The sequence below is a fragment of the Peromyscus maniculatus genome, chromosome 6, assembly GCF_049852395.1.
Source record: "Peromyscus maniculatus bairdii isolate BWxNUB_F1_BW_parent chromosome 6, HU_Pman_BW_mat_3.1, whole genome shotgun sequence".
Classification (NCBI taxonomy): Eukaryota; Metazoa; Chordata; class Mammalia; order Rodentia; family Cricetidae; genus Peromyscus; species Peromyscus maniculatus.
In genome coordinates this window covers 108,937,693-109,081,871 of record NC_134857.1, presented here as the reverse complement: position 1 = coordinate 109,081,871, position 144,179 = coordinate 108,937,693, and the positions used below count along the sequence as shown (strand labels likewise).

Here is a 144,179-nt window from a genome sequence, read left to right as displayed (position 1 = left end):
AAAACTGAGCTCCTAAAGCTGCAAGCCGTTACCACTGCTCAAGAGCACGTCATCTGAGCTCACCAGTAACTATAAAGTCAGTGTGGAGAAGGGAAAGGCAGAGGAAAGGAGCTGTATGGGTGTCCTCGCCGACTTCCTCATGCAGGATCCCTTTGCAGACCATTCCTGGCCTCTCACACTCAGCAGGGAAGCAGCCTCTCCACTGTGCAGTGAGCAGCTGTTTGAGCCATGCCCTGAATCACCGCCCCTAGTGAGGTAGCAGGTAACTGTTAGACCTGCCTATGACCTTGAAGTACATGCCCCTAAGATGTGGCCACTGGGGGACCCTTAAAACCTGGGATACTGGAATGGACCAGGGCACAGCTCGCCAGAGAACAGCATTGGATGGTGCCTCACCCTTCCAAGATCCTGTGACAAATTCCTTTATTCTGTCTTGTGAGTTAACCCCCAAATAAATTCCTCTGCTCATTAAATAGACTTTGTGGATTGCTAGTGATTTAATCCCAATGCTACAGGGATTAACAAATACAGCCTTCCCTACAAGTGCTCGACCACAAAGAGGTTTTCCCTCACAGAGGTCTCGTCCTACTTGCATTTCACAGAACACCCAGGGGAGGAACACTCCTTTAGTTCATGCTGCTTCCAAATCCTGAAAAACATTCACAGAATAATCTAAGAATACCGTCTATTGAAAAGATGTGCCAGCAATAAAAATGTAAGGTTCACTGAAAGGATGTGCTAGCAATAACAGTATTAGAAACGCTACAAGATGCAATTTCTTGCAGAACCAGGATTGCCTAGAAATAGTCCACACCTGTAACCTGACAATGGAGAGCACAGGTTTGGAATCAGACTAGGGACTGGGTTGTAACTCCTGTACAAGTCACTTACCATTTATAAACCTCTATTTCCCAGCGGGTGGGTCAGTGATAAGAATGTGTGTGTACCCCAAGGGGATGCTAGGAAGACTAAATGAAGTCCATGTCAGTAAACACCAGCCCGAGACATTATCCTCATCACCACACCCTCAAAGTCTTTCAGACACAATAAGAACATTAGGAAGTAGGGGAGCACATTTTAAAAATAAAATTTATCTTCCCAGGCAGTGGTGGTGCATGCCTTTAATCTCAGCACTCCTGGTAGAGGCAGGTGGATCTCTGAGTTTGAGGCCAGCCTGATCTACAGATCCAGTTCCAGGACAGCCAGGGCTACACAGATTTTGAAATACCCTATTTTGAAAATATATACATAAAAATAAAACCTATCTTTTCTTTGCAGGTTTGATTGTGAACATAAGACTTTTTTGGTTCAGTGCTTAACATTTCAATCAGTTGGGGTTGCTTTTTCAGCATCCTAAGATTATGTGTATATTCAGAAAAATATTATTTACTCAACTTTCTTGGATTTGAGATTTGTTTTTTTAATGAACAGCAAATTCTCTTGGCTACAGGCAAGCTGACTCAGTAAAAAGAATGTTAAACCAAATTATGAAAACTAAATTTATTCGATGACCTTGTCACCAGGTGGGGGCAGGGCAAGTGTCTTCACCCTAACCTAGTTTCTTAATGCTTAGTTTCCTTATTCATCAAATTTGGTGACTAATTGGCCATAGTTGAATCAGCAATAGAGGACTCTATGGCCTGACTCTAAAATGCCCCCCGCCTCATGTGTTTGAAGCCTCCTTCTACCTTGGTGATATTTTGGGAAGAGAGAAAATGTCAAAATCATTACAGTCACTTGCTAGGAATTCTGGACATTATTAGAGCAAGTGATAACTTTGATGAGAGATATGTTACTAAGTAAAGAATTAGCTGGCTAGCAAATTTCCTGTGGAGGAGATAAGGGGAGGATCTCAATAGTAGACTCACTTCCTTTTCGTTGAGGCAGTCATTCATGGAACTTCAGGTAAAGACCATGGAAACTATAGAGTGTCTGGAATGGGTAAACACAACTTTTGTGAAATAATATGCTGATAAACAAAAAGAAAACCAAAATCATGGCATGGGGAAAACAATGTCAGGAAAATTCTATAAACAAAATGTCAGTTACATCAGAAAAATCACAGAATGTAGCCGGGTGGTAGCGGCGCATGCTTTTAATCCCAGCACTCAGGAGGCAAAGACAGGTGGATCTCTGTGAGGTCGAGGCCAGCCTGGTCTACAAAGTGAGTTCCAGGACAGATACCAAAACTACACAGAGAAACCCTGTCGCCAAAAACAAAACAAACAAACAAACAAAAATTAACGGAATGCAATTTGAGAGACTATATGCCATAAAATACTACCCAAGGGGGTAGACTGGTCACAGCCCATCAATGAGAAAGTTAGCAAGGAAGAGAGGAAATCCAAAGCTCAGGAATGAAAAGGAAATACTGGATGGTAGCCAAACTGGGCAACTGGACGAGAAGGAAGGGGAGAGAAGCGTGCAAGCAATAGAGACAGAGAAGGGAGCAGGGTTTTGGGGTGAATGAAAAAAAAAGGAATAAAAAGGAAAAGAAAGGACATGACTGCTCTTAGGTATGGTAGAGGAGAAAGTTTATTGTAGATATATGGGAGAGCATCGTCAGAGGCAGGGACATTTCAGAGGGTTCAGAGTAGGACACCACCAGACTGAGCAGGGCGGTGTGGGAAAGGGGGATGGGGGGAGGGGGAAGGGATCAGCAGCAGCTAGGTGCAGCAGCCAGGAGGCCAAAGGTACAAAAAAGGGGTGGGTAACCAAAATGCCTGTATTATTTTGGAAAGAGCAGCTCAGTCCCTGGGCTGGAGAGTTCAGGATAGAGGATGGGGTATGCAAGCCATACCCTGTGACAGGTAGGGACTGAGGAATGCTGGGAGAACTGGCAGCCAGGTCCAGCCTTGATATGTTAAATAGGCACTTCATTCATTTATCCTAGATTTGAAATTTAACAAGGGAGAAGACCGAAGTGAGATCATGGAGCACCCATGTAATCCAGTGGAGTTAAGTTTTGAAATGTTTGACCAAAATAGTTAACTACTTTAAAAATATTTTTTAAGTGTGTGTGTGTGTGTGTGTGTGTGTGTGTGTGTGTGTGTGTGTGTTCACTTGGGTGCTCACATTCAGCAATCAAAAGAGGGCATTGGATCCACTGGAGCTTGAGTTATAGGCAGTTGTGAGCTGCCTGATATGGGTGTTGGGAACCAAACTCCGGCCCTCTGCAGGAGGACAGCACTGTTGACTGCTGAGCATTTCTCCAGTCCTAGTAGTATTTATTCTTTAAATATTTACTTATTTGGAAAATGATTTAGGAGGCAAACTGTTAAAACTGATTATATGGGACCCAGGGCAGCTTAGCCAAACAGCTGCCGTGACAGGCTTAATAAAAACCAGCTAAAAAGCAGGCCTGAGTTTCGGTTTACTGGCAGGTAGCACCTGGTAGTTCTAGGAAAAGCCATAAGATGACACCGCTTAGGTGACCAGCATTTAAGGGGACATATCTGACATTCTAAACATTCTAACCTTTAGATAAGATTAGATAAGATCACCAAGTGTCCCTGAACCCACCATGCCCCTATTCCCCTTTCACCAAGACACCTCTAGACAAATGTCAGCCAGTCAGGGCCCTGAACCCTGGAAATGCCCTCACCCCCAATCTCTACTATGATAAAAACCCTACACCACCTGGGTCCTCAGAACTCTCTAATTCTACTGCTGTGTTGGACAAATGGAGGGTCCAAGCTGGAGCTTGAATAGGCTCTTTGCATTGGTATATGGATTTGGACTCCTTGGTGGTCTTTGGGGGACTCTGTGACTTGGGCATAACAGTTATGGTGGCATACACCTTAGAAGCAATACTTGAAAGGCTGAGACAGGAGGATCTCAAATTCAATGCTAGCCTTGACATACCAAAATAATTATACAAAAACAAATTCTACAAGAGATAAAAAAAACAACAAAAAGTTATTTTAAATGAAAGTAGGTTTGAACCAGATGAACTCATTCAAGTGTTGATATTAAAAGGTTTGTGGTCATCTTATTAATTAATTATTCCTGGGTTTGTTCGTTTTATCGAGCTCTAACAAGGCCCACGGAGGCTTGCTTTGCTCCACAGCCACCCCAATGTGATCCCAGGATGACCTTCCTACCTTCTACACCAAGCCATTAGGAGAAAGGGGACTAACAGACTAATTAGATTGGACACTAAGCAAATACCAGGCCTGGTCCACACCCAGGCCCCAAATGCTGACACCACAGGAACATAGTGTGTGGGCCTTCCCAGCTGTCCAAGACTGCCTACCTCAGACTTTTCAGCTGACACTGAGAATGAGTTTTGTTTTGCTGTGTTTCATAGTTTGGCTTACTACATTAAAGTGGGACACATTCGTGGCAAAAAGACCATACCCAAGCTAAGACATCTAAGGTGACATCTGGAGATGTGACCAGCTAGCTGCTGGGCTAATAGGAATATGCGAATTGACAGACTAACCTTTTCTGTTTAGGGCAGCTGAAACTTTGAGACGAGCTTCAAAAGAGGATTCAATTTTCCCCACAAAGAAAAAAAAATACCTCTACATATCTTAATAGTTGGTAGGAAATCTGATATTTTCTGCTCGGCTCCTGGAACTAGAATTAGAAGCTTCTGTTCCCCCAAACCCCCACCCCGGCAAAGACAGGGTCTCACTCTGTAGCTCAGGCTGGCCTTGAACTCACAGCGATCCTCTTGGCTCAGCCTCTGTGCAGGGATCACAGGTATACACCATCACGTCCATCAAGGCTTGTGGCTTTTGACTCACACTTAAGATTGTTTTACTATTCCTCGTTCTGCTTCCCCCTCAGCAGTTTGTGCTCCCTTCAACTGTACCAATCTTCCTTTGAGCCAGCTGTGGTGCACGCATGTAATCCCAGTGGAGGCAGGAGGATTGTGAGTTTGAGGCCTCGGCTGCAGGGTAGGTTCCAGAGCCAGCTTGAGCTACACAGTCCCGAAAACTCATTCTCTGAAGTCCTGAAAAATAAGCAGAGGGTCATGACATTTGCTGCTGCTGAAGATCAAACTTATGACCTTTCCCTGCATGTAGATGCATGGTATTGACATGGGGCAGTTTCATGTAAGACTTTGAAAGGTGCTCACAGTCTAATTGAGCAAATGTAATCAGCAAGGATCATGGTAATACAAATACTCCATATCCTGTCAGTGGTTCTGCATTGTAGATGAGCTAATTTTAAAAACTAGCTTACTTATAGGCACACTACAATCCAATCACATGGTTTAATGTGAAATAAGCACCTGTCATATGAAGTTGATGTGCTGTAACTGTGGACCAAGTCACATCCATTCCTCACTTCTGTCCCTCTTCACCAACATGTCCTGGCTTTGATTCTGTGTCCCTAGATTCTCACCTCTGTGGTAGTTTTTCTGTCTAAAATGCTCATCTCCAAATACTCCAATTCCACCTATCTTTTAAATACCAACACAAGTTCTGTTTTCCCATTGAAGGTTATTCATCTATTGCCAACATCTCTTCCCTGCTCTGTTCTCTTTCCTCTCACTATTCTAGTACACACTGTACTAATCAATCCTAGACCTGTCTGTATTAACTGCATTTTGTTTTGTTCTGAGAGAGGGCCTGACTGGCCTAGAACTAGCTATGTAGACCAGAACTAGCTCTTGAAGTCACAGAGATTACCTATCTCTGTTTTGTACTGGTGTGATTGTAAGTACATTTGTTGCAATTCTGTGGATTTGGTCCTGGATTTTGGCACCAAAGCATGAGTTTTGTACCTCTGGGGAAAGGTGTCCCGACTACCTGGGGAGTCAGGCAACACCTTGAGCTGCTTAGGACAGCTCTGATGGCTGAAGCTGCAAGGAGACAGTTCAGCCCTGGAGGGTGGGGTATCTTGGACACCTCGAGCTGCTCAGAACAACAGCTCTGCCCTGAATGTGTCCTGGACACCTGATGGCTGGAAATGCAAGAAGACAGCCCAGCCCTGGAAGGGAAATTTTTCTGACTTCTTGGGAAAGTCAGGCCTGGGACTGCTTCAGCAGGGAAGGGTAACCTGACTGTTCAGAAAAGTCAGGCTATACCTGGTGTGATGGGGGATGGTCTCCCCGCAGGATATAGCAATCCTGTTTCTCTCCTGGAAAGTCTCTATAGCTGAGTTTTGCTCAGCCTGCACTTAAGGGGGATTCCTAGCAGAGTTCTGCTTCTCTAGCCTAAGAAATGTAGCAACCTCCTTTGGCTCAGGAGAAAATTGTTACTTTTTCAGCTCTGTCTTGCTCTGTCCACAGAGGGATGTCTCAGCAAGGTTCTTCTGTGCACCAGTAAATGAAGGTCTTCACACCCAAAACTCTTTTGAGAGATTTATTTGGGAAGGAGGAGTCCAGGAGAGTAGCTGCCTCTACCAGGGTGGAGAGAACAGCCTCTTAAATGACCAGGCAAGGTGGTTTACATAGGATGTCTTGGGGGTGGAGTCAACCAGGGGTTGACTTGGGGCCCAGGGTTCTACCGTCCTGCTCTGTGATTGGTTGGTTTCACAAGTCAGTTGGCCAGGGTCAGAGATGGCTCTGATCTGACTGAGCCAAACTGTGTTTCTTTTTGCCCTGATCTGAGCCATCTTTCCCTAATTCTAGGTTCCAGGGTCAGGGTAGGTTTCTTTAGCCAGCCCCTTTTCCCTACAGTGGTAGGGGCCCCTGAAATCCAGGGAAAAGAAAGACAGAAAATAACGAAACAATGTCTTTTATACATACTCTTGGCCACATCTCTCCTGCAACCCCCTGCTTGCTTAGTAAGCTTTCCAGTGCCTTTGAAGGAAGGATGGGGAGATCACCAGGTGGTTAAGACTCTGCCTAGATACCTACATGAGACCTTACTACGTCCCCTGAATCATCCTCCCTTCCTCCATATCCAGGCCATTAAAAAAATATTTACAGTCCTCTTTGTTTAATACAACAAACACATAACATACACAAAAGAAAAAAAAAACCCACTCACATAAGAGGTCCTGTCACAAAGGATAGATAGGAAACATTCATTCTGTCTGAATCAAGTAAGACTTTTATTTCAAAATGGGTTTGCTAGCTACACCTGGAATATGAACAAGGCTGCTGCAAAATAAAAAAGATTTATTTATATGTGTATTGGTATTTTGCCTGTGTGAGGGGGTTGACTCTCCTGGAGCTGCAGTTATAGGCAGTTGTGAGTTGTCATGTGGGTGCTGGGAATTGAACCCTGGTCCTCTCGAAGAGCAGCCAGGGCTCTTAACCACTGAGCCATCTCTCCAGTCCATATCTAGGCCATTTTTAAAATCCCACCTTAAGATTTTAAAATAACCAATAAAATTATAAGTTACCATATGTGGGAGACAACCAGAGTCATATATATATATATATATATATATATATATATATATATATATATATATATATATAAAGTTCTGTTTTACTGTATTCTTAATTGGGTTTCTCTGTGAATGGAGTTCATCCAAGCCTGTGCGTGTGTATTAAAACTACTTTGCTGAAGATGCCTCAGCCTATCTTGCCCCATGATTCTGTTTAGAATCCCATAACTCTGGGATGAAAGGTGTGCACCAACCACTCTACTAGTTACTGTGACCCAATACCTGATAGAGTAACTTCAAGGAGGGAAGGTTTGTTTTGTGTCATGGTTCAGAGGGGGCATTGTTGGCAGGAAGGCATAGTGGTGGAACCGGCCTCTATCCATGGTGCCCAGACACGAGGCAGGGGTTCTCTTCATGCAGCACATAGGAAGGAGGAAGCCGGGGCTGGAAGAGGATCAGCTATTACCTCAAAGTTCTGGTCCCAGTCATCATCTCTGTTAGTCACCAACGCCTCTTGGCCCCCCAAATCTCCACGATTGTGCCTGACAGTGCCACCAGCTGAAGTCCATATATTGAAATGCATGAGCACGTGGGGTACATTTTACATCCTGACCACAATAGTGTCTATTCACATCCTAATTAGGAATATACAGTTCGTCTTATCCACTGGTCCACACGGGCCATGAGGGCAGGGTCTGTACTGAATTTATCTTTGAATATGAAATAATGCTGTCGTCTTTAGGTGAATGTCCTAAAGTTGCAGGCGGTCAATGAGTGTGAATTGTACTCGGTGGCATTTCTTTGCTCCTTCTGACCCACCCGGTGCCACTCTTCACTTGTTCTGTGCACCAGAAGCTGACCAGTTAGGTCTGACCCATGGGAAGGAGGGTGGGCAGAGGTGAATTTAGGATGTTTATCATACATCCTTCTCCCCCAGTCACCAGCAGTCCGTCCTTCCTTCTATAAAAGGCCACTGCTCTATTAAGGTGTCACTCCTGTTGGTTTATTTGCGGCAAACGTCACAAAACAGGACAGAATCCACTAACAAGAGTTTTATTAAGGTAAGGTAAAGAGACAGAGGTGCACAGGCCTGTGGAAAGGACACGTGAGTAAAGATGGAGCCGGGAATCATGGCACCGGCTTATAAAGGCTAGGCTGCACCTGCCCACACAGGCCCATGTGGCTATTCCACACATGCGCGTAGATCACATGGTTGCTCTGCGTGCTTTACACAACCACGCAAAGCCACGGGGTCCTGGTCACGTGAGACATTTTGACCCGGAAATGACTAGGCGAAAGTGACTAGGTCCCGCCAGGCATGTGCAACCATGCCCAACCATGGGGGCGTGTTGTGAATCCATATCAACTCCCCTATGGTTCTAACTCCAGCATCCTTCTTCACTCGTCCAACTTTAAGCAGAGAGCGGAAGGAGCAGTTCATCTTGAGAGTCCCAAGGGCTTGCCCTGATGCTTTTTCTACTGTATCTCAGAGCTGTGGTGCAGGCAGAAACAGAGCTTCAGCTAGGTGGTGGTGGCGGCGGTGGCGGCGGCGGCGGCGGCGGCGGCGGCGGCACACACCTTTAATCCCAGTACTTGGGCAGCAGAGGCAGGTAGATGTCTCTGAGTTCAAGGTCAGCCTAGTCTACAGAGCAAGTTCTAGGACAGAGAAGTGCTATTTCCAATAAATATAGAAAGAAAGGAAGGAAGGAAGGAAGGAAGGAAGGAAGGAAGGAAGGAAGGAAGGAAGGAAGGAAGGAAGGAAGGAAGGAAGGAAGGAAGGAAAGAAAAGGAGGCTTCATACAAAGGTGTTGAAGGAGACTGAAACAATTCTGTACAGTTGTTTTTGTTTGTTTGTTTTCTATGACTTGGTCCACATTCCCTAGAGCAATCATTACGCATGTCCTAAGCTTGCTGCCTGAAACTGTTATTAAAATGACTTCTACCTTTTGGTCAGCAGTACACTCAGAGTTCTTGGAACGAATAAAATTGTGCTTTCATTTTAAACTCTGCTCTGCAATTCAGAATCTCTTCATCTCTCTGTCGGCCTGGACTTGTCTATAACTGGAATGAATAGATCTCAAAAATGGTGAACGTTTAATACGCCCTGTGTGCTCTCTTTACTAAATGCTAATACCCACAGCAACTCCACAAAGCAAACACTAAACCTAAAGCCATTTGACAATGGCAGACCAAGGCCCAGAGAGGCTACCTAACTCATCTGAATCCACACAGCTAATACTTAACAAAGGCAAAATGCAAAGTCAGGTAAAGACTCTGAGGAACACAAGATGAACTCAAACCCCAAAGGCAAACAATGCAGTCATCTGCTGTGTCCTGCCTCGTTCTCACGTCAACTTAACATAGGCTAGAGTCATCTGAGAACACGGGACTTCAGTTGAGAAAACACCTCCGTAAGAGGCTGGGGGGTGGGGTGTCAAGCAAAAGTCCAGGCTCTTAGCTTGTGAGAGATATTGTCATAACATTGCGTCACTGAATTGATTTAATGCCAAAATGTACTTCCGCAGAAGCGGGTTCCACCGATACTGTGCTGGGGGTTTGCTTTGGGGTTTCTTCCACAAATGGAGGTCATGTTTCATGTTCAAATGTCTCTGAGGATTGTGCAGGTTCACAGGGGAAACTGGTGTCTGCTGTGTGACCACAGTAGATGTCTTCATAAATTGTTCCTAGCTTAGTCGTTCTTCACAGAACCTGACCCTGTTTGGCTCTGCCTTTTCCTTGTGGGCTATTTGCAGTTTAGCTTAAGATCTTACGCCTTGGGGGTGAACACACAGCTCAGAGGGTAGAGTGCCTACTGAGCGCACATTAGAGGTTCAATCTCCATGACTGCAAAGCTGTGTGTAGTGGTGTCTGCCTGTGATATCAGAATGTAGATTTAAAATTATATATATATGTGTGTGTTTATTTATATATGTCTTTGTGGGTTATAAAAATAGGAAAGGGAGGGAGAAGAGATTTTTGTTTTGTTTTGTTTTGCTTTTTTTCTTTTCTCGAGACAGAGTTTCTCTGCATAGCTTTGGAGCCTGTCCTGGATCTCACTCTGTAGACCAGGCTGGCCTCGAACTCACAGAGATCCACCTGCCTCTGCCTCCTGAGTGCTGGGATTAAAGGCATGAGCCACCACTGCCTGGTGGGAGAAGAGATCTTAAGGAAGGCAGGAAAAGAGCGGATAATGGAACATATGTGATGTGAAAGCAGAGGGGAGACTATCTGGGGGTAGGAAAAGAACCAGCCAGAGGTAGGCAGGGGCATGAGAGAGGCCACAGGGGAGGGGACATGAGAACAAAGTATAGTGGCACATGTACATGGAGATGCTGTGGAGCCACACAGGTAGGCATGGCTCTGGAGAAGCAGCTGAGAGTTCTATATCCTATATCCTGGTCCTTAGACAGGCAGTGAGTGTTGCTGGAGGGCTTCTCTCCAGGTTCCACCAAGCCCTGCAGTCCCACAATCCACGTATAAAATAATCACTCAGACACTTATATCACTTATAAACTGTATGGCCATGGCAGGCTTCTTGCTAACTGTTTTTATATCTTAAATTAACCCATTTTTTTTTAAATCTATACCTTGCCACATCACTTGTGGCTTACCGGAATCTTTACATGCTGCTTATCCTGGCGGTAGCTGCAGTGTCTCCCTTCCTTCTTCCTGTTTCCCCAATTCTCCTGTCTCTTTGTCCCGCCTATACTTCCTGCCTGGTCACTGGCCATCAGTGTTTTATTTATATAGAGTGATATCCACAGCAAGGCAGAGAGGGAGAGAGAGAGAGAGAGAGAGAGAGAGAGAGAGAGAGAGAGAGAGAGAGAGAGAGAGAGAGAGAGAGAGACTGGGCCTGGCATGGGATTTTGAAACCTCAAATCCCACCCCCGTGACACACTTCCTCCAATAAGGCCACACCTCCTCCTGGTGACTGGGTCATTCTCATTCAAACCATAATAATGGACTACAAGTCTCTGAAACTATAAACAAGCCCTCAGTGAAATGTTTTCCTTTCTAGGAGTTGCCATGGTCATGGTGTCTCAAACAGCAATAGGTCAGTGACTAAGACAGATGAGGTGATGACAGCCAACACTGTTTGCTAACTAATTAATTCCAAAAATGCTGTCTCGAAAAAGCCACGTCGATGCCATATCTGTTATTTCTCTGCTGTCTCCCTCTCTCGCCACTTCTCTGTGTTCATGCATCCACATCACACACAGAGATCAGGAATTCACCCCTTTGCAGCCATCCAGAAACTAGCTGTAGACATCGGGAGATGTCACCTGTTATCATTCCAGGTTCCAGCAGAACAGACTGCTCCCCGCCCCCAACCCCCAAGAAACTCACAGGTTCAGAAACAACGTCCAGCGAGCAGCTCTTCCCCAAACAACTGCTGCATCACATCCTTTAGTTCTCACCATTTTCGATCCAGTCTCCAGCCAGTGTTGCTATGCTACAGTTGGCTGTTATCCCTGTTGGGACCATCTTCAATTTGATCTTCATATTTACTTCCTTTGTTCATAATACAAACCCCAAAGACCTTTCAGAACAGCCTGTGGTCTGAATCTGCCTTGTTACCTGCGCTGAGGCTCAAATCAGACATTTTTCCAAGAGCACCCGAGTGGTATTTTTATCATTGATTTCGTAGCTTCCAGGACAGTAGTGCAGGGTATCCCACTAGTCAATCTCTGCTTGTATAACGTGGCAGCCTGCCCTGTGAAAGCACATTTTGTTTCTGTAATTGCTCAGTCCTCTCGGGGCAGATAGTTTAACACTACAAGAGCATTCTGCTACCAGAGAGCTTTTCACTTTGGTGCTTTGCATAGCTCTTCTTAATGAGCTGAACCAACCTTTCTATTGGGGAAGGGTGTTAAAAATGGGGTGTTTCCATCCGACTCACCCTCTACATTTATTAGCAGTAAAGTGAGCTTTACTCAACATTGAAGAGAAGCACAGAGTGATGGACATCCATGCACCATCCTAGTTCTTCTGGAACTCTGATCCTCTGTTCAGCTGACCTCTATGACCTCTACAGTTTTGATGGTACATTATGCTATTCACAGTTCCTGATGCCTCAGGAGTCAGTCACTTAAGAGGATCACTTTCACACACTGATTGGAGTGTCACCACCCTAGAGGACCCTTCTTTGTTGACTCTAAGTGAAGACAATAGTTCTCATTTGTGCCCAGGCTGTACCCTGTACAAACTGACACTTGAATGCACATAATTATGTACTGTGTTTCTTTCCTGAGAGCCCAGGGACAATAGGAATCTGGTCTTACTGGTCTTCACAGGTTTCCTAGTTAGCTTTTATTGTCAACTTGGAAAAAAAAAAAGTCACTTGGAAGAGGAAACCTCAACTAAAGATTGCATTGATTAGTTTGACCTGTGGACATGTCTGTGAGGCTTTTTATTGACTGTTAATTGATGCAGGAGAGCCTAGCCCAGAGGCTAGCCTAGGAAGTACCATCCCTAGGCAGGTGAGCCTGGGCTCTATAGGAAAGCTAGCGGACCATAAGCTAGGAACCAAGCCAGTAAGCAGCGTTCCTTAGTAGTTTCTGCTTCATTTCTTGCTAGAATTTCAACCCTGACTTCCTTCCATGAGGGACTGTGACCTGGAAATGTCAGCCAAATGAGTGTCTGAAACAAATCATTACCTTTTATCCCTAATTCCAACCTATAAAGTACACGTCGCGCTGAGCGGGGTTCCCAGGGTTTGATCTGCAAACCCCACCATCTATATAAAAATGATTGATATTTATCTGAGCTGTATAACTTCGTTAGGAAAAGGTTCACACTTTTGGTCACCGAATAGATGACAACTTAAAAGGACTGCCAGGGACACTCAGGGAAGCCCAGTAGTTCACAGCTGTGTAAGGCTGTGCCATCATTTGGTGCCTTGCCATAAAAACTACCTCCAGTGGCATTTGCTTTCCTCGGCAGTAAGTTTTACAGTTGCATAATATCATTTTAAATTCTATTAATTAAATACGTACTGTGGTGGTTTGAATGCGAATGGCCCCACGCTCATCTATTTTGAACACTTGGTCACCAGTTAGTGGAACTATTTGGGAAATATTAGGAGGTGTGGCCTTGTCAGAGGAGGTGTGTCCCTGGGGGTGGGTTTTGAAGTTTCAAAAGCCCACACCTTCTCAGTTAGCTCTCTCAACCTCATGCTTATGGATCCAGATGTAAGCTCTCAGCTGCTGCTCCAATACCACGTGTGGTGGTCTGAAAGGAAATGGCCCCCAAAGGGAGTAGCACTATTGGGAGGTGTGGCCTTGTTGGAGAAATCGTGTTACTTGTGTTCATTAAACGCATCCTTTTATGAGTTGCGTTGGACATGGTGTTTTGTCATAGCAATAGAAAAGTAACTAAGATATGGTGATAAGGAGTGAGGTAATCTGAAAAGGTTTAATACTGTGTACTTTCCAAATCCATGATACTAGAGAAAGAACCTTGGAGACAGTAGAAAGACTGGTGGTTTCCAGGGACTCAAGGGAGGGGCAGGAGGGACCAATATGTGGAACACAGGATTTTATTTAGAAAGTTAAATAATTCTGCATTCTTTTGTGCATGTCATTTTACACATTCTAAATAGACTGCACACCAAAGGTGAGCCCAGATGTAAACTTTGGACTTTATTAAATCGTGTGCCAATCCCGGCTCATCATTTACAGCAAATGCACTATACAGTTCAGCATGATAACAAGAAAGGGAGAGGGAGGGACGATAAAGGGCACCTAGAACCTCTTTGTACTTCCCACTAGCTTTTTTTTTTAAGGTGCTGGGGATTGAAGCCAGAGCCATTTGATGTACACTAGGCAAACACTTTTCCATTTAGCTACATCTTTGGCCCTTTTAAATTTTTATTTGGACACAGAACCTCCAATAAGCCAAGCTAGCCTCAGACTCACTATGCAACGCAGGCAGGCCTTGAACTTATAATTCTCCTGCTTCCATCTCATGAGTAGCTGGGATTTCAGGCGTGCACCACCACACCCAGCCCCATCAAGACTTTTATGAACTTAAAGATGATAAAAAACGAAAAACCTATTAATTAAATATATCTATTCCAATGTACTCTGTATATACATCTATGCAACAATATGAATGCACAACAATGAAAGAACAAGGTTTCCAGGTATTGCTGTAGTGTATGGTGAAATGTCCTTAAAACTGATTGTATGGTCCTTCTTGGATACCTTTTCTTTATCAGATTTGGCCAAGGTCAGGATCATATCAAACAGAACAACTATGGGAGGCCAGGACATTCCAAGGTGCAGTGATCAAAATCCAGAACTTCCTGAGGTCCAAGGCAGGAGTTACAGAGATGGAATCATTGCTGGTTATAGAGAGGGAATTATAGAGATGGAATCAGTGCCTGAGTGATCGTTGTAGACAGAAAGGGAGAAGGGTGTGTTCAGCCCATGAATCCTGACAGGCACATGAAAACCTGAACCCTTAGCATGTTTCACACAACTTCTCAAAGCCAAGTTGAGGAATGAATATCATGATTGAAATGAAGAAAATTGAAGTAAATCTTCGAGAGTCAGCTGAGAAAAACCACACACACACACACACACACACACACACACACACACACACTTTATATTTCAAGAGAACATTTTCAAACTATTTTAATGTAACAGTGGCAGAATCTGACTCTGTCATTATAAAGGGGTGAACTATACTCCATCATGTTTACAAGTTATTCTCGAGTTTATGTATGATTCTAAAATAAATACTGCTTCTTGCCAGCTCTGTGGTAAGCTTGCCAGGTTTTGTTTAAGCATGTGTGGATGGACACACACACACACACACACACACACACATACGCATGAACATACACACACACACGCACACATGCATACACATGCACTTTCACTAAGGAGAAACTTTGTTATTTGTGCACGTGGTTGAAAGCGTTCTTCAGATGCCAACAAACCTTAAAAACAGAAGTTCCCCCACAGAAGCTCCAGCTGTCTGCCTTCTGAGGTGCAATGAAGATGTGTTTCACCTCCCTAGGAAATGTCTGTCACACACAATGCCTTTAAGCCCAGCACTCAAGAGGCAGAGGCAGAAGACTGTCAGTTTGAGGCAAGCCTGGTATATACAGTGAGATCCTGTCTCGATTTGAGAGAGAGAGAGAGAGAGAGAGAGAGAGAGAGAGAGAGAGCTGATCTAGCATGCAGAACTGTGGCAACACCCAAATTATATTTAAGTAAAACAGTATATACATATGAACATTCCTTATAAAGATTTCACGTTAACTGTTACTATCCGAATTACAAACTGTTTTCATTCCTTGGTGGCTGGTATTCTCCATATCTGTTCTACCATCATGCTCTGTTGTGCTTCGTGGGCTGGTGGCCCTGCTCAGGCTGGCCCCACTCCTGGCTTGTTCTGCTGCTGGGCTCTGGGGTCACTGTGGGTCTGCCTGCCAGTGGGTCTCCAGAGCCCTCAGGCTGTACCACCCATTAGATGAGGTGATGCTCGGTGGGTGCCACATTTCACACACTGGCAAAATTGGCCACTGTCTGCCAGCAAAAGTGTTGAAAAACCAGGTGGCTTTGCCTCCTAACTGGCCCAGAGACTCAGGCCAGAGTCTAGTGAGCAAGCTTAAGTGAAGGCCATACCATCTGCAGGTTCACACATCCTGATCCTGTTAGTATTGAGTTCAAGCTGGAGACCTCAGACCCTTCCCATTAGATGATTTGTTTTGTTTTAGGATGCACCTGGGGGAGACTGAGGCATGAGAATCTTAAGTTAAAGGCCAGCCTAGGCTACTTTTTGAGTTCTGAGACAGCCCTGGTTATATACTCTCAAGCAGAACCAAACAGAGTCAAAAACCCAAAACCAAATAAAGAGGCAGTCTCCTCTCCTTGATCAAGCAGACGTCTGGAGCCTGCACTCCCAATATCCAGTGTGAACTCAGATAAACTTGGAAAGCTCAGGCGTGAGGCAGGAGGTTAGCTCTGGGAAGGATTAACAAATGGGGCCCCCAAATCAGGACATAAAGAAAATGTGATGGTCCTCTCTCCAGCTGGGCCAGCTCAGGACCTGCCTTGGAGCAGGATGCAGAGAAAAGAAAGAGTGGCAGTGGATTAGGTGGTCAGGATACGGAAACAGTGATGACATTAGACTCCAGATAGGCCCACTGAGATCCTTTCAAACAGGATGTACAAGATAACAGGTGGTAGTGGTCAGCTCGCTGGGCCAACTTAAACTGCTTTCAAGGCCTCCTGGCCTGCGGAGCACAGGCAGAGTGCTGTCACCGATTCCACTCCTGGTCTTCATCTTTCATCTTATGGATCTACTGATAGCAGACTGAATTCTGGGTACAATGGCATTCCCAAAACAGCATTCTCGGAAGTACCTACTCTAGGAGCGCCCCGGGGAGATGACAGCATGGAGAGAAGAGGCACAGGGCCTGCCCTGCTAAGGGTTGCACTTCTGAGTGCTCTACTGTTTTCCTGAAGAGTGTGATCTTCCAAGTGTGGAAGGAGAGCAGGGAGGCACACGCGCACACAGGGACATGCACCCATGCATGCACGCGTAAATGCCAGAACCCAACTTAGTCTTCCTCAATCACTCACCACCTTATTTTATTTATTTGTTTGTTTGTTTGTTTGTTTGTTTGTTTGTTTGTTTTGAGATAGAGTCTCTCCACTGAACCTGGTGCTTGCCACCTGGCTCGACTGGATGACCACCATGCCTTGGAGGACTGGATCCACTTGTCTCCACCACCTCACTCTGGATTACAGGTGGCCACCCACCACCGGGCCTGGCTTTCTATGCAGGTGCTAGGAATCTCTGCTGGGATCCTCTGGCTTGTGTAGCAGACAGTTTATGTGCAGAACTCTCTCCCCAGCCCCTGAGAGTGTGTTCTTGCCTCTCTGCTTGCTCTAGTTCGACTCTGGACTACTTGCTCTGCCACTGAGTTTCACCTAGACTCTTTAGTAGACCCGAGGCTGCGGCTTCAGTGGAGGCCAGAGGAACCTGGGCACTTCCTGGTGACACTGTTGAATTCTGTGACATCTAGGCAGGGATCCTGGTGACACTGTTCAATTCCCTCACGTCCAAGCAGGGATCCTCACAGCAGTGACATATTCAGGACTGGCAACATCAACCGCTGCTCAGTTATGTGTCTACGTCAGTGGTTCTCAACCTTCCTAATGCTGCGACCCTTTTATATGGTTCCTCGTGTTGTGGTGACCCCAACCCTAAAATTATTTCATTGCTATTTCATAACTGTCATTTTGCTGAAGTTATGAATCTTAATGCAAATATCTGATATGTAGGATAATTGACCCACGTGCAGGATAGTTGACCCACAGATTGAGAACCACTGGTCTATGTAGATATGGCCAAACCTTGTCATTGAATTCCTGTGTGCCTGATGTTATTTTTCCCATCACACAAATAGCAGAAACATTGCTTTTCTGATGATCCTCATAGTGGCAAGTATTTTCCCAAAAGGAAAGAATAAGTTTTGCGAAAGATGCAAAGGCTGTTGTTTTGATACATTAAAAATGGGTTTTGGCAAGGTGTGGTGACACACACCTTTAGTGCCAGCACTCAGGAAGAAGAAGCAGACAGATCTCTGTGAGTTCGAGGCCAGCCTGGTCTACAGAGTAAGTTCCAGATAAGCCATGGCTACAGAGAAAGGAAGGTTTTGGTAATGGTATTTGGGACAATTTATTTTTGGGAAACCACTTGGAGTCCAGTCTATTTTCTGCTTCCACATGATGCTTGGTGTTTGTTTGCCTGGTGGTTAACTGTGACCTCTTGTATTAGCTTGTGTTAACCCTGTACAAGAATGATAATTATGAGGGGCTGGAGAGATGGCTCAGAGGTTAAGAGCACTGACTGCTCTTCCAGAGGTCCTGAGTTCAATTCCCAGCAACCACATGGTGGCTCACAACCATCTGTAATGAGATCTGGTGCCCTCTTCTGTATACATAATAAATAAATAAAAATCTTTAAAAAAAAAAAAAGAATGATAATTATGAGAATAGGTATGTTGTAGGAAGGTTGCTTTCTATTGTTGGTCATATTTCCATTTCTCAGTCAACAGTAATTTTTATTTTATCTTTTGTATTGTCTCATTTGTTTTTCAGGTAAAGAAAAATTCACTTAGTGTATTAGGGCTGAATTTTAATAAGTGCCCTGGAAGAATAGATGGCCTCATTATGGTTAATTTTTATTCATTAAGTCATTTATCTTAGTAATAGCTTTTGGCTATCTTGAGAACTGTGAGCAAAACACGGAGAACTCAATACTTAAATCTGAAATATTATAATAATGACTTTGTCATAGCGATCTGTATGTGTGGAAAGACTGACAATGGATATGTAATTTCCTTAGAATTTTATTTTTAACTGCATTTTTATAAACTTGCTTCCATATCTCTGGTGTTTCATGATTTAAAACTCAGTTTATAAGTAAAATAATTAAAAAAATAATTCAAGAAAGGTATTTTGTTTAAAATTATAGTTTGTAAAGAATCAGAGCACACCAATTCCCAAACAGCAGGATATCTCCAAAAATTATTGTTTCTTGGTTTTCATGCTTTGGGGATGATTTCAACAGGAATCTAGTGTTTGAGTACAAAAGAAATTTGAGAATAAGTATTTATGTACATATATATATATATATATATATATATATATATATATATATATATTTCTACATTGTGTTTATTTATTGTGTGTGTGCACACTTACCCACAAATAGAGATAATGAACAACCTGTTAAAGTCTCTCCCCTGACCATGTGGGTCCCTGGGATAGAGCTCAGGTTGTCAGATTCTCAGGGATAAGTGTCACCTATTGAGCCTTCTTGATGATCCATTATTTTTTTCATTCCTAATATTTGATAATTTTACTCGGGGACAATAAGACTATTCCTTCATCAAATATAAATCATCATATGTCAATCATCATTAGGGAGTATGGAAATGTTTCCTTGATTTACAAAATTGATGGGTGATGTTGTTCTGTGTGCTATGAATATGTGTTGCTCTGATTGGTTGATAAATAAAGCTGTTTGGCCAATGGTGAGGCAGAATAAGGTTAGGTGGGATATTTTAACCAGAGAGAGAGGAAGGAGAAAGACAGAGCAGGGAGATGCTGCTAACCATGGCCAGGAGAAGCAAGATGTAAAGTACTGCTAGGCTACAAGCCACATGGCCAAGTATAGATTTATAGAAATGGGTTAATTTGAGATGTAAGAGCTAGCTAGCAAGAAGCTTGAGCCATTAGGCCATACAGTGTGTAGTTAATATAAGCCTCTGTGTGTTTATTTGGGTCCGAGCAGCTGTGGAACCACAGGGCCATGGAAGCCAGGTGGGGCCAGAGAAAACTCCAGCTACGCAAAATGGCAAGAAACCACTGTGTTGTAATGAGGCTGAGGAGATTATAGGATGTTAGGTCAGAAAGAGATTTACTGGGAAAAGACAAGCTGCTGGAATTCTGCCTGCGACTGTCATGTGTGAGTGCTCTCTTCAAAGCTGTGGAGCACCTCCTCTTAGTCTCATTTCTTTCATGTGCACTTTAGGGGAAAAGAATTTTACATTAAACCTTATTATGTTGCATATGGATTCACATTGAGTTACAACTGTCTTGGTGTAACAGACTCTAAATCATAATGTTCAAGTGTAAGCATGTTGGAGTGACTGAATGATAATAAGGTTTTGCAAAAAATAATCAAAATACAGTCTCATCTCTTGGAGTCTGCCAGTGAGTCCTTTTAATTCCACGGCAAGTTAAGCCTTGTGCAGATAGTATTTATTCCTGTCACAGCTTCAGACTTGTTTCACAAGAAATGTTTCACATCCCGCTTGATTTTTGTTGTTGCTGTTAGATGAAGAGCGTCCCAAGTGAACTGCGTGGAAGAGTCAGATCAATGTGTAGATTAGTACCAACCACACTAAATCCATGTGTCAACTCTGACCGGTCAGAGTGTAGAGTAACAAGCAAAAAAAAAATGCAGTTGCAAGCTGAGCATGGCAGTGTACACCTTTAATGCCAGCAGAGGCAGGGAGCAGGTGGCTATTTCTGAGTTTGTGGCCAGCCTGATCTACATAGCAAGCTTCATTCAGGTTAGCCAGGGGTATGTGGTAAGGCTCTGTTGAGAGAGAGAGAGAGAGAGAGAGAGAGAGAGAGAGAGAGAGAGAGAGAGAGAGAAGGAAAGAAGGACAGAAAAAGAGCAGTTGCAGCAGAAAAAGAGGTTGCAGACTTGAACAATGTTTACATTCATTTTGAGAACTTTTTCTTAGCCACTCACTCACAGCAAAGCAAAATATCAAAAAGTTTCATGGGATCTGAAGTGGAAGTTTAAGTTGGCAATGGTTTCCAAAGAAACTACTTCAGGACTACTCATATTTCATTTTTCTACTTGCCTCTAGGACATCTGAACACAAAAAGAGACACGAAGCCTGTCTGTAACCTCCCTCTACTGTGGCGGGTGGTCACTGCCCCTTGGGAGCAATCAGATTTTATTGTCATGCCCACTCAAGAGGAAGAGGGGACTCTCTACTCTGCCAGGCTCTTTCTTTGATATGTCCAAAATTGTCCAGAATCTTCCAGAATGTTGACTTGTTGTGGAGAACCACCTGTGTTTGCTTTGGTCTTATAGCTGGAGCCAGAACTTGCCATTCCATGAGAGGGATGGACTCTACCATGCCTTCCCAGAAACTGGCCACACAGGCATACTGTGCTGCCTCTGCCTGCTGTGCAGCTGAGCCCCGCAGTGTGAGAAAACCTTCACCATGGCTGGCACCTGCTGCTGCAGACACCAGACTGGTGTTTCAGGGTGGGGAATGGAAAGTTATCACCACAGACAGGAATTTGTCAGAATCAAAATGGGTCTGAGAGTCCAGGGACAGTCATACTGTCGCTCAAACAGCTCTTTCCACCTGCAAAGTGCCATGACTAATTTGGGAAGGATTCTAGTGTCATTCTCCTATCTCATCAGTTCAGATTCACAGTTCTCTTGGTCATACACTCAGAGTCTTAGAGTAAGGGTCGATCTATCATTTCTCTCTCTCTCTCTCTCTCTCTCTCTCTCTCTCTCTCTCTCTCTCTCTCTCTCTCTCTCTCCTGGATAGAGAACCTTTTGTTAGCCAGGGTTTCTATATTACAATACAATGAATATATATTACAAAGGAGATTTCTTAAGTTGGCTTTCATGACACAGGCTGGTAGGCCAACAATGGCCACCTACATGCTGAAGAGGTTGAGACCCTGAAGTTGTTCATTCCACGAGACTGGATGCCTCAGCAGTTCCAGTCTGTCACTGAAGACCTGGAGGATTCCCAGGGAGATGTGAGTGAGTGTTCAGTCCCCAGGGGAGGCTGAAGGGACTGGGTTTCAATGTCCCCAAAGGGATGGAAGCAGAGGCAGCATCAGAATGGGTGCACTCAGCAGCAGGCAGTGAAGATACACAGACAAAAGCAGTGTTCTTTTCCCCTCAGACCTCTTAAATCTGGGCCGTGGCCCACAGGTGCCATCCATCCTGGGGGACATTGTCTTGTCACTCTTCTATTGCTGTGAAGAGATCTCATGAGCAAATGAACTTACAGAAGACAGAGTTTATAGGAGGCTCAGAGGGTGGGTCCATGAGCATCATGGCAGGGAGTGTGCCAGCAGGCAGGCAGACGCGGCGCTGGAGCAGGAGCCAAGGTCTTACATCCGATCCCCAAGCAGCAAGGAAATGAAGAGAACAGACACAGGCACAGAAAAACTTGGACTGGGTGGGATGCACAGCTGCAGACCCCGTAAGTTTACTCTATGCATCTGTTTTGAGGAGATGCATTTGTTCTATGCCGCTGAATAGGGAGGCAGGTTTAAATAATCATGGGATGGGGTCATTTTAGGGGAACACTCTCAAGCTGTAACATCTGGAAGGAAGGAGCTGCAGTCAATGTTTTGTGTATATACTATCAACATCTGCACTTGGACCAGGGGAAGACTGCCATTCCCACGGGTCTGAGGCAGTGGGGTCCTTGACATGGCTATCCTCATGTCAAACAGTACACAATTCACTCACAACCTCATCCGCTGCCCACAGTTACTCCTGCCCACGATGCCTTCACTACTGTCATGATGGAACATGCCTTCAAACCACCATCCAAAATAAGACTATGGCTCTTTAAGTTGCTTCTTGTCACGCACTTGGTCATAAGAATAAAGGAATGAACTAATACAGAAAATTGGTCTATGAACCACAACAATGACCAGAATGGCACTAGTCCCTAAAAGTGCAATAGTGGTGCTATGTCTTGGCAGTAGTCAACATCTGTCTAATTGGATTTAAGGCATGTTCAGCAGAGGAAATCATGCCTGGTATTGGAAACCCAGCCAATCAAATCATACCAGGATAGTGAAGCAACAGATTGTTGACAAGGACCTACTCGTGCCGTGTACCTAAACCAGGATAATTCTGAACTTCATTCTAAATGCCTACCCTAAGACAGAGACAGAAAAACATCTCTGCAGCAGACAGAAGCCATTACAGAAAGCCACCTCTGGTCAAAACACAGAGAACAACTGACTGTGGGTACCTATCCCAACTGACACCTCTGCAACACACAGCCTCTACATCTAAGGCTCAGGGAACACTGAGAAGAAGTTGGGAAATACTCTAAGAGCCACAGGACAAGAAAGTCTGAGGTTGTGAGATGATGGAGAAGCTACAGCCATGAAACCTCGACAATATGGCTGCCTAAACAAGACCCAAACCAGAACATCACCAATAGGCATGATATCATGGAAGGGGGAAATCTTACAAGACCTCTACCTTTAGATAAAAAGCTATGAGCAACTTAGGACTGTTGAGAAATGGAGAATCAGTCTTCCCCAGAGATGAGTCCCCTAATTGATTAACCAGTACCAATGGTCAACCCTGAGAACATATACATACAAACAACACAAAATAGAAAGTTTATATTTACATATTTATGCATACATGTGTGTATGAGACAATAATAATTAAAGAAAAAGAGGCTATAAATTTGAGGAGAGAGGTGAAGGATGTGAGAAAGGTGGGAGGTTCTCACACTATATAATTATATCTTGATTTCTAAAAATTGCAAATAAAAAATTAGTCAACTTCAGGTTGCCTTCTTTTTTGTAAGAATTAGGCAAAGGTAACCACATATCATGACAGTTGAAGGTAGCTGGCTTGAGAATTTTTGCTGTTAAATCTCTAATCCTGATCTTCAGGAAGGATAGGCAATTCCGGTTTAAGTTTTTGACATGGACCTTCAACATGAGTGACTCTATTGTGATATATATTCTGGCCTGTGAGGGACCAGTAGAGAGCCTTAGTTGAAAGACATGGATTCTTGTTATTTTAATTTAACATTTTTCTTTAAACAATAATAACCAGGAGGCAGGAACTGAGGCAGGAGGATTGTTTGAGCTCATCAGGTTATCCTGGGTAATATAGGAAAAATACTGTCTCAAATATAAAATAAAATAGCAACCACCCAATAAATGAATAACATTTTGTTCTTTTGTATCAGCTTAGTTGCAGTGTTGCGATATGAATACTAAGATGGATCCCAGGTGCCTTCCCAAGCAGAGGTGACTGGCCTAAAGTACCTAGCCATTAGGTCACCATGATTTTAATCTGGTTAAGTCACTGTGTGTGATGGTCATTCTTTTGTCTTACGTCCTTAAAGACAAAGATCAGTGAAGGGACCAGTCACAGATTCAGCATTTACCCAGACACAGTAATGCATAGTGATACTCTCACCAGCACTTGGGAGGCTGAGGCAGGAGGATTGCAGGCTCCAGGCTAGCTTGGAATGTATAGTGAGTCTTTGCATCAACAAAATAAAACAAAACAAAATAGGGTTGGGGAACTTGCTCCTTTAGTGAAGTTCTTGCTTTAAAAGGACCCAGATTCCATTCCCAGAATGTGTGTAACAAAAAGTTGACCCAGTGGCATGTAACCATAAACCCAGCACTGGGGAGGTGAAGACAGGCATATTTTGGGGGCTCATTGGCCAGCCAGTTTAGTCTGTTTGACAAGTTTGAGACCAATGGGGGATTCTGTCTCAAAACAAACAAAACAACAACAAAAACAGTGGATCATGGGATGACACTTGAGCCTGGCACACACACACACACACACACACACACATACACACACACACACAGACAGAGAGACAGAGAGACAGAAGGAGAGAGAGAGCAATCCATAAGAGAAAAGAAAGCCGAAAGACAAAATCATTCCAAATTGAAAACAAATCCTTAACTTAAAAATGTTTTAAATTTTTTGATGAAGTACTGATTGAGTCAATTGCCAGTTTTTTCAATCACCTTCTATATGTTAGGTACTGTGACAGAGAAGAAAATCCTAGGACTGCAAACTAGAGAAGTGAATCGTTAATCTTTAGTTTCATGAACTGCAGAAGAAAGAACCCCGAACTATATCTACAGTGGCTCTACCTTCACCTGCTTTTTATAACCTTTGGATGGGTTCTTAGCTTAGTGTGATTTTAGTGGTCTTACCATTAATTAGATTATATCAAAATTAGAGTATAGCACTACAGTCCTTGTGTTATTATGAAAGACAAATCTATATTTTTCTGTAGGTATTTCATGCAGGTAGAAGCTGCTAAAAATGAATTAGCAAAATCATTTATCATGTGACGCTAAAGAAGTCATGCCCAGAGTTCTCATCTTTACCTCAGTTCTAGGCTTGACAGACACCTGACCCTACTGAACAGCCTTGCCCATGACAGACACAGGGCCCACTGAACAGCCTTGTCCATGACAGACACTTGGCCCTACTGAACAGCCTTGTCCATGACAGACCCCTGACCCTACTCATGAATGCTAATGCTGCTTCAAGGTTCAGCTTGGGTGTGTGAAGGGTGTGATAGGAATTTGACTAGATAAGAGATGAGTTCAATGAAGCGCAGACTCTGCCGATAACAGTTTCATATCTGTGAACCAAAGGTCACAAAGATTAGAAGGTTAAGCCAATTTTCTGTGACAGGAACTAGTGGGAATCACTCCGGGAATCTGGTGAATGTTGGAGAGTCTGAATGGAGTCCAGACCAGGACAGTTGGAATGTCAAAGCAGTGACAGCTGGAGAATGGTGATAGAGAAACACTTTGGGAACTGAAGGGAGAGATTTCTCTACTGTGATGAGGAGGCTGTTTCTCTAGCTTTCTGACACTGTGAGAGCCAACAAGGTGATGCGCACCTCTCAGGGTTAATTTTCATTTCTTTCTGATGCCCGTATTAATATGCTGGGCACCGTCCCAGACAGCGGGGATAAAGGCAAAGCCCTCGCTTGATGGAGCTGACGTTCCGTGAAGGAACATGTGAACTAACTTGAGGAGAAGAGAAGGCTCTGAAAAACACAAGGCTGCTTCAGTGGAAAGAAGGTGCTAGTGGACAGGGGAAGGGCAGTGACCAAGGCTGTCACAAGGTCCTCTCTAAGGAGGTGACATTTGAGATCAAGTGTCGGTTGGAATGAGGGGACCACTTTGTGGAGATGAGTCGGAAATGTGGCCAGGCTCCAGAGTGTTCAAGAAACAAAAGGAAAGCTGGAGAGAAGGGAGCCTGGGATGGGAAGAAAAGAAACCTGGGCAGTGCTTTTAGGCCACAGGAGGGTTTCAGCTTGTTCCACCTGCACTAGGCAGCAAACCCCTGAGAACTTATGGAAAGTGACACCATTTCCATAAATACACCACCAGCTACGGCTGACATTTTATGTTACCATGGCTTCTGTGTATATTAATAAAGACTAGAATCAGATTAATAAAAGGAGAACAGTGGCTTTACCTGCATGTGGATCTGAGTGAGAGATAGCTTTAATAAAGGCTTGATAAGGTCCGCTCTTATCTGATGTCCTGTCATTCCCGGAGAAAACCAGTCTCAGAGAACAGGAGTCCTGTGCAGAGACAGGACAGCTGGGTGGAGAGTGTGAAAGGTGATTCAAGGGGAAAAATGGGCTAGAAGGCTCAATACAAACAGAAGATCAGCAATCAAAAAACACAGTTTATGGAAAGTACTAATAATGAGGGAGTTTAGGTCAAAAACTGAAACTTCCCTTAATAACCTGGAAGTGAGGCGTAATGGAAGAAGACACATCTGTATTTTGTTTGGAAACAACATAAACTTCCTTCCTGAGTATATTTAATGGAACCAGATTTGGAGGAAACTTACAATCACATACAGAGGAGGAGTATCTATTGACGCATCCTGATTTTTCCAGAAGAATTTCAAATGCCATGATGTGGCCTTTCTGGGGAATACTGAAGAAACATTTTCAGCCATATGGGGTGCAGCATGCTTGTAATCCCAGCACTTGGTCAGTAGAGGCAGAAGAATCACGAGATTTAGATGGCCAGCTACTTAAGAGTGTTTGAGGCTAGCCTAGGCCACATGAGATCCTGTCTCAAAACAAATGAAAAGGAGATATATTTTCTTAAAAATACTCTCAGCCAAGACAAAACATAAGCAAAATAAAACTTCAAAAGATGTTTTTATAACTGTGCAAATAGCTACAATTAGCATTTTAATTAAGGTTTTCAGTTTTTTTTCTAGATGGGCACCCCCCCCACACACACACATAAACACACAAATACACATATATGTCTTTTGAGACAGTCTCACTGTGTAGCTCTGGCTGGGCTTGAACTCCTGGAGATCAGCCTACCTCTGCCTCCTGAGCGCTGGGATTAAAGGCATGCACCACCATTCCTGGCACATATGTATTTATATTTAAATGGTATTTATTATTATTATTATTATTATTATTATTATTATTATTATTTGTGTGTGCGTGCACACACATGATGTGAGTATGTGGGCATGGGTGTGGAGGTCAAAGAATAACTTTGTGGAGCTGGTTCTATAAAGGACAGTTCCTGGAAAGAAGCTACCTGTGTAGTCGATGCCCTGATAACTTCAAGGGCTGTGAAGAGTTTGGGATGTTGCTGATGCGGTAGCCTAGTTACAGCTTCTTTTGTCCTCTCATTAGCCCCGTAAAACTCCCCTCCTTGCCTACCTCTGCGTCGACCCTAACATTCTGGTAAACAGATAAAAACCTTCACAGTGTATTAATTGAACAAAATCCTAAGGATTCATCTGCCTACTCTAGCTGTCCGCTTAAGGTCTCCACCAACGGATTTAAAATTGCCTTGATGTATAACTTCCCTCGTTCTGTTCTTCCGCACTGGAATGTTGTATTGGGGGAGACGTAAATATCCATCCCTGGACCACAGTTACTCATGTCTGACTACAGAGAGAACTGTCGCTTATTCCCTAGAGACGAGAGCCGTGTCCTTGTGTGTGAACTGTTTTTCCTGTCCCTCTTCGTGTACATTCCGGGGACCGAACTCGGGTCGTCAGGCTTGCTGAGTGCCTTCACCTGCCGAGCCCTCTTGCCAGCCTCCTCCAGATGTGTGTTTCGGATGAGCCCTTGCGGCTGCTGTGACATGTACTGTTTGTGCTTTGCCACTGTACATATTCTCTATTAAGTTACGGACATTTTCTCCTTTTTCTGCAACAGTTCTGTACTTGGTAAGTGTAAAGATAGTATCACACTGAAATTGATTGCTGTCTTATAGAGGAAAGATGATTAAATGCTGTTGTATGGCCAAGTATGGCATGGTTATAATTTAAGACATGATAGAATTGGATTTTTAATTTATAATAAAAAGAGAAAACAAATTTTTTCCAAGTTAAGGTTTTTCTAGGTGCCGTTGTATCTACCCATCCCACTTGTAAAAAGTCTGTGCACTGACACAGATGATAAAGGGATTAGAAAATACAACGAGTGAGTGATCTCAGACACTGTGTGGGAAGATCTCCATTGCAGGTCAAGAAAACAGAAAATCATTTAAAGTAGTGATGAGCACAAAACCAACTGTGCACAAGTTCAGCAGCACTCTAGAACAAAGAGAAACCAACTCAGTGCAAGACAGGCTAGCGTCTCAGCTGGACGCATCTGTGGGCCAGATGCTACCTGAACGAAGCACGGGAACACCGGCTGGCCGCAGACTACCTCGCAGAGCTCTAGGGGTGGGCTGTCCATGAGGTGAGCCACGAGCCCCAGGGGAGGTGTCTGTTCTCATCAGACCTGCTATCACCCTCTCACTTCCCCTCCCACTCATGCTAAGCCCTTCATCTTCCCAGTCACCCCCTTTCTACTTTCATGACTCGTGTGTGTGTGTGTGTGTGTGTGTGTGTGTGTGTGTGTGTGTGTGTGTGTGTGTGTACGATGACCCAGTGAGTTTCATGGCTACACGAATGAAGAAAATGTCTGTCTCGGCCTCTGCCCCCATTTAAAGTGAACTGTGTCTGAAACCTCATGGAAAGGTGGGGACCCGCGAGTCCTTCTCCCATGTATGGCAAGGTGCTGATGGTCCCACGCTTGCAGCTCTTGTGCAGATCACAGCAGCTGTGCATTCGAGAGTATAACAGCAATGCTATGCCCTTGGTCAGTGTCTCACATCATTTCCCACCTCTCTCCAGCTTTTATGCTCTCTCTACTTCTTCATAATGGTCCCCGGGCCTCTGATATTCCGTTTATAGCAGGGCATTCAACCGTCATTTATTCTCTGTACATTGACCAGTTACGAGCCTCGGCAGTCACTGCTGATCACTGCAAAAGGAAGCTTGTCTAATTAAAGCTGACAGCAGCACTGTTCTGTGGGAACAAACATCGTTACTTAGAAGGCAGTTTGACAGGCACGTCATGTCCATCCAGCAAAACAACAGCAATAACTTTCCTGCTAGGATGTGTGACCTCTCTAGCCACAGAGATTGGATTTATACTGCCAGATATAAATTCTCCCCTGTAAAGCAGGTATCGAATCCAACCAGGAAGCGGTTGATTACTCCCACAACAGATCTGTAGCTATTATACAAATGGGCTCATCTTACCTCTGGTCTGTTGTAGGAATGGGGAACTGTAAGACTGTTGATGACAATTTCCCTTTAGCAGTCTGCATAGTATCATTTGGCAGAGGGGTCTAGCTGTTGGTTAAATTGGCACTGCTTGTGGCTGGCCGCCGCGCCATGCAAGCTGAGGGGAATGCTGGTCAGAAAAATCACAAGCCATGGTTACCTTTTTAGAGCTTCATTGTGGGAAAGAGAGGGAGAGAGAGAGAGAGAGAGAGAGAGAGAGAGAGAGAGAGAGAGAGAGAGAGAGAGAGAGAACAGACAGAAGGAAAGAGAGCAGAAAGAGAAGAGGGCACACAGAGGGCCCACCTGCTTTTTAGGCTGGGACGCCATCATGGGCTGGTGACGTAATTAAGGACAGAATCCTTACACTAGCCACCAGGGAGGAGCTTACAGCCCAGTTAATGTCTCCATTCTGTGACAAGACACATGGTATCCTTGGCAAGATAGTCTTACCATTTAGTTCTTTTTTGTTGTTGTTGTTTTCAAGACAGCGTTTCTCTGTGTAGTTTTGGTGCCTGTCTGGATCTCGCTCTGTAGATCAGGTTGGCCTCAAACTCAGAGATCCACCTGGCTCTGCCTCCTGAGTGCTGGGATTAAAGGCGTGTGCCACCACTGCCCAGCTTCTTCTTCTTCTTCTTCTTCTTCTTCTTCTTCTTCTTCTTCTTCTTCTTCTTCTTCTTCTTCTTCTTCTTCTTTCTTTTTTTGAGACAGGGTTTTTCTGTGTAGTTTTAGTGCCTGACCTGGATCTCACTTGGTAGCCCAGGCTGGCCTTGAACTCACAAAGATCAGCTTGGCTCTGCCTCCTGAGTGCTGGGATTAAAGGCGTGTGCCACCACTGCCCGGCGATCATAGTTTATTTCAATTATTGATATTGCTCTGGATTTTTAAAATACAAACAAGGAAATGGCAAACCACAGCTACCCAGGATGGGTTAAAATGAGTGCCAAGACAATCTTACCAAAAGCAATCTACAGATTCAATGTAATCCTCATCAAAATCCCAACACAATTCTTCACAGACTTGGAAAGAATAATACTCAACTTCACATGGAAAAACAAAAAACCTAGGATAGCTAAAAGAATACTGTATGATAAAACAACCTCTGGAGGCATCACCATCCCTGACCTCAATCTCTACTATAGAGCTATAGTAATAAAAACAGCTTGGTACTGGTATAAAAACCAACATACAGACCAATGGAATCGAATTGAAGACACTGACATTAATCCATGCACATATGAACACCTGATTTTTGACAAAGAAGCCAAAACTACACAATGGAAAAAAGAAAGCATCTTCAACAAATGGTGCTGGCATAACTGGATGTCAATATGTAAAAGATTACAAATAGATCCATATCTGTCACCATGCACAAAACTCAAGTCCAAGCAGATCAAAGACTTCAACATAAATCCAGTTACACTAAACTTAACAGAAGAGAAAGTAAGAAGTACTCTTGAATGTATTGGCACTGGAGACCACTTCCTAAATATAAAACCAACAGCACAGACACTGAGCACAACGATTAATAAATGGGACCTCTTGAAACTGAGAAGCTTTTGTAGGGCAAAAGACGCGGTCAATAAGACAAAAAGACAGCCTACAGAAGGGGAAAAGATTTTCACCAACCCCACATCTGACAGAGGACTGATCTCCACAGTATATAAAGAACTCAAGAAACTAGACATCAAAATACTGAACAATCCAATTAAAAAATTGGCTAAAGAGCTAAATAGAGAATTCACAAAACAAGAATCACAAATGGCTGAAAGACATTTAAAGAAATGCTCAACATCCTTAATCATCAGAGAAATGCAAATCAAAACAACTCTGAGATACCACCTTACACCTGTCAGAATGGCTATGACACTAATGACAGTCAATTTTGGAGAGGATATGGAGCAAAGGGAACACTCCTCCACTGTTGGTGGGAATGCAAGCTTGTACATCCACTGTGGAAATCAGTATGGTGCTTTCTCAAAAAATTAGAAATCGAACTACCTCAGGACCCAGCCATCCCACTCTTGGGCATATACCCAAGGAATGCTCAATCATACCACAAAGATACATGCTCAACTATGTTCATAGCAGCACTATTTGTAATAGCCAGAACCTGGAAACAACCTAGATGCCTGTCAACTGAAGAATGGATGAAAAAAATGTGGTACATATACACAATGGAGTACTACTCAGCAGAGAAAAACAATGACAGCATGAAATTTGCAGGCAAATGGGTGGAACTAGAAAAAATCATGGCCAATAGATAGGCAGGGAGGATAGGTGGGGTTTCTGGGGGACAGAATGGAAGAGGAGAAAGAACTTAGGCATGCAGGAGAAGCCCGGAGACACAAAAGAAACAGGAGGTACAGGATGGAAGAGAGGCAATGCCATGTGATAGAACATAGATTAATATGTTACATATAGATTATAATGGGTTAATTTAAGTTACAAGAGCTAGTTAGGAACAAGCCTAAGCTATGGGCTGAGCTTTCATAATTAGTTTGAACTCTGCATTATTATTTGGGAGCTGGCTGGTGAGACAGAAAATGACTTATTACAATAAACACAGACTCAACGATTCTTCTGTTTTCAACATGTGGCTTGTGAGATGCCCTGTGTGTCACTATGTGGCTGACAGCACCAGAAAGGCCAGACACAGGTGAGAAGAGAAAAGCCACTGCTCACTACACCTTACTGGCCACAACCGAGTCAGCATTTCTACAGCAAAGAAGGTAAGGATTGCTTGACTTCAGAATGGAGGAGGAAAAATGCATCTCTAGGGCTATCAAAAAGTCAAAAGCCACTTTGTCCTTCAAACATACTTTAGCTTTTGATGATCAAGTTCAACTGCTCCTATGCAATGAAACAAATCATAAACAAAAGAATCAAATTGTACTATTGCTGCATGCAGACACTGCCGTTTCAGAGTCCACACTACTGACTCTCAGTTGCTAAAGAAAACAAAACAATAAGAACTTTTATTTCTTTGCACACTCTATATGCGAAGTGTCTCAGAAGCGATTGAGGAAGTCAGCAATCCTAGCATTGAGAGATGCAGAGCAAAATGATCAAGTGTTGTGATTCATAGATTCCTTTAAGCCTTGGACTCACAGTCAGAATCAGCACACCAGAACAGCTATGAGCTCACATCTCCAACCACAAGCAGCAAGCAGAGAGCGCAAACTGGGAATGGAGCAAGACTTTGAAACCTCAAAGTCCGCCCTGACTGATGTACTTCTCCCAGCAAGGCCACACCTCCTAAACCTCTAGAAACAGTACCACCAGCTGGAGGTCAAGTGTTCAAATGCCAGAGCCTGTGGGAGACAGTCTTATTCAAACCACTACAGGTGCTATGGATATGTTCACACTCATGTATATGTACCATATATACAACAGAGCGAGGGGAAAAAAGAAAACATCAGTGCGTGCACTAGGTTCTTTTACCCTTTTGCTACCTAGATTAAAATGCTATTTTCTGACCACCCAAGCAGAGTAGAGCACCCTGAGTGCATTGCAGATCCAATGGAAATACAACATCAGTCCAGCCCAGCATGTACTGGGAAAGGGTTCCCCCAGCACACTGCAAGACTTGATACCCAGATGAATCTGTCTTATAAGTTGAGTCTTACAATGCTTTCTTCTTTAGAAACAATATAATAAATGTGATTTGGGGCTTGGACTATCTACAAAGGTTTACAAAGGTCATGCTGTAGCAAAATTCCAGAACCATTCATTAAACGTCTGCAGTGGACCATAGAGAGTGCCAAATTCCTGCTATTAGATTCAGAGGCAGCACGTTATGATGAGTGGCAACTGGAATTCATAACAATAGAGTTTCTAGATGCATCCAGAAGGGCAAATAGGAGACACCTGGCACCCAGTGTGTGCCAGGAAGGCTGCTTGATTTCGTTCAATGTCAGTCCTTTCACCTTCTACCTGAATGCAATTTCCTTTGCCCACATTTGTTTCCATGGAATTCTGACGTGTAAATAAAATGATCTCTTGGAGACTAACATGGGCAGTTTCTGTACCTGAGTCATCTTTGGAAGAGGTATGGGGCTCAGGGTAAGTTGCTTATTACAAATCCCCCTCAAGCTAGCTCCAAAAGTTAAAGGAAATATTCAGTGTGTGCATCCTTGATGGGCAATAAGCATACATGATAAGCATATTTCAGAACACTACTTTGCCATGTTGTAGGGCCTTGCCTTGAGGATTGTCTTCAGTAGGGTTTCTATTGCTGTGAAGAGGCACCATGACCATGGCAACCCCTATAAAGGAAAACATTTAATTGGAGCTGGTTTATAGGTTCAGAGGTTTAATCTTTTATTGTCATGGCAGGAACCATGGTGGCATGCAGGTAGACAAGGTAATGGAGAAGGAGCTGAGAGTTCTATATCTGGATAGGCAGACAGCAGAAAGAGGGAGACACTGGGTCTGGTCTGGGCATTGGAAGCCTCAAAGCCCACCCCTAGTGACACACTTCCTCCAACAAGGCCACACCTACCTCAACAAGGCCACACCTCCTCATAGTGCCACTCCCTGATGACTAAGCATTCAAACCTATGAGCCTATGGGGGCCATTCTTATTCAAATGACCACAGGGATGATTGTTGACTGCTGTACAAGTTTTTCCAGTAGCAGCATTTTCTCTTTACTCTTTATGGCCTGCCACTGCACTTGACCAACAAAATAAATCCTACGGTGAGGAGAGACCAGTGTGGAGCAGAGATGGTCACAAAAGACTTGTCTTCTCTCTTGCAGGGAGAGTGCTGGTGCCTCTGAGCCCCAGCCTCCTCACTAGTCACAGGAATCATGGGATTAGTTATGGGATTTGAGTGACAGTAATGGCTGTGGATTCCAAACCAAGGTGACACAATTAAAACCTGGTGTGAGTTCACAACACTTTTTTCTGTGGCCATCTTGGGGGCCATATCTCAAAGAGGATAGTATCCCAAGACTGAAGGAGCCTGGATCCCCATATCACTACTTGAAGGAATTTTGTTAAATAGCATTTCCTAACTTAGAGCATCCATTTTGAGTGGGGCCTGGGTGAGAAATCAGTTCCTCTATCCTAGCTGTGTTAGTACTCCTTGGTTGGGTCATTAGCCTGCTGTTATTAATCTGCAGTGTAACTGACCAGCTAAAGGTTGTTCTGAAGATAAATGAATGGTACCAAGTACACCAATACTAGAGTGTGGAGCATGATCCATCATTGGGTTATGTATGGATCAATGCAGGTTTTCATGAGAAGAAAGCTGTGTGTATTAGTCAGGGTTCTGTAGCGGAAGAGAACTTATAGAATTATATATATATAAATGTGTATACACACACACACACACACACACACACACACACACACACACACGATTTTTGAGATTTATTAGAATGGCTTAAAGGCTATGATCCAGATAGCTAAATCTACCAGTGGAAGGTCTGAGAATCCAGTATTTGTTCAGTCCATGAGGATGGATGTCTCAGGTGGTCTTCAGTATATGTCAAAATCCAGAAGACATAGGCTTTCATGACAGTGAAGGAATGGACTTGCCAGAGCGTGTGAGAGAAAGCAGGCTGAGAGGAAGCTTCTTTCTTCCATCCTTTACAATGGCTGCCCGCAGGTGTGGCCCAGATTAAAGGTGGATTTTCCCACCTCAAAAGATACAAATTAAAAGTGGGTCTTCATTAATTATGCTCCTTATGAGCTGCCTGTTTTTTTCTTTATGGTTCTTAGTTGTTCTTTTGCAGAGCTGCCAGCTTAAGTCGTGCTGGGATCAAGAAAAATGGGCCTTGGCAGTTCGTGTTCCTGGAGTTGTATCCATGCCAGTGGATGTCCACATGCTCCAGAAGAGAATTTGACATTGCTGCTGCCATTGTTGCTGTTATAGCAGTGGCAGCCACTGCTGCTACCCTTTCTGGGATTACCATTTCATAATTGCTTACTACAGCTAGCACAGTGGAGATCCTGGTAGCAAAAGTAGCTACCACAGTTAGTTAATCTTTCATTCTATTGGGCATGATAAATGTAATTCAATAGTTATATACATTTTGAGTGGCTTTGAAAATTATAAATTTATAAACTCAAGTTCCATTTGCTTTTGGGATACCATCTTACAAGGACTCCAATTTGCAGTAAGTCTCATTAAGGAAGGGAATGACTCAGTTGCCTTTAGCCTACTGCCTATGGGTGGGATAGGACCTCTGTTGGTCTTTTCTGTGTCAAACACACAGATTGCAAGCCCAGTGCCACTTTGAAATCTTTGGCAGCAGTTAACTCTGCAGTTCACACATGATTGAAGTTGTATGATAATGAGTATTCAGAGATGGGTAATGCCTGGGGGGCACTCACCAACCTAAGACAGAGCACCTGTGTGGCCTGGGCAGGCATCTCCATGACAGGTAAGGTGACCTGCTGATGTCCCACACAACCAAGTCAGAAGGTCATTTTTTAGTAAAAGGGGGACCTATAGGGTCCTGGCCCCCATTTTGGGTAACTGTTGCCTTGCTTGCTGACCTTGACCTTGATATCCTCCCTATGCTAATTCCCTGCTGGGTTCCACCCTCCTGAATGCTTAAGGGAAGTTCCTTGTCTGTGTATCCTGGATAATGGGTGTTAACAGCTTATACGCGAGATTGTAAAACATCAGTAGCGAACTTCTGTTCTCTGGGGTTCTCCCATTGCGCTGTAAGCCTGTATTTAAGACCTCTTCCCTCCTTCAATAAACAGCACTCAGCATTTAAAAAAAAAAAAAAAAAAAAAAAAAAAGGCTGCACCACCACCACCTGGCCCAGGGCTCTTTTATATTTTACATTATTTTTTAATTTTATTTCAGACTGTATTACTCAATATGTAGAACATACTGTCCTGAACGCCCCCACCCCCCAGAGCTGAGGACCGAACCCAGTGCTAGCCAAGTGCTCTACCACTGAGTTAAATCCCCAACAGCCAGGACTTTTATACAGAAAAACCCTGTCTCAGAAAATCAATCACGAAATCAAAAAATAAAAAAAAAATAAAACTCTAGGAGCAACAACAACAACAACAAAAAGTGGGTCTTCGTACTTCAAATGATTCAATTACAGAAAAAAAAATCCTCACATGTGTACGTAGCCACTTGGGTTTTAGTTAATTCCAGATGTAGTCAAGTTAACAACTAATAGCCATGACAGTGTGTTCTAAGGAACTTTAATTACCTCTAGGGAGGTAAACCTAGGGTGGAGCATGCGTGTGCAGAGCCAGGGAGCGATGCATGATGATTGTAACTCACTGTGCAAAAAAGCCAGGGTGCGGCTGGGCGGTGGTGGCGCACGCCTTTAATCCCAGCACTCGGGAGGCAGAGCCAGGTGGATCTCTGTGAGTTCGAGGCCAGCCTGGTCTACCAAGTGAGTTCCAGGACAGGCGCAAAGCTACACAGAGAAACCCTGTTTCGAAAAACCAAAAAAAAAAAAAAAAAAAAAGCCAGGGTGGCTGGAGTGGGGGACCTATGTGCAGTGACAACAGGAAGAGATGGAAAGATAGTCAAGGTGTGTGTGTGTGTGGGGGGGCTGGGTGTGGAAGGTGTCATGATTGACATGGCATAAATCCAGATCTGTCTTTCCTCTCCCATAGGCAAGCTATGTCCAGGCTGTGTGTGCACTGCTGGGAATGTATGGGCGTCTGTCTTCATGATGTACCCCAACAGACAATCCCCCTTCCCTCTTTGCCAGTGAATTTTCTGACTTTGTGGCGGCAGTGTGAGCTGAGGTTACTGAAGCTGGTCAATCCCATAACTGAAGCTGGTCAATTCTCCAGCTGAAGCTAGAGAGGGGACAGATATGTCAGACCTGGCTGAGGACTCGTCAGAAGATGCCTGCTGGGAACTTCTGGAAACATTTCTGTTCACCGATTAAAGGGAAGACATGCTTAAGAAAATCATGTTTTGCTTCTCCTCCCTGTCTCTTTTCTTCTGAATATGTCTGTGATACCTGGAGCTAAAAAAGTCAGTTTGAGACCTGAGGTGGTTTGAATAAGAAGGCCCCCAGAGTCTCATGTATCTGAACACTTAGTCACTGGGGAGTGGAACTGTTTGAAAGGATTAGAAGGACTAGGAGGTGTGGCCCTTGTCAGAATGAGTGTGTCCTTGTTGGAGAAAGTGTGTCACTGGGACTGGACTTTGAGGTTGCAAAAGCCCATACCATATCCAGATTCCCCCCTCCTCCCAGACTCCCCCGCCCCACCTCTGCCTGTCTGCTGATCAGGATGTAGCTCTCAGCTAGTTCTCCAGTCCGTGTGTGCTGCCATGCTTCCTGTCACAATGGTAGTGGCCTAACTAACCCTCTGAAACTGTAAGCAAGCCCCAATTAAATGCTTTACTTTATAAACTTTGCTTTGGTTATGGCGTCTCTTCACAGCAATAGAACAATGACTAAAGCAAGACCCTACAAGCAGGACGGAGGGGAAGATGGGCAGATAGTGTGTGTGATGACTTGACATTGAGACTCCCATCCACTTCCAGAATTCTGACAAACGGAGGTAATTGGGTGTCTTTATAGATAGATTCAGCCACAACTATAACAATTTTTTTTTTTTTTGCCGTGTATTAAAGGTATGCCTGACTTAATGGACTCCAGAATAAATTCTTTCTCAAAATCAGGACAAATTTTTGTAAGTTCCAATGCCTGGTTGGCTGTGCCTGATGATGTCACACGTGGAAATGTGTCTACATGCTTAGCAAAGAGATTTCAAGCAGTTGAGCAAAGACCTTGCCAAACATACACATAAATATCTTGGGCCCAGGTACAAAAGTGAGTCATCTAAAGCCCTCTTAAATGCAATGTGGAAAGAATGCCATTAAAGGACAATTTCTAAAATGCAGAAGTCAAATAATTCATAATCATCTATCAGTGACCAGACTCGGAAGCAAACAAGACAAGCATTCAGAAGCCAGAAGGAAATTACACTATATACAAGGGACAGTGTCATTCTCTCTGAAATGATAATACTATTGATTTTTTAAAAAAGGACTTAGAATTAAAGTTTTGAAACAAGAAGTACATATAAAACTTTCACCAGGCACCATTTTAGTGAAGGATTCAGATTAAATCAGTGCAAACCTCGCTGTTTATACAGGATCACAGATATCCTATTTACTAAACAAATGATGTCCCAACTCTGTTATCAAATCAGCATGATGAAGGCAATGGGAAAACTAGTCCATGATAGTCTTCCACAACCTGTGACATGTCACCAAGAACAAAACAATATTCTGAAGTATACCTTCAGAAAATCTGAATAAAAGAAGAGGTATACTTCTTCAGCAATGAGGCAAAGTCCACCCTGACCACGTTTTTAACTTAAGAAAACCTATTGTCTTGAGAGTTTCATTAGTGTTTGTGTTTAGTGTTTTTACACCAATTTAAATACCTAACACATCGTGGTTCTTAATATGTGTTTGTTGAATGAATATGTAAAATCTGTGGTATTGCTTTCCTTAGCTGGTATTGTGATTTGATTGAGACTGACCCCCATAGACTCATGTGTTTGAATACTTGGTCCCCAATTGGTGGAACTATTTAGGAAGGATCAGGAGATGTGACCTTGTTGGAGGAGGTGTGCCACTGGGAGCAGGCTTTGGAGTTTCAAAAGACTCATGTGAGTCCTAGTGTGTGCACCCCGCCCACCCCCCACCCCCACCTTGTGATTGTGTATCAAGATGTGAGCTCTCAGCTTTTCCTTTGTTCCACCATTGTGTACTCTACCCTCTACCAAAACTGTTAAGCCAAATTAAATGCTTTTTTTTTTTTTCGTTTTTTTGTTTTTTTGTTTTTTGAGACAGGGTTTCTCTGTGTAGCTTTGCGCCTTTCCTGGGACTCACTTGGTAGTCCAGGCTGGCCTCGAACTCACTGAGATCCGCCAGCCTCTGCCTCCCGAGTGCTGGGATTAAAGGCGTGCGCCACCACCGCCCGGCCTAAATGCTTTCTTTTATAAGTTGTCTTAATCATGGAATTTTACAACAGCAATAAAAAAGTAACTAATAAAACTGTTAGAACAAATTCCCAATAATGTAGCAGCTTAAAATAACCAAAATTTGGGGCTGGAGAGTTGGCTCAGTGGGTAAGAGTCCCTGCTCCTTTTTCAGAAGACCTGGGCTCAGTTCCCAGCACCCACATCGCAGCTCACAAGCAGTTGCAACTCCATTTCCAGGGGGTCCAGCTCCCTCTTCTGGTCTCCATGGGCACCAGTCATGAACATAGTACGTCTCCATATATGCAGGCACACATTCATACACATAAGATAAAAATAAATCTCAAAAAAAAATCAGAACCAGAAAATTTTTCTATAATGTTTGAGGAAAGATAGAGGTCCAAAATGAATACCAGCAATCCTAAATGGATGTGTCCGCAGGAACACACTTCCCATGGAAGCCATAGAAGAGAATCCATTCCCTGTTCCTTCCAAGTTCTGGTAACTGCTAGCAGTTTTTGGCTTGTGGCCGCATCACTCCCATCTATGGGACATGAGTCTTCAAACCCTTCTCTACTGTCTTCGTCTTGCCTCTGTCTGTGTACAAAACATCTCTGCCTCCCTCTAGAAGGTTAGGTCAAGCTTTACTTAGTTCTCATGCTAGCAGTCCAGGATCAACTCCCACTTCAACATCCTCAGGCAAATCCTATCTACTCAACACTGTTTCTGAAGCATGTAAAGTTATATGAACAAATTCCAGGGCTTAGGATGGGAGGGGTCAAAACTAAAGCCTCTTGAAGAATGTTTTACTTGTTTTCCCACACAGGTGAAGGAAATACCCAACAACATAATTCATATGGATTTGCATATTTATTTTGGGTCACTTTCATAGGATTCAATCCACCATCCCTCACCCTATGCACTTGAGCATAATGTCATGTTGGCAGGAACAAGTAGAGAAGGAGGATGCTGGCCTCATGGCCAATAGGAGACAGAAAGGAAGAGACATAGCCTGAGGCCATACAGGCATTTCAAAGGCATTTCCAGAGAGGCCCCACCTTCTAAAGATTCCCCAACCCGAATGCAAACTTGTACAACCACTGTGGAAATCAGTATGGCGCTTTCTCAGAAAATTGGAAATCGATCTACCTCGAGACCCAGCCATACCACTCTTGGGCATATACCCAAGGAATGCTCAATCATACCACAAAGATACATGCTCAACTTTGTTCATAGCACCACTATTCATAATAGCCAGAACCTGGAAACAACCTAGATGCCCATCAACTGAAGAATGGATTAAGAAAATGTGGTATATATACACAATGGAGTACTACTCAGAGAAAAACAATGACAGCATGAAATTTGCAGGCAAATTGATGGAACTAGAAAATATCATCCTGAGTGAGGTAACCCAAACCCAGAAGGACAAACATGGTATGTACTCACTCATAAGTGGATACTAGATATAAAGCAAAGAACAATCAGACTGAAACCCATAGAACCAGAGAGGCTATATAGCAGGAAAGACACTAGGATGACTGTGACTTATAATAAGTTTTGGTTTTACTCAATTACTGGGCAAGCCTCAATGAAACATTTTGCTATTAGGATAACAATTTGTGCTGTATCGAGCTGATAATAGGAAGAAAGAAAGAGAGAAAGAGAGAAAGGGAGAAGGAAAGGAAGGAAGGAAGGAAGGAAGGAAGGAAGGAAGGAAGGAAGAAAGAAAGAAAGAAAGAAAGAAAGAAAGAAAGAAAGAAAGAAAGAAAGAAAGAAAGAAAGAAAGAAAGAAAGATCTTCCTGCCTAAACTTTGGTTAGAGCCAAAAAAAAAAAGGTTCCCCAATCCTCCCAAACAATGCCTCCAGCTGGGGAGAAGGCAGTCACGTGAGAGCCTGTGGAAGTCATTCCATTTTCAAACCACACAAATAATGAACTGAAAACACAGGAGATGCCAGAAAGAGTCCCCAGCGGGAAAAGGATGTCCCTGTTCCCCATCTGGGTGACTTTGATCATCCCAACGCAGTTCAAGTTCTTTACATCCAAAGAGAACAAAAGCTGAAGACAACTCCATTCCCTGAAATCAATGTAATAAAAGAACTCAAATCGAATAACCCCTCTACTGATGAAGAGCAATTGCAAAAGTCCAGATCTTTCCCCAGGAAGGAGTCATCAGGAGTACCTGGCCTGGAGACTGAGTCCATTACTGTTTGTGTGGGAAACGCCATCGTGGCTGCTGCAGTTCTTTATGGAGAGACAGGGAGTTTAGAAACACCAACGTTATTTTTGCAGGCTTCTGCAGATCAGAGAGAGGGGAAATCCTTGCCAAGAATTCCGACACTACAAAGGCTGGAGGAAATGTGGGGTGGATGAAGTATTTCCGGAAATGTAAAAACTCAGAGTGCAAGAGCCATTTAGTGCGCTGAGAAAATAAAGATAATTCTGCAGTTCTTGGAACCATAGAAATCTGGACTATATTATTGTTACTCTTTTTCTCCTACTGCTCTTCACATGCAGCTGTGTACATCCAGTGCCGTACACATCACACATCACATAGCTCCATATAAGAGCAGTTAGATTTACCCGGGTAATGAATCCTCCGGTTTTGTTTGATTTTCTGAAGATTTTCAAAGCCTCTGCATGCTGAGGATAAACTAAGGTTTTACACACATGCTTTAGAAGCACTTACCCTTGTAATTCACTCTCATAGTGTTATGTATTTACTCTGGCTATTCCATTCTGGGGGTCGCATGACTATTGTTTCTGTAACAGGGTCTTACATAATATCTCCAGTGACTGGAACTCAATATGTAGCCCAGGTTGGCTTAAAACAAGTCAGTCCTCCTGCCTCAGCCTCCTGGGTGTTGTGATTACACGTGCAAATCACCACTCCAAGCTTGTTTTTTTTTTTCTCCATTTATTGGGCTTCTTTTCTTCTAGGGGTGGGGCAGAATCTCACTGAGTAGCCCAGGTTAGCCTCAGACTTCCTCCAGTGCAAGGATTTCAGGTGCATCTCTTGCTACACCTAATGCTTTTTTTTTTAAGTTTATTTTATCCATTAGTGTGGGGGTGGGGATGATGATGTCAGAGGACAGCTTTGTAAAGGGAGTTCTCTTTCCATCTTTACTGGGTTCTGGGATTTGAAATCACATTATCAGGCTTTCTCTTCAAGCACCCTGCCCCATGAGCCATCTCACAAGTCCCTATTTCTTTTAATAGCTTTATTTTTAAAAACTTTTGTTTTTTTTTTGTTGTTTTTTTTTTTTGTTTGTTTTTTTGGTTTTTCGAGACAGGGTTTCTCTGTGTAGCTTTGCACCTTTCCTGGGACTCACTTGGTAGTCCAGGCTGGCCTCGAACTCACAGAAATCCTCCTGCCTCTGCCTCCTGAGTGCTGGGATTAAAGGCGTGCGCCACTGCCGCCTGGCTAAAAACTTTTTTAGTAGTTTATTTTTTGTGTGAATGCGGCGGGTGGGGGTGGGATTGCATGCCAAAGAGCTTGTGGAGGGCAGAATGCAGCAGGCAGGAGCTGGTCCTCTGGTCCCACCACGTGGGTGTCCGTGATTGAGAATTCAGTCCTCAGGCTTGGAGGTAGGCGCCTTCAGCTGCTGGAGGGTCTCTCTGGCTTGTGATGTCTTTATTCTAAAGTGACCCCTAGGTTACTTTGTCTAGGACATAGTCTTTGAAACATTTGTATTTATTGTGGCAACAGTATTTAGAGAGTGATTGAAAAAATGGATGAATAGTTACCCAAACACGCTCAGAGGGTGATGAAGTGGTCCTCTTCAGAGGCACCTGAGTGAGCGGCAGGAACCTGTGGACTGAGAAGTCATGCAGCTGTGGGGGGGAGGGGGGAGGGGGCGGGGTTATAATGGTATTCTGGTGACTGTGCATCCCAGAAAGTCCTGCCAGAGAACAATCTGAAAACATGGAATAGCGGTGACAGAAAACTATTGTTCCAGCGATGTTTGTTGTTCAGTGGGTAATTTTGGGGGTGGGGGTTACTTCCTCCTTGCCTCTGAAAAATCACCTTTCCTGTTCTTTTCCCTCCCTTTTCTGTGTAGCCCTCCTTCTTATTCTCTTCCTCACCATCCTCATCCTGTGTCTTCTCATACTGTGCTGGTTATTGGATAGATTCATCATTCACCAACCTATTAAAACTAGACGTGACAGGCAGAACATGCAACAGTTTCAGATCTTAGGAAACATTTAGTCTTTTTTTTTTTTTGAGACAGGGTTTCTCGGTGCAGCTGTAGAGCCTGCCCTAGAACGCACTCTGTAGACCAGGCTGACCTCAAACTCTCAGAGATCCACCTGCCTCTGCCTCGTGAGTGCTTGGATTAAAGGCGTGCGCCACCACACACTGCGGAAACATCCAGTCTTAAAGAGGAGAGAGCCTTCCCAAGGGCTGCTGAAGTCAAATGACAGCTGCAGGGTATCTCAGTTGCCCCACTGGATGTGAGCACCACCGTCTTTCACTCTGTGTTTTGACTACTTGTGGATCTCTGTAATCGCCTCCGTCTGTTGCAAAATGAAGAGGTGAGAGCTGTACTTCCCTATGGGTATAAGGATAAGTATTTAGAAAGTAGTTGGGAACCATATTAACAGCAATGTGGTAGCAGCAGGTTCTCCTCTAGGGTCTCCAGCCATGGATTCTTATAGGTTTACAGTACCAGGTATGAGTTCTCTCCATTTGAGGGGACTTTAGGTCCAATTAGAAAGCCGTTGGTTACTCCAAGATCAAGTGCCAGGATTTCACCATTGGAGATACCTTGGGCAGTCTGGTCATTGTTGTGGTTCACAGGCTTTACAGCTGGGTAGGACTGTTGATAGCTTTTCTCCATTGGCAGCTTGCATAGCACCTTCTGACATTATGGGAACTAGCCTTCAGGGAGGATGCTTCCAGGTCAATACCAGCTTGATTTTTTTTCCAAGTCCTATGACTGGGATCTTCAGCAGTTGGGTCTTACCTTGCTATTCTGGCAGGCAATGAACATCAATGGCAAAGCCTATTGTTTGGGAAGCGCTTGGGCTTTCCTAACCAGGAACTCAATGGGAAATATTCTTTGCCTCGCGCTGGGGTTTCTGTCAGGTAGACTACGGTTCTTGCGTGGAGCATTATTTCATCATAGGGAGTAATGCTATTAAAACTCTGTGTGTGTGCGGGTGCGTGCGTGTGCATGTGTGTGTGTGTGTGTGTGTGTGTGTGTGTGTGTGTTAGCTAGATTCCTATTGTTGTGATAAAGGTCATGACCAAAAGCAGTTTAGGGAGTGAAGGTTTTTATTTGACTTGCTTATCCAGAGTCACAGTTCATCCAGGGAAACCAAGGTAGGAATGAAAGGCAAGAATTTAGAGGTAGGAACTGAATCACAAGCAAGGAGAAGCACTGTTTAATGGCTTGTTACCTCCTGGCTTAGTGGCCCTTTCCCTTCAACTGCCAATCAAGAAAATGCCCCACACTTGTCTGTTGAAGGACATATGGGTTGTGTTCATTTTCAGGCAATCGTGAATAGAGCAGCAATAAATACTGCTGAACAAATATCTGTGGAATAGGCTGTCAAATCCTTTGGGCATATGCCATGGGGTGGTATAGCGGAGTGATATGGTGGATTTATTTTTAGCCTTTTGAAAGTTTTCCATACTGATTTCCACTTCAGTTAACGAAGGGATAATGGAAATGTGGTGCAATACACTACAGAATATTATTCAGCTGTAAAGAAAACAAATCACGAGATTTGCACTAGAACACACTGTAAATATAAATTATAAATATTATAAATATAAATTATAAATTTGAACTAGAACACATTATACTGAGTGGGGTAACCCGGTCACCGAAAGACAAATGTCACATGTTTTGTGTCATCTGTGACTCTTCACTCCACATCTTCAGATGTGAGTGGATAACCTGGAGTAACTACAGAGAAGAGTAAAAAGGCATGACCAGGTGTGTGTGGTGGGGGATAGAGAGGGGCATAGTGGGGTGAAACTGGGAAAAAGGGGGAATGAAGGGTAATTAGGGAGGGGGAGAGATCAACTGTAGCAGCAGGAATCTTAAAGAGTCTTCATTAATAAATCAAACCTGAGTACAGGTATTGGGGTGAACACTGGAAGATCAGAGCCAGAACAAGCCACTGCTACCTCACCTCGCCGGATCCTCAGCTGGTCTTGTTTCCTCAGACTGGAAGCCTCTGTGTCCTCATATTTGAATGGATCTCAGCTGAACTGTGCTCCAAAGCCTGAAAGCTTAACCAGCCAAATGCTCAGCAAGCCAAATGCTTCTTGTTTCTGGTCCTCATACCTTTTATACCTTTCTGCCTTCTACCACCACTCCCTGGGATTAAAGGCTCACTTCTTGGGATTAAAGGCGTTTGTCACCATGCCTGGCTGTTTCCAATGTGGCCTTGAACTCACAGAGATTAAAGGTGTGAGTGCCACCATTTTCTAGCCTTTGTATCTAGTGGCTGTTCTGTCTCTGACCCCAGATAAGTTTATTAGGGTGCACAATATTTTGGGGAACACAATGCCACCACAATCAACACAGAAGGAGAGGAAGGGAGGAGGGTAAACAGCAGTAAGGATGTCCAAAAGCCGTAAGGAATCATTTTGCTATTTATTTACCTAAAATTACAAATAATACATGTAAGTCTATGAGTACACATATATACATATATAGTGTCAATGAAAATCTCCCACCTAGACTGACCATTCTACCCGCCAAGAGCCATAGACTCTATCTATCAAAAACCCCAAGGCCAGGCGTGGGAAGCCTTGTTTTGAGCTGTTGGTCAGGGGAGTTCAGGAGATTTTCCTGAAGTTGTAAGCTATTGTTTTGCCTTTGGTTGCCTCCTTACTTTGCCTGAAAGTAAGTCCCTAATGTTGAAGACACCACACACTTCTGACACAGGCCTTGGAGAAATTGAACTGGATCTGACTTAAAAGCCCCCTCCTTGAGGACTAGTATTCATAGTACCAGAAGGTGCCATGCAAATTTTCAAGGGAGGGAAACAATAGTTTTGGCTGCTGTGATGTCTATGAACCACAACAATGATCAGCATGGCAAGATATCCCTTAAAGTGCATCAGTGGCATTCATATCTCAGCAGTAACCAACAGCTGTTTAGTTGGCTCAGCGGAGGGAAATCATGCATGGTACTGGAAACCTTACCAGGTACGCCAGGCTGCTGAGATCGTAGAATCGACTACTCCCGTTAACTCAAGCCAGTATAATCCCTAACTGCATTCTAAACACTTATTCTTTTACCCACAGTGGAGTGTCCATACGCAGAGAACAAGTGATGGTGTGATGCTCAGCCCCAACTGATACACGTGTAACACAGCCCCTGCCCTTAAAACTCAGGGACCATCGAGGAGCTGGGGCAGAAAGATTGCAAGAGCCAGAGAAACAGAAAATCTGCTCTGAGATTTTTTTCCCCCCCAAAATAACAGAGAAGCTACACCCATGAAGTCTCAACAACATGTCTGCCTTAACAAGACTTGAACAAGTACGCCAACAGACATGTTAACATTGAAGGGGACAGTCTTACAGGGCCTCAACCCTAAACAAAGAACTACAGGCAACAGATGTTGAGAGCAGGAGGAATAGCCTTCCCCAGGGAAAAGCTCCTTGGGTTATTCAATGCCAAGCGGTCAGCCCTGAAATAACGAACAGGAAATATTATACAAACTGAGCAGACTATTTACACACGTAGGAAGATGTCAACTTCCAGCAGCCTGCCTGGTCCTCAGGCTTTCACAGTCTTTCTGCCCTCTCTTCCTCACTGTTTCCCGAGGCTTAGATGGGGGGGCCATGGGGGGCGCAGGGAAGGGGCTCTAGAGAGTGGGAACAGGACACAGGTACTATGAAGAGGGAGGGGGTGTGACTAGGGAGAGGGGAGAGAGGGACATACTGAGACACTGAAGGAGGAGAGATAAAGAGCACTCAGGATGTTTGAAAAGCCACAGACATCTACTATTTTATAGGCTTACTTTAAAATACACACACACACACACACACACACACACACACACACACACACACTATCCTGTTTGCTTTTTTTTATGTCAGCTTGACATAAACTAGAGTGATTTGAGTAGAAGGAATTTCAATTGGGAAAATACCTTAATCAAATTGAAGAAATCGAAATTTTGAAGTTAAAATATAATTACATCATTTACCCTTCACCTTTCCTCCATCTAGCCCTTCATACACATCCCCCTTGCTCTGTCTCAAATTCATGGCCTGTTTTTCTTTAATTGTTGTTAGGTGTGCGTGTGTGTGTTTATGTATATCCATATGTATGTATGTGTGTGTGTTTGTGTGTGTATGTATATGTATGTGTATGTACATATACATATGTCAACAATATTTATAGAAGAGGGATAGCTCAGCAGTTAAGATCACTAGCTGCTCTTGCAGAAGATCCAGGTTCAATTCCCAGCACCCACATGGCAGCTCATAATTGCATGTGACTCCAGTTTCAGGGGATTCAACACCTTCATACAGACATACATGCAGGAAAAATACCAATGAACATAAAATTTTAAAAAATGCTTATAGACAAGGTCACGAATTTGAGAAGTGGACCTGAGATGTGTTAGAAGAAGACAGGGAAGAGTGGAAATTATGCAAACACTTTGTATTCACACATGAAATTCTTTTGTTTTGTTTTTTCTAAACAGGGTTTCTGTGTAGCCCTGGCGGTCCTGAATCTCACTCTGTAGACCAGCCTGGCCTTAAACCCACAGAGATCCTCCTGCCTCTGCCTCCCAAGTGCTGGAATTAAAGGCATGCACCACCACCGCCCGGCGATATGAAATTCTTAAATAAATTAATTTTAAAGTTGCAGAGTAGAGCAGGGCAGGGCAGGGGAGGGCAGGTGAGTACACAGAGTGTCCATGAACACTGCGGTGAGGACGGAGAACTCACATCCACATTGATGCAGAGGTGCCTTCTTAACTCTAAGCCCAGAAGTTTAAAGCTGCCATGAGGGCTATAAAATTTACGTCCTTGATAATAGTGACAGTCTTAGCAATTTGGCGGGAAATTGTTCCCTAAAGTAGCACGGCCAGGTGTGCAGGATCTGCTGTGGAGATGGTGAAGCCAGCTTGTGGCTTTCTGTCTTTGCTTTCCTGAGCCATGGGGAAGGCTGAGATTACCCAATAGGTGTCAAGGGCTGGCTGAATAGCTCCCCTGGTGTTCATTGTGGCTAGGAATTTTGGGTGTGGTCCTAGTGTCAGGTGAGGTGGTGACCCCCACCTGGAAAAAAATCCCATAAGCCTCTGTGGAATATGAAATTCTTGGCTCTAAAAGAATAGTGTTAACCTGAGGCTCTAACTGAAAGAGTGAGGTGCGCACTAGGTGTCCAATGTCACAGTGAGTATCCAGCCTCAGGCAACTGGCGTGAGAAGGAACTATCCAGAAGTTTTTCTCTTGCTCAAGCCCAGATAAGAGTCCCAGCTCCGGGGTAGTCTTTCCAGTCTTCCCTGGAATTTGAACTGATTATTTTTTTAAATCTTATCTTTATTTTATTTCAACACTTCCGGGGATACTAAATCTACAAACTCCTCCCTGCATGAATTCTTGGTGTTCTCTCTCTCTCTCTCTCTCTCTCTCTCTCTCTCTCTCTCTCTCTCTCTCTCTCTCTCTCTCTCTCTCTCTCTCTCTCTCTCTCTCTCTCTCTCTCTCTCTCTCTTTTGGATTTTCGAGACAGGGTTTCTCTGTGTAGCTTTGCGCCTTTCCTGGAACTCACTCTGTAGCCCAGGCTGGCCTCAAACTCGCAGAGTTCTGCCTCCCGAGTACTGGGATTAAAGGCGTGCGCCGCCTCCGCTGCCGCCGCCGCCGCCGCCGCCGCCGCCGCCGCCGCCGCCGCCGCCGCCGCCGCCACTGCCACCCTGTCTCCCTCTCTTTTTAAGTTATTGATTCATTAAGCAATTGGTAAGCATTTATTGTCAACTGGAGAACAGAGTCTAGACTTTGTAGTCAAAACAGAAGATTCTATTGTCAAAAGCTACTGGATGTATTGGTCAAGGACCTACAGTAAATGGCTGTTTACTTAGCCCGTTGGTCAGGACCTAATGAATGGGAACTGGTCAGGGTGGCTCTTCCACATTGTCTACATCATTGGTCACAAAGTTATCCAATACAAACAATCTAATCTAGGCGGGTGAAGATTCACCGGTCTCCTGTCAGGAAGAAACCCTCACACCAATGGCTGGCTTTGATCCTTACTGTGAATGGGGTATAGAATGAGGATTTTCATGGTCAAGAGCCTCTCGCTGTAGACTCAGCCTTCCATTGTCAGTGAAAGGAAGGAGAGTAGGAGGAAGTGTGGAGTTAGGGAAGCTGCCCTGCTGTGGTGACCGTAAGTGTGTCCAGGGCACATGCTTGCTCTGCTGGCCCCTCAGTGGTCTGTATTTTACCCCTGTCAATCCATCAGGCAACCCTAATATATTGATCCTGACTGAATGAAGATATTTGGGCTAGAACTGGACCTTAGGCATGAAATTTGCACACACACATTCCCCCCCCCCCACACACACACCAGGTATTAAAGTGTGTTTCATTTCTTCTAGGAAAAAATACATTTACAGGATGGATTCTGGTATTTCAAGCAGAGTGGCCATTCTCTGTCCTCTTGCAGGGCACAGCCCCCTCAAGGTCCATGATCTCTGACAGGTCAGAGCACAGACCTTGGATGAAACACTGTGTATCCACACAGGGCAGAGTTTAAGGAAATATACATATCAGCTGGCCTGAAACTAAAAAAAAAAAAAAAAAAGCCTTCCAGATTAATATAAATATGTGTACATTCTTTCAAATAGTTTTTCCCTCATTTTTTTTCATTACATTGAAGAAAAATTGATACACATTTTGCCTTTTGTTTTTGGAGACTTGCTTTAAAGTGTTTGACCCATCAAACATTTAGTGAAATCTTAGGTGATTTTTTTTTTTTTTTATGTAGTAAAATGGAAGAGGGGAATTCAGGGGCTAAAATGTTGATTTACCAAAGGAAAAACAAAACAAAACAAACAAATGAAAAAGATCTTGAAAAGTTCAGGATGTTTCAGAATATGCAACTAATAGTTACAAGATGGACCTATAATTTAGAAAACATAACTGTAAGGATTCGGTCCTTAATTATGTCATCAGCCTAAAAAGTGGGTGGGCCCTCTATGCGTCCCTCTCTTTCCTTCCCGCTCCGTCCTTCTTCTCCCCCCCCCCCCTGCCCCCATAAAGCTCTAGAAAGGTAACCATGGCTGCGATTCTTCTGATCAGCACTCTCCTCCACCGGCATGCGGCGGCCAGCCATGAGCAGCAGCGCCGATTTAACCAACAATAACTCTTCCATTCTTTGTCTCAGCATTATTTCATGAGAAGATTCCACAAATGTTAGAGACTAATGTTTTATTTTGACATAAAGGGGTTCTTCTCTTTCTAGTGTTTGTTCAAATTTGAAATTTAAATTTAAAGTAGTATTTCTCAGAATGTGTTCCACGGAAGAAAATAAGTTCCCTAAAAAAGAAAGAAATCTCATCAGGAGCTCAGCAGTTAAGAAGAGTACAGTGCACAGACATGCATGCATGCATGCAGGCAGGCAAAACACTCACACACATAAAGGTCAACTACAACAGAAGATCAAGATGGGGATGGGGAGCGAGCCATCCTTTCAGCTAAATTGGGAAATTATTCCATAGCGTGTTCTCTCTTGGAATCTCACGGAGTAAGGATTTGAAGATTATGGAAAGAAAAAAAAAGAGGACAATAGAAAAGATTCAAAGTGTGTGTGTGTGTGTGTGTGTGTGTGTGTGTGTGAGAGAGAGAGAGAGAGAGAGAGAGAGAGAGAGAGGTGTGGAGGCCAGAGGAGGACAAACAGGGCTGCCATTCCTCAGGCAGCTGACCACATTGTTACATTGTTTTTGATACAGGGTCTGTCGCTGGCCTTAACTCACCAAGTAGGCTAGGCTGGATAAACAAGCCTCAGGGGTGTGCTTGTCTACACCTCCCCAACGCTGGGAGTCTAAGTTTCAGACCATCACACCTGGCTGCTGCTGCTGCTGCTTCTTCTTCTTCCTCTTCTTCTTTCTTTAACGTGGGCTCTAGGAACCAAACTCGGGTCTTTGTGCTTGCAAGGCAAATACTGACTGAGTCATCACCCCAGCCAGAGGTTTCAATGTTATCTTACCTCCACCATGAGGACTGCTCTTTGGAAAAGGCTAAGCCTTTAATAACCAGTTAACCTTGACTATTTCTCCTCTTTAGATAAGAAAAGCCGTAAGCAACGCAGTAAATATATGGACCTTCAACTCAAACCAGCTGGCTTCAGACACCAATTCTGCTCTTGCCAGATGTGTGCACCTCAGCACGGACATTGTCTAAACGTCTGTCTCACCTCTAAAACAGGCATCAGAATCGATCCGATTGCCCGGGGCTAGGGGCAAACTTTCAATGCCGGTTTCTACAAAGTACTTATGTAGTGCACAGGCTGTAAACGGTCATCGAAACTTCTGTAATTACGTTTGCGTCGCTTCTGTCAGAGATGGCTGGTGTGTGCAACTAAGCTACTTCCAACCTTCCACACACACCTCACTCACGGCCGATCAGATCACTGCTAATGGATAGCACAGGCCAGTTTGGGTACCTGTTACCTGCTCCAAAGCTGACTTTCTGTATCAAAGTCTCCAGAAGATACTCTCACTTGGAGGCAGACTCTGAGACAAGCAGAGTGACTTGACTTTCCGCCCTCTTGAGCCGTGCATCCGCTCTCTCACTGTTTTACCTGACCAGCCTGGTTTTTTAGCGTTTCCTCTTTGTCTTCCACCCGGCTGCCTTGGGCCACCTGGTCCAACCAATGTGTCACTGAATAGCTAAGTGATCCTTAAATTTAGGCATCCCTCCAAGTGTCCAAATCCAGGATATGATTTCCACAGAGGGCAGAAGTTGAGTGTTTACATCATTTGGGGAAAAGAGAGCAAAACAAAACAAAACAAAACAAAAGACACTTAGCTTCTTTGGCAAGCGACCTAATAAAATAGTGAAATTCAAGAAGCCCTTTGGCTGAGAGAACCGGACTGCACACACAGCAGGAAGAAGCCCTAGATCTGGTGGCAAAGGTTGTGTTTTCGATCGTAAGCACACCTCTTAGCCAAAGGCTTTCTCCCTCAAGGCTGCTGACAGAGGTTTGGCAAAATCTCCTCCTCCTGTTGGCGGATAGGCTCAAGCTCTGTTTTATATTTAACTCGCTCCAGTGCCGGAGGGGCCGGCCTGGGGAGATGCTGTTTATAGAGAGCTGGGCCAACATTCTCATCCGAACTCCTCCTTCAAGTCAGCTTCTCTCCTGAGTCCTCATCCCACTCCTTGGTTTCCGCATTCTCCCTGGAGTGGCCGGGAGTGGTGGGGACGTGCGGGACTGGAAAGAGACGCTGGACGCCAGACAGAGAGGTGTAGGAAAGCAGAGCCGGGCTGCCAAAGCAGGGGACTCCCTTCGATAGTTAGTTAAATTTAACATCCTTTCATGAGTAACATCTGACTTCGGGAGGAAGATGAACTTTGCGGAGGAAGAGCCCTCTAAGAGATACTGCATTAGAGGCAAACATGTGGCCATCATCTGTGGGGTGGTGGTGGCGGTCGGATTAATAGTGGGGCTTTCTGTGGGCTTGACCAGGTCGTGTGATTGCTCTGGAGACACTGGGCAGGGCACAACCCAGGCTCCTTCCACTGCCAGCACTTCAGCCCAGGCTTCTTCCACTGCCAGCACTTCAGCCCAGCCTCCTTCCACGGCCAGAACTTCAGCCCAGCCTCCCCAGGACCAGGACATCTGCCCTGCCAGTGAAGACGAAAGCGGAGAATGGAGAAACTTCAGGCTGCCAGACTTCATCAAACCAGTCCACTACGACCTGGAGGTGAAGCCCCTGATGGAGGAGGACAGGTACACGGGCACAGTGACCATCTCTGTCAGCTTGAGCAAGTCCACGCGTGATCTGTGGCTGCACATCCGAGAGACCAGGGTCACCAAACTGCCGGAGCTGAGGAAGCCGTCTGGGGAGCAGGTACCAATTCGAAGGTGCTTCGAGTACAAGCAGCAGGAGTACGTGGTGATCCAGGCTGAAGAGGAGCTTGCCGCCACCAATGGCGACAGCGTCTACCTGCTGACCTTGGAGTTTGCCGGCTGGTTGAACGGCTCCCTGGTGGGCTTTTACAGAACCACCTACATCGAGAACGGGCAAGTCAGGTACGTGCTGTGCGTCGCTCCCCTGAGCCCAGCTTCCGCGGTGATTATTTTCCTTTCCGTCTTTTATTTTGTTGGTCTGATCCCTGCCTGCCCTTGGCTTCAATTCTGCTTGCTCATCTGGGAAGCAAAATGCCTCGCTTTATTGTAGTTTGAAATTCTGTCACCAAGCTTGAAGGTCGGAAGTGGAATGCCCTGGTATAGAGAACCCAGTAAGTCTTTTCCTTGCTACACCAAGGCAAATCACAACTCACTGCATCCTACCCTTAACATCCACACAGACTACCTCAGATTTTTATGAATATGTGTGTATTTGGTCAATTTTGCTACTGATATTTTTGGGATATGTCACAATGATCTGTTTTACAAGGAATGACAATTTCATTTGCAATGACAATGACATTAGATGTCAATTGTTATTTTGTGCAATTTCCTGGAGAAGGATCTTAATGAAAATTACACAAGATCTGACATGTCCTTAGGTGGTCATTTAAGAAAAGAAACCTTGCTGTGGCTTGTGGTCTTCTGGGATCAGAACCAGCTTCTACCTAGGTTTTCAGGGGATGCTTGAGACACATCTCCGTGATGGCAATGGATAAGTCTCGGAGCGGCCAGCTATCACTAAGCATGCAATAGTAACACTAAGCCTTTACAACGAGGCAGTCATAAATGCTTTTCTTCCCTGCCGTGCTCCAAGAGGGAGAGTTTAAAACACACATTGAATAATTATAATTATAAAGCATACATATTCTATCCAATCTAATCTATTACCTTTCTATCTGATAGTCACACAAATCAGTGAATTATCAGACCTCAGTTAAAGGCATGAGGGCCTTTTTTGAACTCATAAAGCCATCACACTGTGGGTGTGGCCAGGGAGCCAGGCTACACTACACCTGAGCTGTCACTGGACTTGAACCTGTCTGGACATTTGCCTACACAGATTCTGCAGAGTGAAATGACTGGAAATAGCTGGGTGTCACGAATCAAAAATGGGAGCTGGGGCCAGTCCTCTGTGGATCCCTTTCCTCTGTTGTCCGAGCATTTTATAGAGCAAAGCGAAAATCTCTTGGTCAAATTTCTTCCTATTGTTTCTCTTCAGAGAGTAAGAAATGTTGAATCAACTTTACGTTATTGTGTGGCACATGGATAAACTGTATTGAAAGGATAATTGAAAGAAAAGATTGGAGGGATCACATAATCTATCATGCGAGCAATCAAAGTCATAATTTTTCTTCCATTTTTAAAAAACGACAGCAGAGCAAGATCTGGAAACAGTTTCACAGCTCAGTGGTATTGCCCACTAACATGTTAATCTGCACTTTCATACTTCCCTAGGCAATCAAACCGAAACAGAATTACACTTATCTATGTGGACTTTAAAATTTAATATATCATAAACATTTTCTTTTGTCTTTAAATATTTACAAGAATCTGATATTAAAGATTGTGCACTGCTCATCTCATATACACACTGAATCCTCTCAGTTTCTGCTGTTGGACATCTGTGCTGCTTCTGTTATATTATCGTTATTATAAACACACAGAGAAGGACATCTTTGCGTGAATATCTGCTTATGTCCCTAGGTTGGTAATTATCCTAAAAGCTGAATTACCAGGCCAAGGGTACAAGTATAGTAAAATTCTTTTAGCACTTAACTTTATTTATACATGAATAATACACAGTCATTGCAGAGAACCTGAAAAAAATCAAAACAGTGAAAAGTTAAAAACATAAACATCCACCAATGAGTTGACTTGTTATTTGGTATTCTTCCACTAAATGACATGCCTTGGTACAGCCATAGTGTAATTCACTCACCTTTTCCATTAGGCATGGGTATTTAAGTTGCTCCTACACAATGTAAGGAACAACCTTGTAAATAATTGCTTATGGCTGTCTCCAGTTTGAGTTTTCTAGTGTTTTTCATAGCATTGGTAGGGTCTAAGCTGAATTTTTGATATTATGGTAGGGTTTACAGAGAGGCAGATGAGAAGGTAAAAAGCCAGAGAAAGCGTGATGGGAACAGACAGTAAGTTTGTTGGTGAGGTTTCTATCCAGAAGCAAACTAGAGATAACTTGTGGGAAGACACTGGAGAGAACTGTGGAAAGAAAGGAGAGAGTCACCATGGGGACGGGGGGGGGGGGGGGGGGGGGGCAGGGGAATGAGTGAGGGCAACACAGGGGTCATGGATGGTGAAGGATGGAAATCTCCATCCATGCATAGAGGAGACAATGCAGATCAGGGTGGAGAGGAAGGCAGACCAGGTGATGTCAAGGTGGAGACGCATGGGAAGAAAGCCAGGAGGGAAACAGCTCAGGCCTGCTGGTTGACTGATGGTGAGGAAGGGCTGAAGTTAGGGATCCAGGATGCCCAAGATGTAGCACCTGCATGAGGCCCTACCCTTTTGTTGATGCCGGAAACAGAAGAAGTTGGTGTAGAAATTCAGTTTTAGACCTTCTGAAGCCTCTTAGAACCGGCTAGTAGGAATCTGGGTAAATACCTCTGAAGCCAAAAAGCTGAAGTTTATGATATGATTTAGTAGCTGTATGAAAACAGTGTAGCTATGGGAAAATATATTATCACACACAAATGTGTATACTCCATCGTGAGGTTTTGATCTTGAAATTTTAGCTATAGGTCAAATGACTCTCAGCTCATGGAAAGTTATCCGTAGAGTGAGATTTATGAGGATGTCTTGTATACTTGTTGTAGGGCTAGTGGTTTTTCTTGGCTTTGGAAGCAAGGAAAGTTCTCTTGGCCTTGAACATCTTCTGCATACAAAGCAACACAATTTGGAATTAAATGAGGAACTGGTCCATCCAGTCCTCCATACAACTCCACTGAGATGTGAGTGACCCACCCTGCATCAACCAAGCAGCTCATGTGCAGGACTCAGGAACCCTTCACTGACTGCAGACATGGCACTGGTAGTTGCTACCCCTACAACAGACGCCCCCCTGTTTAAGGAGTTAAGCCAGACGTTGCTGTTTGTTTTGCTGGCTCACATTATTAAGTTGCTGAACATAGCCTGGGAGTCATTCTTGGGAGCATGGTGCCAGTGATTTATAAGCCAATTGTTTGGTATTCTGTTTTCTGAAGTTGATTCAGAGTGAGCAAGGCTGAGAGCTATGGTGTTGCTTCTCCTTCCTCAGCCTTCTCAAAAGCATGTTGGTCTGATGCAGTCAAGGAGGGCAGACAGAGGTTCTCCTTGATGGCCAGTTAATAAGCTAAAAGGAGTAAGATTTTAAAGTCAACTGAGTGACCTATTAGCGTAGCCCAGGGAGGCCCCCTAGAGAAGTGGTTTGCTCAGCACCTTTGCCTGGTGTAATTAATTACTCCAAACACGGCAGAGTCGCATCTGTGTGGCATCTGCTGTTCTTGGGCAAAGTCTCATTCATTGTCAGCCCAGCTCAGATTTCTAAAAGGACTTTTAATCTCGAAATAAAGATTGTGATCCAAAATCGCTTTATATTGCTGTTTTATATACCTTGTCTTCAAATTGCTTAGCATTTAGGAAATTCTGGTGGCAAGTCCAAGAGTTGGCCTCTATCAACAGAGTTTTCTGAGTTCTTCAGTAGTCCATGAGAGAAACAAGAAATGAGTTACCTTTCCTTGTGTGTATTGTTGTTTTGTTTGGAATAAGACAGGGTCTCACTATGTAGCTCTGGCTATCCTGAAACTCACTATGTAGACAAGGCTAGCCTCAAACACACAGAGATCTGCCTGCCGCTGCCTCGAAAGTGGTGGAATTAAAGGCCTACATCGCCAATGCCTGGCACAGTTACCATTTTAAAGTATGGTTGTATTACTGAGAGGACTTACACACAATGTATTGTTTCCCATTGCCTACATAGTCCAGCCAAATAAATGAATTTTAAATACTTCAGATGGCAAGAACACTGTGTCAGAGAGTCTGGGGCTGGTTAATCCCAAAGATCCGAAGAGAAAGACCACCAACCCAAGTCACTGTGGTTAAATTAATTAAAGCAAGCAGTTAATTAAAGCAAGCTTTTTTATGTGTGTACATGGGCTGTCTCCCCATAAAAGTCAGGTTCAAGAGATCAGCATTGGACGTGAGGAAGACAGTGTTTTTATAATTCAGGGGTGGAGGGTTTCCAAATGGAGGATTTGGCAGGCGAAACAGGGGGGTTACAGGAGCAGAACATAAATGTAACGAGTTAGTCATAACAGTTTCTTTAAACAATGCCATGGTTGCAAGGTGGTTGTACCAAGGTGAATCTGGGTCACACAGATAAATTAGATGTCACACAGGTGGTTACAATGACCTTTGAAAGAAAGATATAGTTGTTGTTTCCTGGAACAGGTAGTATGGAGTCATCTGTAGTTAAGGTCACAGGTAGAACATAGCTCAGTCCTTGAGAAACACAGATGTGATCATAAACAGGAGTGGACCTAGTTTGTCTATGCTATAAAATGGCTTTTAAGCCTAAGATGGAGGCAGGCTGGTTCATCGCATGTTTATAATCTCAGCACTGGGGCAGCCGAGGATGATGAGAAGTTCGAGGCTTACCTGGACCACTCAGCATGGCCCTGTCTCAGAAAGGCAAAGAAAGCCTAGTTTATCCTCTAGATGTACGGGGAATAGCATGAGGTGTGTCTTGTCACTATCGTACACATTTCAAGGATGTCACTTCATAAGATGGTTCCTAAGGTGCGTCAGGCCAGACTTACTCTGGTGACTACGTTTTACGCTACCTGAAGACACTAAATCAGGTTTTGTGACTTGCTGAAGTTCACATATGGGAAGACAAAAGAAGGTTAGAATCTCAGAAGTTTAGAATCTCAGAAGTTTTCCTCTTAAAAGAGAGTTTTTCCTTTAAAATCATACGGCTCGGCACTTTGACATGGGCAATTCATATCATTCCCTTTCCCTACACACCTAGGTCTCCATAATTGTTAGACTCAGTGTGACTGCTGAACAGGCCGTCGAGGCAAAACAGAGCCACTGTCCCAGAGACACAGCCGCAGCTCTCCTCTGATGCCCGTGCACAGCAAAAGCAAGAACACTCTGATTCAGGAGAACAGTGGGTCGGAGAGCCTTTGAAAGGGAGAGTGTAAAAGGAGTAAACCTTCTCCTCTCACCTGGGTTCTCAGGAGTTCATGCTCTAGCATCTTGCAGAGAGCTGAAGCTTGAGAAACCTATACAGTGAATGACTGTTGCCTGGAAGGGTCACTGTTCCACTCCCTGCTTAGTCTGGGCTTTTGTGAGGCGCTTGCCTGAGCCAGATCCTGCCCAACACACCACACACACACACACACACACACACACACACACACACACACACACACGTTTCTCTCATCACTTTGCTGGCTTATTTCTGAGGTGGACTCAACTGAAACAAGGATTGTTCCTTTTCCCTCACCTCTGGGGGGAAAATCCGAGGTCAAAACAATTCAAAAGAAAGAGGCAGCTGAGCAAGCATGGGTTGTCCCTTGCTGCATCTTGTGGTAAGGCTTTCCTACTCTGGAAAAAAACATGAGGGATTCTTCATAGTTTGATGTATTTACAATCCAACAACCTACAAAAGGTTTACAATTAAGGTCTGTTGCAGGACATGTGACGCACACCTTTAATCCCTGTAGAGGCAGAGGCAGGTGAATCTGTGAGTTCAAGGACAACCTGGTCTACATAGCGAGTTCTTGGGCACCCAGGGCCACCCAATGAGATCCTGTCTCAAACAAAACAAAATAAAACAAAACACAATGAAATTTCTCTTTACTGAACTATTAACATCATGTTAACCAATTACTCTGTTGCAGAAGAGACCCTTGACTAAGGCTTTTCTTAGATAACTTGATTAAAAAAAAAACCAAAAAACCAACAACAAGAAAAAACCACTTCAAACTTAGAGAAACATTAGAAGAGTGGTAGTTGGAATGTCTGAAAATAATTTACTCAGATTCACCAATTATTCATATTTTGTCCCCTTTGCCCCTCTCATCTCTCTCTAAAGAACTCATTTACATCTTGGCATCAGGGTGTATTTCTTAAGTGCAAAAGCATTGTCTAAACAATATAGCAGCTTTAAAAAAAAATCACAGAATTTAGCATCAATACAATTATGGAAGCCAGGCTTCATAATCAGGTTTCTTTAGTTAGCTCAGTAATAGCTTGTCGGTTTTTCCTTCTCCCCAGTGTCCCACCTTGGAAGTGTGCCCAGCACTACAAGCTCCTTCAAACCCAAGTTTCCCCCCAGCCTTTCTTCATCTTTCTCGATGCTAGTCATTCTGAAGAGGACGGGCCTGTTATTTTGAGAATGCCCTTTGGTTTCCATTTGGGTGGCTCTTTTTAAAATGTCAGACGAGCGTTTCTATCAGGAGAATCAGGGAACTGAGGCCTTTGTAGTACTTGGGTGGGGGTGCGACCGTTTATAAGTCAGTAATTGTTATTGATGTTACTTTTTAAACCGTGCCCTTCAGGTAATTTCCAACGGGCTTCTCCGGAGTGGGAGTGACAGGGTATGTAGGTCATTTTTCTGAAGACTGTTTGAAACATGCAAATATGTCTTTATCCAATTCTGTTGGGTAAAGAATTTCTGAAGATTTTCTAAATCTGGTATTCCTTCTAAAGTTGTTGGTCTCTAAGAGTCCTCTGAGATGTGTCTCATTGGTAGAGTGCGTACTTGGCACGCAGAAAACCCCCAGGTCAATCTCTAGCACTGCAATATAAAATGTCTACAATCTACGTAAAGAAGAATTAAAATCAAACTTGAAATCAAAGGAAGAATTCATAGGCCGTCCTCACTAGCTTCTCTGCTGCTGTGATAAAATGCTGATCAAAACCAGCTTCAGGAAGAATGATTTAGCTTCTTATGTCACAGACCATCAACGCCGGAAGTCAAGGAAGGAACTCAAGGTGGGAATCTGAAGTAGAAACTGAAACAGACTATGGAGGAATGTCACTTGGTGACTTAATTTTCATAGTTTGCTCAGCCTGCTTTCTCATAGAACCAAGGCCCACCTGCTGAGGAACACCACCACCCATAATGGGCTGGGCCCTCAAGAAAATGCCCCACAGACTAGTCTGATGGAGGTAATTCTCCAGTTAAGGTTCCTTCTTTCCACCTGACTCTAGTTTGTTAACTTTTAAAAAACTAACCAAAACAATGGTTCAGTTTACCCAAAGGCCCTCATCACCAAACCTGATGACCTGAGTTTGATCCCTACAACTTTTGGTGGAGGGAGATGGCTGACTCTAGCAGCTGTCCTCTGATCACACTGCTACAGTGTGCCCCCCCCACACACACCATAAATAAAATGTAAAAAAGTAGTTAAGAAAAAAGAAGAACAAGAAAGGATTCATGGAGGGCCAGGCAGTGGTGGCACACTTTTAATCCCAGCACTTGGGAGGTAGAGCCAGGAGGATCTCTGTGAGTTCGAGGCCAGCCTGGTCTACAGAGCGAGATCCAGGACAGGAACCAAAGCTACACAGAGAAACCCTGCCTTGAAAAACCAAAAAGAAAAAAGAAAAGAAAGGATTCGTGTGTTCTTGGTTTATTCAATGGGTTGTATTCCCATTATGTTGATTTTGATGTTCCAGTTCCCATAGGTTTGGCAAGTAGTAATCCTGTCAAGCAGATACCTGTGTCCTTCTGACTTGTTCCCACGATTCTTTGAGTACTTCTTACTTTCTTGGTGTGACAAGATGATCTGGGTCATCATGGACTTCTTACCCAGTCCTACCTAGAAGCAGCCCTTTCTCTAAGGAGCCCTGGCTCCTGTTAGCAGAGAATTGCATTTGGAACTCGTTGTTTGGGAGCAGAAAATGTCTGCAACGTGTGTTATTATGATAATGGTGTGTGTGTGTGTGTGTGTGTAGTACCTTCAGAAAAAATGAAATGTTCTAATAATTTAGATTTTTTGGTTTTTTAAATCTCTTTTATTGCTCTCTCTCTCTCTCTCTCTCTCTCTCTCTCTCTCTCTCTCTCTCTCTCTCTGGCTTTTTTTGTGTTGTTGAGAAAGGTTTTGGCTGTGTACTGCAGACTGGCTTGAAACTCAACGTGATCTTCCATTTCCAGTCTCCTCAGTGTTGGGATTACAAGGGTGAAACACCCCTCCTGGCTCTTTAGCTTAGAATTCTTTGTGATACAGCTTCTTCTTTTTTTTTTTTTTTTGGTTGTGAGCCTAGCCTTTAACGGCTGAGCCATCTCTCCAGCCCGTGATACAGCTTCTTTAGTTCATGAGAACCCATGTTATCCTTGTACAGATTATTGGTGACATCAATCGATGTTACCTTGCTTCTATTGTTTTTATGTGCTGTTCTTTCCAATGAGTAAATATATGATCATATTGTCTTACTGTAATATGCGCACACACACACACACACACACACACAGTATTTTCACTTTAAAATTTTAGAAATGTTAAATATTAGATATATGTTTAGAGAATACAAGCTCATGCTTAAGTCAGGAATGCTGCTGTCTTTTTTAAAGTGGGCTTTTTAACTTAAAAAGCTATGCAGAAGATTACACCCAGGGCCTTGCTTATATCAAGTGGGTGATCTACCACTGAGCTATATCCTCAGTCCTCAAAATGGGGCTTAGACCAGGTTAACATTTACCTCACTAGGGAGAAAGTTCAGCATCCATTTTGCCTGAAAATGAACAGGAATTCTGTCCTTGGTGCAGTGTAAGCATGGGAGAATGTGCCACTGGGTCAGAAGGAGGGCTGCTGGAAGATACTCCTCTGCTCTGTGACGGGACACACCTGCTCACTGTTCCCAGTACAGTTAGAGACAGGCAAATGGGTATGCATGTGTTTGCCTCCTGGTTGCTCAGTAGCTTTGGGTAGAGTGCCCTCAAAATTCTGAAACCCTTCGACAGACATTTGATAGTCTTTTAAATGGATCTTGTGAAAAGAAATGTTAATAGTTGTAATAATGTGGCTCACGTTGTCTATAGCAATAGAAACACAGGACTGTCGGAAGCAGCAGCGTGCATTGTGTCTGTGTTTATTCCTCAGGAGCATAGCGGCCACTGACCATGAACCAACGGATGCCAGGAAGTCCTTCCCTTGTTTTGATGAGCCCAACAAGAAGGCAACTTACAACATATCCATCATTCACCCCAAAGAATACTCAGCACTTTCAAATATGCCAGTAGAGGTAAGTATTTTTAAATTTTGTTTCTGCACATACACTCTTTTCAGTGTTGAACTACCTGATTCACCATGGAAGGGAACTCTGAATTCTAAAACTAAATGTGCTATGTAGCTATCAATTTAAAAGACTAATAGTACATCTTAGCAGTCTTTTATTCTTTGACTCTAGGAAATTGTCAGCTTTATAACATCACAGTCCAGTAATAAATTCACCTTGAAATTTTTAAGGAAGAAAGAATATAATACATACAGATTGACTCTGCTTAACTACAGAAACCACTAGTCATTAAAAAAAAAAAATCAAAGACACACTTAAAGTTTTCTAGGCCATACTCACTATAGACTTTTCAGTACAATACAACCCTTGTTTTTAAATAGATAAAGCTATTTTTAAAAAATCACTACTTCAATTCTTGGTTGTACAAGCCAACTCCAGAGAACACCATGCCCATAGATTTTTCTGCTAAAAAAATCTGTCAAACGTTGAATTAATAAGAGGTTACAATAATTCTGCCTGGATACTTGTTAATACAGGACACTTTCCTGTGTTTTCTCTTCATAATAGATGATTTTTCCCCCAAGGGTTTCTCTGTGTAGCTTGGGCGCCTTTCCTGGAACTCACTCTGTAGCCCAGGCTGGCCTGGAACTCACAGAGATCCACCTGCCTCTGCCTCCCGAGTGCTGGGATTAAAGGCGTGCGCCACCACCGCCCAGCTAATAGGTGACTTTTTTAAAGCTTTCTCATCATTACCACTTATCATTCGACCCCTGAACTTTGAAAATGAACTTCTGAGTAGGGAATGGGGCTTGAGGTATTCATTTGTTTGTCTTGCTCATGGTTGATCTTATGATAAATAAAAGACGATCTTCTGTTCTCCACAGAGAGAAGAGGCAGTGGATAACAACTGGAAAAAAACAATTTTTATGAAGTCTGTCCCCATGAGCACTTACCTGGTGTGCTTTGCTGTACATCAGTTCACCTCTGTACAGAGAACATCCGAGAGCGGCAAACCAGTGAGTCTCGTCAGATTTCAAAAACTCCTGGGGATTTAGCTCTGTGGTAGGGCAGCCCTGGGTTCGGTCCTCAGCTCTGGAAGAAAACAAACAAACAAACAAACAAAAACAAAAAACAAAAAAACTCACCACCAATGCATTTGTGATTAACTTGCTGGCTTTTAAAAATACCTGCTTATTAGTTTTCCATACAACAGGCAAGAAACCTCATTAGCCACCAGGTTTTGGGAGCTCAGTAATTAAACAACACAGAAAAGTTCAAGCTGCCAGGACACAGGTGATGAATAAACAAAGGTGACAGGCATGAATATGTACAGCCTTGAAATATTTTGAAGGGAAAATTCACTGAAAATCTAGAACTAATTCCCATATAGACCAGCACAAATATGCCAGACTATGTGGCCCTACCCAACTGCATTACAAGGCTTGGCATATGTGTTAGAGGGAGCTTTTGTGTAGAGAGGGGGTCAGGAGGTGAATATTCTGCAAGCAACAGGAGATGAGCAGTTTATGGAGCCATTTCTATATGTAATTTTTGTTTGTTTGTTTGTTTGTTTGAGATAGGGCTTCCTTTTGTAGCACTGGTCATCCTGGAACATGCTCTGTAGACCAGGCTGGCCTTGAACTCAGAGAGGCCTGTTTCTGCCTCCCCAGTGCTGGGATTAAGGGCGTACACCACCATCACCCAGCTCTATATGTGATTAAAATCAGGCAGCCACTTCCCGAGACCCTGACTCAAGAAAAACAAACATATATTTTGAAGTATATAAGTTTTAAATCAACAAACTGATACAGAAACATAAAAAAAATCAACCAAATATCAGAAATAGTTTTGAAAATATGAACATGTTTTTAAATGAAAGCTTCAATGACTTCCTTTGGAATTTTTTTTACAATTATTTATTTACTGTGTGCATGTGTGAGGATACATGCACTTGTGAGTTTTCATATGTGTGAGTGTGCATGCGTGCGTGCATGTGTGTGTGTGTGTGTGTGTGTGTGTGTGTGTGTGTGTGTGTGCTGTATTCACATCATCATCAATCATCGCAGGGATACCTTGTGGGAATTTATTCTCTTCTTCTACCAAGTAACATTGGGGATTGAACTTGGGTCTTCAGCGTGTCACCAAGTCCTTTTACCTAACGATTTATCTTGCTGTCCCAGTGACTTCCTTTTGAAAACCCAAAACCATTTTTACCTACAAGTTTTTTGGTTTGGGGGCTAGAGAGGTGGCTCAGAGGTTAAGAGCACTGGCTTTTCCCGAGAACCTGGATTTGATTGCCAGCATCCACATGGCTCACAACCATCTGTAACTCTGGTTCTGGCTACCTCACGTGCCAGGCATGCACATGATGCACAGACATACATGCAGGCACAACACCCATTCACATAAAATAATCAAAAAATTTTTCTAAAAACTAAAAAAATTTTTTAGTTTGTTTTGGAAGCCCCTATTTGGCTAGTATTTAAATTCTTGTTTTGCTTAGGAAGCAAGTCAATTCACCTCTCTAACATATATATGCATGCATATATGTAGCCATATATATTCACACACACACACACACACACACACACACACACACACACACACACACATCCACATGGCACCCCTTACAGTATGCATTATAAGAAAGAAGTCGGAACTGACAACTTGAAAAGCACCTCCTATAAAATGGCAATTTAAAAAAAGAAAGAAAGAAAGAAAGAAAGAAAGAAAGAAAGAAAGAAAGAAAGAAAGAAAGAAAGAAAGAAAGAAAGAAAGAAAGAAGTCAGGGTTGGGGATTTAGCTCAGTGGTAGAGCGCTTGCCTAGCAAACGCAAGGCCCTGGGTTCAGTCCAGCTCCAGAAAAAAATAAATAAAAATAAAATAAAGAGAAAGAAGTTACTACCCCATTTTACAGATGAGAAACTTCCTTCCAAGGGAATTCAAAGCTTTCCTGAAGAGCCACCTGAGAAGTGGTAGGGACTCCCATTCTGTATTCTTTCTATAACATCATGCTCTGCTAAGGTTTCTGGGAAATGTGAAGTTCTGAAAATATCATTACCTCATCATCAATCATTGCAGGGGAAAGACCAGATATTTTTACTTCCCATGAAGTAAAACTTGCTCTTGGGGAAAAACTGCCTTCATTTAGGTATTAATGGGGTTGGTATTGAGACATGCTAAAACTGGGTTTCCAATATCCAGGTTATAGTGGGTGGGGGAACATTTCACTTGGGGCTCAGGAGACCTGATCCAGCTCAACTCTTTCTCATGACACATATATTGCTTTGATCAAGGACACCACCAGTTCCTAAAGACAACACTGAGTATTGGGGAAATGGCCCCAATAGAAGAAACTGCTTTTCTAGAATCTGCTTCACATAGTAGGTGGTGTACCTCTGGCTTGATATAAAGTTGAGGCCATTAGTGAAGTTCATGTTTTTCTCCCACTGTCATAGCAAATGAGGACTATTTACTGAGCGCTTCCTTGAGAAACCATACTTCATCACATACAGGTGTTTTCCACATTAAGTTTTTACAGTATGGTTACATTCTGAGCACTTTTTTAAAAAAAATTTTGAGTAGAACATCAAGACAAGGCAGAAAGGCTGAGCGATTCCTCTCTGCTCATATAGTTTTCTGAGTCAGAATGCAGCCACGTAGCCAGCAGGGGACATCACACTCAGTTACTTTCTAATAGCAACCGTGAGTTTCCGGATGACTCCCTCACTGAATCTCCCGAGCAGCTCTGGGGCTGGGTGAGTCATTATGGGGTGGATCAGCTTTTGACTAGATTCTAAGGATGGATTTCAAGTAAAGGGATGGGGCAACATGGTGGAAAATACAGTTTTGTAAAAGATCCCAGCCGTAGTAAACACTTCTTAAATGGCTCTCCTGTGCAAGCTGGCCGCAGAAGGCTCTTTGTAAAACCAGCAGCAGGGTCGATATTTTGGAAGGGGAGTGAGAACATCTTGTTATGACATTCCTTTCTGATCACCTAGTTCCTAAGAGAACTCAACGGCCTTCTGAAATTCCCCAGATCCTCTGGTCAGAGTTCAGCAAAGTGACCTGGAGCTGCGGCCAGGGGGCGCCTTGCCCGCCTCATCTTCTGCTACACTGTGGGGTAGTCTCCTCTAAAAGTGGAACAGGACCTCACCTGAGGACCTGAAGCACTTAGTGTGTGTGCTCAAGCTTCCTGAAGACTTCCTTTTCTTTCATATTTGGAAGCTCCCTCCTACTCTCTGTGGTTCATTCTGCATTGAAGGCTGATATTGGCACCCCAGAAGAAAATTCTCCATGTGCAGTGCTCATTTCAGAGAGAAGCCCAAGAAAATCAGCCTCCTTAGATCCACTGAAATGTGACAGAGAGGAAACCCACCTATGTCTCATAACCCTTTTGAAAAATGAGTTATAATCAATTTGTTGCAAAAATTACCTAGTAAGGTAAGACATAACAGTTAGGCAGGCAGTCCAGAGTCATGAATGAGGTAAGACACAACAGTTAGGCAGGCAGGCAGACCAGCATCATGAATGAGGTAAAACACAACAGGCAGGCAGTCCAGCGTCATGAATGAGGTAAGACACAACAGTTAGGCAGGCAGTCCAGCGTCATGAATGAGGTAAGACACAACAGTTAGGCAGGCAGTCCAGCGTCATGAATGAGGTAAGACACAACAGGCAGGCAGTCCAGCGTCATGAATGAGGTAAGACATAACAGTTAGGCAGGCAGTCCAGCATCATGAATGATCCCTTGCTCTGGTGGTTTCTGTTCTGCATTTCTGATTCTCTTATTACTGTCATCTCAAGTGGTCTCAGACAGAGGTGAATAAAGGTCTCTATAATCATTTTACCTCCACTGACAGTCTCCCACATACTGATTTCCCGTCTATCTATCTATCTATCTATCTATCTATCTATCTATCTATCTATCTATCTATCTATCTATCCATCTAGCTATCATCTATCTATCCATCTATCTGTCTTATACCCATCATCTCCCTCTCACTTCCCCACTCTCTCTCTCTCTCACTTTCAAAAACAAAATGCAGAAATGAAAATCAAAACAAGCCAAATATCAATAAGACAAAAAATAAAAAAGCCACCCCCCAAAAAATGGAAACAAAAAGTACACACACACACCAAAACAAAAACAAAAACCAAAAAATCATGGAACTCATTTTATGTTGGCCAACTACTCGTGGGCATGGGGCCTAGTGTGGTTGATATATACAGTTTTAATTCATTGGAAAAAAACCTGATTTTCCTTTGCCAGTGGGTATCAATTATAGATAACTTCTTGGTTAAGGGTGGAACTGCTCCAACTCTGCCAACTGCTTCTTATTACAAGTTCCACAGAGATGTACCAGTCAAAGCCCTGCTCTGTCCAATGGGCTTCCTATTTTGTGTTTTACTCACCACTGCTGCATGCTGGGATCCGTGAAGGTGCAGCAGAGCATCATTTACTGCACCATCTGGACCCAAAGTCCTGTTACTTTTCAGTAAATACTTTAAAGATGGAGGTAGATCATGACTGTGCACACAGCATTCTTCACAGAAATTGAGTGAAACCAATGGCCATTCTTCTTTACACTGTTTCTGACAATATAGCTCTGGTACATTAATATCCGTCAACCATTCAATCAGTTTCTACTATATAATACAAGAGTCTGTGACACTCTCATTAAACTTGGTGAGGTGTAGATGTTCGGTCTCTGACAGGAGCTCCTTACCACCATTATCCGCAGCTTGAGGTCTGTTATTTACTGTGACGGGAAGAAAGGGCGTGGCAGGAGTCAGTGGTGCAGCCACCTGCTGTGAGTAAAGTTTTTCCATATGCATGAGAAAAATTATGTGGAGTTTCAGATAGCTCAGAAAACTTTTGATTTTGTATGTTTTCTTTCTTTCTTTCTTTCTTTTTTTTGAAAGAGTAGTTTGTGCTGTTTTTTTCAACTCTAGAGAAAGGAGAGAAATTCGAAGAATGATTTATAGTAGTTTTGTAACTATTAAGATTAGGTACCAATAGAAAGATGTCCTCCCTCCCTCCCTCCCTCCCTCCCTCCCCCCCTCCCTCCCTCCCTCCCTTGCTTTCTTCTTCCCTTCCTTTCTTTTTGCTTTTCTAGCTCTTGGCAAGTAACCTCCTCCTGAGGCTTTTGGCATTTAGTTGATTGGGTAAGGGTTTGTAGCAAATGATGTCACTGAATTTCACCTTGGAACAACCAACCAACCAACCAACCAACCAACCAACCAACCAACCAGCCAGCCAGCCAGCCAGCCGACCGACCCTGAACCATGCACAGTATAGAGAGAGTACATGATGTTTTTCCTGTGTGAAGTAACTCTTCAGCTATGCATGTAAAATTGCCATCCCATCATCCTTTTATAAGTCACATCATAATTACATTACATATTTTTTTTTCTTCGAGACAAGGTTTCTCTGTGTAGCTTTGGAGCCTACCTTGGACCTCACTCTGTAGACCAGGCTAGCCTTGAACTCAGAGATCCACCTGGCTCTGCCTCCCAAGTGCTGGGGTTAAAGGCATGTACTGCACATTATGTATTTTTTTTAAAATTTATTTATTTAGAAGAGGGCATCAGATCTTATTACAGATGGTTGTGAACCACCATGTGGTTGCTGGGAATTGAACTCAGGACCTCCGAAAGAGCAGCCAGTGTTCTTAACCTCTGAGCCATCTCTCCAGCCCCCCCCACAATATGTATTATTAATAATTTTATAAACAATATTTCTGTGTCAGGGTTTCACTAGGATATATTGCAATTCATTTTCAAACCCAGAACAATTTGAATTTAAATATATTGTTTTTGTTTTCCTTAAGCACCCATTTAATGGAAAGTTAGAAGAAAACAGGAACTGACCAAAATTAAAATTTCCAAATTGCCACATGTGAAATATTTCCTGGTAGGTGTGTGGTGCCTTCTCAGATGTATTCAACCTACACTAACTTCTCCAGAATGTATTAACTTTGCACGCAGCTCCAAGGAATCAAATCCAGCCCAAGTTAAATTTCTTTGGGGGAGTTGGCCGATGTCTTTTGTAAAGAAGTGTGTGTGAAAAGGAGTAATTACCATGTTGGGGAGTGCCCTTGGCTTGCCCAGCGAAGGAGAAAATTAGGGCGGGAATGCTGGCTGAAGGCAGTGTTCACTCACCTAGATATACGCGGCAGCCACGGCAGTTCCAGGAGCTCAGCAAGACCGTACTGTGCTTTCCTCCCCAGAGTGTGGAGGGACGGTTACAGAATGACTGTGCCCAGAATTCCACCGGGGACGAAACCTCGCTCCTTACCTTGCTTTCCCCCATCACTCTCAAGTTAGTCCATTGTTTGCCCAAATGAAAGGCCTTTGTTAAAGACTGGGCGTGCTATTGGTTTTGGTTTGTTTTGTTTTGTTTAAGACATAGTCTAAATTTAGGAAGGATTTAAGTTCTTTTCATTGTTATTTTATTTTATGTGGATGAGTGTTTTGTCTGGGTACCATGTGGGTGCCTGGTATCCAGGGAGGCCAGAAGAGGGCATCGGGCTCCCTGGAACTTGAGTTACCAATGGCTGTGAGCCACCACATGAGTCCGAGGAATGGAAACTGAGGAGCAGCCAGTGCTCTTAACTGCTGAGCCATCTCTCCAGCCCTAGGGTTTCAGTTTTAGTCATGGATCTCAACTTTTGTGCTTCCCTTCATAGAAATTGTCTCACTAGAAAATACTGTTTTAATAATTGAGTGTATTTCAACATTGTGTTTTGAAATAATTCACAGACTTCACTTGCTATGCTGTATCAATACCATGTATAACTATTTATCATACAGTCACTAAGACTGAGAAATGAGTATTATACAGCACGGTTGACTAATCCACAGCCTTTTCTTTGGATTTCAGCAGCTTTGGTGGCATCGTGCTTGTTTTGTTTCAGTATCTGATAGACAGTCCACCTGCACAAAGCTTAGTCACACCTTGCTTCCTCCAGCCCCGGACATTTTCTGTCTCCTGTCTTATGACCTGTTTTGTGCATGTGCATGTGTATGTGTATGTGCGTGTGCATGTGCGTGCATGCCTGCGTGCGTGCGTGCGTGCGTGCGTGTGTGTGTGTGTGTGTGTGTGTGTGTGTTTAATGAGAACAATCTCAATATTTTATTGTCTTCATAATGAAGCTGAGAATGAGAATTGATCACCAAGTATGCTTTCCTATATGTTCTGATGATATCCTTGTGAAAGCTCTGGCTCTGCCCTCAGTTTTAGTGTCCTGCACTGTCTTGGGCCACTCCCTGGGTGTGTCTTTCTGAAGCAGTTCAGATGAGACTCTGAAAACCTCCAAGAAATGAATGAAGTTGGGAAATAAAGGTATTGCCTGTCAGTAGTGAGAGTGGCCATAGATTTTTAACATCTATAAATTATAAACAACATAGGTAGTAATATGAATTATACTAGATCAAGAGGTCAGCTACAGATTAACATTCCTGGGAAAACCAATATTCAACAGACAATAAAGATGGGAACTCTGGTACAGTTGACCTGTAGCATCCTCAGGTGGAACCCAGGTCCTGGTCTGGCTTTGATGCAGGTAATGGTGGCAATGGTATCCGGTAGTCTGTAAGCTGGCCCAAGACTCTTAGAGAGTCTTCCCAAGTTCAGTGTTCTGATATGAGACCTCTCCTCAACTCACAGTCTAGCCCCATCACTCTTCTTGATCCTTCCAACATGGATAACTTTCCTCTTGTCTTTTGAGACAGGGCATTCTGTATGCCTTTCCCATCTCTGTCCCACCCGTTACCACAGTGAAGACTGTGTTCTGTTCGGTCCCTGGCTTTCTGAAATTATTTCTGAACGCCTTTCTAAATGAAGCTCTCACAAATCAAATGGCATGACTTTTGTGTTCATTGTATGGACTCCAAGAACCTATTATTTTGTATCTCAAAAGCATACAGTTCATTTCCCGCTGTCCTCTCCTTTTCCACTGGTCTTAAAAGCAATGTGGGTGCCACCTTGTGCTGTCACTCACGCAGAAGGAAGTGCAGACAAAGAGAGTCACCGAGGTTAATGACTGATTCTGGCGATGAGACCCAGAACTTGGACGTGTCAAGCAAACGCTGTGGCAGTGTTATCCTGTTCACTCCATGCAGCCTCTCATAAATATCGCTGCTCTCTCCATCTGCAGCTTGGAAAAGCGAAGTTTCAGCTTCACTGGCAGAGAAAAGAGGCAGTGTGGTGATGTGGGAGCCAAACTTGTTCTGAATTCTGCTCTCGTTTCTGTCTACTACTGTGATAACCCCCCATGACCAAGGCAACTTATGAAAGAGAGGGTTTAATTGGGTTTATAGTTCCAGAGGGTAAGAGTCCATGATGGCTGAGTTAATGTAGCAACTGAAACCTCGTATCTCCATCCACAAGCACGAGGCAGAGAGAGCAGTGGGGATGGCAGGAGGGTTGTGAAAAAGCCCACCCCCAGTGACACACCTCCTCCAACAAGGCCACGCCCCCTAATCCTTCCCAAACAGTTCCACTGAGCACCAAGTATTCAAACATATGAGCCTATGGAACCCATTCTCACTTAAACCACCATACACTTCACTTCACTGGCAAACATTCAAATTTTTGCTTTTAAATCCCCTTTGAACTCTCAAATTTTAAAGAAATGTCCACATCTTTGGGACTGCATTTTTCAAATATTGGTGCATTTCATGGAACTTGATAATTAAACAGTGTGTGTGTGTGTGTGTGTGTGTGTGTGTGTGTAGTGTATGTGTGAAATACACAGTATAATTATCTATATCTATAGATATAGCTATATATATAGAAAAATAGATATGTTTTCCATATATACACACACATATATAAATATGTGTGTATATATATATGTATATATGAAAAATAAAAGGTATGAAAATCCACCTCTCAGTTACCAGTTCAGGTCAGATGATACTACCAAATTAGTTAGTTAAGACAAATAAAAAGCTTTTGATTTTCAGAGCTCTTTGGAATTTTTAATTGTGGGAACATGATCCGTGTAAGAGCTTCAGTAAAATGATCAGCAGTTACATCAAATATGACATTCTATTAGCATTAGTAGTTCAAAATTCACAGAACTGACGTGTAGCATGGCAAGCTCCTTGAAGGAGAAGGCCTGATAACGTCACCTGCAGTGACCCTCATAAGCAAACATTATTGAGGACTGTGCAAAGTTTGGGGTTTGGAGATATAAACAGGCGCCGAGGGGGAAATGGTATAAAGACTCATTAAATTGTTCTAGGAAAAGTTGGTCAGTCGTGATAGTCATGTCTAACAAAGAGACACATGATGTGAGTGACAGCGATCAATTAGATATCAACACTTCTGGGCATATATCTCATCCCTCAAATTGCTAGTGACGCTAGAAAGCTCTCACATTAAGAAATCTAAATGCCCACTTTGTGGGGCTGGAGAGCTGGTGCAAAGCTGTTAAGAGCACTCGTTGCTCCTTGCACCCCGCCCCCACCCCCAACATAGGGTTTCTCTGTGTAGCCCTGGCTGTCCTGGAACTCACTCTGTAGACCAGGCTGTCCTCGAACTCACAGAGATCCGCCTGCCTCTGCCTCTCGAGTGCTGGGATTAAAGGTGTGCACCACCACCACCCGGCTATATTTGTTGCCCTTGAGGAGGGCCCATGTTCGAGACTCAGAACCTACATGGCTGATCCTCACCACCTCTCTCTGGGGGAACCTGACACTCCCTTCTGGCCTCCTCAGGTACACATGGCATACACATGTGTAGCAGGAATCTTAAAAGTTCTTATTAATAAAATCAAACCCGAGGCCAGTTATTGGGGTCCATGCTCGTAGATCAGAGAGACAGAACAAGCCACAGCTATCTCACCTTGCCAATTCCTCAGCTGGTCCTGTTTCCTCAGACTGGAGGCCTCTGTGTCCTCATCCCAATGGCTCTCAGCTGAACTGCTGCTTCAAACCTTGAATGCTTAACCAGCCAAAATCTTCTAGTTTCTGGTCCTCACACCTTATATATCTTTATGCTTTCTACCACCACTCCCTGGGATTAAAGGCTGGCTTTCTGGGATTAAAGGCGTGTGTCACCTTGCTTGGCTATTTCCAATGTGGCCTTGAACTCACAGAGATCCAGAGGGATTTCTATCTCTGGAATGCTAGGATTAAAGGTGTGAGTGCCACCATTTTCTAGCCTTTGTATCTAGTGGCTGTCTGTTCTCTGACCCCAGATAAATTTATTAGAGTACACAATATTTTTGGGAGCACAATACCACCACACACATGGTACACAGACCATGTCAAAGCCCTCATACATACAGTCAAAACACTCATACACATAAAAGAAAATCAATGAAACATTAAAAAATTAAGCCTGCTTTATAAGAGGGTCCAGGATGATAAGAGAAAAGCAACTAAAATAATGACAGAGCAGATGTGTCACGACTCTCAAATGAAGAATGAATTTAAAACGGAGTGTAGAGAGTCCAGACTGTGTGGTAGACTCGGTGTTTTGAGGCAGGGCTGGTCCTCTGTAGTCGTGGTATGTATCAGTAATTTAATTTCCCCCAAGAAGACACCCTACTTTAGAAAATAGATACATAACAGTTAGGTTCTTGAATCCTTACATTTACAGATGAAATTACAGTTAAATTCATATTTAACCATTAAAAAAGTGTCTTGAATAATGAAAGCTGATATGTCTTGAAGACAAGGAAAGAAAGGCATGGATGCATCAGTCTTCCCTGCACCTTACTTCCAGGCAGCTGGGCATGAACTTGAGAACGATCATCTCAGGAAAGCGAGCCTGTGAGCTGGAAAGAGGGTAATCATCAGTAAAAGTGATGGTGATTTGGGGGGGACTTTGTTCTGGACAGAAGTGCTAAGAAACCAGAGAAAGGTTAACCTCTGCTGAAGCCCAGAGGGAGGGGAGGGGTACAGGAATGGGACATGACGACGCTACCATCAGGGAGCTGGAAATAGACAGCGGAGCAGGAGTGAGGGAGACTGCAGAGGGGATGGTGTCTTTCTAAGTCCCAGTCCACACGCCACAGGTGGTCTGCAGCTGGAAGGATGCCGCATGCTTTATACAAAGGAGTCTTCCATGTCAAAAAATGGTCCTAACATGAGGCAGAGAGGATACACTCATGGATATGCTTTGGCTAACTGCAACGTCTTCAGAATTCTTCAAATTTTATGATTATAGATGGAGATTTTGAAACCAGGACAAGGATTGTGTTAAATGACCAGCATGCTGTTCTGTGATTCCTTAGCTCACTGATTGAATCTGTGTTTAAAAACATATGGCCTATGGTGGTTGTCTGGAAGGGTCCGAGGTGACAGGAAATCTGGGTCAGGCTGGGCGCAGACAGTGCATGCTTTTGTGTGCAGATGGGTGTGGGGGGTTCCCTTAGAAACAAGTGAGACAGGATCTGCTCTGATTCCAAGTGAATGGACGCTGATAGCGGTCTTTTCTGTTGCTGTCACCAAGAGAAATGTGGAGAAAGAGAGAAAGGAACTGATCCCCTTCAGAAGCATGCTTGAAAGAAGTCCGCGGGAGCTGGGGACACAGCTCAACCGTAGTGTAGCTGAGTACTTAAGTCCCGGAGTCAGGAAAAAGAGCCTGCCTTCTGTGGGTAATAGGAAGACACAGACAAACATGTAGACAGCAGAGCAATGTCAAGAGGAACTGCTCTCCCTGAAATGTCTGATGGAGAATGAGTGTGGCAGAAAATCTGAGTGAGTCGTGTCACACCAAGTTGTTGACAGGTGAAAGGTCCCGAGCCTTTCCATTGACAATAAGGCAATGCAACACCACCACGCTGGCTTTGGTTTTTCATGGGCGGTTTCCGTTGTTCGTTTTAGTGGCTACCAGCTGGATCCTTAGGTTCAGGTGTTGCTTGGAGTAGGCATGGCATTGCTTACCAAGAGGATAGAATGGACCACCTCCTCTCTTCTGACAAGTAAAAACTAAAAGCCTCAAGGAATGTTGAACGGGGTCACTGACTGCGGTGGGAATTCATTTCTATTTATGCAAAAGAAGTGAGGACATCACTTAGCTAGGATGAGGAGCAGTCAGTCAGCACTGGTCATTTAAGGGACGTTCTTTTAGAATCTGTTCTTTATGTTGTTGGAGCCCTCCAGAGTTCTTTTCTAAGAACCAGGCTTGGAGGGGCATGCCCAAGTGAGCATCACCTATAGCAATGCAGTGGGAACAGGAAATGAGTAGGTCCCCCCCCCCCTCCCCGCCCCTCTCTCCTGTGTTTGTCTAATCTTGAATCATCTGGTCTAGTTGGGTCAATGGTCTTGAACTTACTATGATGACGGCATCGGTCTTTGCTGGAGGGTTTTGGATCAGGTCTTGGGGTTAGCGTGCATGTTTCATTTGGCTTTCTTGCGAATGTAGCAGACTGTTGTTTGAAGCACTGTTCTCTCTTTCATACAGGGAAAATTACTAAACAACCAGGAGGTTCCTGAGCACAAACCATCCAGGGACAACTCTCTGTGTCTGCTTAGAAAAATTCTTAATATTTTTTCCTATAACATCGTGTATGATTAGAATTGGAAAAAAAAACTGCATTCAGCAGTCAGTTTGATTTGTAAATTAGGTCGTAGAGCCATAAAACAATACTCAAAGAACTGACATGGTTTACTCACTTCCTCTTGGGAAAAGTTTGGGTCATCATATTTTAGGCTCTGGGAGTAAAATAGAAAGAAACGTGGCTAAGGCCATTTAGAAAAGCAGAGTGGAATATCACCAAGGGGAAATGTGTAATCGAAAGCACCTTAGATTCGAAAACTAAACTGAATTTGTTTCCTCTCAGGGAACTGCATGCACAAGACAAATCAATGGGTACAGGGAAAGGTAAACAGATACATAGATCCATAGATACCACAAAGAATACAAGTTGTTTTGGTTTTTAGTCTGTTTTAAATCATTTATTTACTTTTATTTTATGTTCATTAGTGTTTTGACTGCAGATATGTCTGTATGAGGATGTCAGATCTCCTGGAACTGGAGTTGTAGACAGTTGTGAGTTGCCATGTGGGTGCTGAGAATTGAACCCAGGTCCTCTGGAAGAGCAGTCAGTGCTCTTAACTGCTGAGCCATCTCTCCAGCCCCAGACAATGAAAATTTTAAGTATAAGAAAGTGATCATATCTTTTAATGTCTGGGGCCCTGTTCCTTAGTCTGTTTCTAATTACTAATGGAGCACAGTTATATCTTAATAACATTTCACACAAGTCTTGGAGCAGTGATGTGATTTGTCTAAGGCTACACAGAGCTGCTGGGGACGAGTCTACTGGGAAGCAGGCTTGGGATTCAAACTAGGTTCTCCGATCCCATTCAGTGATATCATGTTTCACTTTGTGTGCACGGTTTTATCCAATGAAGACTCATCTCCCTGAACATTTGTGTTTTGTTTACTAGCTCACTATTTATGTCCAGCCACAGCAAAAGGAAACAGCGGAGTATGCTGCCAACATAACTAAAATTGCATTTGATTATTTTGAAAAATACTTTGGTATGGAATATTCTCTTCCTAAACTGGGTGAGAAAATGCTTTTTTTTTCTTCATTTCAAGTTGCCTTTGTTTTTATTTGTTTGTTTTACCTAAGTTAACCTAGTGTGTCTAATTATATTACCATTAATTACTCATCATTCCTGAGTCTTTTTAGTATGTGCCTGCGCTACATGTCTGGTGTTTACCACAAGCTCAGAAGTCCATTCTAGGTCCTCCAAAAATAATAGGCATTCTCTATTCTCATATGATGAAGATACAGTCTTTGATCTGCAAATTGAGATGAAAGGGTGTACACAAAACTGCAGAGCTTGCTCACAGTGAGCCCCAATCAGCCTCCTACATCATTTGATTTAAAAATCAGTACTCATTCAGTGGTTTACATGCATGGCCCTTCTGAGGAAGTTGGAAAATAATAGGGTCAGTGATGTTGTAAGAGGCCCATGTGCTTCCAATCTGCCCTTTTATTGTGCAAGATCCTCTGGCCCTGGAAATGAAACACTGAAACTTCTCCCGGAGTTTTCTTTTCTCTAATATGAAGATAAGCATGTTTTCTGTGAAAAATGGAAGGACTGTAGTCCAAATGACTCTGCCTCCATCAATAGCAGAGGCACTTTATTAACAAGCTTGAGTGGTTGCTTTGAGTAAAGCTGTAAGACCCTTGAAGAAGCTTGTAAGGAAGGTGTTACGAGAACCAACCAAGAACTGCCTTTTTTAAAAAGATTTGTTTCTTTATTATAGTGTTCTGCCTGCATGTACACCTGCAGGCCAGAAGAGGGCACCAGATCTCATTATAGGTGGTTGCGAGCCATGTAGTTGCCAGGAATTGAGCTCAGGTCCTCTGGAAGAGCAGTCAGTGCTCTTAACCTCTGAGCCATCCCTCTAGCCCCTGTCCTACTGCCTTAATAAATGCCTTGGAAGGCAAAGGCTCTGTGGCTCTGCGTGTGTACACACCTCATTTTCTCTTCACTGGCCTTTTGTATCGCTTAGCAATTATTAGAGGAGACAGAAAGACAAGTAACTTTTTACCAGAGTCGGAAGGGAAAATGTGAAAGAATGGAGAACCCAGATCCACAGAGCTCATCATCTCTGCCTCGCTTGTAGCCAGGAAGACCCAAGATGCAGAACTCACACCAATTTCTTCCTTTCTCCTCCCCTTCTCTTCCCTTGCCAAACCTTTTTCTTTGCATCTTCCACACTTTCTGAATTAGCTGTATAAGAGAGTCTTTGGAAATGGTGTCCTTATTTACATCAAAAGGTAATTGAATTGATGTTAATTAATTATAATGTCCGTATTCACTAGAGAAGAGCTTGCTTTCATTTGCTCAAGGATTTGTACAAATTATACTTTCCAACATTGTGAACGATGTTGCGTGTGGTACTTTCTCAATCTTGAGTGATCTTCTTATGCCATAGTGACAGCCTGGCAAGGAAACCACTGCTGTGAACTTGATTTCTACTGAAGATATACACTTCTCATGCTTTTCTAAAAATCTTTAGGCAATTTTATTTCAACCAGAATAGCCCCTTTCTCACATGTTAGAAAGAAATTTAACTTATTCATATCTGCCTCATTTAAATTATAGTAGTAATAAAAATTACATTTGGGTTATAGCTCATTAGCTAGGGAAGCTGTACTTCCCACTAATCAACATTTTTCTATTTGCAGATTTAATATAGAAGTGCACAACACTGCGTATTCTTTTTGGATGTTATGTCTAAAATCCAGAGAAAACAGACACAGAAATTCCTGTAGCATACAACATTTTAGAGCTGAAGGAAAATTTAGAGAGAAACCAGTCAATTCCACGTCCCTCTAACTTCTTTAATATATCAAAGGGGATGGCAAGGGGAAGGGACATTCAAATTGTACAGCATTGGAGGTAGTGGGGTTTCTAAGTCTCTGACCTCGACGTGTGAGCAAGCTGTTTCTGAGAACTCCCAAGCTCTGTCTTTCTTAGTCCTCATTTACAGACTTCATTCTCTTTTTCCTAACAGTGTACCTCCCAAAACAGATGCTCTTTATAACCAAGGTGATAAATGAGGCATGAGGACAGCTAATAAAAGTGAAGTACTGTGCAGAGAAGAAAAGACATAAAATTATACAGGCTTTGGGGGAAAAAAACCATGAAGCAAAAAAGGGGGGTGGAGATACACACTGAGTCTGGAGACCGCAGGAACTGCTCCGTGGGAATGTTGAGTGTATTAGGACCAAAATGTTTGCACAAATGATTCCTGTTTCTCACTCTGAGAAATTATTTTTAGCCTTAGAAAAGTCATCCAAAGAACTTAATTTGGTAAGAAATGCTATGAACAAATGGAAAGAATTCATTTCTCACTGGACTGTCTTTTTCCATAGATAAAATCGCTATCCCCGATTTTGGCACCGGTGCCATGGAAAACTGGGGACTCATCACTTACCGAGAAACAAACCTGCTTTATGACCCCCAGGAATCAGCCTCATCCAACCAACAAAGAGTGGCCACTGTGATTGCCCATGAACTTGTACACCAGGTAGAGGAGTCGAGGGCAAATCTGCTTGCTTTTTATAACTGGCCTGTTTCCATAGCAGTGATACAAAGTGTGGGTGAATAAAGAAGGGAAAGGAGACACCTCAAAAAACACTGCATGACAACCACTCTCAGTGTTAACTGACATCTATCCGTACAGAAACTTTCCAGTGTTTTCCAACCTGTAGGCTGCGAGCCTTGATTGTGTGTGTGTTGGGGGATGTCAAGCGACCCTTTCATAGGGGTCGCGTAAGACAATCAGAAAACACAAATATTTACAATAGAATTCATAATAGTAGCAAAATTACAATTATGAAATAGCAATGAAAACAATTTTAAGGTTGGGCGTCACCACAACGAGGAACCGTATTAAAGGGTTGCAGCATCAGGAAGGTAGAGAACCACTGCTCTAGACTGTTTTGTCTTTAATAAGCACACAAGACCTTCCTATAACATTATATATTCCTTAAAATGTGGGAACAAACTGGAGAATTTAACATTCTCGAATCAAGATAAAGTGCGAAATATATGTTAGGTTCAATGCTGGCCACTTCTACATCAGCTGTGCATCTCTCTACCACAAGGATAAACATCTAACTACTTCCTCCTGGCTTATCATTTCAGTGGTTTGGAAATATTGTGACCATGGACTGGTGGGATGACTTGTGGCTAAATGAAGGATTTGCTTCTTTCTTCGAGTTCTTGGGGGTAAATCATGCAGAACAAGACTGGGAAATGGTGAGTCATAAAAATCGGTTTTCTTAGTGGAGAATGGACTGAAGCCTTTGCCCATGGTCTAGGGTCAGGGTCAAGTACGATGGCGGTCTTGGACATCTGTTGAGAGGACAGAGTGGAGCTAGTGACTTCCCCTGAGCTTTTCTTTGCCAGAAGCCTTTACACGGTCATGGAGGCGTTAGGAGTCATAGACAAACACCTGTTGGGAAGGGAGGGGTGTGGGGGAAGGAAGGGCAGGACATGCTGGCCTTGCATTCAGGGAAGTATAGTGTTACCCTCAGAAGTAGTCTGATTTTATAAGCTACTTGACTCAAGCAGGTTACTGGAATGTGGTAAAGAGATGAAGGATGTGCTGAACAGTCAGATACCAGACGCACAGCAGGACACATGGCCATCCGTGAACAAGGTGACTTCTCTGAGTCAGGTCTCCCTTCAACATCCAAATGAGAGCGTTGTTCTGTATCAAGTAAGCTTCCAAGTTCTGAAACTGTGTGCATAGTGAACATTCACACAGTGTGCCCTCGAGGGGCCTGGAATGAAAATTTCTAGAAATGCTACAGAGCTGTCTTTAGGAAAGTTAGGCGTTCTTGCTTGTCTTTAGATCATGTGAGTATTCTTTGGTGACTGTATATATGCATGTTTGCACACACTGTAGGTGTGTCTGCCTAGCTCTGGGTAGAGGTCGATAGCTGTGAAGTAGGTAGAATACTGCCCTCTACTGGAACAACTGTTTTTGACATCGAGTAACTTACCTTGTCTGTATCCTTTTTAAAGAGGTGGACACAGTAAGAACCACCACACTGGGTTGTTGTAAAGGTGAACAGTAAAGTGTATTCAAAAGGGCTTAGCCTTCCATGCGAATCTGATAAATAATAAACAAGGCTGCTTAAACTTGGAGTTATTTTTCTCTTTTTCTGACCTCTAAACTTCAATGTCTCCTAAGTATCATAGAAAGTCTACTAAAGGCAAATTTAAAAATCAAAGAAAACACCATCCAACAGAAGTTTAACTTCCTTGGGGCTCAGAAGTCCATAAATGTTTTTCTTTTTTATCTTTAAAAAGTATTTTTTTCTTCCCATTTTCTCCCCTCCAGCTCCTCCTCTACCCCCCAGCCCCCACTTCCCCTTCACAATTTTATGTCCTTTAAAAAGCAAAACAAAACAAAACTAGATTAAACAAAACAGCACTTGGGTGTAGGACCAGCTACTGGAGCTTGGGTAGCTTTTCGTAGCCACATTCCTGAAGACAACTGACTCTTCCATTCCACGGCAGTCATCAGTTGTCAATAACTCCGCAGCTAGGGGGCGGGGCATCATAAGCCCCTCCCCCATCCTTGTTGAGATTTGGGTTGGCTTGACCTTATGCATGTAGCCACAGCTGCTGATGTAGATTAAATTGTTTAAAGACACAATTGTTGCAAATCAACTTTTCTATTTTTCAAAGTAGGTTAGGGAATGTGCTTTAGGTATTTCTGGTCTGGAGACTTTCTTGGTCCAGTTTCAAGTGCACAGCGGTAGCAGAATGCATAGACATTGCGGGATCTGTCCTACAGAAGTCAAAGGAGCTACAGCTAGAAGACCGGAAATCAGTGTGGAGCGGTTGCTGTAACGGGATTCGTTTGAAGACCTGGAGACCACGTTACATAATTGGAGTCATTTCCATTTCCGGCCCCGCAATTTTGATGACATGCGACGGTATAAAATAGAAAGCGGTCTGAAGGACGCGCTGCCTACCTCTGCTTTCTGTCATTTCAGCTCGATCAGATGCTGCTTGAAGACGTGTTACCTGTGCAAGAACAGGACTCCTTGATGTCGTCACACCCAGTGGTTGTCACGGTGTCAACGCCGGCTGAAATAACTTCTGTGTTTGATGGAATATCATACAGCAAGGTAGGAGATGCACTGCTTTGCTTTGGACCGTCTTCCTACTTAGTACACGTCCAACAGAGAGTTTTTAAGAAATGCTTAGATTCGGCGGTGAGCTCTAGAAAAGAGAGAAGAACACAGTCAGGGCTGAATATTAAAGGTTGATATTTTGCAGGCGAAGCAATCGATGCCACAGGATTTTAGAACTAATCCCCGCCCCACCCCCAGTTTTGTTTAAAGCAACTTCATTCCCTAAATTAAGCAGTTATATCTTAAACATCCAATTTAATTTTTTCTTTAATTTTTAAAGTTTATTCCGTGGTGGTGGTGGTGGTGGTGGGGCACATATGCAAATGTGGGGACCAGGGCAGCTTCTCTCCTTTTATCGTGTGTCTATGGAGGATTGAACTCAGGTTGTTGGGCTTGGCAGCAAGCACCTTTCCGCACTAAACCATCCCACCAGCCCCTATCTTGACTTTTCTGAAAGATAGTATGTCTTACTTTTCTGCTGTGTGGTCCATGAGGAAATCCATCTACATGGGCACTTTTAATAGGAGAACACTTTAATGTCCAGAACAAATATTCAAATGCAGCTTAGTTGAAGGGAAAACCTTTATCCAGTGTGTGTGTGTGTGTGTGTGTGTGTGTGTGGAGTGTGAGTTAAAGATAATTATATTTGTGTATGTGGTAGACAAGGCATTTTTTTTAGCCACTAAAACTATGAGATATTACTGAGAGTGTGTAGCCCAGCTTTCTGTGATATTCTCTCTTACAATACCTCGTACAATATTTCCTCTACACCTATTCCATACTTGGAGTAATATAATTTAAATCTTTATTGGATAACTTTCTATTTTAGTTCCTCATGGATTGGCCATTATATTCATTTACTCAAAAGCTACTGTTATCTTGGATGAACTCTGACATAGTTGTGTTTATTTATAATTATTAAATGAATATTTATCAAAATCAACTTAAGTGAAAAACAGTTATTATTTGATGTTGGTGCCATAATTTTCAGCTTTTCCTCTCATATTTCCATGGCATTTTTTCAGGCTTCTTTTAGATGATTGATTATCTGTCCAGGTAACTCACACAGGAAGACTCAGACTCAATTCTCTAAGTCCTGGATACTCCAGAGGCTTGAGATATTGTTAGAAATAAATATGTTTCTAAGCCTTAGTCTTACTGTGTCCAAATGCAATTTAAAATACTTGGAAAATTGTAGTAATAACTATTAAGTTAAGTGGGAAGGTAATATTTCTCATGTACATTACTTGAGAACTATTTTAAAAATCTTAGAAGTAGTTTGCCTTAGTATTAACCCAGATGGAAGAAAATGGAAGTCAGGGCATTCGTTAAATTCTTGAGAGCTATGAAACCAAATAAAACAAACCACTTTTGATGAGAAAGGTTTTGTGGCTACATTCTATATCTATCCATACTAAAGTATTTAATAAGCTATTTTCACTCTCTAATTACTCATGTTAAATATACTTATTGTCTCATATGTGGAGGTATAAATAGTTTGCCATAATTTTACTTTGAAATTCATGCTTCATCTAAGAATGTGCTGTCGGGACCATTTTTTTTTTCTTTCATTAACAAAGCGCCACCTGCTGGCTGACTTGGGGAAGTGCAACAACCACTTGGGCCTCGAGTCACTGATGCGAAGGCAATTGGAGGCATTTCTCTTTACCTGTTGGCTGTTAGGAGGCACACTGTGGAAGGGTGCCAAGTGCTGATTTGTTTGTTTGTTTGCCCTAAATCATAATACTATAACTGTGTAGTACATCAGAATGATCTTCAAGAAACACTCAAATATGACCATGGAATGTTGCAATGGTGCTGATCACTGTTCCTTGCACGGTTTCAGTTATTTAACTGGTCTCTTTTTCTCATCCTAGGGAGCTTCTATTCTGAGAATGCTCCAAGACTGGATCACACCGGCTAAATTTCAAGAAGGATGTCAGGTACGATTTCTTAGGGGTAGCAAACGTAAATGATACCGATACATGGCTGACAGTTGCGATTAATTCAGGCTAATTGCTCTCTTGCTTTCCCTGCACGTGGACAGATAAGTCAGAGCTTCACAGGTGACTTTACATCAAGTTAGAACTCTGTAATGGTCAATGACCAGAAACGTCATGGAGAACTTCAAGCGATACTTGGGGATACTCGATACTCTTTACACGTGTGATATGCAGGTGGGGCTGCCATGGAAAGACAGCATAGACCAGATGGAACAGACCTACAGAAATGTATTCTCCCACAACATGGGAGGTGGTGAAGTCCAGGGTCACGGTGCTGCCATTTCAGTTGCTGGGGAGGGTCTTTTGTTCTGTAGACAGCCCCCTGTGTCCTCGTGTGGCATGGGGAACAAGCATTCCTGCATCTTTTGTAAGAGCATGAATCTCACCATGAGGTCACATCATCGATAGCGCATACCAACCAGAATGCTCTCCAGATGCCCTGAGGCCATCAAGGATGAATTTGGGGGGAAGATAATTCACTTCATAAAAGCATGACATGGATGTGTAAATCTGTCTCAATTAGTCTTCCCATAAAGAAAACATAAGGCCTTTTCCTGATTATTGATTTAGAAAATTGGTAATATGAATAATCATTCTCACAAAGTCAGCAAATAAGGAGATCTTGCTCCATTTGGGAAGATAAATAAGAACTCATTCTGTGATGTTCTAAACACATCCTGTGTTAGCACGCCACTCCATCTTTGTTCTTCCAGAAGACCCTATGCCAACTATCTCAGGGTTGGTATCTCCTGGTCTTTATTAAAGCCACTACAATGTGCCCGGATAGCTGCCCCATCTTCTGGGCATTTCAACCTAGAAATGGACTCATACCCAGCTGCTCCCCTTCCCCCTCCAGCCTCCAGTTGGGCTAGCCCAGGACTTTGATACAGCTGTTTCTAGTGATTCCAGCCCATATAGCACAAGAGAGAAAAATTTCACACTGACCATCAGTTCTCTGGCGTGTGTTTCTCAGGACCATGCCACCACAGGACAAGGCCACCACTGTGCCTATAGCTCTCACTGTTGCTATTCTTTGTAGGTGGCATTTATCTATCTCTATGATATCCTAAAAGGAAATGGTCCCTTTGGGGGCGGGGCAGAAGTAAAATGTCTATGTGCCTACTAAAATAAGAGAAGAGTAGAATTTAGGAAGTATTTAGGGTGCACATTAGGATATTTTGCTCATCAATAGAATGTCCTTTGAGGATATGTGTTCCAGGGGGAGGGCTATGTGTTTGTTTAACTTCCCCTGAGCTTCAGACTCAGCGCTCACCACATCTCTGTTGTGACCATCTTCATAGAGGCCTCGTCTCCTGTGCCTCAGATACGCCTATAGAATTCTTCACATATTAGGTGATCCGGCAGGTGTTTGTTGACTGAGTATCTATAACATACAGTTTGTTGAGTGACTATCTATAATGTATAGTGTTGAACTAGAAATTTTAAAAAGCCAGGCATGGTGGGGTCTGCCTTTGGGAGACAAAGGCAGGTGTATCTGTGAGTTCAATGCCAGCCTGATATAGATAATGAGTTCTAGACTAGCCAGAGCTATACAATGAGACCCTCAAAATTAACCAAAAAAAAAATCTTTTTAAAAGAAAGAAAAAAGAAAACTTGCTTTCAAAGACTGTTACAACTCTATTTGCATAGTTTTTATTTTAAATTGCCACTTAAAATAACACATTCTTGGTACTTTAAATTAAATGGTCCTTCATATCAAGTTTTGTAGAGAACTATCAAAAAAAGTTCCTAAAAATAAACAGCTGAGCTAATCAATAAATGCTCACTCTCTTTTCTTTCCACGTGGAGTGTTAATTATAATAGAGGGATGAAGAGAAATATGGGAAAGAGAGAGACAGAGAGGAATAGAGAGAAGAGAGAGAGGGCTGAGGGTGCGCACCTCGTGGGAGGAAAAGTGGACGAGAGAGCAAATGCTCACTCCTCTTCACCTGACGTGCTGTCACTAATTTTAAAAGTCCCACCTGAGACTAATACTTCCCAAGTTATAACAGTCTCTAATCATGATGACCCTAAAAATTCAACCCAGATCAGTGGATGATAGGCAACACGTTTCATACCATTATAGTGCTATGGAGTGAATTTGTGGGGGAAAAAAAACCACACCAAACCCAAAGTGCTATTTTCAGATATGAGGGAAGCTCTCAGATTGTCTGGGACATTGAACCTCTCACCAGAATCCCTCTTGAACTGCTGACATCACGCTGTGGCTGTTGTCCTAAAGTCCCATGGGTTGGGAAACTGGAGTCCGAGAACTTTCTTTTACAAATTCTAGCTTTCTGCCCAACTGGTTGTCCATTAGAAAAAGTGGCCAGTGCAGAATCTAAGTAGATCAGTTCTCTCTCTCTCTCTCTCTCTCTCTCTCTCTCTCTCTCTCTCTCTCTCTCTCTCTCTCTCTCTCTCTCTCCTTATCCCATCAAGTACAACATCATATGGAAAAGTGATGCTGCCATTCACTGGAAGACCCTTAGGCTGCAATTATGCATTTTAAAACTACAGTACATGGTGGGGCATTAGTAACAATATATTGTTAGGAGAAATGCACCCATCTTTCTTGTTCTGCTCTAATTAATTAGTATCACCCTTGGAAAAGAAAAGTGGCTGAGCTGGCAAGGCCTTTTCCTTCCTACGACACTGACAACACGCCATTCATTTTTCTTTTGTGCTCACCAGCACCAACACACAAGGGGGCCAAGGCCTAGGTTGTCATGTGATCTAGACTGGAAAGATGATGTGCCTGTGATGGGGGAAGAAGAGAAATTCTTAGTACAGAATATTAGAAGCACTGATCTAGACAAAATAAAAGTGGTACCTTTTAGTAGTGTTTATGCAAATTTCAATTTTAGCCTTCAGTTCATGAGAAACAATAAACTGCAGTGAAGAAGAAAAAAATCATAACAAGCCGACGAATACCCACACATTGATCCAACACTCAGACTCTTGTCCAGGAGTCTCAGACACATCTCTCGTCCTCCAAAGACGCAGACATTTGGTCAGGGCCATTTCTTTCACCTCAAAAACAGGAGCATTGTATTAAATAATATTTAAGGTCCTATCCAGTTCCAGGATGGCTTGCCTATTTCTCAGCTCAAAATCCTGTAAGTATAAAACAAACAAGCAAACAAAACCAAAAACATTTAGGCAGGAGGATATAGATACAAGATCAAGGTCAGCCTCTACTACACAGGGAAATCCTGTCTCAAAAGTGAACAAGAAACAATAACAAAACACCCACTGAACAAATGAACACTTCTGGGATGATTTTCAGAGAGCACTGTTCTGTAGAAGACCGCATGAACCTGTAGCTACAGTTACAGCTGCTAATAAGTGTCTGAGTCTGGAGTAAAGACCAGAAACAGACTTCTGCCTTCCTTCGCCTGCCCTCTGGTGGTAGTGTTGAGAAGTGAATTAAGCAAAAGAATGTACGTGGGGGCCTCAACCCTGCTGGAGTCCTTGTGGGAGTGTAAGTTTATTTTATCTCTAAGTGATTGAAACAAAGAAGAATCCAGAAGATAATATGACCTAGATATAACACCTCCTGAAACATTAGAGCAATTTAGATACTACATGTTAGGTACAAAGGTAAGCGCTGGGAGCACTTGCCAAAGTCTGATTTCTAGGTAAGATGCCCACATGTTAAGTAGCACAGGTCTAGATAGCCACGGGAGGAGAGAGCAGAAACCCTGTCAGATCTCTGGAAGACTGCTCCCCAGCATTGGCCAATTATGAGGTTGGGAAAAGACTGGGGGTGTTCTCTGGGGGCATATCCCATATCTCCTTGAGCAGAGGGGTCTTATGGATAGAACTGACAAGGCCTTCTATTTAAAAGGTTCATGTCTTAAAAGTATTTGAAGAGTAAAGACTATTGCTCTCCATAGTGAATAATTTCTCCCACTCACACATAACCACCCTTATCACTATTCAAAAGACTACCTGCATATTCATTTCCTTAGTACCACAAATTCAGCCCACTGTCATTTTTAAAGTTGTGTCCCCCTTTTAAATGGCTGAAAAAATGGAAAGAACGGTTAATGATATGAAAACCACACAGCACTGAAATATCGGCGTCTCTATGTGATGTTGTGCTACAAGGAAGCCACAGCTGTTTCTTGTACGGTTTTTTTGTGTCTGTCTCATTTCATGCCATGGGACACAGGGTGAGCAGTAGAGAGGGTGGTCCAGGGGAGGCTGTGGAGGTACAAGGAAAGCCAAGGCTGGGATCTAAAGCACTCGTCTTTTACAGAAATACTTGCAAAAATTCAAGTTCAGTAATGCAAAAACTTCAGACTTTTGGGAGTCACTGGAAGAGGTAAGAAACGCAATACCCTTACACATTTGTCAGACTTAAAAGTGATTTACATTTTAATATCACTAATCTTTAATTTCCCCTTATGTATAAATTAATGGCTCTCCATTGTCCCCAACAACAGGCAAGTAATCAACCAGTGAAAGAGGTTATGAACACCTGGACTAGCCAGATGGGCTATCCTGTGCTCACTGTGACTGAAAGGCAGAAATTAAATCAGGCACGCTTTCTGTTGGACTCCAGAGCTGACCCTTCCCAGCCACCATCAGCACTTGGGTAAGACTTTATGATGACATTACTTAAAAGAACAGCAGAAATTACTCAGCAGAAATGCCGGTAGTATGCTTAGGTCCTGCTATCATTGTGTGATCGATACGTGACAGTATAAAGGCACAGCCTTTAGGCAACAGAGAGTTCAGAGCCAGCTGAGTGACAGGCTGAGCACACATCTGTATCTCTTCTATGTAGACACCATCGATACAAGAATGGAAGCGGTAAAGAGATAAAGCCGTGATGGTGAGGAACATGAGTGGGTGGAGCGGTAGGCAGCATGGAATGCCGGGAGAAAGGCTGAGGGAGAAATAGTGGCCCAAGAGGAACAGGGTAAGATGTTACCCGATAATGACAAGGGTCTCCCTGCCCCTAGACAGGCCCTGCACTCACGATGTACATGAAGAATCACGATGTACATGAAGAATGCGCGGTGGGGGGTGGGGGTGGGGGTGGAAATGAGAAATGAAGCTGAAAACAGGTCGAGTGACGAGCACAGACTGTGCCAACTGGACCTGCACCCTCCACTTTGTTCCCCCTTCATCGCTGTTGTCCTCGCTGTAGAGAACTCTCGGGAGCCTGGCAGCGACTGGAGGCAGGAATCCAGATGGCTTGTTTTCCCTGAAATAGACTACAGTAGAGGAAGGACAGCCAAGGACTTCCGAAATGGAGGCTCCAGCAGGAAGCCTTCCTTGTTGGAGCTCTTGCAAGGCGGGTGGGCTGGCCTCCCCCAAGACCTGCTCACAGGGAATGCTTGTTTCCAAAACCTCCCTCCCTCCCCTGCAGTAGAGATGACATCCCAGACCCTGCGAATAATCAGCTTGGGCTTGAGAGATGATTCAGCTAGTAATGAATTTGCCATGTAAGCATGGAGGCCTGAGTTAGACTCCCTAGGACCCCTGTGAGGTCACGTACACATCTGTGACCCTAACTCTTCCTTGGTAAAATGCAATATGGACACAGGAGAATCCCTGAATCCTCATCTAGTCTGCATATACAGAGGTGGATAATAGAGAAGAGATCTTGTTGCAGATAAGGTGGACAGGAAGGATCGGCACTCCAGGTTATCCTCTCACCTCCACGGAAGTGCCACGGCATGTACACACCTACACACGAACAGGTGCACACAGCATACATACAGACACAAAACAATGTCAACTCAACCGTCCTTTTTAAATATGAATAAACAGTGGAGGATCCAAGACACATGAAAAATCTCCAAGCGTCAAAGCTTAAATCCCATTGGACAGACAAATGAGAAAGTCCTGACTTTATGGACATAATTTAGGAACCAAAAAACAAAACATAGGAAAGAAAAAAATCTGAGATATATTCAGGGATTTTAAAAAAGCTATTTTGCTCATCATCTAGGAGAGAGAGCGTCTTAGAAAGGCAAGCTGAGAACACAGAAGGAAGACTAAAATTTTCATTGAAGTAAATTTGGGAGAAAGTCTACAAAAGTATCCAACAGACACAATGAGATGTTAAATATGAAGGAGGAGACAGATGTGAAAGCCTCCTGCCCAAGGAAGAGGTGATCCTCAAAAACAAAAAACAAACAAAACCAAAAACAACCAACCAACCAAAGAACCCAGCTAGTGCTGCATGGTCTGTAAGGAAGTGCTAGGAACTGATGGGGTGGCAGGAGCGGTCTCTCTGCCCAAGGTCAGGGATACTGTTTGTAGTTTGCACATGTCACCGTGGGTGTATCTCATGGAAATGAGCAAACACCATGAACTGTGCTCTGAGAGCTGGTCTCATTTCACAGAACAGCACCGAGGCCAAAATCCACAGGGCGAGAATGGTGGGGGAAACTCTCTCTCAGAGGTCCACTTGGGACCCATAGAGAAGCCTGAAGATTTTTATTTTATTAAATTTTATTGGGAAAGGGAAATAGAAGGACAAGTAATATAAGGGAGCTAACCCATGCCCTCTCATGGACAATTTAGAACATATTGGCTAAATAAATTAGTCAAGTTAAACTGCAGGGTTAAAAGCAGACGCCTTTGCCTGAGGGAGGGATGTGAAGGCCTAGGATTTTCGTCACCAGCTCTTCAAATCTTTGATTAATGATGGATTTATGAACAACTTGCACAAGCTAAAGTCCCTGTCCATCGAAGCAGCATTTCATTTAGAAGCTGAATCAAATTCTCTTGTTTATGACATGGAAACTTATAAATATAATCTAGTTCATTGAAACACTACTAGTTAAAACTTTTTTAATTTCATCCCTAAACCAGATGGTGGTGGCACACACCTTTAACCTCAGCACTGGGAAGGCAGAGGCAGGCAGATCTCTGAGTTCGAGGCCAGCCTGGTCTACAGAGTGAGTTCCAGGACAGCCAAAGCTACACAGAGAGACCTGTTCGAAAAAGCAAAAAGCAATAATTTCAAAGTATGAACACCCAAATAAGATGTATAAATCTGTGTCATCTATATTTTTATTTCCTATATATTTTTATAAATCTAATTAAAGCCCAGATATAGGGCCAGTGTGATGTCTTAGTTGGCGAGAGCTCTTGCAGCCAAATCTGACGGCCTGAGCTCCCTCTCTGGAAGCCACAGGGTGAGAGAGGACTTTCAGCTCCAGCAAGTTGTCCTCTGACCTCCACCTGTGTGCCCACCTCCAGCCTGAATAAATAAGGAAATACATATAAAAAACATTAAACCCACATATAGAGTATATAGAAAGACATTTCATCTTGTTAAAAATAAAATCCACAATTTTACCAAACAAAATCTCCCCCCAAATATTAAACATGGCTGCTGAGGTAAGATGTTCTAAAAATTTCAACTGAAATTGCAAGCTAACATGTTATTCTCTTTAATTTGCTTGATTTTTAGCAAACATCTTTAATAACGTGAAGCCAGGAAAGTGTGTGATCTCGAAACTTACCACAGTTGAGTCTTAGCCATCAAAACCTGTCTCAGTGCTGCAGACATGCACGCACAGTCACAGAGTTGTTTCGCATACATTTCTGAGGTACCAGCCCACACGCCCTCACTGAGGGGAAGACAATTAGGCGACCAGGACACCAAGGCCTGGACCAGCCCGGGACACTGGGTGCAACAAGCATTCTATTGATATCATTCTAGCCCAGCTGAACCCTCCCAGCATGAATATGGGGTAACCTAGAGTGTGATAGTACATCACCGGTCCCTGGACTTTGCTCCAGTCCTACCCACACCCAGTTTTATATGACTCTCCTTTATATTTTTAATGTTTAGTTTGAGTGAAGAGAATTTCACACCTACCCACTTCCCAGGCACCCCGCAGTCTCCACTACTTGATCCTCACTGAAAAGACCCTTGCGTCTCTCTTGTGATGATTATGATGATATCTTATGTAACTTTTTATTTTTATATCATTGTATGCCACATGTAAATGATCACAAGGTCAACTATTTAGGAGTAATTGCTACAACACGAGGGAGGAGAATGACAGGGTATGAAGAAGACACTTTGAAGAGTTTTAATAACCATAAGCTGACTTGTTTGCAGTTACTATTTTGTCTCAGCAAAGTAGATGGGCCAACTTTAATGCTACTAGACCCTCCCAATGTTAAATTTCCAAAGCATTCCTCAAATGTGAGCCAAGCATCCATTTGGGAAGTTTCACAGGAATTATTCTCTCCTGTCATATTTATGCGCTGATTGACTGAGCCTCAGTTAAGTGAGAGAGGGACATGAGATGTGTATAGATGTCACAGGAGACTTGATTTCCCCAGGATTTAATATTTAAGGTGAGAAATGTTTAAGGCACAAAGGGAGTGACTGTAGCATGCATGAAGACCTCCAAGTTTGAAAGCAATCGTGTGTATACACTAAGCAACACTGAGCATTAAGTGGCTAGTGCTATTTGACATCCTTTAGGTGTATTTTATGAAAATGGATGTGAAAATTGAGGCGGGAAGTGACTATGGAACTTGTTCAAGATCTCCCAGAGAGTAAGTGATGGGGACTTTGTTGGAATGAAGGCAGAATAGCCACAAGGACCAGACTGCATAGGGTGGCTGGAAAAGTGGATGTGGCGGGGGTGGGGGTGAGGAGAAAGCCCAGAAGAGGTATGCAAACCATGGTCAAGAGTTTGGAGAGCAGAGTGCAAATTCAAGGAAATTAAAGGAGAGGATTGACAGGATGGTATTTGTATCTTCCCAGGTTCCCTCCAGTAACAACATGGTAGATAGGTTAGAAAGGGAGGGGACCTCTGAAGTGGAAGTAAGGAGACCAGCAAGAAAAAATAAATAAATAAAAGTGCCACCAGCCATTTATGTGACAGCTCATAGAGAGGCAAGGCCCAGACTGGGACATTGGGCTGACGAGTGCGGCAGATATGGCAAAGTCTGTGCTGAGCTAACATTTCTAAGTGAGATACAACGTGTTGGGAATTCCATCAATGGGTTTACAAAGAGCAGCTTCCTTTTAGGATATTTTCATCATACAGGACACTCCAGCCGTATTTCTAGAGAACTGAAAGATCATGGCAGACACACGATCTGATACATACAGCATAGATTTGGTGGAAGAGTCTACCTTTGGTCTAACCTTGGCTTTGGGAATTAAGCCATACTAACAACACATTTGGGTATTTCAAAAATTCAAATTGCCAAGGTGCTATAATTGTGGCAGGACATTAGAGAACAGAGAAGGCTCAGAATTTTTAAACTAGTTTCTTCTAAGATGCGGGATGGTACTTACTTGAACTGGAGAAAAATCCAGAAAGCCTGTTGTGCTTCCTCTATTGGGACCCTCTGTCAGCCTGACCTTCAGGTCTCAGGTATTCAGCTTTCCCACAGGGAACACCGTCTAGAGAAACTGGGAGGCTTGCTGTAAAGTAAGCTCTGAAAGCTCATAGTTCACTTCAGCTGGGCACCTACGCCAGTGTGAGTGCCTGGGGACTACACTTTTGGGCACCTACGCCAGTGTGGGTCCCTGGGGAATACACTTTTGGGCACCTACGCCAGTGTGGGTCCCTGAGGTATATGCTTCTCCTGACCTGTGCTAGTGTAGATAACCGGGACATACACTTTTCTATCTTTACTTTAGAAGGGGCTATGATAGAGAAGTTGCTTTTCATTCTTTATTTCATTATACCTGGATTAAAGCATAGGTTGACCTGTTTCCAGGTGGTAATTCAATTATAAAAGTCAACTTAGAATTGTTTTGGCTTGGCACTGTTAACAGTTTTAAACTGTTTCATTTATAGTTGATGTTTTGTTTCAGCAAACTACATTGGCCATATATAATTTTTCTTGAGTGTGAATATTAAAATGTGTAAAACAAAAACATCCTTCTGTCTTGCAAAACAGGCTTCTCCTAGGCAAGTTTCCCAGGAATTGTTTCCTCCTGTCATGTGTAGCCACTGATTTATGAAGCCAAAGACAGTCAGCCCTGTTTGTTTGAGCTGGCGAAATTGGAGTTAAGAAAAATAAAACAAACAAACAAACAAACAAACAAAAAACTCCTTGGCTATCAAGTCCTCTCTATGCAGATCCCCCTGGAAAAAAATATAGCCAAGTGAACTAAACATTCATGTTAATATTTTTGAGGTTTTAACCAGATCTGAATACCAATTTCATTCTGATTCCCAGAGGCATGAATTCTGGATATCATTTATCATAAAGTTGATTTATTTGTCTCATGTTTATAAAATACAATTTTATAATCACAGAAAAAGAAACAGAAAATAGGCTCTTACTTGTTGAGAACATTTATTGAAAGTCAACAGTAGCTGACCAAGGAAGAAAGAGACTTTAAAACAGAAGCAAGACTTCCTTGTGCCGCACTTTATTAAAATATTGGATTATGCCAGGCAGTGGTGGTGCACGCCTTTAATCCCAGCACTCTCAAGGCAGAAGCAGGTGGATCTCTGTGAGTTCAAGGCCAACCTGGTCTACAGAGTGAGTTCCAGGACAGCCAGGGCTACACAGAGAAACCCTGTCTCAAAAAATACAAAAAACCAAACCAAACCAAAATAAAACAAACAAAACAACCCCACCCCCAAAGATTACAATAAATACTTTCAGGCAGACTACTATCCTGTACAATTAACATACACTAATAAAAATGTCTAAAAAGAACCTTCATCCATCCAGAAAATAACAAATAAGAATTGGGTCTTTTCCTACACCATGGCTTGCATCCATCTCCTCAGAGTTGCTTTTATTTGGTAGACAATGTGCTCTCAGTTAAGCTGTGAACTGAGTGACATCTTTTGAGAGTGTTTCTCTTTGCTTAATCCAAGATTATGAGAAGCTTAGTGAACAGAAAGTTTTATCATTCAAATGAGCCCTATGGGAGTCATACTGTGGCCTTCACCATCTCTTCAAACGGACCATTTCTCATCTCTGTCAGTGGGATTTCTTCATATCAGGGCCTTGGGTACCCATTCCACATTAAGAGGCAGAAGGATGGGAGTAGGTGTGCCATCTTGGATGATTAAGTCAGTGTCAGTGGAGAAAATTAGAGTGGCCATATTTAACATTGATGGAGCCTGTAAGAAGGTCAGAGCACTAATTACACCTTCAGGAATGATTCCTGGAACCCCTGAATTTAGATAACATGTAACACCCTTTATCACTTCATTTATGTGATTTCCAGCCTTCGGCATTTTGTTCCTAAATCTTTTCCTTTACTCAACTGAGATTAGGTACAAAAAAAACGTGACGCTAAAATTAGAAGACATCAGTGGCCCTGCCTTCTATCATTTTGACTTATGACACTCTTAGACACACCAGGAGAGTATGCTTTGTGTCTGTTTCCAGTAACACCGCTTCTGCCAGCCTTTAGTATGGGATAGTCCCAGGGAGGACAGAACCATATGCGAAGACTGCACACAGATCATGAAGCAAGCCCCTGACTGCTCCATGATGGGCCAGGCTGACACTGTGGAAGATGGAGAAGAAAAAAGCGTGTGTCTACCGTTTTCCCGTGGGCACCAAACTAGCAGCATGGCAAGAATAGAGAATGGGACTCTTTACAACACGTCTGTGTCTCTCTTCTGAGAAGCTGCAAGGCTCACTAAAAACAGACCTGGAGATGGCTGTGCAAGAGAAAGCGGGGTCCTGGAAAGAGGGGGCGCAGCAGGGGTGCTTTATGAAGCAGGATCTGTAGAGAATAACTGGCTGCCAACTTCAGGGAAGCTCTGTAGCCCACACAGATATACCTGACAGATTAGACAAGACAGGTTGTCACTACCATCCACCATGGCAGAGAGCCACATTCAGAGGAATACATTTCCTGGAACTTTGGGCTTTCAGGCTCCAGCAGCCTGAGGGTAGCTCTCAGTTAGCCAGGTAGGAAAGCATATTCGGATGGGGAAGGGGAAAAGCTGCAAGAAGATGACATTGGCTAAGCCTGAGGCACCCGTGACATCCACTGCAGGACCTAGGAAACCATTTATACACTAGTCTTCTGAAACATGTGGCCAGGTATTCTCCTGGAGACAGGAGGATGGCAAGTTCAAGACCTTCCTGGGCTGCAGAGTGAATTCAAAGCTAGCCTGCATAGTTTAGAGGGGCTTAGTCTCAAAATAAAAAGTTCAAAGGCAGCTCTTTGTTAAAGGGCATCCTTGGTGTGCAGGAGCCCGGAAAACCAACCCTCCAATTCCACAAAAAGGACAGAATACTTAGGCACCCCAGAAATGAGCTTACCTGGTGATTTCCCTTTGTAGCATTGATTCTCATGGTTGGAATTATCAAGTGATTTCTAGAGTAGAGCAGGTGATGCTTAGTGGGTAGGAGAATAGAATCTCAGTATCATTTGACAGAATGTGTACCACGCTAGAACCTCCACAGGTCAGAATGCAGAGGTTCTACGTTATGATGTACAATGCTACATTTGTTCAAGTAATGCAAGATATTTGTTTCAAAATATTTTTTTACTGAACACCTTTCTTCACCCTCATCAGATTTTTACACAAATTTCTACATTTTGTGGATATATAGAGACTGAGAACTGTCAGGGCACAATCCATCTTCATCCCTGAAGTATATATTTCAAACTTTGTATGTTGTGTCCTACACACTGACCAGTCACTACTTATAAGGAAAAATGCTTTTGTCTGTTGATTTTGACATTTAAGCTTTTCATGATTAAGTTAAATGTTTCTTCCTTAAAAATTTTAGTTACACATGGAATATTCCAGTTAAATGGACTGAAAATAACAACTCAAGGGTCACAGTCTACAACAGGTCATCAACAGAAGGTAAATATTATTTAACACATTCATTTCTTCTTTGAATTGATGCATTTCAGTAAACAAATATAAAGTGAATCAACAATTAAGCCAAAAGTTGTAAATTTCAGCTGAAAGTCATCTCTTTAACGATCTATCAATAAATCTAAAACTTTGTCTCCAATGAGATCTTTCCCACCTCCATGACCTTTCTGGTGATTGATCATGGCACACAGGAACAGAGCGCCATAGCTTAAGGAATGTTACTGACCTGCCAATCCCTGGAGAAACCCAGCTGGGAGATTCCTGCCTTTCCTAACTTCCTCCCCCTCCAGTTCATCTCTCTGTTTGTTCTTCTTTCCCTCCTCCCTCCTTCTTCTTCTGCTCTTTTTATCAGATAGAACACCGGGGTTCTTAAAATATCCCGGGAATAGCCTGCTTTTCGAATGTTCTCTTTCAATTAGAATAATCAGCTTGCAATGTATTTCTTGTTTTCTTTCCGGTGGTTTTTCTTTTCCTTATTTGAAAACATTTAGGGTTCTTTCAAAAAACAAGGTCTTCTCACAAACTTCAAAATTGCTGAAAAAGAAACCATTAAGTAAGGGAGGTTTTAGCATCAATCCTAGGAGAATCTGTTTTTTGTTGTTGTTGTTTTGTTTGGTTGTTGTTGTTGTTGTTGTTTTGAGGAACTATTTTATTTGTGCACTTTCCCCTTCTAGCTAGATTTCCAGTCACTCGAGAGCAAAGACCATCTCAACACATCTTGTATCACAGGAAGTAAGCCATGGAGAATCTTGCTTTTTATTATTTGATCACTGTGGTTGTTTTGTGTTGCAAACTATTTCTTATCTAAGCCAGCAGGCTGGGTTTCTTCATTCTGTCCCATGAGAAGGTGGCCTGAGAACAGCATATTCTGTAGGATTTCCCTGGGGATTCTTGAAGCTAAAGCAACCTGCATTCCTTTATCTGCCCCTGGTTACTTGTCCCCAAATTGACCCATCTAAACTAGGTCACCTGAGCTGGGGTTATAGCTCAGCTGGCATTCACGAAGCCCTGGGTTCAGTATTCAGCACCAAATATAACCAGACGTGGTGATGAGCAGTTGTAATTCCAGCATTCAGGAGTTTAGAAGCAAGAGGATCACAAACTCAGGGTTATCCTCAGCTACCCAGAGAGTTCAAGGTTAGCCTGCAGTCGAGGACAGCTTGAATTACATGAAGCTCTGTCTCAAAACACTTTTCAAAATAAAATGTATCATCCAATCTTTTTGGTTAAGTTTATAGCTACGTGATACCATCACCTCAGAAAGAGACCCATACGTTAGCGAACTTATGAGGACTTAACTTATTCTGGATATTTGTTTTATGAAATGATAATAGTGTTTTTCTACTGTCTCATTTCAATTAAAACATAGATTTTCCAGGGTTCATCCATGTTGTGGCAAGGATCAATGCTCCATTCCCTTCCAGAATGGATCCATATCATCCTGTATTCATATAGAGAAGTCACCTCTTCTTTATCTGTCCTACAGAGTACATTAGAATCATTTGTATAGTAGTATTTCTGCCTTAGGTGTCTTTCATCTTTGCTGTTTATTTTTTTTTCTTTTTCACTTTTTTTGTTTGTCTTTGGTTTTGTTTTTTTGAGACAGAGTTTCTCTGTATAGTCTTGGTGCCTGTGCTGGATCTCACTCTGTAAACCAGGCTGCCCTTGAACTCACAGAGATCCGCCTGGCTCTGACTCTTGCGTGCTGGGATTAAAGGCGTGCGCCACCACCACCCAGCTTTACTTTTATTATAAAAATTCTCTCACATGTTTAGTTCTGTTGCCAACTCTTCCATCTTTGCTATTATGAAGGTAAGACTCATCTCCAGGCTGTTCGTGACAGAAAATATGATCGTAGGAAAATTCCCCCTTCGTTGTTTGTACTAATGATTGCGCTGACATTGTGGCCAATGACACTGGATCCTTCCAGAAGTTTCAGACCAATGCCTTTTTGTCTCAGTATTCCACATATTCATGCTGTGCTTGAATTCTTAGCAGAATGTCTTGTGGTCTGTGTGCTGACCATTTTCCTACTCACAGGCAGGTTTGCCAGCGGAAACTGAGGAGGACAGAAAGAGGAATAAAAGACAGTGGAAATGTCCCTCGGCTCTATAAAAGGCACAATAAGAAGGTTAGGGTTTCAATGCCTTTGAGTGTACCATCACCACACATGTTCCCTGTTGGTCGCTGTGTTTAACTGAAGGTCGGAAGACTGTCTCGGTGGCAGCTTGATTCACTGTTTACAAATTTAAAAACATGAATAATTCATCCACTCTAACATAATTTTTCCAGTGTTCCATTTCTTATATGAAATGAGGATTTCATATAAGAGAATGTTCTAGATAGTGAAAGTTCACTAAAGCACTTCAGAAAACAAATGTCAAGAGTTCAGAATAAATATTCTTCTAGTATTTGTTATATATTTATTAAGAAGAATTTTTTGAATACTCAATCCTTAGTTCATTAAGCCATTTTTTTTTTCAGGCAAGTTTTTGTTTTGTTTTATTTTTGAGACAGAGTCTCACGTAAGCCAGGCTGGCTGGCCTCCCGCTTGTTATGCAGTCAAGGCTGGCCTTGAACTCCTGATTCTCCTGCTCCCCATTGACAGTTCTGGGATTCCACATGTGAGCCTGGACACCTGCCTACACCATGCTGGGGATGAAATCAAAGATTTCATGCCTGCTCGGCAAGCACTGTAGTCATCATGTTAGCCACATTCTAGCTCAAGCAGATATTTTTAAAAAAGCAGTTTTGGGGGCAGATTGGGAATGAACACCAGGAGAGTGAAATTCATCCCTTCCTATCTTGTAGGCTGCCGTCTAGGCAGGTCAGTAGACAGACAGATTCTGTCATAACTGTTGCCATGATGCAGGGGGTAAATGATACCCACAGGACAAAGACTGGTGCAGATTGATAGGTCCAGGAAAGGTTGCTATGGAAAAAATACCTAGGTTAAAACTCGGGGCTCACTGTTGTTTGAGGGTAACAGGACTGATGGAGTACGGAGGGGTCTGTGCCTCAGACGGGGAGTGTGTGTGAAAGAGAGGAGAAGGAGCTCGCCTGCGCCCTTCCAGCTCTCAGGCACGTCTAACACGGCGCCTGTGCCGTACTGTCTAACATGGTGCCTGTGCCGTACTGTCTAACATGGTGCCTGTGCCATACTGGCGTATCTGTGTCTCTCATCCTTATAGAATGCTCTTTTGAGGAAACGAATGACTTCCTGGTTGCTGCTGCTGCTCTGTAACTGTTTACTGTATGCATAAGTGAATAGATAAATGGATAAAGGGCTCAGGTATTAAGGAGCTGTGATAACAAACCTATTATCTGAAACTTCAGAATCATGACTGGTCTCTCCGCCAGAAAAAGAACTGGACATCTCTTCCCACTTCAAAGCGCCTGCTCCATTTTTAGGCTACACCATGAGTTCCTGTTTCCTGTTTGAGGACATCTTCAGCTCAGGGTACAGATGATGAATATGTCCTGAGTGTGCTGGACAGGCCACCAGCTCATGTTACCTGTCGCACGTCCCTGCTTTGGGCCACTCTGATGACTCATCAGTTAGAAATGCCCCAAACAATAATAGGACTTCCGGGATCTTTTATTTACACAAGTATTGTACATGATATTTTAAGCAGTGGGGGGAAAATACGTGATTTCTAACAAAAGCAGTAAATCTCAAACAAAATGTTTTCTGGCTATTCTAATCCAGACAGAAAATCACCCTCATTTAAATGGTCTTAACTTCGTTAAAGTGAATTTATTCTTACCAAAAAATATGTCCTTATCTTTACTGCTGCTGTTTGTGGTCACTGGGATTTTATTAAAGATAATCGTTCTAAATACTCTTTTCTTATGTAGCTGATGCTGGCAGTCTTGTTAGTCCTGTTATTCTTAGTGTTAGTGGTTGGTATTTAAACAGAAATCAGTTACTGAAGCTCCATTTACTCTCTTCTTTTTCACGTAAATTGTAAGCTCCTGGGAGATACAAAGTACTTACTGTCTCCTGTTCCCCATCGATTATCAACAACTGCTAGGCACGTGGTAAGAATTTGGTAAGCCCTTGCTTAGTGGAGGGCTGTGTGCCCATCCTGTTCTCCTCGATGTTGTGTTCTGTTTTAGTTACATCTCTGTCTTTGGTATCAGTTGATGTTTCTGTTATAACAATGCATCTGTATCTAATAGGACTCCACCTTTGTGCTTTCATTTGCTGCATTCTGACATTCCGATGATTGTTGTCACAGGACAAAAGAGTTATCTGTCTTGCTTGAACACTGTTTCTGTAGGCATTACTCCAGGACTGGGGGCCAGGAGAGAGACTAAAACATTATCTCAGGTGTGGAGTTAAAGAGATAACCTAAGACGTTTCTACAGGAGAAGGCCTAAGACGTTTCTATAGGAGAGGGCCTAAGACATTACTATAGGAGAGACCCTAAGTCATTACTATAGGAGAGATCCTAAGTCATTACTATAGGAGAGGGCCTAAGTCATTACTATAGGAGAGATCCTAAGTCATTACTATGGAGAGGGCCTAAGTCATTACTATTGGAGAGGTCTAAGGCATTACTATAGGAGAGGTCTAAGGCATTACTATAGGAGAGGGCCTAAGTCATTACTATAGGAGAGACCCTAAGTCATTACTATTGGAGAGGGTCTAAGACATTACTATAGGAGAGACCCTAAGTCATTACTATAGGAGAGACCCTAAGTCATTACTATTGGAGAGGGTCTAAGATATTACTATAGGAGAGGGCCTAAGTCATTACTATAGGAGAGGGCCTAAGTCATTACTATAGGAGAGATCCTAAGTCATTACTATTGGAGAGGGTCTAAGACATTACTATAGTAGAGGGCCTAAGTCATTACTATTGGAGAGGGTCTAAGACATTACTATAGTAGAGGGCCTAAGTCATTACTATTGGAGAGGGTCTAAGTCATTACTATAGGGGAGACCCTAAGTCATTACTATAGGAGAGACCCTAAGTCATTACTATAGGAGAGGGCCTAAGTCATTACTATAGGAGAGGGCCTAAGTCATTACTATAGGAGAGGGCCTAAGTCATTACTATAGGAGAGGGCCTAAGTCATTACTATTGGAAAGGGTCTAAGACATTACTATGGAGAGGGTCTAAGGCATTACTATAGGAGAAAGCCTAACACATTATTCCAGGAGTGTGGTTTTGGAGGAGGGTTAAGATATTACTCCAGATGCAGGATTTACAAGAGGGTCTAAGACCTAGGGTAGCTGTAGATTTTGGGGTGATGATTTTTATGACTTTCACGTCTGGACTGTAAGAATTGAAATGAGCAAATTCCAGTATCATGGAAATAGAGTTTACTAAAATGTTCCAAGTGGGTATGTCTAAATATTTATTATCAAAAAGATGACAAGCACATAACTTTAACATGTTCTCCATGTTTTCACTGTGCGTCTTGTGTAACGTACAAATGTGGGGTGAGTTGTGTTGGTTCAGAACCCCAGTTTGTCAACTCAGCCCCAGTCAATCAAGTCTTGGGAGATTTATTCACCTAAACCAAACACAGGAGACTAAGCAAGAATGCTAACTGTCAAATGTACTAATCAGGTATCGTGGTGTGCTACTGAACCAGTGCACCCCTGTAGGCTAATTACAGATCTCTTTCCAGTGAGGATAGGCTAAGTGAGGATTAGGGGATTCCAGGATAAAGCCACCATTTTAAAGACATCATCAGACTGTGGCACCGATGCAATGCATTGTCCAGGAGAGCCCAGTTACTGCACTTGGAAACTGTCAATAGTGCCTTGATGCCATGAACGTTTCCTGTTTGCACACGAGTCAAAGGAAGTGTTTTCTGGCTCACCATGTCTTCAGGTGACTGTCTAGCAAACAACAACTTGGAAGTTCTGTTTTCTTCCATCTTGCAGTTCTGATACAAACTGGATGTTGGAATCTTTTCATGGGTCTTTTTCAACCAGTATGCACAGAAAGATACCGGGGGGACCAGGACGAGTAAAGCATTGATTACTTGTGTCTACATTTTACATCTAGTCCTCAGCAGTATGATGCTACTTAGCAGTGAAGGAGACTAGTGTACGTAGTCTAGGTCTTACCTAGTGGAAGGGAACCACTAACAGGTTTCTGCCATGTATGCTGTTGACTGTAGAACCAGACTTCTCAAAGGGAAGGAAGGTAAGGGCGCATGTGCTGGCTCAGGTGGGCACCTGCCTCCTGGGGCAGCTGGGAGACATACCAGCAGATCTTCACTATCCAGCTCTCCTTTGTGAGGTGTTCTTCCAGATCACCCAAATCAACATTAAGGAAAACCCTTTCTCATGATAGGCAGGTTGCATTTTTTCAGACTTCCTTGAATTGCCTATTGTGTATTAAAATTGTAGCCGGAGGCTGCGGAAGGAGAGTTATTTGTTCAAGGTCAGCCTTGAGTATATAGCAAGGTCCAGACTTGCCTGGGCCATGTAGCACAGTCTTATCTCAAAAACCAAAAAACCCAAACAATTGCAAGCAACTTTCTTTGCAGGCAAATGCTCTGTGTCAGTCCCTGAGCTCTGGGGAGAGGCCCTATAATTATAACTCACACGATCATGACTCAATTCCTCGCTTTTCCCTTCCTTCCCATCTCTCTTCTCTTCTCCCCTGCACCACTCTGGGATCTCCTTCAACTCATGATTCATGATCCCCCTGCATCAATCTCTTGAACAGCTGGGATTGCACATGCAGCACAATTCTGTTGAAAACGTTACCACAAGTGGATAAAAAGTCCATTTTACAATGGACCATGCTTAACTTTAGAGAGTGAAAGTTTTAAATTATTTTTAAAAATGTATTGTTTGTGTATGTGCATGCTATAGGTATATGTGTACACTGGTGCACACACAGCCGTGTGTATGGGTTCACCACGTGTATGGTGTTCAGGCACTCTCCTCACTGTTTGGGGTAGATTGGCTGGCCACAACCCTGGGGATCCACCTCTGTTTTCCCTCTCAACACTGGGGTTACAGGTGTGTGCTTACTATGGGGGTTTTGAGGATCCCAGATCGAGTCTTCCATTTGTATGGCCTGTCTTTCACCCGCTGGATCACCAGCCCTGAGAGGGAAAACCTTAGAAAGAGCCCCTACTCAAGGATAACTTACCCAACATTTGCTCCACGGAACTAGTAAAAATAGAACAAAATCATTTATGAGGTAGGTGATATGAGTCTCTTGTGATTGGCCATTGCACATCCGTTTTCAAAATATAAAATAAGACTCCAGAGTGTAATTTCAAATGACCAAAGATTACTAGTCACAGAAGTAGGTAGGGCAACATCATGTTTGTTTGTGTTTGCTTGTGTGTACACGTGGAAGCTCCTCCCACACGTACACACAAAGAAATTTTTTAAAAAATCAAGCTTGGTGAGTAACTTTTATATTATTTTGTACACTTTTGTGTTTGGTTCTGTTTGAAACAGGGTCAGTTCTGCAGCACAGAGTGGCCTCAAACTTGCAGCCATCCTCCTGCCTCAGCCTCCTGAGTGCTGGAATTGCTCCCAGTTCAGGCATGTGCCACCCTGTCTGGCATTCTTTATACTTTATTTCCCGTAAAGAGCATGTGTTGATATTACAGTCATTAAAAAGAATAAAAACAGATATGCACGCAGGAGCAGGCAATCCGCTATTCTATTTGCTTTGTTACATCAGGGAACAGCCGTACAGTTTGCTGTTGTCAACCTTGCTCAAAGTAGCGTGAACTTGGAAAGTCCTTAACTACTGACTTCCTGGGTCTCAGCTTCCTCATCCATAAAGTGAGAAAAATCACAGTAACGTTAGACAGGCTTAACTGGGCACGTATAAAGCACAGTAAATTACTGCAGTATTTAGATGGATTGCCAGGAACTTCTCAATGTTATTTATATTTGCTTGGCTATTTCTAGAACTGGCAGCCTATCCCGTTTCAAAATAATGGGGATGGCTACCATCTGTTGGTCACATAACACCTAACGATGTGACCCTGCTTCATGTGCGTTATCTTACTTAACCTTCCCAACAGCCCCGAGAGGGATTTTATCCCCGTTTTTCCTCCTGGTAAACTGGGACACAGAGAGGTCAAGTGATTTGGCCAGAGTTACACAGCTTGCCAGTCTCATAGAAAGGGTTTTATCCCAGGTCTGTCAAACTTAGAGGTCCCTGTTCTATCTTCAGTAACATATGGCTTTTCCCTTAGCAAGAAACTCTCCTCCCAGTGCAGACATTCAAAGGGTGAGGTTGCCAAAAGATTAGCTTCCTTTCAACAACTTCTTCATGGCCAAACGGCACGGAAAGATAGATACTGCAGGAGTGAGGTGAGGGTTTATAATTTGTCAAGTACCTGCTGTGAAGGTTCCCAAGGAAACTTATTGTCTTGTTGAAGAATTTACTTATATACTATGAAAAACTACTGTGTCCTGGATATCTTCCAGACCTTGCAAATGCGTCCAAAATTTAAATCATCTTTTCCTCCCAAACTTGCCTTCCTCTATTCTCTGATGGCAACACCATCACTCATCTCGCTGTGCAAGCCTCTGCCCCTCCTCTAGGCAGAAGGAGAGCCGTGCTGGCTCTCCCTCAAACGCGCCTCTGCTCTGTCCTCATTGTAACCACCTCAGTCCGAGTTCTCACCCTTTCTTGTGCTAGATTATTACAGCTGGGTTCCAAACTGGTCTTCCTGCGTTTAGATGATAATCCAAAATACCTTCCCTATCACCGTCAAAAATTATTTTTCTAGGAAACAGACTTAGGCATGTTATTTCCTTGTTCGACAATCTAATCTATGTTTTTCCCGAACCTCAGAGGATGGATTCTTTCACATGGCATGTGCCATGGACACCGGTCTTTGCCAACCTCATCTGCTGTTTTCCAGTACCTAGTCCCTACATCGTCACTGTATTAACTCCTTGAAATCTCTCACATATTCTAAGTTGCCACACCATTATTTGAATAGTCCATTTCCCATGCAGACAAAATATGTATTAATGGGAAAGTATAGAAGTGATACTGGCAAATAATTGTGGTATCTGAGCACAGCTATTATTTTTAAGGTGTACATTTGACCTAAAATTTAAGTCTCTGTCCCTTCAGCACTGGGCTTCTAAAAGCTTGATGCTGGAGTCCTGTGTGTGTGTTGGATGGTACTTTGGAAAGAAACTTAATTTGCTAACTCTACTGATTTAAAAAAAGCACTCTTATTGTCAATTGAGATAAGGATGTAGACGACCTTGCAAAGACAAATAAAATTGAAAACACAAGTAGGAAGTGGATTGCCAAGTAAGAGCATTGCATTTGGGTTCCAAGTTGATTGCAGCACATCTCAACGCCTTAAACATGCCATGGTTCTCACATTATTATCCTGCTTAGCAACAGTTATTTCCACTAGCTGCAATCTAGATTTATTTTGTTTGGGGGATTAGACCTGGGGGCTCGCTCCCAGTAGGCAAGTGTTCCACCACTGGTCCACACCTCCAGATCTGTTTTAATTTGATTTTGAGGGAAGGTCTTACTGGGTTGCCCAGACTGACTTTGAACTCACTGTAGTCGCAGTAAGCCTATAATCTGCCCCAGTCCCATGAGTAGCTGGAATTGTAAACATATACCAGGAGGTCCAGCTCCTGAGATGATTCTGAGAAGGTGTTCTTTAAATGTTTGCCTCTCCACCCTTCCCCAGATTGTGCCAGTGAATAGCCTTCACATATTTAATCCATTACACTTGGAGACATATGGACTCCTCCTAGGAGGCAGTTATTTCTTTGTCTTTGGGCATCATTTCCTCTACTGCCGGACTAACCAACTTAGAGCTATTGCACTCGTGTGGCATGCTTCTGCCATAGAGGAGTGTAGGTCACAAATGGCAGGATGCTTGTTGACATTACTTATTTCTTGCTCATCTTGCTCACTCCAGTGACATTCTAAAGTTGGGCAACTAAATAAGAATTGGGCTTGGGGCCTTTGGGTCCAAATCAAACTCTACTCTTGGAGCTAATATTGCTTTTCTTTTTCTTTTTTTCTTTTTGCCCTCTGGGTCTAATTTCTCTGTGTTTACAGTGTGTGCAAACATGTTTCTCATTAGTCTTTGTTTACTACCACAGGAATCACTTTGGATTCTAGTCTTGGTGGAGATGGTTTCCTCAAAATAAACCCAGATCACATTGGGTTTTATCGTGTAAACTATGAAGCAGGAACTTGGGGCTGGTTAGAGAGAACTCTTTCCTCATACCACTTGGTAAGAAACAGTGTGCTTACGAACTATTGTAGTTCTATTCCAAGAACAGCACTTTAAAGATACTAATGTTTTCAATGCTCTTTGCTTTTGAGACTCATGGCTTTTTTTTTCCTTCCTTTTCCAGAACTTCTCCTCTGCTGACCGTGCAAGTTTTATTGATGATGCTTTTGCTTTGGCAAGGTATGTCTTAAAATGAGGTTAGGCCACTTAAAATACCACGAGTTTTCCATACATGTTTAGAATTACTTACAATACATTTAAGTATTAGATTTTTTTTTTAAAAAAACTGAAAGCATCTAAAGTCTGTATTTTAAACATTATTGTTATTTTTGGCCCTCTTTTTTAAAAATTCATGCGAGCCTCATAGCAAATACTAATATTAGCTATTCATAGACACACAAGCTTCCCACCCCCACCTCCTCCCCTGCTGGCATGGGGTGTGATAAATTCCATATCAGGGTCTTTGACTTAATTAGTGATATTTTAAAATGATCAAAAGAGCATCTCAGACTGATGAGAGGGCTCAAAGGGTAAAGGTGGCCTTTGCCAAGCCTGATGACCTGAGTTCGAGCCCCAGGACCCGCTTGATAGGAGAGCAATCGTTTCAATATACTCCCCTCTGACCTCCACGTGTGCAGTCCCCTCCCCCTAAAAACAAGCAAGTAAAATACGAAGGACCTAGTTTTAAAATATACCTTTGTAACTGGATTTAACAAATGCATGCACAGAGTTTCAGTTTGCAAGCCCGAGCTAACTATTAGATATTTTAATCTAGAATTGTGAATTTTTGTCTAAGTCACTGGGACAAGAAGAAGAAGCCACAGTGCTTTTGCAATGGTTAGCATTTGGGAGCTAGTTTGGAAATTTGACTTTTTCTTTTCTTCATGATCTGAGAGTAATCTGAACCTAGAGAAAGATAAACAACCTAGATTGGGGAACAGAGGGACAGTGACTTTGGTACCTCTTCACATTTTTTTCAGATCATCTGACCCTATTAATTATTTATTGTTTTTAACCCTCTTCAGAAGCTAGATATACAGCTGATTTGATTTCTTTGTTTTTCCATAGCTTTGTCTAAGCATGAGAGTAGATGTGGATTCCTTAGGAAGCCTCTTCTGACTCCTCTGCCTGAGTTGGGCATCATTCTTAGGTGCCTAATTTTTCCCCACAGTACTGTATTATCATTGCTTATTATTGTCCATACTGCCCAAGAAATCCTCTTATGAGAATGGGCATCTGAACCCAACTCATAACAGCATGTGACTGTTAGTTAGAGTTATTATTCAATAACTACTAGCCAATCAGATTGATGGCTACTGGTTAAAGTAGAAACATTTGACATGGACTCCTTAGATAACATCAGAAGTCCAAAAATGTTGACAATTTTCAAAGGGTTAAACAATCGGTTTTTGAACCTGAATAAAATCCTGCTTCTGTAGAAATTAGAGTAACATTTTAACCTCTGTCTGGATCAATACCCTTATAGAAAACTATAGAGGTGACTATGTGAGACTGTGGTAAGAAATAAATGAGAAAATAGGCAGACAGAACCTAAGAGATGATCTTCCTTATAAGTTCTCATCAAATTCTATTACTTGAAGAAAATGCACCACCTTGGCTGACTAACAGTAAAGATATATTTTCCAAAGCTCTCTGAGTTGGACCTCTCTTGCAATGCTCCTTGAATCTTATAGGGAGAGGCAGAAATGTCCAACTTCGAGCTGTGCATTCCATCATCACTTAATCTCAGCTCCTGGAGCGCCATGCATCTTCTCTTTATTCATCACTGCTGGCCACATCTCTGGTTAAGATTGAGAGTAGCATTTTCTGTGTGTATCAACATTCAAAATGTTAAGGACAATATTAAGGGCAACGTGTCTAGCTATCATTCTTCTCAAATATATCTGAACCAAACTTTTAGAAATACTTTTCCATAATTTTTTATGATGCTGACTATTGGGGTGCCAAGCAAGTGCCCTATCACTTAGCTTTGGTTCCAATCCTGAGCAAAAACTTTTCAGTTGAGTCTCAACAACAAGTGAAATTTCTCTCTCTATTTTAAAAAGATGTGTGTGTGTGTGTGTGTGTGTGTGTGTGTGTGTGTGTGTGTGTGTGTGTGTGTGCCCCCACAGAGGACAGAAGAGGGCATCTAATCCCCTAGAGCTAGAATTACAAGCAGTCGTGAACCTCCTGACAGGGATGCTGAGAACTCTGGTCCTCTGCAAAAATAAGAAGTGCTTATAACCACTAAGCCATCTCTCTAACCTGTAAATGAAATTTTTTTTAATTGTTTAGTAGAGAAATGTTCACTAACATAAAATCCTAGAATCACCATACTGATCCTTTCAATTGAAAGTCCAGTTTTCAATTAATTGTCCTATTTGTTTTCTCCCTCAGAGCCCGACTTCTGAGTTATGAGATAGCCCTGGGCTTGACCAAGTATCTCAAATCAGAAGAGGATTTCTTACCATGGCAGAGAGCCATTTCAGCTGTAACCTACATCATTAGCATGTTTGAAGATGACAGAGAGCTGTACCCCATGATAGAGGTGACATTAATGCTATGAGTACACCACAATTGTAAATGTTCAGTTGACTGGGGTGGCTTCTCAGGGAAGGAGCTCTATCTTGTGGGCTATCTGTCCATCACACAAAATCAAGAGATGTTCTAGGACTTGGCTAATCAAAGCAGGCAGGCTGTCTGATCTTCTTCACTTTGAAGTGTTTCATATTTGTGTTTCAGTATACCTCAAAAAGGTATCCATTTTAGTATCAAAATGAATATAAGACTATCTTATTTAAATTTGTAATGTTTTAAACTATAAACTAGAACCTACTTTAAAATGGATTTATCTGCTAAAATTAGTTTATTCTTAACAAAAATATAACAAAATAAGAAAATTGTATTTTCTTACTCTCGCCTCCATGTTGGGATTTCGAGTTAGTCATTTCTGTTTACCTTTTCTTTGACATTTCAATAGCACTTTGGCAGGCTGCTTGCAATTTTAAACAAATCTGGATTCAAATCTGGCTATTTTGTGTATTAAATGGAAGACCTTTGGAAAAATGGTTTGCTATTTGTGGGTGCAAGTTTCCTCTGTGTAATAGGAATGTTAGCACTGGCCTGCCTGTGGTTATGGGAGAGTGAGGACCCCTAAATGGTCTTTGTAAATCTAAATAGCTACCATTTTAAAATATTTCATCAATGCTTAAACACTCATCTTAGTATCAGGAGTGAGTAAGGTGTTTTTTTTTTTTTCTTTTTTCTTTTTTTTTTTTTTTTTGGTTTTTCGAGACAGGGTTTCTCTGTGTAGCTTTGCGCCTTTCCTGGAGCTCACTTGGTAGCCCAGGCTGGCCTCGAACTCACAGAGATCCGCCTGGCTCTGCCTCCCGAGTGCTGGGATTAAAGGCGTGCGCCACCACCGCCCGGCATGTTTTTTTATTATTATTTTATTATTACTATTATTTTATTTTTACTATTTTATCATTACTATAATAAAGAAATAGTTTTTCCCCTTGCTGCTATGATAAAAATACCCCAATAAAATCAAGTAGTGGAGAGGATTTATTTGGTTCACAATTTCAGGCTACAGTCTGTCTTAGATAGGATTTCTATTGTTGGGACGAGACACCATGACCATGCAACTCTTAAAGAAGACATTAAATTGAGGTGACCACTTAGTTCAGAGGTTCAGTTCATTATTATTGTGGGGAGCAAGGCAGACATGGTGCTGGCTACATCTTGATCAGAAGGCAATAGGACGTGACTATGACACTGAGTGATATCTTGAGCATGTATGAGACCTCAACGCCCGCCTCCACAGTGACATACTTCCTCCAACAAGGCCACACCTCCTAATATTGCCATTCCCTATGAAATTATGGGGGCCAGTTACATTCAAACTACCACACAGTCCATTGTTGGGAAGTCAGGGCAGCAGGAACTTGAAGTACCTGGTCCCATTACATCAGCAGTCAAGAGCAGAGATCAAAAAACTAATGCATGCTTGTGACTGCTCAGCTTACTTTCTCCACCCTTAACCTAGAATCCCTTTCCTAGGGAATGGTGCCACCCATGGTGGGCTGGGTCATCCCACATCAAATAATGGAATCAAGACAAATCCCCACAGACTTATGATCTAGACAGTCCCCCACTGAAACTCCCTTCTCAGGTGAATCTAGGTTATATTAAGTTGATAATCAAAGCACCAAAGGGGGCTCAGTTAATGTTTTTAAAAAACATTAAAGAAAGATCTAGAATGGTTTCTATATTTAGAACTGAAGGAAAATTCAGCATTATAAAATGTGAACACCTTCTTTTTCTAAGTGCTGGCCCACACTTCCCAGAACTAGTAGGGCAAAGATTACAGTGGGGGACCTAGGGGACATAAGATGAAGATAAGTGGCAAGTTCTTACTCATGGTATACTCTGCTTCTATTTCAGACGTACTTCCAAGGTCAAGTGAAGCCCATTGCAGATTCTCTGGGATGGGAGGATAGTGGAAGCCATGTCAAAAGGTTATTTCTTACCTTTTAAAAACTAATATTCACTTGACATTTGTGTTTTTGTGTTTTAAGATATGATGAAAAACATTGGTAAGCCCCTGGCTCTGTGCTCGTTTGTTTTTGAAGGTTACTCCGTGCCTCTGTATTAGGATTTGCATGCAAGATGGGAGACACTGAAGCCTTGAACAACGCTTCCCAGTTATTTGAGAACTGGCTACAAGGGAAAGAAAGGTGACTACTCATGTTGTTTGCTTGTCTAGAAGATTTTTGTTGTTGTTGTTGTTGTTGCTTTGAGACAGGGTTTCCCTGTATAGTTTTAGTGCCTGTCCTGGATCTCGCTCTGCAGACCAGGCTGGCCTCAAACTCACAGAGATCCGCCTGGCTCTGCCTCCTGAGTGCTGGGATTAAAGGCGTGCGCCACCACCGCCTGACAGAAGATTTTAACAGAGTTGTGAGTAAACACATGAAATTCCTAAAACATTCTTTCTTCTCGTAGCATTCCTGCAAACCTCAGGCTTCTGGTGTACCGCTATGGGATGCAGAACTCTGGCAACGAGACTTCATGGAACTATACACTAGAGCAATACCAGAAAACCTCCCTAGCACAAGAAAAAGAAAAACTGCTCTATGGGTTAGCTTCCGTGCGGGATGTTACTCTTTTGGCAAGGTAAGCTCTTTGTTGCCTCGTGGTGCTGGAGATTAACTCCAACCAATGCTTTGCCCATGCCAGGCAAGTCTTCTAACGTTAACATGTATACTCAGGTGTAATTTATTTCTAATTTTCTCTTCTTTTAATTCGATTTTTAGACAAGGTCTCACTATGTGGCCCTGTAACATTAAGGCAATCTCCCTGCCTCTGCTTCCCACCAGGACTGCCATGTTTAATGTGTAATTTAAAATAAACTTGGGGGACTGGAGAGAAAGTTCAGCAGTTAGAAGCACTGACTGCTCTTTCACAGGACTCTAGTTTGATTCCTGGAACCCACATAGTGACTCCCAACAGCCTGTTAGCTCCAGTCCCAGGGAACTGATGCCCTTTTCTGGTCTCTATGGGCACAGGCTCTAAAGTGATGCACAGACAATCACGCAAGCAAGATGTCCATACTCATAAATAATAATAAAAAATTAATAAAATAAAATTGGTTCAGATTAAATAATGAACATAACCATCTTGACATATGTCAAAGCATTACACTTGATGGCATGGTGCTAATTATATTTGTTAAGGAGTTTAAAAACTATCTGTTTTAGAAAGACTCTTGTGGATGCAGGTGTAGAAGAAAAATTACACACACACACACACACACACACACACACACACACACACACACACAAACTTCAGGGCGCACCACATCAGTACAGTTTCTTGAATTTCAATGGCCTAGTGTGCCAAAGTATTCTCCTAAGACATTTGTTGTAAAAGACAAGTTGCTCCACCTTGCACTATCCTCCATAGAAAGTGGTTTCTGTGGCCAGAGGTCGTTATAATCTGTGAATTTGAAGCACTATTCACATTTGCGATTGTTATTCCAAGCATCTGCAGAGTCTTCCAGAGCTTGAGGTATGACAATAACAAAGGAGGTTTGGCAGCAAGTTTGGGGTGAAGTGAGGGGTCCCCTGGAATTGCTTGCTTATCTGAAGTGTATGATAAGTGTGCCATAATTCACATGAAAGTAGGTTTATTTGTACAACTGCAAGTGCTTACAAAAGTATCCACCTTTGTTTTCTATCTGATTGGTTCTAAAATCCAGTACAATGAGGACCCCAGACACTGGCTGTGTTCGTCTGCAAGTCTGGTTTTTAAATGTTGTTAAACCCAAAACCTAGCTCATGTAGTCTCTAAGTAAGTGTCCTATGGTTTCCTCCCTTCCACATTTTCCTTTTATACAAGGAAGACATGTGTCCTTTTGTAGTGAGGGAGAAAGGGATGCTCTCTTTCTTGCTGGTCTTCCCTAAGGTATTTACCTATTTTGGTCCTGGGCCAAAGTCGATTGGGTTTTAACTGCTCACATCTTACCTTCTAGAATGCTGTCTATCTTCTAGAGATGAATGCTATGGTCACAGTCATGTCTTCCACTCCTGAAGTACTTGTGCTGTATAACACTTTGGTTTGTCCAAAGGTTTTTTCAGAATCTCCTCACATTTATTTTCGAGACTAAAGATAGGTCTAGGGTTCCCCTACACAGCCAACAAGCCAAACCAGCATGGGTGTTCCTTAAACCAATGAATCTAGTCCCTCATTCTGCCTAGGACATACTGTTGTGTGCCCATTCCACATTGGGCATTTCACAAAGTTAGCTATTGATCTGTAGAACTTCCCCCGAAGAATGAAAGGACCGAGTGGTATATTCTAATGTCCCACAGCATATGAACTTAACTTCAAGCCCAAGTTTTCTTCAGTCTCACTTACGGTAAATTTCTGGGGCCAAATGTCTTCCTTTTCTATCACAGTGCCAGAACCCCTAAGAAAACAACTTAAAGTGAGGATAGATTAATTCTGGCCCATGGCTCAGAGATCTGAGTTCATATTCCAATGCGCTTAGGCCTGACAGAGGCAGAGGACTAAAGAGAGGGAAGGCTGCTCACCACAGGGCAGCCAGAGCCAGAGAGTAACAGAGAAGGAGACAAACAGCATACACCCCTCCAAGTGATCCGCGTCCTTCAACGAAATGGGACCTCTTCACAATCTGTTGAGTTAGGCATTCATCACAATGGCTTGATCCACTGATGAACACAGCACCATGATGATCCAATTACTCCTAATATGTTACCAACTGGGGACCAGACCTTCAACTACAGACCTTTGAGGCCATTTTATATGTAGACTCTAGCATTAAGTATGCTTGACATTGATATATTAAAAAATGTAAAAAGAAGTCTATAAATTTCTTTCCTCTTTGATAAAGGGTATCTCTCTAATCTATCTCACATCTCAAGTTGAACAGTGATCCTTCTGGTAGTTATTAAGCCTTATCTCCCCTAAAAAATAGGAATGGTCTGAGCCAGTAGGTAGGAAGCCATGGAACAAGACAAGGAGATTATGAAAATATGTCTGATTATCAGCAGTTGATATTTTTGAGGTGCCTTTTTCATAGTAAACAAAACATGTGTTGACTTCAGATAGAAATAATTCTAATAGCGATATGGACTTAGAAGGCCAACTCTAGTTAACACCACAGCATAACATTGAGGAACATCTACCCATTTGTTCTTTAATTCATCCTGGACTTCTTTGTGTTATATTGTAATTATAGCTAGCTAATCTAACCATGTAGCTTACATTAGCTTTGCGCCTTTCCTGGAGCTCACTTGGTAGCCCAGGCTGGCCTCGAACTGACAGAGATCTGCCTGGCTCTGTCTCCTGAGTGCTGGGATTAAAGGTGTGCACCACTACCGCCCGGCTTGACCTAAAGTTTTTTTTAACATACACTGTTTTTAAATTCAGTGGGATAATAGACAAATAAGTGTGTGTATTTAATTCAATAAATGTTATTTTATTAGAGTAATCATTAAAATTTAGTTTTAATTGTTTTTGGTGATTCCAAAATAATTTAAATTTTAAATTAGTTTAAGTTTCAATAATAGTTTTAATGTTTAATACTAACTAAAATTGTTAGATTTAAATGTTTATATTTTAGTATTCATCAAAATTAGACATTACTCTTTAAAAACAGCTAAATACACTAATTATTAAAAAACTTCTTTCTCCATTTGTCATATTTACTTCATTCTGTCAGTTGATACCTCAAGAATTGAGTTGCTGGGACGAAAGCTGTGTGGCCCTGAAATTTAGATGATGTTCCCATTCAAAATTCATTTTGAAGCAGTTTTCTTCTTGCCTTCACTTAGGTATCTGGAAATGCTCAAAGACCCCAATGTGATCAAAACTCAGGATGTGTTTACAGTCATCCGCTACATCTCATACAACCCATACGGGAAGAGCATGGCCTGGAACTGGATACAGCTTAACTGGGACTATCTGGTCAACAGGTGGGAGATCAGATAATGGCTCCTTGATCGCTTGTGTGACACTCTCTACAGGTGCCTTCTTTTTCTGACTTTCTCTGACTGCTGTCCCATACCAAAATGGTATATCGCCAGAGGTAAAGGACCAGAGCACTGTCCTTCCTAAGACAGTTTCTTTCTTCCTAAGAAACTATGTTTCTTAGGCAACAGCACTTTAGGGGTGAGTGGGTAGAGATCTGGCATATGCACCCTTGTCTCTCTCTCTCTCTCTCTCTCTCTCTCTCTCTCTCTCTCTCTCTCTCTCTCTCTCTCTTTCTCTCTCTCTCTCTCTCTGTGTGTGTGTGTGTGGTTTGTTGGTGCTGAGGACTGGAGGATCCAGGCCCTTCTGTCTACTAAGCAGAAAGCACATGCTCTATGACTGACCTACCCTTCTGCCTCGTGACAGCAGCTTGGGAAATGGGAACTACGGATGGCAGAGCAGAGCAAATGAGATGTTTCCCCGAGCTTCTCATTTCTTTGGCCCCATGCAGAGGATGTGCTGCTGCTCTTGGCTCTGGTCCTCTAAATGCAATGCTCAACTTCTGTTAAAAAGGACACTTCTTTGGCTGACTATAAAATAGAATATAGGCCAAATGTATTTCCCAAACAAACGTGTACACACTGATGAAAGGTCAATCCACCTGTAAGCCTCCCGTTAGGAAGTCTCCTTGTCGTTTATATCAATCTTCCCTGTCAACGGTGGACAGTCATTACTGTCCCCTGAGAAACACAGCCATAGGGATGACTTTACCCCCTCTTTTCTCCTGGCAGATCACCCCTGCCATCGTGTCTGTTTATATTCCCTTTCCTTCTGAGATGCACATTGTGTCTCTGGCTCTCAACTGAAGTTTTCTACATTGCTTTTGCCTGTTTATGATAGATTTTTGCCTTTTTTGTTCTTGTGACTAGTGAGAGTCACCGTTCAACTATTTCTTTTTGTTTCTTTGTTTTGTTTTGTCGAGACAGGGTTTTTCTGTGTAACCTCCTTGACTGTTCTAGAACTCACTATGTAGACCAGGCTGGCCTTGAACTCAAAGGGATCCACCTGCTTCAGTCTCCCAGTGCTGGGATTAAAGGCGTGTGCCATCACTGCCTGGCTATATTCATCCATTTCTAAACATTGGTCTGAGGACATGTGCACACATGAGCTCATATCTGTGGTTCATCTGTTTATAACTGTTTCAGTGAAAGGCTTGGTTTGGACTGAGTAAATCTATTCAACAAGAATGTGTTATTTGGGACTGGAGAGGTGGCTCAGAGGTTAAGAGCACTGACTGCTCTTCCAGAGGTCCTGAGTTCAATTCCCAGCACCTACATGGTAGCTCACAACCATCTATAATGAGATCTGGCACCCCCTTCTGTATACATAATAAATAAATAAATAAATAAATAAATAAATAAATAAATAAATAAATAAATAAATAAAATCTAAATAAATAAAATCTTTATATATATATCTAAAGAATGGGTTATCTGGGCCTATGAATTCATCTTGTGTGAGGAGTACTTTCCATTTAGAAAGATGGATGCTTAAGGATGCCTACTGTGTGTTTTGTGTTAGCTGAAAGACCACGAGTCTACATACGCTGCAAGAAATTTATATAAATGAAGCACAATGTTTACTTTTAAATTGTTGTGAAAAGATAAAAGTATCTTTTGTTTATTATACACTTTTAAAAACTGATAATTAGAAAAAATAGATTTTACTTTGCAATAGAGACCATAAACATCTGGCTTTAAAGTAAGCATATTAGATCATATAAATTAAACTTATTTCCAAGGACAATGGATTGATTAACCATTGTCAGAGTTAGGCCCACAAGCCTTGTCCAATGCTTTTAAGATTTCTTCATTGTCTGATGCTCTAACTTTCATGAGATATTATTGCAGATGGCCCCAACACAAGATCATACAATAACCACATGTCTGTTACACAAAAGGCAATATTAATTTTATTTGGTTTGAGGAAATAGAATTTCCCTATGAAAAATTAATAAGAGACAAGTTATATAGAAATGAGCCAAGCTTTATTCAAATATTTCTAAACTTTTGAATGATTTCCAAATTTTTGATTGAGTGGTATTACTGTCTCTATTTCTGAACAATTTGTTATTACCCTTTGTGGTCAATATATTGTGTACCCTAATAAAGTTATCTGGGGTCAGAGAACAGAACAGCCACTAGATAGACATAGAGGCCAGAAAACGGTTGCACACACGCCTTTAATCTTATCACTTGAGAGGCAGAGATCCATCCAGATCTCTGTGAGTTTAAGACCACACTGGAAACAGCCAGGCATGGTAACATACACCTTTAATCCCAGGAAGTGATGACAGGAAGCAGAATGGTATATAAGGTGTGAGGACCAGGAACTAGAGGCTTTTAAGCTTTTAGGCTTTTGAGCAGCAGTTCAGCTGAGATCCTTTTGGATGAGGACTCAGAGGCTTCCAGTTTGAGGAAACAGGATCTGCTGAGAAGTTGGTGAGGTGAGGTTGGCTGTGGCTTGTTCTGCTTCTCTGATCTTTCAGCGTTCACCCCAATACCTGGCTCCCAGGTTTTATGTTAATAAGACATTTTAAGATTCATGCTACAACCCTCAGATAAATTTTTTCTCTCAAGCTTTTTTTATGTGACCTTTATAACTGCTATTTGCCAGCCCACTGCTGTGCTCTCTAGTTTGAGCCTTAATCACAAAGCCCCAGTGTCTGTGGGGGATGACTCTTTGTCCCTGTGTCTTCTAAACCCTTAGGAGAAACTATAAAGCCCAATAGGTCTGTAGTGGGGTTTGACCAAATTTGATTTTAGTTTGTTATAGATGAAAAAATTCAATAATTTTGACATAATGAACATGGTCTAAACACTTAAACATTATCTCGAAACAGCTCAATAAGCACTCATAATTTGAATAATTTGAATAATTTGAATACATCAAAATTAGGCATATAAATATGAAGTTGAAGTAGATGACTTTTTCAAGCTATTTAAGATATACTTAAGCCGGGCGGTGGTGGCGCACGCCTTTAATCCCAGCACTCCAGAGGCAGAGCCAGGCAGATCTCTGTGAGTTTGAGGCCAGCCTGGGCTACAGAGTGAGTTCCAGGAAAGGCGCAAAGCTACACAGAGAAACCCTGTCTTGAAAAACCAATAATAATAATAATAATAATAATAATAATAATAATAATAATATATACTTAAACTCTTACTATAGTTTAAACCATTTTGATGGAGACACTATGGCATGTTTCCTCCTATCTCCTGCACTTCATATGCTAATAGGCCCCTGAGATAAACATAGTTTGCTCCTGTGTAGGTAGTGTTCACACAAGTATTTGCAGCTTTTATTCGATGTATTTGCTCCTAGCTCCCAAATATTTCTTTTAATTTTTGGTCACTAAGAGTAAAATAACAATAATTCAGAAAGGACAAGCCATTCAGATAACCGTGACTTGCGATTGGCACCCATTGTTAGAAGTCAAAGACTCTCACTTCAGCCACAAGCATATTTCCTTTTTTAAAATTCCCATCTTCCTCTTACAGAACTGATGTGTGTGGTTTTCAGAGGCTGCGGACGATAATAAGAATGTTGAAGTCGTCTGTCATAGAATCAGTCAGAAATAACTTCTGCTGTCCGTGTTTATCATTCCTAAACCACTTCTCGGTGGCTGCTTATTTGAGACACACGGAGCCATGTTATCCACATGGTTTTAGGATTTATTCTTTTCGTGTCCTATTGCTACTGAATGAAAGGATTTTAGCATTTCTGATAAATGACGTTTATTGTAACTGCCTGTTTTCCCAGTATGTTCCTAGACTAAGTGTTGTTCTTAAATATCCTCATTAATATCTCATTTTATTTCTATATTTTAAATTTAAAATTTTCTCTTATTTTTATGTGTATGGATGTTTTGACTGTTTGTATGTATGTGTGCCACATGCAATGTCTGGTTCCTGGGGAGGTGAGAGGAGAGTGTCAGATCCCTTGGAACTGGAGTTACAGACAGTTATGAGCTACCTTGAGGGTACTAGGAATTACACCCTGATCTTCTAGAAGAGCAGCAAGTGTTCTTAACCACTGAGCCATCTCTCTAACCCCTAAAACCTCATTTTAAAGTATGATTCTTTTTCTAGCAAGTCTTGTAGCACACATGCTGTGTGCTAGGTTCCATCATTGGCATTGGGGCTGCAATAGGAAAGAGAGTTGGGTCCAGCTCTCTCTCTCCTTGCAGAACTTAAGACTTTGGTGAGAGCAAATAGTCAAGAATTATTAAGTTAAGCAGTATTAAATCAAGAATTTCACAAATAAATGTATACACCTGTAGTACCTACCCCGAAAACAGACTCAGAGTACACCAAAATAATACAAAGGGGAAACCAATCAACTTGAAAGAAGTTGGAGGCGAGGTCTTCCTAAGGAAGTGTCAGCCCACATGAAAGAAGAGCAGGAAAGAATTGGGGAAACAGAGACCGAAGTATCTTGGCTAAGGCTACCAGGAAAGAAAGGGATGACTGTTAAAAGGAGCAGAGTCTTGTTAAAATTTGACTTTTATTCTAAGAGCAATGATGAGTCTGTCATTGGAAGTTTGTAATACAGTGAAATGATGGGTTTATGTTGAAAATGAGTGCTTCTGGTGATAACCGGGAAGCATGGGCACCAGGGAGATCAGAGTGGATTTGGGAAGCACACAGTTACCTTCTGCTATAGTCCCAGCAAAGACAATGGCCAACTGGCAGCAAAGACAGTGATGAACTGGACCATGGCGTGATGGTGAAGATGGAGGACCCACAGAACATGGAGGGAGTTTGAAAATAAAAGAGGAGAGTGCAGGGACACGTGTTGGCGCCCATCTCGGTTTCCTAGTGGCTTTACCTAGCAGGACTGCTTAGAGGTTGATTGGACCACGGGCCTGAGTACCAGGTGTTTGGAAGGGTCTACACTTGGCTGTATCTAGCAAGGGGGAGGTCTTTTGACCCTCCCTTTGGCATTGTTATAAAAAGCCCTTTGGAGCCTGGTGGTGGTGGCACACACCTTTAATCCTAGCACTGGGGAGGCAGAGGCAGGTGGATCGCTGTGAGTTTGAGGCCAGCCTGGTCTACAGAATGAGATGCAGGACAGCCAGAACTTGTTTCACAGAGAAACCCTGTCTTGAAAAAACCAGGGGTGAGGGCAGGGAGGGATAAAAAAGCCCTTTGGAATAATGTTCTGGGCCACCCATAATTCTGGCTCCAGAGGACGCTGATGACTGGCCTCCACAAGCCCCTGCACTCGTAGGCACATACCCCTCCCTCCCTGCCACATACACATAATTAACAATAGTAAAACTGAAACTTTATTAAAAAGAGTATTCTAGAAGAGTGATAAGGGATGACTCCAAGTGTGCAGAGCCAGCAAGAGTCTGTAGCAAAATTTCATGACAGGTTTGACAAATATGGAAGGGGAGACAACCAAGAGAAATGCCAGATTAAAAAGGAGGATCCTTCCTTTTCTTCTTTTTTAAAAAATTCTTTATTAGTATTATTTTACACAGATTGGTGTTTTGCCTGCATGTATGTCTGTGTGAGGGTGTTGAAACCCCTGGGCATGGAGTTACAGACAGTTGGGAGCTGCCATGTGGATATTGGGAATCAAACCCAGGTCCTCTGCAAGAGTAGCCAGAGCTCTTAACCGCTGAGTCATCTCCTCAGGCCCCCATTTTTTCCCTTTTGTATATTGAAGATATTTTAATGTATCTAATATTTAAATGCTGATGAGAAAGTCCCAGTATGCGGAACAAGATTAAGTTTTTTTTTTTTTTAAAGCAAAGTTGTTGTTTTTTAAGTAGGAAAACAGGCAATCAAAGCTGAGGTATGAGGAGGGGACAGGCTTGTGTAGGAGTTACTTTGTATTTCTCTCTAGAGTGGAAGGCAAAGGCATCTTTAGGGGAGGGGAAAGGATGGACCGTGTTTGGGAAGAGAAAACATTTGAAAAAGGCAGATTGAATGGGAAAAAATTAATGTGTTGGCCAGGGAATGGAGGGGGGCTATTAATGTGGGATTATCATTTGATATTTATCCATGAATATACAATGAGTTGGGTGACTTCTCAAGCCAGAACTTGACCACCTGAAACAACCTGAGAAGATAAACAGCTGACTCCATTCCAAGTTATGGTTTTGCTAGACAAGAATTGTTACAATACAAGGGAGCTCAGGGTTTAATTAAAAGTGTAATTGAGCATGAAGCCATCATATCTCAACTATGTAAATAAATACATGGGGCATAAAAGAAAGGTCTTATGGTCCAGTAGAAGCTGGCATTGGAGAGTCAACGGACCAGAAATCCAGGCTAGGCTAAGAATGGTCAGAGTGAAAACTGAAAAGCATATTTTGTTGTAAAGAGCACACAAATGAGTGATTCGGATGCAGGTTTAAAGTGATTGCAAAGCATTATGGGAATTGGATGGCTAAAGTGGAACATGGAAAACATGGCTGGAAATATGCTCAGGAAACCAAGGAGATAACAAACTGCATTGATCGTGTGGGAATGACTTGGCATGGCAGCACAGCTCAGAGCAGAGAGAAAGGCGAGCAGAAAGGTTGGTGCAAACGTGTGTCCCACATGGAAGCAAGTAAGCAGGAGGGATGGAGATGTGCAGGGTGGGGGCAGAGAAAAGGTCTGGACAGCAAACACCCTGGAAGCCAGAGGCCGCGTTTGCTGGCAAGGGTGGAAGCGACTGTGAGGCAGAGAATGTCACTCAGTGCCTAGGAGTCACCTTTTGAGTAAAGACTGAAGAGTGAGGCCTAAGAGTGGCGGATGGAAATGCAACTGTGTCTGTGGTGAGGCTGGGTATTGGCTAGTGTCCAGAGGTTTGCATCTTTTCATTCCTCTGTAGATGAATTTCTAAACAGTCTTATTAAATAAAAAACATGGAGCCAAATATAGGGGTGAAACTCTTAGAGATCAGGGAAATAGTGAGAGCCACCAACCAACCTTACCTCACCAGCTCTGCAGCTCCCAAAAGTGAGCTACTTCCTGTCTACCTGTGCCTTTATTGCGTTGCTGTTCTACCCTCTCATTGGCTCTTAGCCCAGCTACCTCACTTCCTTGTCACTGTCTGTCTGTACAGACCTCCAGGTCTCTATGGTTGGTACTGGGATTAAAGGCGTGTGTTACCACACTTGGCTCTGTTCTGTAGTATGACCTTGAATACACAGAGACCCTGCCTGATGAGTGATGGGATTAAGGGTGTGTGCTACCACTGCCTGACTTCTGTGTTAATTTCAAATGACTTGCTGTTTCCTCTGATCTCCAGGCAAACTTTATTTATTAGCATACAAATAAAATATTACCACATTTCAGCACAAATAAAATATCACCACATCCCTCTGCTGATACCATCTCAGCATATTGCTCCCTTTTAGCACTTTGCAATGGTTCTTTACATAGAAGAAAGGTTCCACTTCCATATATATTACAACTGTTTTTTCCCAAGTTGCTTTTGATTTTGTTTACAACATGTTCTCCTCTAGAGCATAAAACTTTTAAAAATAGGATAAAGCAAACTTTATCTGCTTCTGTCTTCTACTGCGTTTGTTTTTGATGTATAATAGTTCTAGAGTATAAACTTTCTCCTATTGATTTATATATAGATATATTTTCCCATATCCCTCCCCCAGTATCTCAGTGGTCAAATTTTATGCATAACTTTGTGGGGTTTCTTTTTTTTTAAACACTGTGATTAGTTGTGACGAGATTTGTATTTCCATCTGTAAGGAGTGAAGGAAGTCCTGTGTGAGTGAAGTCCTAAGTGAATGCATAGTGTTGATATGGGTTAGTCATATGTAGAGATTGTCCTCACCCAACCACCTATTAAAATTGGTCATTGATGTTTCCATGCTGAGAGGCAGCAGGGGCATTAAGGAATAATTACGTCAGTTGGTACAGTCGGTGCTTGCCTAACATGCACAAAGCCCTGGGTTCAATTCCCCAGCACTGTAGCTGAAGTTTTCCTGGTCCTGCCTGTCCCACGGTCAGGACAAATCTCTCTCACCCGACAGTCCCGCAGCTAAGTAAACACACAGAGGCTTATATTATTTACAAACTGCATGGCCTAATGGCTCAGGCTTCTTGCTAGCTGTTTTTATATCTTAAATTAACCCATTTCTATTAATTGCCATGTGGCTTGGGGCTTACCAGTATCTTAACATCTTCTCATGGCGGCAGCTGGCAGCATCTTCCTGCCTCAGCCTTCCACTCCCCAGAATTCTCTTCCCTCTTTGTCCCACCTATACTTCCTGCCTGGCTACTGGCCAATCAGCATTTTATTTATCAATCAATCATCCACAGCACAGCACCTCATAAACCAGAAAAGGTGAGGCGTGCCTGTAATCCCTGCACTCAGGAAGAGGAGGTGGGAGGGTCAAAACTTCAAGGTCATCCTCAGCTACATGACCAGCTGTGAGCTCAGGGCCAGCCTGGGCTCCATGAAATCCTAGCTCAAATTTCCTTTAAAATTCAAAGGTGATTAGAGAATGATTGTTATGAAGTATTTCATACATCCCAGGTCCTCACATGTTCCTGTTGTGTACTTGCGTGCTCCCGGGCTGCTTTCCTCCAGGAGCTGAAGCAGTGCAAGCTCAAGCGTCGGCTAGTGCTCCTTCTTTACATGGAACCCAGTCAGAGGTGTCCCACTACAGCAACAAAGGATAGACAAAGACAGACAAGCCATTCCCCTTTATGATCTAGTTTGACGTATTACTTAGTGTTTTGTTGACAAGAATTAAGTTGTGCATCTGTACCTAGTTCTGAGGGAGGCTGAGAAGCACTGTCATTGTCTGTGTACCCTTGTACCCAGGAGGAAGGGAAGGATTTGAGAGATACAACAAGCAGCCTACCGTGTCTGAGAAATGGAATGAAATCTGTATGCAAAGAGAAGTAGGGACTTTATAGACATTACTCCCGAATATGATTATAAAAGTGTTTGCTTTTTAAAATTTTATTGGTTGTGTGTGTGTGTGCACTGGTCAAAGGACAACTTCCAGGAGTCGGTTTTTTCTTTCCGCTGGGGAATTTCGGGGTTGAACTCGGGGCACCGGGCTTGCGTGACTGCCGTGTCTACCCTCTGAGCCATCGTATTTTCTGACTGTGTTTAGCTTCTTTGGAAACTACTTCACACTCACACCCCCCCACACACACACACCTTTTTCATCTAGAAAAAAGAGATTTCATGCTGGGACACTCATATTCTGTTCTACTCCGTTCCGTTTCCCTGCAGATTCACCATCAATGACAGAAACCTTGGCCGGATCGTTACCATTGCCGAACCCTTCAACACAGAGCTGCAGCTCTGGCAGGTATGGAGACAGGGCCCTTTCGACTTGTCCAGAAAGGAGCAAGCTTAAGCTTTTCTCCCAAAGAGATGTCATCATGTCTCCAATAAAATCCCAGACACAAGAAAGAAAGAGAAACCCCTTCAATCTAATCAGTTATACACTGCTTTTTTACTAACCTGAAACATGACTCAAATGAGAAAGAGGTTTAAAAACTGAGAAATGTAAGGCCCGGGAAGGCGGGGACTGGCTGGCAGAAGTGTGTGGAGTGTGCCTCTCCTATCTGGGTAGCGGTCGGCGACTCTGGGATAAGTTGGTTGAGATTTGAGTCCATTCAGAATTGATAGTTTGGGAATTTTGAAACTAATCCTAACTCTCTGAAATCTCAGTGAAGAAAAAAAAAAGTATGTCTATTAATATAGGACAAAGAGAGCTGTCATGAAGTCTCCATGTCTGTGTATTAGATATTGAGACATTTAGATTGAGATGTTTAGATTCTTGCATATGTTAAGAATCATAGTAATCCTTACTTTTGAAATTGGCAGATAATACTCTGGCTGGGTTTTAGGGGGTTTGGAGGGTAGGAGCTCATTGAAGTATCCTGGAGAGAGTCTTTTCTTACAAGTCTTTTAGGAAATGAACTGAAAGTGTAGGAACTTCTCCAGACCCCTAGAGTAAAGAGGCTGGAGAAAAACCATTATGCCACAGACCACAATGTCCCTGGGACACTTTGGGAAATGCACAGACAATAGAGGAATCCACAGAAGTGGACATGGGAACCATGGCACAACGCCCTCTTTCCCTATCATAGCCTCTTGTGGTTAAACAGGCTCTCAGGAGCCCAAAGCCAAGAGGCGTGATTGCTCATGTGCCTGGCAGGCTCGCTGAGTGCTACACCAGGAGCTGCTGTCATAACAAATTCCCAAAGGAAGAAACCAAGTCCGTTTCCAAATGGAATTCCTGAAGAGGTGGACTTCAAGGGGTCCTTCGAATTATTGCCTTCTCTTTTCTAGATGGAGAGCTTTTTTGCAAAATATCCAAATGCTGGAGCAGGAGCGCAACCCAGAGAACAAGTATTGGAAACAGTGAAGAACAATATTGAGTGGCTAAGACAAAACAGACAGTCCATAAGCAACTGGTTTAATAACCTGCCGAAGGACAGCTAAGGCATTTCATCTTGTGAATCTGCTGTGCCGTGGAGCCTGAGGTGGCCTGTTTTACAGACCACAGAGGGAACCTTCGAAACGGGTTCTGCTTTTGCTAAGTACTGTGTTTATGTCTCGCAAAGCTTTTAAATTATTCCTCTCTGTTTTTGAAGGAAGATACTAATAGAGTATTTAATACACTCAGGGATCTCTGCTAAGTGTACTTCACAGGAATGTCTTTATAAACTGTAGGGTTTAATAGTCACATTAATGTCTTTAAATATCATTCCTTGTATCTTAAATCTGTGAAAATAGAACAATTTAGTCCTAGCTTTACATTTTTAGTACCAAAGAAACACCACTTAATCTTCTCTCTTGATTGATTTTTAAAGTTTAAATACCAGTACTTGCGGGACATATTGCCATCTTAATCTTTATTTTATTATTCAGAATTACATAGACCTAATATCATTTTATTCACATATGTCTCATTGCTTTAAATCCTACCAAAGTAACCTTGGCTTAAGTTTTGCTCAAGGATTGAATGAATGAGCCAAAGAAATGATTGACTGTTGCCTTTGCTCTTACAAAATCAGACAAAGCTGTATTCTTTTTAAAAAAAAATAAATTTAAAGTATTACCTTGAAAAAAATTGTTTCCCAGTGTTACCTTATTCTTTAGTAAACATAATGGCAGCGTTCCCCAAATAATTTAACACATTATAAGTATGCATCAAGAACCTGGCCTTGGCCACGCATGATGCTCTCCATCTCTCTTGATGCATACAAAGTTCCTTCAAATGCACTATGAAATTAGTGGGAATGGAGTGCTCAACTGTGCCCTGTGGATTTTATAGGGAAAAGTGAAAGTAATTGGAAACTGTTCAGGAAGGAGAGGAGGTGGATTATTCTATAAAAGTAAAAGGATTTAAAATTTAGCTTTGCCCTCTCTATCAACAAATGTGTGAAAATGGAGAAAGTCTAGGTTGTCTCCAGCATACATTCATATCTAAGGATATGTCTTCTTATATAGAAATTTGACCTATAAGTCTTTAAATCCAAACCCATATAGAAAACCACTAATACAATGTATATATGTAGGTCAATGAGATGGCTCAGTCTGCCAGCCTGCATTCCACCCAAAGGTTCCACAGAGCAGGAGGAAAGGACTGATACCTGTAGACTATCCTCTGACCTTCAGACATGTGTGAGCGCGCACTCACACACACACACACACACACACACACACACACTAAATTAATAAGTGAAAATCATAATTGATGTGTGTGACTGGATAAAACACATCAGTAACATAGAAGCTGGTGGCCAGGGTATGTTGACTATGGCCCTTGATGCACAATAGCAGTCCAAGAGGCAGAACAGACAGAATTCCTGTCTTCCCATCTGTTCCATTTAGAAAGATCTAAATTTACTTGGAAAATTTGGAATTATTTTGATGACAGTTGGGGGCATATGTGCACAATTAAAAAAATTGGCTTTCTCTTTGTTTACACAGTATGCCCCAAGCTCATACTCCAGTGCCATACCGATAGTCGTCTGCAGTCAACAAATGGCTTTAAAAGAAACGGGGAAACGAGCTTAGTGGGAGGATGAGACAAATGGGGCAGGAGGGATGCTGACTGACTTCAGAACCTGGGTTCTGTTCTGACACTTCCTAGGAACACCCTTAAATAATATTGCCACAGATACCCTCATGGCAATTGAGAGTAATGATTTCAAGATGGATTAGATGTTGTCCACCAGCACTGGGTCACCCTTTCAAACACGGTCATATGCTATCCTGCCCTGCATGGCTGGGGTGATGGGCTCTTCACACAGCTTAGGTTCCACACTTGATGGAGTTTGGAAGACAATATTTGAAGGAGTCATTCTTTTCGTGGTACTGAGGAGAAGGGGGTGTCAAGGGCAAACGTGAGTTGGTAGCCTCTGAACTCTGACCCCTCCACTCCCCTCGCGCCCCTCCCCCCGTCTCCCTCTACCTCCCACTCCACACCCGCTACTTCTCCCCCACCCCCATCTCCCCTCATTCCTTCAATTCCCCCTTACCTCACTTTACACTTCTGTGTTTTAGAGCATTACTAGCATGATGCCCAATTTACACACTCCTGGGTGATCTCACTTATTTCTGGATCCAAAAGACATGGATGTGCCTTCCTAAAACAAGGAGTCTAGACTCATGCCTTTGCTCTACTCAAGCCTGGGTCATGGCAGACAAGTTCTTCATCCCTCTGTTAAATTCTCTTCTTCTTGGAGAGCCTAGAGTATTCCTTGAGTCAACCCTGAAAGACACAAATTAGAACCACAGAATGTTATTTTGCTTTGTATTTCCATTAGCCTGGTGTTTGTTTTGCAACAATTTGTTCTTCCCCAACAAAGGTTGTCTGGTGTAGGCTGAGTGACCAAGGTGACTCCCCCTGATTCTGCTTCAGTTCTAACAAGCTTTTGTGAACAGGAGCTGTAGTGGTTTGAATGAAAACATGTCCTGTCATCTCCGGCATCTCTATACTTGGTCTCCAGTTGGTGGCACTGTCTGGGAAGGCTTAGGAGGTGTGGCCTTGTTGGGGCAGGTGTGTCATTGGAGGTAGGCTTTGAGAGTTTAAAGACTCGGCCGCTTTCAGTTTTCTTCCCTGCTTCATTCTTGTGGTCCACGATGTGAGCCTTAGCTGCTGCTCCAGCCTCCACACCTCCACGCTGCTGCCTCCACTCCAACATCATCGACTCTAACCTCCTGGAACTGCAAATCCAAATAAACTTTTTCTTTTAAAAGCTGCCTGGGTCACGGTGTTTCATCAGAGCAACAGAAAAGAAATGAAGTCAGCAACATTTAAGAAAGATGGAGGAAAGATTGTTCCCTGTGGTAAAGGGAAAAAGAACCAGAGCAATGCTTGACTTCTGCATCATGATACATCTATTTGCTGATAGGCATCCCAGAGATGCCTTCAACACTGACTTTCCCAGGTCTGCAAATGCCAAATGTAGAGTCACCAAATGGCAGGAATTCTATTCCTAGGAATATTCCTGGGGATGGGGGTGGGGGTGTTTTGATCTCCACACAAACTCTTATAAATGGATATTCAAAGGAGTTTTATTCAAAATAGCCAAAGAGTGGATATTAACCCAAATGCTCATCAATTAATAAATAAAAGACAGCATAGCCATAAAATGGACTATAATTTCGGCAGAGTTTGGTCACATTATTGTGCCCCCTGATCTAGCTACCTGTGTGCCATATGGATATAGCCTTGATCTTTGAAATAGGTAAGCCTGTAAATCTCTACATTTAACTCATTTAATGAACTGAGTTTTTTTTTTTCAATTTCAGCGAGAAAAAGGCTCTCCAAAGACAAATGCTATGTTAAAGAAATCATGAAGGCTAAAAGAAAGGCCCAATAAGCATTAAAGGGAGGAAGAGCAGCAGGAAGGGAAGAAAGGAAACTCAAAGGAAGCTGAGCATATTGTTATAATTATCACCACATATCTACATGTGGATATGATGAATCATTTCATGTGTTTTCCAATAATTTGTTTCCGATTAGGAAAAAATACAGTTATTTGTTTTTCCCTCTATTTGAAAAACCAAGAGAAATAATTTGTTGGTCTGCTTTTCACTGTTTGATAGCATAGTTGAAAAAAAAATCTACTTAAAAGGAGATTTATCTCAGTTTCCTGTCCATGGTCATCTGGCTGGGATGTTTTGGGGCCTGTGGTAAGGCAGAATAGCAAGGCAGAAAGGCTTGGTGGGGGAGGCTACTTACCTCATTGTGGACAGGACAGCTGGGGTCAGGGAAGATGACCAGAATCCCAAGATCCTCTTTAAGGGTATGTCCCAATGAGTAGCCTCCTACAACGGGGTCCCACCTCCGGAAGTTCCCACCACCTCCCAAAAACAGGGAAACAAACTTTCAACACATGAGCTTGTGGGGACATTTTAAGGTTCCAGCTATAACAAATGGTGGGCTGGTAGCTGAGGGCAGTGTTATTTTGTTATCATTAAAACACAGTCTATCAATCATTGAAATTCCATGGAAAAACAAATGAAGGAACTTCCCTCCCCCCAAACTAGTAAACAGAGCACAGGAAGGGCATAGGAAAAACACAATGAAGCAAGACAGCACATAGCCTAAAGGACTGGCTGATTCATTTAGCCATGTGTCATATTAAATGAAGTATTTTGAAATGCCCAGGGAGAATTTTTATTTCAATGACAGGTACCAATTTTTTTTTTTTTTTTTAATCTACAGTATGTTGCCTTTCAGTGAGAAAGAGAAAGGCTGTCAGCTTTTGTCAGCCGGATTGTATATCCCTGAACCACACTCTTTTCTGGAATGCACATAATCATCCAAGTTAGAGAACATGATCTTCTACTGTTCTTAGCTGGCATAAAGTCCAGGGGTAAAGATGTGTTCAACACAAGTCTTTTGGAAATAGTTATAACTCTTCTTTTCCAGGCATGTCTCGTCTAGCCGGTGTCCCCTCAACCAGAGTGGCCTTTTTCATTTTCCTCACTTGCCCACTTCCTTTACTATCTTAAAAGCCAAGTCATTGAAGGAGGTCAGTAACCACCGGGGCAGAACACTACGCTAGCGACAGGCCAGTGCCTGCTTAAGTGCATGGGCAATGCTTTCTGCTTGTGTGCTGGACTCCATCATTATTCCGCTCCACAAGGCATTGTCTCTCTTCTATCATCAGTACTTGATTTTCTTCTTCTCTTTGTATCAGTAGGGAAATGTACCATTATTCTTCCAAAACAAAAAACAAAACAACCAAGTTCTGATGACATCCCTTCCCAGGCCTTGCTATATCTTTACCACAAAATTTCTCTAATGAGTTGTTGACACTCACCTAGGATCTCACTTTGAGCCCATTCTACCAGGGCTTTGATCCCACTGGTCTGCTGAAACTACATTTCCAGAAGTAATCCAGCTAACATCAGTACTGAATTACTGAAACAATTGTACAGAAAGTCAGTTATAGTGTATATATAGAGAGTTAATTGACAACTGACTAACATAAAGCCAAGTTCAGATTATCAAAATGAGCAAAAAATATTCTTCAGAAAAATCTAACTACAGTATTATTTTAATGGGAGTTTCACAAGTTTTTATCAAACCAGAATGACTTTGAATACAGATATTCTTCCTTGTTACTTAACAACTTGGTGAACTAGAGGCCTTGTTGGCAAATATTTATGGAAGTTCAAAGGCAGCTGTTCAGATAGAAATCAGTCTAAAAGTTGTGCCAAGGTAAGGGTGTCCCACGTAAATAATTCTGCATCCATTTACTCTAATGCATAGAATAATTAGTAAAGCCCCCCAAATTATAGGACATGGAGGAGGACTTCAATTTTGTAAAAAGCTTTACAAAACGTGGTTAAGCTTTCTTCTTGGCCATTTCCCCTCAGAAGAGAGAAATGAAACAACTCTTGATAAAGTAATATGTAATCTATAACTTTAGTCAATACATCTTTGCAATTAACACTTCAAGATCAATTGAATATGTACTCTAATTGGAGGATCTTGTGTTAAAATTGTAACAATGATTATGACTGAGCAGCACGACTGATTCTCACCCAAGGAGTTAAAGGTCCAGAGCTAATTATCAATAAAGGCTCAAATAAAGGTACACTTTTTGTAAAATATTTACTTGCATTATGATTAGAAATGATGTTCCAACTTTTCAAAACATCCAAACTTGAGAAGGAGGCCATAAAAGTTTAGACAAAGCATCTAATAGACTAACAGGGCCATAATTTGGGGTAATAATTAAAAAGGCTGTGATTTTGGTCTTTCTTTTAAATGTAAATGGTAAACTGCACTCTAAATCCAACCAAGATTAGTCAATAATTGCACATAAAATATCAGTTTAGTTTCAACTTTATAATCAAATGTGCACTCACAAAATTAGAGCACAAAAGAACAGAATAAGATCTGCAACATTTAGAATAGTTAGCCTTGTTTATATGTCTGAGACCTAGTGTTCAGCTGGAATCAACTCTTTGAACTCAAACTAAATTCATGCTTCAAATTACTGTATCCCTGAATATATCCTACATCGTGGTCTTGATTTCCAAGCTAAGATTTTTACATGGGCACTTTTTATTTTGTGTGTGTTGGTATTAGAGGGAAGAGGTACTGTGTCTGGGGGTTTTAAGGAGCACAACTTAAATATGACAAGACCTAATGGGTATGCTTTGGCTTCACATGTCACTTGACCTGTTCGATTTACACCTTTTACATTGGCCAAAGATTCAATGCTGTGACAAAATAATCTTGTCACATTGCTGAGGGAAGTAATTTAACAGGAAGACAGATTTGTTTTGGCTAACAGTTTTGGAGATCTCAGTCTACAATCATTTGGCCCCATTGCTTCTGGCTCCAAACACAGCAAGGCAGAATGTCATCGATGATAGCATATAGTAAAGAAGGTCTCTTTGTGGTAGACATTGATGAAGGTGGTGGAAGGAAGCCTATGCGTTCCAAATGCTTACCCAGACCCCATCTGCTGGCATGCAAGCCTTGAGCACTTGGGCCTTTGGGGAACACTTCATATCCTAATCATAAAATTCCCCCTAAAGGTTCATGTCCATCTCAGTGCAGAAATGTATTTATTCTTTCTCCAAGAGTCCCCAGACCTAACAATTCCAACGTTGTTTGAATGCCCAAGATCTCTTCCAAGACTCAGGTCAAATTCTAAGCTGCGAGTCTCTGGGAAATTAAACAATTTATATATGCCAGAAGTACAATGTCACAGAGAAGATGTTCTCATCTAAAAGGGAACAACTGGGTCATAGGAAAGAAAGATGAGATCGAAGCAAGTCTAAAGCCCAAAGGACAAACATTAAGTCATGCCGTCCAGCACCCGGGGTGCACTGTAGCATGGTGTGTGCTCCAAAGGGCTTGGCAGTTCTACCAGGTCTTCTCCTAAGCTACTCTCCTCTCTGACTTTGCTTTCCTCAGCAAATAGTCCACATCCCCGGCATCTCTATCTCCCTGGCGTCTCTGTTACATCTTTGTCTTCATTGTAGTCACTTCCTGTGTCACTGTCTTTGGGGCTACCTAAAGGAATCCTCGCCTTGACACACACTGCCTGGCATCCTAGGCCTTCCTTTGAAAACTAGGTGGACACCTCCATGACTCCACAACTCTTGAGTTCTTCATATCAACCAAGTCACTACCACACAAACGTGACAAGATCTAGCATCAGCTCAAGCAATAATTGGATTCACTTGGATCATAGCTTTAGTGACCTCTGAGTACTTAGACAGTTGAACATAGTGAGATGAATCCTGAAGAAACAGCTTCTTAGGCAGGGCTGTTCAAATAGGGAACCCATGAGACATGCTGTTGTCAAGGGAAAAGTCTTTCACTTACTTTATTCTTTAATACTCTTGAGCTGAAAATGAGTTGGGTCCAGCCAGTTTTAGAAATGCCTTCCAAGTGTCTTTTCTACTGTCCCTGTGCAAAAGATGTGGGTTTTTGTTGTTGTCTCTTTGTAATAATGTCTTTAGAAATTATGTCTTCTTTAGCTCCTACTTTACTGCAGATTTTTCTGATGAAACACCAAGGTTTTCAAACTTGGCTGCTCTGAATTTTGCTCCCAATTTTCATTTTAAAGCTTGATAAGAGCAGCTATACTCATGCCACAGCCTGAATGTCGGGCTACCTCGAAACAGCTTCCACAGATTAAACAGGTGGTGGTGCCTTCTCCCTCCCGTCTCTCTCTTTCTTTGATTCAGGGTCTCTCTATGTAGCCCTGGTGATCCTGAAGCTTGCTATGTAAACTAGACTGGTCATGAAGCCACAGAGTTCTGCCTCTTTCTTTTCTTTTTTAATTTACTTTCTTCTTATTTATTCTGTGTGTCTTTCACATCATGCATCTTGATCCCATTCATTTCCCCCTTCCCTTTGCATCTACCCTCCACCCCTGAAACCAGAATGAATCTCAGCTGAACTGTGCTGCCCCAAAGCCTGAAAGCTTAACCAGCCAAATGCTTCTAGTTTCTGGTCCTCACGCCTTATATACCTTTCTGCTTTCTACCATCACTCCCTGGGATTGAAGGCTCGCTTTCTGGGATTAAAGGTGTGAGTCACCATGCTTGGCTGTATCCTTGAGCACATGGATTTCTGCCTCTGGAATGCTAGGATTAAAGGCGTGTGCTACCACTGCCTATCCTAAGTATCTAGTGACTTTTCTGTTCTCTGACCCCAGATAAATTTATTAGGGTACACAATATTTTGGGGAACACAATACCACCACGTTAAATCTCATCATGGAAGCTGTGGTGTGATTCAGTGAGTCACTCAGTAACCCCTTTTATCCACATATCTTTATTTGCAAGTGTTCATTGCAAAGAGTCATCGGTCTGGTTTGAGGCCTCTGGTTTCTACTACACTATCGGTGGAGGGCCCTCACTGGGACTCTTCTTGGATATTCTGTTGTTGCCCTGTGTCGTGGAGATCCTGCAGCTTTGGGTCTGAAGGACTGGCCCCTTCACGTGCTCCAGCAGATCACAGATGGCGTGGACATTGGGTACACCTGGTTCTGGGCCTGGGCAGCTGCAGGGTTGTTCAGCCCATCAGTTCTCCCCGGCCTTTACCCTCAGGGTGAGCTTTCCGGCAGTGTCCCTGGCTAATTTATCCCTTGCAGCAGTGAGCAGGGGCAGGGGCAGTTTTCCTGCCTTCATGCCCTCAAGGTCGGCTCTCCCACACCTACACCATCAGGGCCAGCTCCATTCTGTTGCCTAGGTGAGGTACAAGAGCCACTCTCCCGAGGGCGCTGCAGCTGGTGAGGGGCAAGGACAGCCATGGGGCTCCCACAACTCCAGGGCCAGCTCCTCCATTTGTCTCAGGTGTTCACAGGCAGGGGTGGGGTGCAGTGGTTGGTGGGGTGGGTGTGGTGGGAGGTGGGGAGTTGGGGTGAGGGGTGGAAGGGGAAGGCCTCTCTCCTCTGCCCATGCTGTCACATGTCAGATAAGTAATGGGGACCCCCCTTTGCCCCTGCTCACAGCATCAGGGCTGGGTCACCCACACCTCCAACAACAGGACCTAGGTGAGTAGCAGGACCTGCTTTCCTGAGTGCTGCAGGGGTCAAGGGGAGGGTCAGCTCTCTCATCTGTTGCATGGGGTAATGAGTGAAGGGAAAGGGGGACATTTCCACCCCCACCCCCCCATTGCCGCATGACAGATGAGTAGTGGGAACAGCTCTCCCATGCTTACAGCTTTGGGGCTGGCTCACCCACAACTCCACTAACAGGGTTGGCTTTTGTGTGCTGCCCTGGTGAGGTGCAAAGAAGGGCCTGCTCTTCCAAGTGCTGCAGCTGGTGTGGGGGGGGTGTCAGTGACAGCTCTTCCCCTCCTCTATCCACACGGCCAGCCCTCCCACCGGCCCCAGGCACTGATGATCGAGGAAGCGGGGAGGGCAACTCTCCCATGCCCACGCTGCCTCAAGACAGATGAGTGATGGGGGACAGCTCTCCCTTGCTCACTACTTCAGGGCTGGCTCACCCACACCTCTACCAAGAGGATGGACTCCATTATGATGCCAAGGTAAGGTGCAAGGCCTGCTCTCCCAAGGGTTCCTGCTGTTGGGGGCAAGGACAGCTCTCCCATTCTTGTGACCCCACCTGCATCAGACATTGATGAGGGGGGTGCATCTTCCCCCACACACACACACACTCATGCCACCACAAGACAGATGAGTAATGGGGACAGTTCTCCCATGCTCACAAACCCAGGGTTGGCTCACCCACACCTCTGCTTAACAGGGTTGGCTCTATTGTGCTGCCCTGGTGAGGTGTAGGGCATGCTCCCCTTGAGTGTCACAACTTGTAGATGTAACAGTCTTATTAAATAAGAAACACAGAGCCAAATGCAGAGTTAAAAGCCCAAGAGGTCAGAGCAGTAGCTCAGAGCTGATACTAAAACCCTTTCTTACCCTTTGCTGCCGCTGCCGTCCTTCCCCTGAGAAAGAGACCTACTTCCTGTGTGTCTCTCTTTTTATTGACTTTCTGTTCTGCCTTCTCATTGGGTGTAAACCCAACCACATGACCTCCTCATCACTGCCTGTCTATACAGACCTCCAGGTCTTCTATGGTTGGTATTGCGATTAAAGGCGTTGTCTCCATGCTGGCTGTATCCTTGAACACACAGAGATCTGTCTGTCATGTGATTGGGATTAAAGGTGTGCATCACCACCACCGCCTGGCTTCTGCTATGGCTTGCTATTAGCTCTGACCCCCAGGCAACTTTATTTATTAACATGCAAATAAAATCACATTTCAGTACAAATAAAATATCACCATAGCAACTGGTGGCGGTCACTGCCTCTGCCTTTCAAGTGCTGGGATTAAAGGCATGTACCATCACACACAGCCGATGATAACATCTTTAAACTAGTCTGGCATACAGTCTTAGAGCATCAAAACAATGTAGACAAATTCTTAGATACAGAATAACACACATGGCTTCTAATCTAACTCCCAACAGAATCTTGTTCTCATCGAAACTTCATGAGGACCATCTTTATTGTCTCTATTTGTACTGGCATTCTGGTCTTCTGAAAACCAATCAAAACTGTCTTCTAAGCTCTGCTTACAGCATTCTAGGGTTCCACTAGTCCATATCTCCAAACTTCTCCAAATTCCTGCTACAAGCCGGCAGCAAAGACTTTGAACCCTTGACGATCTTGTAGCCACAGTGTCCTTACTTTATCATACCAATTTTCTATGCTAATCAGGATTTTGTTTGGAAGGAGGAAATATTTATTTTGACTTATGGTTTCAGGCCACGGTTCCATGCATGTTGAAATAGAATATGTGTATAACATGTGGTTAAGTGGCTTACCTCATAGTGAACAGGAAGGGGAGAGGAGGGGAGGGACAAGATAGTCTTCAAAGGCCTGCCCCACTGTGACCTACTTCCTCTAACTAGGACTCTTCTTCCAATAAAGCAGTCAAATGAATAATCAATTAAAGGACGAATCCGCTGATGAAGACAGAGCCCTCAGGATTTCCCAGCATTTACCATCGGGCTGTTGAGTGTTTACACTTGGGCCTTTGGGGGGAAACTCTTCATGTCTAAATGACAACACTTGTTTTGTCAACTTCCGGTCTTTTACAAACCTGATGCTAACAGGGAAGGAAAATTATAAAATATGAGTGCAAGGGTATAGGGACCTGCAAAGAAAACTCAACAACTGAGGTGATATTTGAGTAGATTGTAGAAACAGTAAATTGGGATTTTTGTTCAAGTTTTCTAGAATATTGATGCAAATGCTGTGAGTCCCTAGGGAACTTTCTCTGGAAGAAATCCTTCTTCTATTTTTCTCCCTCCACAAGAATTAGTAGTGAGTTAATTCCTAATTCTGACCGTGCCCTTAAAAATGGAGGCACCTGGATCTGGGGAGATCACTCAGTGCTCAGCGGTGCTTGCTGCGAAGCCATGAAGACAGGAGTTCAGACCCCAGCACCCAGGTAACAAGCAGGGCATCCCATCCGTGCCAATCGCCTGAGCTCTGAGGGAGTAGAGACAGGAGCATTGCTGTGACTTGCTGGCCCCCAGGCTAGCCAAGAAAACGTGAGCCTCAGATTTAGGGAGAGCCCCTCCTCAAAGGGATAGGCAGAGAGTAATAGGAGAGTACACCAGTGCCCTCCTCCAGCCCCTCTGCACATACAGACACACACACAAACAGACACACACACCCTCCTCCCAAATGTTTACAACCTAAAACTGCTGCCTCCAGAGATCCCCAGAAAGACTGGCTAGCCCCTTCCCCTTTGCTGAAGGTTGCGGAGGTGACATGTAGAGAATCCCGCCTGATCCCAGCTTCACTGTACAGGTTCTATGTTTCTGCCCTGTCTTCACCCCTAGTCAGTGTTCCAGGACCCAAGCCTAGAAGGACGGGGCACTAAGGAGGCTCTGAGGGAACCATGAAACTCTGTAGTTCTCTCTCTTTTTTTTTCCAAACACAGTCTCTCTCTATAGCCTTGGGTGTCCTGGAACTTGCTATGTGGACCAGGCTAGCTTCAACAAGATCCACCTGCCTCTTCTTTCCACGTTCTAGGATTAAAGATGTGCACCGTCATGAAGAGCTAAACTACACAGGTCTCTAGGCCCATACACATACCGCTCCCTTACACACACATACACACACGATTTTTAAACAACAGATTATACTATCTGCCTCATCTGACTGTTATAAATATTAAACAGGAGCACAGAAACACATCTAAGCACAGGGCTGCTGAGATGGCTCAGTGGTTAAGAGCCATCTTGCAGAGGACCTGAATTCGGTTCTCAGCACACCCCTGGCATCTCACAACTGTCTTTAACTTCACTCACCTGGAATCTGATGCCCTCTTCTGGCCTCTGCAGGCACTAGGCACACAAGTGGTGCACAGACAACACTCATACACTCGAAATAAATAAATCTTAAAAAAAAAAAAAACCCTCTAAAATAACCAAAAGCAAAATAAATAAATCTAGAACAAAATAAAACAACACTCCTAGCATACTAATGTATCACGAAAATTGGTGCGTGTGTAAGCCTCGTGTGTTAGATTAGTAGTTTTGTCATCTGGCGTGGAGGGGTGGATCTCACTTGTTAGAAACGCAATATGCTTCTGATAAGACAGGAAACCTCCATCAGCTACTGGAACTTCCCATAAATCTTCACCTTGTGTCATCCAGTATTTGCTTATTTGAGATCTAATTATAGCAAGCCTCTTTGAAAAAAAATCTTTTCTGAATGTCCCTTCTATTGTTAAAAGGGGACTGAGGAAAAGAGAATTTAATCCACCGTGGTGGTTTGTAAGAATAGCAGCAGGCACAGTGCATTTCGGTCGTGAACTCTGCCTTCTACGCAAGTTACTTTCTAACAGCAAAATGAAAATTTAGTAATAGAGGCCACAAGCATCCCAGGTGGGTTTACGACACTGCTTTGAAAGACAGATGCACTGAAGCCAAAGGAAGAATTTCTTCATCTTCTGCTTGGATCAAACAAAAATCAAACACTTGTATGAAGCAAAGAAAGGAGGAAGAAAGACAGGGAGGGATGGAAGGAGGGAGGGAAATAATGGGAAGAAAGAAAAGAAAAAAACAGAAGGCTATCCGTGGGGGCGAAACATCGCAATATGAATTGCAAACTAGCACCACCTCCAGACTTTTCCAGTTCCTGGCTGAGGGGAAAGAGTCGTCTCACTACTTCAGCTCTCATGGGTTAAGACTTCAGAGCAGCCTCTAGTGGCAGATTAAGGACTTTACCGTGACCTCGCCAAATGCCTTCTACTTCTTTTACTACTGAGCGAGAGCTGAGCCAAAATAGCTAACCAGGCTTGGCAGCTACCCATCCAACTGTCCTTAATACTTCTGTTTGGATTTGTGCGTCTAGTGCCGGAGCTCCCAATGCGTTGCAGATGGAGGGGGGACCCTGTGGTCTCTGAGCTGAAGTGTGGTGAGTGCGGTGAACGAGGGTTTTACTTTAAGGAACAAAGAAGACAGATGGGCTTGACCACCTTCTACATGAAGCCCTCTCCTCCAGTCTTTATCCTTGAAGTTATTGTAAGAGGGACTCGGGGAGGAAGGGGTCAGCAGAGTGTTTACTGTCTCCCTCTCTAGTGGAGAAACCCGCAGAGATTCTTCAGGTCCGGGTGCCCATCGGGGCTCCTGGGGCCCCTTCTCTCTGGGCAGACACCACACAGGCCCAAGCCCGGGAAAGATGCCCGGTAAGGATGGAATGCACCCGGGATGGCGCTGCGCCCACGCCCAGCAGCCCGGGAGCCGGACCCAGGGGACAGACTCGGGCCATGGCAGGGAGGCGGAGGACTGCTGCTGTGAACGCCTTCCCTACAGATGTGTGAGGAGTCCAGAGACCCGGGGAGGTGGGACCCTTGCAGTCTCCTAAGGTGGTTCCAGCTCCATGGCACCATCCTTTATGGAAACGAAATGTCTGGACCACGATCCTCAAGTTTTCCCTGCGTAGCTCACGGCATGAGGAAGAACATTTTATTCATTCTTTCATTTCCAATTTTATAATTGGCGAGAAGCCATGGTTTGAGGTGATAGATTCGAGGGACGTGAGAAAGGCAGGCACGTGGATTGAGAAAATACCTATTTGACATATTGACACTCTTTTGAAAGGATGAACCTCAGGGAAGTTTCCTGAGTACGTCTACTTATTGTTTGACAACTTTACACACCTACAGAGTGAGCTTTGGTTACTTTGGCAACCCTCCATGGCCCTTTTTCCACTCTCCTTCTCTCTCACTGAAACCCTTCTAATAAATCCTTTTGTTCCACCGAGAGTGAACAATAAAACAGTGCTACCTTTCTTTATATAATTAATATAAACATGAAATAGTTTTAATTTCTCTGCGTGTCTTACACAGGTGCTTTCAAATAAATTAATGTCAATTTTATTTTATGATATTTTGTTTATTAAAATTTTTTCCACTTTAGTAGGAGTGCTGCAATGATGAATTCATATTTGCTGAGTACCTGGAACCAAGAACAGCACGAACCCTGATGGAATTACTCTATTACTATTGATGCAGGAAAACAATAACTTGATGGGTCTGGTGACCCTGCGCCATCTGCTACATTAACTGAACTTACTGTTGAAAATGGGATTTTGCCTATTCAGGCCGAATGATAGAATTCAGGAATAATTACCCAGAAATAAATTCCCAGAAAAAAAAAAAAAAAGGTGACATCCTACTTAGAAGGAAAGTCTCATGATTGATTTAGTTTCCTTTTCTCTATTATCATAATAATTACCATCAGGTCTAATCGCTTATATAAATGGATAGATTTTTCATGTTATCTTTCCAATGATTTAAAATAAATTGATTTCAATCTGCACTAGCAAAGTCATGGTTAAATCATTTTTTCTCTCCCTTCATAGAAGCCCTACTGCTCAGGTATTGTAATAGGAATGAAAATAAAACTCCAGAGAATTTCAAATATTTTACCATGGCTGTGGGTAACTAGTCTTTCTGGCTCCTGGACAGGAACAGACTTTAAATATTAAGACAATTGCCTAAATTCCCCCTCTTCACTTCACTAATGTCCACTGAACACAGCTCTCAGAATCACATGGTACCGATTGTGTTTCAAAAGTAATCTCTGGAGTTTCAGTAATAAATTATTTTGTCAACACAGGGCTTTTAAAAGTAATGTTCTGAAATAGCCAGCAAGCAGTTCTAATCAATCATCGAGAAGCTCTTCTATATTCAAGCACAGAAAACATTAAAACTTAATTTTGCAAAAGCAGGCCAGACCACTATCATCAGCATAATCATCCTCATCATTTATATAACATATTAAACGACTCAACACGGAAATGCCGGCAAGTAAAGCAGTGCCGGGACTCACTGGAGGCAGCAGTTCTTTTTAGTACACCGGTGTCCGCTCTTAAGCTTACTAACCCTAAAACAGATCTACCCGACATTTTAGATCATCTGAGAGTACGGTGTGCGGGGCTGGTGCGTGAGAGCCTTGGGTAGACGCGCTCTGATTCTGAACCTTCTTCCAGGGTTTTCTTCAGCCGTCCGTCCGAGGAGAAGAGAGCTTGAAAACCACCCAGGAGCAGGTCTGTCTGCCGGACACCCGCCATTGATTGCCAGAGGCTGAGAATTTAAGGGACATTTTACTCTTCCAACCCATGAGGCCTTGTTTAGAATTTGAATTGCCAAATCTGTCAGTTCTGAGTCACATCTGTTCTAGTCTTTACTTACATGTGAATGGGCTACAAGTTAGAAAAAAAAAAAAATTGGTGTTGTTGTTACTGAACACTTAAAACCACACACATGGGTGCGCACCCCCCTCACACCGGATGGGGTGGGGTCAGAAAACAATTGGGATGCTTGTGCTATTGTAATGATGGTTTTGATCTTGGTCTTCTGAATGAAGAGAGGAAAGCGCTAACAGGGCAATTCCTTGGCACCAGCACACTCACATTAAATTAATCTTCTTTTCTCATTTCTTGTAAAATACTAGGCAGTCCTGCAGTTCTGTGTGTTGAGTAATGCACAGACTTTTATAAAATTTAATAACATAGCAGAGTCTCTGAAATGATACTCCAAAGTGTGAAGACTAGAGGTGTGTGTGTGTGTGTGTGTGTGTGTGTGTGTGTGTGTGTGTGTCCTGGAACTCACTCAGTAGACCAGGCTGGCCTCAAACCTAGAGATCCACCTCCTTAGTGCTGGGATTAAAGGTATGTACCACCACCACCGGGTGAGATGTATATTTTTTACCGCATTGATCGTACCATTTCCAATTCTTCATTCTATCACTAAAAATATAAAATAAAAATAAAGGAAAAGTCATGTCTAAGATATATTGGGACTGAGGATGACACAAGGATGAATTGATTTTCTTTTATCAGGCCCTGAATAGTCACTTTTAGTGATGCTAAAAAAAACATTCTACAGGCCATTAACAATGAAATATTTTCATGTTGCAAACAACTTACTAAGACAGTAGGAGAAATAAGAGCCACTTACATGGTGTTTTAAATTTTATTCTCTTCAAATATTATGAGAATGAAAATAAGTACAAAACAGTGAAATTCACACTCTGTTTTCATGTTCAAAGATGTTCTGGCAGTATTCTGCCTACTTTATACAACATTGCCCTTAAAACAAAACCTTCAGGCATACATAGCAGTAGTGGCTTTAGAATAAAAAAGATATTCGCCCTTCTAAGGCAGGAATTAAATACATTAATATTTTGTTGTGATCAATGTTTAGAAGCAGGCACACATAGCCACCTGGTGTGACAAGTGGGTATTCTTGTCTTTATTGTAGTATATTTTCTTATACATTTTCTAGGTTCTAAATCCAGATCAATTCATTTTGTAAAGAAAGTATTTTTTATTTATTTGTAAGGTGCATTGGAAGTGAAGGTTGTGCATTCTCCTCAGTGCCAATAGAATTTCCTCATTTTATCACTGCAAGAAAATTGCATTTATATCTATTGAGAAATACTGAGGTCCTGGCTCTTTGTGTGTTTGCAGTTTATAAATGTTAATCCTGATGGATTCCAGGGACTAGTGAAGGCTCACAGGGTAGGAACAAGTTTTGTAAGAAAATTTAAAAGCAGATATTTCCCCTCCATCATACTGTCAAGAATTTAAAAGCTTTGAACTCTCATATTCCAATATTGGCAATAGTAACTAAAATTTTTAAAGACAAATATCTAAGTTATGACTTTGATACATCTATGTATTTTTTTATTTAATCTATAATCTGTAGTGATGACTTCAAAACCACTCAACGGTCTTTACCTGGAAGAGCAATAAGAGAACGTTTTGAGGGGCGGTGAGATAGCTCGGTGGCTTATGATGCTTGCCATCAAGCCCGAGGATCTCTCTGTTCCGTTCCTGGGACCTACTTGGTAGAAGGGCAGAACTGACTCCCAAAAGTCGTTCTTTGACCTGCACTCGCGTCCTGAGGTACATGTGCACCCCCACACTCACACAGAGACATGCACACAGAAACAATGTGTGCACCCCCACATATAAAACAAATAAATAAATGGAAAAGGTGTGTGTGGGAGGGGAAGAAATAGGGAAGGGGGGATTTTGAGCATAACATTTTCCCCAAGAAAGTAATTAAGAATAGGCTTTTCGTATAGGCCAGCTTCTTGGGAAAGAGCTCAGAATGCTGAGTTCTGTGATGTCAAAAGAAGAGAAAAAGCTCCTTCACAATTCACGTTTTAGACCAATATTTGAATATATATTCTCTAGACAAATGTGACTGACATCTCAGTAAAATTTAAATATGAAACTTTAAAAGCCATTTCACAATAATCAGACTCTTTATTTTCAAATAACAATAGATAATAAATGAAGATTTTTATAACATTCATGCATTGTCATCAATATTAATCCCAACTTATGGATGGCAAAATAGAAAAAAAAACTTAACTTCAGAGACAATTAGCCAAGAAAACCCATGCTTTTCTTTCTATATTTCTCTATAAAGGAACATCACATTAA

General features: G+C 42.7%; 1 protein-coding gene across 1 annotated transcript; it reads left to right on the top strand.

The window, feature by feature from the left end:
* The first annotated feature begins 52,242 nt into the window (after positions 1–52,242).
* Positions 52,243–126,817, top strand: Enpep (glutamyl aminopeptidase). Its single transcript, XM_042279907.2, has 20 exons — positions 52,243–53,398; positions 62,386–62,527; positions 63,406–63,537; positions 76,930–77,050; positions 79,380–79,534; positions 80,155–80,268; positions 82,020–82,154; positions 84,038–84,103; positions 88,425–88,490; positions 88,612–88,763; positions 96,884–96,963; positions 107,072–107,205; positions 107,330–107,385; positions 109,603–109,753; positions 111,649–111,722; positions 111,837–111,941; positions 112,207–112,377; positions 115,560–115,700; positions 124,966–125,044; positions 126,034–126,817. Exons 1-20 carry the CDS (start codon positions 52,710–52,712, stop codon positions 126,184–126,186), a joined length of 2,916 nt encoding a protein of 971 aa, XP_042135841.1. The 5' UTR covers positions 52,243–52,709; the 3' UTR covers positions 126,187–126,817.
* Positions 126,818–144,179: the final 17,362 nt, after the last annotated feature.

What these genes read in the sequence shown, in the direction of transcription:
- Enpep (XM_042279907.2), top strand. Translation starts at nt 52,710, where the DNA reads ATGAACTTTGCGGAGGAAGAGCCCTCTAAGAGATACTGCATTAGAGGC. An exon ending in TTTCAAATATGCCAGTAGAG is followed by an intron (nt 62,528 to 63,405) that starts GTAAGTATTTTT and finishes TGTTCTCCACAG; the next exon opens with AGAGAAGAGGCAGTGGATAA. An exon ending in CAGAGCTGCAGCTCTGGCAG is followed by an intron (nt 125,045 to 126,033) that starts GTATGGAGACAG and finishes TCTCTTTTCTAG; the next exon opens with ATGGAGAGCTTTTTTGCAAA.